The 127,000-nt window shown below is 37.9% G+C and overlaps 1 long non-coding RNA gene across 1 annotated transcript; it reads left to right on the top strand.

Annotated features, from left to right (window-relative positions):
• Nucleotides 1-8,251: 8,251 nt before the first annotated feature.
• LOC129047527 (uncharacterized) lies at nt 8,252-66,953 on the top strand. Its single transcript, XR_008509267.2, has 5 exons — nt 8,252-8,364; nt 9,143-9,311; nt 14,824-15,110; nt 15,882-15,932; nt 66,597-66,953. It is a non-coding gene; the product is annotated as an uncharacterized LOC129047527 (long non-coding RNA).
• The last annotated feature ends 60,047 nt before the right edge of the window (nt 66,954-127,000 follow it).

The raw sequence follows: 127,000 nt of genomic DNA, 5'->3' as shown, positions 1-127,000 counted from the left end.
GGATACATTACTAAGGAAAAGGTAAAAAAAAAAAAAGGTGAAAATATAACTCATAAGCTTCTAACCTTGATTGAAGGCCCTTTCGTTGTGTGCTGGAAGCCTGGGTTTTTTGATACTTAGAAGCATGCCACAGGTGTGAACATGCTTTGGGAACTTTTCAAATCTAAGTCAGAGAATCCCTGATAAGGTAATTCTTGTCTAAGCTGGGGAGATAGCCGTATTTCATTAAACAGAGAATGAAACTGTTTGGATCTAGAAAATATTGTGTCTATTAATGAACGCCAACATAGTGACATTTATTTATATTTTATTCTAAAATGTACATTTCTCAAATGTACGTTTTAAGATCAAGATATAAATATTTACATACATTTTTGTCCTTGTAAATAGTACTACTTTTATGTAATACATAGCCCCCTTTAATGGAACAGGAGTCTCATCCATATTGCCTGCAGGTCTTTCAAAACTGCTGCAAAGTAGACACATTATCCCCTTCCTGGAAAGGTTGAAACTGAGGCTCAGAAAAGTTAGGCAACTTGTTCAGAACCACAGATATGGAAAGTGGCAGAGCAGAGATTTGAATCCAGGTCTGGCTTCCTAGCCATGTACCTTGTTTCCCCAACCGAGATACCACTTTGGGGATGCTTACTCCCAACTGAAGCTCAAATAGGAGGAAGCTGGTTTTGAGCACTAGCCTCGCAAACACAAACCTAAACATGAGAGACACCACAGGCATCTAGTGCTGTTTTGCAGTGGTCTTTAAATTATTTGGAGGAGTACCTGGAGAGCATCTCCCCTCAATGTGACCCATTTATCATCTTCATCTTAAAGAAATAGGAGACCATCCTTTCCAGTACATCACACTCTAAGTGCGGGCCTAAACTCAGTTGGGACACCCAATTGCCAAAAGCCATCTGTCTGCTTTTTGTGCAGCTGGTACAAGCTGAAACTGAAACAGTATTAAGAGCTTTGATTTTTCTTCACGTGAGTTCTTATTTCCAAGATCTACCTTCTCTGGATTTCTTCCACTTCCTCAGTTCTTGTGTCCACCAGGGGTCACTTTACTACTGCTACTCACATGGCCATCCCTGGCCCTGTCCTTGGGTATGGTCTATACAGCATGGTTAATGAGAGAGACATATGCCCAGAAAGGGGAGTTTGAAATTCCATTATTTAATCATGTAGGGAGGAGGATGGATGGTGAGGTTGAATAACACTGTAAGATGATTTGAAGGACATCTCAATGTGTAGAAGCCTACTGAAATGCTGCAATGCGTCACTGTGTTTTGAGTACCAGGAAGAGTTGAACTGTGTTTGGCACTTTGCCCCACATCCTCTTCGGATGAGTCCTGGAAACATGTCTGGGGGACCTGGGGCAGTGTAGGGATATATTGCCATGGTCTCATTTGGAGCCAAGGTAATGTTACCACACAGAGCATCTCCAGCAGGAAGAACTCAGTCAGAGCCAGGTGGACCTGGTGAAATTGCTACTTGTTCAAGGGAACAAAAAGAGGAAGCCCAAGTAAAACCCAAGACAAAAAGTATAGTGGACTGATGACAGACAGGTAGGAGCAGAACTTGAAGCATTGCTGTAGTTACAGTGGTTATAAAGATTCTTTATCCAAACCCTAAGTAGAAACTTGGGGAAATTTTGAGACTCCTTGAAGAGTCTCCTGAAAATGGATATCATTTAGATGAGAGATTGGAGTAAGTAAGAACATATCGTTTTTATATCAGAGTTTTTCACAAGAAAATGTGTCATTTCAATAGAGAGGTCTCCTTTCGGATAAGTTAAGGCCCAAGGATGAATAACAAAGTAGAGATCTGTATATGGTACTGGCTCTCAACTTTCTACCTCCCACCTTTCTTCCTCTGATAATACAAATGTGTCTTCCATGATAAATTCTTGGGAAGTGTGGGACATCAGCTGGATTATTTGCCAAATGAATAGAGCTGTAAAATGAAAATTCTGTAACTGTGACCCATAGGAAGAGGATTTGTTTTATATATTTTCTGATGCTAGGGCTGATAGAAGAGGAGTTTGAGGTTTGTTATAGGAAGGGCAAATGTGTGTTTGGATGTGTATGTCTGTCAGTTTCTCACAACATTCTTAATCCAAATGTAAATTGCTTAGAACTACTCTTAGGCTGTCTTAGATAGAAACACAGACCCTGTGCACTTTTAGAGTATAATTTAATGCTTTATGAATCAGTTGGCCTAAATCCACCATTTTAAATCCGGGTTGGCAAATTAAAGCCCTATGACCAAACCCAGCATCCTACCTGTTTTTTTAAATAAGTTTTATTGAAACACAACCATGCTCATTGTATTAATCTGTTCTCACGCTGCTAATAAAAACATACCTGAGACTGGGTAATTTATAAAGGAAAGAGGTTTCATTGACTCACAGTTCAGCATGGCTAGGAGGCCTCAGGAAACTAACAATCATGGCAGAAGGGGAAGAAAACACATCCTTCTTCACATGATGGCAGCAAGGAGAAGCGCTGAGCAAAGGGGGGAAAGCCCCTTAGAAAACCACCGGATCTTGTGAAAACTCACTCACTATCAAAAGAACAGCAGCATGGAGGTAAATGCCCCCATGATTCAATTACTTCTGACTGGGTCCCTTTCATGACACATGAGGATTATCGACTATAGAGGATATGTGGAGATATCTCATTCAAGATGAGATTTGGGTGGGGACACAAAGCCTAACCATATCAACCATATACTCATTCATTTATATATTGTCTGTGGCTGCTTTTGCACTGTAACGGCAATGTTGAGCAGTTGTAACAGACCATATAACCCACAAAGCTGAAAATATTCACTCTCTGGACCATCACAGAAAAGGTTTGATAAACTCTGATTTAGATGAATAGAGTGGGAGTCAGGCAGGTTACACTGAAGCTGGATGTCTTAGTCACTTCCATGACTGCACTTCTGGGATGTCACTTTCACCTGGGTCTAACTCACAGGTCACTTCTCAACACTCTTTTTTGAAATAGACTTTATTTTTTACAGCAGTTTTAGGTTCACAGCTAAAACTGAGTAGAAAGTACAGGGATTTTCCATAAACCACTTGCCCCACACATGCATAGCCTCCCCCATTGTCAACATTCCCCACCAGAGTGATACACTTGTTATCAATTAACTTAAACTGATATCACTCAGAGTCCCATAGTCTACATTAGGGTTCATTCTTGGCATTGTACATTCTATGGATTTGAACATAATGCATGTGCCTATCATTATGAGATCATACAGAGTAGTTTCACTTCCCTAAAAATCCTCCATTCTGTTTTCACTCCTTCCCCTCAATTCCTGGCAACCACTGATCTTTTTGTTTTCTTTTCTTTTTAATTTTATTTTATTATTATTATACTTTAAGTTTTAGGGTACATGTGCACAATGTGCAGGTTAGTTACATATGTATACCTGTGCCATGCTGGTGTGCTGCACCCATTAACTCGTCATTTAGCATTAGGTATATCTCCTAATGCTATCCCTCCCCACTCCCCCCACCCCACAACAGTCCCCAGAGTGTGTTATTCCCCTTCCTGTGTCCATGTGTTCTCGTTGTTCAATTCTCACTTATGAGTGAGAATATGCAGTGTTTGGTTTTTCGTCCTTGCGATAGTTTACTGAGAATGATGATTTCCAATTTCATCCATGTCCCTACAAAGGACATGAACTCATCATTTTTTATGGCTGCGTGGCATTCCATGGTGTATATGTGCTACATTTTCTTAATCCAGTCTACCATTGTTGGACATTTGGGTTGGTTCCAAGTCTTTGCTATTGTGAATAGTGCCGCAATAAACATAAGTGTGCATGTGTCTTTATAGCAGCATGATTTATAGTCCTTTGGGTATATACCCAGTAATGGGATGGCTGGGTCAAATGGTATTTCTAGTTCTAGATCCCTGAGTAATCGCCACACTGACTTCCACAATTGTTGAACTAGTTTACAGTCCCACCAACAGTGTAAAAGTGTTCCTATTTCTCCACATCCTCTCCAGCACCTGTTGTTTCCTGACTTTTTAATGATTGCCATTCTAACTGGTGTGAGATAGTATCTCATTGTGGTTTTGATTTGCATTTCTCTGATGGCCAGTGATGGTGAGCATTTTTTCATGTGTTTTTTGGCTGCATAAATGTCTTCTTTTGAGAAGTGTCTGTTCATGTCCTTCGCCCACATTTTGATGGGGTTGTTTGTTTTTTTCTTGTAAATTTGTTTGAGTTCATTGTAGATTCTGGATATTAGCCCTTTGTCAGATGAGTAGGTTGCGAAAATTTTCTCCCATTTTGTAGGTTGCCTGTTCACTCTGATGATAGTTTCTTTTGCTGTGCAGAAGCTCTTTAGTTTAATGAGATCCCATTTGTCAATTTTGGCTTTTGTTGCCATTGCTTTTGGTGTTTTAGACATGAAGTCATCGCCCATGCCTATGTCCTGAATGGTAATGCCTAGGTTTTCTTCTAGGGTTTTTATGGTTTTAGGTCTAACGTTTAAGTCTTTAATCCATCTTGAATTAATTTTTGTATAAGGTGTAAGGAAGGGATCCAGTTTCAGCTTTCTACATATGGCTAGCCAGTTTTCCCAGCACCATTTATTAAATAGGGAATCCAACTTACAAGGGAAGTGAAGGACCTCTTCAAGGAGAACTACAAACCACTGCTCAATGAAATAGAAGAGGATACAAACAAATGGAAGAACATTCCATGCTCATGGGTAGGAAGAATCAATGTCATGAAAATGGCCATACTGCCCAAGGTAATTTATAGATTCAATGCCATCCCCATCAAGCTACCAATGACTTTCTTCACAGATTTGGAAAAAACTACTTTAAAGTTCATATGGAACTAAAAAAGAGCCCACATTGCCAAGTCAATCCTAAGCCAAAAGAACAAAGCTGGAGGCATCATGCTACCTGACTTCAAACTATACTACAAGGCTACAGTAACCAAAACAGCATGGTACGGGTACCAAAACAGAAATATAGATCAATGGAACAGAACAGAGCCCTCAGAAATAACACCACATATCTACAGCTATCTGATCTTTGACAAACCTGAGAAAAACAAGCAATGGGGAAAGGATTCCCTGATCTTTTTATTTTCTCCATAGTTTTGCCTTTTCCTGAATATGATAGAGTTGGAATCATACAGTACGTAGCATTTTCAGATTGGCTTCCTTCACTTGGTAATTTAAGTCGGATTTAAGTTTCATCCATGTGTTATCCTGGCTTGATAGTTCATTTCTTTTTAGTGCTGAATAATACTCCATTATCTGGATGTACTACAGTTTATTTACTTCTTCACCTATTGAATGACATTTTGGTTCCTTCCAATTTTTGGCAATTATGAGTAAATTTGTGATGACTGTCTATATGTGGCCTTCTGTGTGGACACAGGCATAGATTTTCTTGTCTTTGGGTAGATAACAGGGAGTTCTTTGTTGTTGTCTTCTTATCTCCCTAGGAAAGTCCTTAGATCTCTTTTCTTATTCATCTACACTCATTTTCTAGCTGATCTTATTTTGGTCTGGCAATTTCAAATACTTTAAAAATACTAAGTTCTAAACTTAGTCTCCAGCCTAAACCTCTCTTCTGGATTCCAGACTTCAATACCCAATTGCCTACTTGACTCTTCCATTTGTATGTCTAATAATTACTTCAAAATTGATGTGTCAGAAACTTCAGATTTCTTCTCTCCAAACATACTACCTTCTCAGTTTTTCTGTTCTCAGTAAATAACAACTCCATGTCTCCAGTTGCTCAGGCTAAAAATTTGGAAATGTCTCCCACATCCCACATGATTATTTAGCAACCTGTTGGCTCTACCTTCACAGTATCTTTATAATCTGCTCCCTTCTCACCACCTCCATGGTTGCCACCCTGATCCAAGCTACCATTATTGCTCATTGGGATTTAGCCATGCCTTTCTAACTTTCTAGCATCTACACTTAACAACCTCCAGTGTATTTTCAACACAGTAGTCAAAGTGATTCTGTAAAATTAAGAGGTTCTTGTTGACTATAATCATGCCACTGTGCAATAGGACACCAGAACATATTCTTTCTTTCTAATTGTAACTTTGCATCTGCTGACCAACCTCTTACCATGCCGCTCTTTCCCCTCCCCTTCCCAGTTACTGGTAACTGCTATTCTATTCACATGTATGGAAATATCATATTTTACTTACTCCATAAGTATGTACAAATACTATGTGTCAATTAAAAAGAAAAATAATAAAAAGATTCTTGTTACTAATGACAATAATTACAAGGAGTAAATTAAGACAGATTTTGCTTAATTGTTCCATGTGTATAATTGAGGGAATAGATCCAGGTTACCATTTATCTATTTACTGAGTATTTCACAAAAGTGTGTCGGTTCCCATGAATGGTAGTAGTAGTAGTCATAGTGATGGAAATAATTCTTTGCTAAAAAATTTCCCAGATTCCAAAAGATTATAAATAAGAGTCTCAGTGTTAATTGTTTACGACAGTACATCTGTAGCACCGTGGTGAGCCAGAAGAAATGTCTGCTCAGGGATACTTCAGGTTAAGTATCTCCTAAAGAGTTACTTAAGGGGTAAAGGGGAAAGAGGGGATTGGTAGGAAAGGCATATTAATATAGCGTCTACATGTCAGGATGGGAAGAATGGGATTAGATTAATTGTCAGACACAAGTCAGGATTGTCAAAAGTATGTGGAATGATTATAAATTGTAACACCAAGTCACTGTAGCACACCAATGTTCATAGCAGGGTTATTTACAATAGCCAAAAGGTGGAAGCAACCCAAGAAGTTATTGATGGGTAAATGGACAAACAAAATGCAATATATGTATACGATGGAATATTACTCACCTTAAATAGGAAGGAAATTTTGATACATGCTGCCACATAGATGGACCTTGAAGACATTATGGTAAGTGGAAAAAGTCACTCACAAAAGTACAAATATTGTATGATTCCATATCTGTGGAGTACCTAGAGTAATCCAACTCATAGAGAACAGTGGTTGCCAGGGACTGGGAGAGGGAGTAACCGGGAGTTAGTGTTTAATGGGATTGGAATTTCAGTTTAGGAAGATGAAACAGTTCTAGAGATGGACGATGGTGATTGTTGTACAACAATGTTATTATACTTAATGCAATAGAACTTTACACTTAAAATGATAAAAATGCTAAATCTTATGTGTGTTTATCATAATAAAAAGGGGAAGTCTTGTACTTTTCTGAAGAATACCTTTTAAAAGTTCCTCATTGCACTCAGAGTAAATGCCAGTGTCCATGCCATGGGCTACAAGGCCCTGTGTCTTCTGGCCTCCCTCCTCTACCTCTCCAGCATCATCCGCACCACTTTCCCCATGCTCCACTCTGCTCTAGGGCACTCCAAATGCATTATTCACTCAGGCCTTGGCTCTCAGCATCCCCTTTTCTGACAACATATTCTCCCTAGATATGCCCATGACATGCCTCTTTTCTCTCAGGTCTTGCTCAAATGACACCAGATCAGTAAGGCCTTCCTTAATAACTTGATCTTAAATTACAATCCTTAAATTACAATTTAGCATTCGTCTACTGCTCTTTCTGCCATAACTCTTATATTCCTGACACATTACTTGCTTAATTTAATTGTTGTCTGCAACCATCATCCCCTACAATGGAATTTGAGCTTTATGACAGGAAGTGACTTTGTCTGTTTTTGGATGGCTGAATGCCCAGTGCCTAAAGCATTCAAACATATGTTGTAAAGAATATCTAAGGCAAAAATGAATAAACGAATGAAATTATTAAATGAAATTAAATAAAAATTCAGGTGCCTAAATTCAGCAAGGAGCACCTGTTTTTCTCCCTTGAACTAAGACTTAGCTAATCCTAATACGTTGTCAAGTATCATCCAGATTTATCAACAACCTAGGACTTGAATAAAGGACTTATTTCTCTCAACCATGGCTCTTTGCTTTTCATCATGCTGCACATCAAGGAAATAACCCTCATTATGCTCTCATCTTCCATCCCTCTGCTTTGTCATCGTGATAAACAACAACTTGATAATATTTAATCCCAGTTCATCATAGGCTTCATGCTTTTAGTCTGCTCTTGAATAGTCCACAACTATTTCAACATGGTGGTTCCATTTGACATATCATGCACCAAACACAAGAGGCCATTGTAGATAGAGAAATCAGGGACTTATGAAAACCTGGAGTCTGAAAACCTCATCTTATTCTACCCCCTAGTTAAAAAAAGAAGACCACATGTAGCTAGTTGAAAGCTGCATTTTCAGGAAGGAGGTCTCTTCTCTAATCACTTCCAGGACTTAGTTGGATGTGACTGCTGTTCTGGGATTCTGGTGAGTAAGTTCCCTGAGCCTGGGGGCCAACTGGAGTTGAAGCTCTAGAGGAGGAAAGCTGTTCAATTCAGAGCTGTCAGCACATCTTTCTCTATGAATTACTCTCCCCAACCTATCAGGCTTTTTTTCTTCTTTTAGTATAATAGAAGACTTTCTGTAAGAATGGGGCCCATTCAGAGCAGTCACCACAAACATAGATTTCCTTGTTAATACTCATTTGAGCCAAAGTATACTTCTCAGTAAATAGGATTGGGAAGAAATGGAATGGTTGAATCAGACAACATTTGTTATGTGGGAATTTTTAATATATTCATATTAACTCAGCCAAACAAAATCCCTCTTTTCTATTTTGGCACTAAACATAGGTGGCATTTTGACACGATGGCCAGAACATATGAGTTTGTCATGGAAATGAGGTGAGAGCATATCTTGGGTGGGGAAGTAGAAAAAGAGTGGATTGATATTAGGCCTGGCCCCCCTACATTGAAGGCCCTCCCTAGAGCCCCTGAAAGAACAGGAATAGTACATTAGGTGCAGAGATCCAGCCAGCTTTGTCTTTTGACCTTGGCTGCCACGTCAAAAATGGATTTTGTGAAGAATCAGGCTGACCCCATCGCTCATCCATCACTGGCCCTGGAAGCGATGTCTACACAACAGCAAAACAATTGAGTGATTCAGGCTGCAGCTACACCAGGGAGTTCCCAATCTGTTGTTGCTTCCAGTAGTTTCAAGGCGTGTTACAAAATTTCATCCACTGTTTTTTTTTTTTTTAATTAAGGTAAATATATTTTATAAAGAACTGAAAAAGAAAAGATGCTGTTTGAAATGAAAACTTCAAAAGGAGTAAGGATCACCCACCTATGCAAGGCCCACGTAAACAACGGGGATCGAAAGAATTCATTAATCCACTGGTTATTTGGACTTCAACAGACCAAATAGCCCTTTTGGTGAGCTTTTTAAAAACTGAACAATGTCCACTTTTTATATTTCTTTGAGAAACATTCTGTTGTATTAAATGAAAAGTGAGAGTGAATTAATTATGAGAAAGGGATCTTTTAATGAAGCAAATAGAGCTTTTCTTTTTTCCTCCTTTCCTCCATCTCTTCCTTCATTCCTTCCATTGCGGAGAGGGAAGCTATTTACAAGTCATTTGAATACAATAGTGCTTTGTAATCTAGGGAGAGAGGTGAGTATTTAGGTTTATAAGAGAATTTTTGTTTATACCACTAAGACACTTGGCTAGGCTTTGAGTTTTTGGTAATAAAATGGGGGTTAGATGAAGCTTCATGTATTCAATGGTAATTCATTGTCCTCAACGTGCCTCCGATCACTTTTCGATGTCTCCAAAGTCTTTCCCAATCAAGTATAAATGAACAGCATCACTATGGCAAATATTCTCTCCAGCTCTAACATCATGCATTTGGCAAGTCATATATGTCTGTGAGCCTCAAAATGTTAAAATCTATATCCTGTATTTCCAACTTCTCTGGGAAGCTGTTAAGTGTTCATTGAAAATATTTTGAGACATAAGAGTTAAATAAAAGCGTCTTATCTCAGCGGTGAAATGGGATCCTGGAATTACAGTTTATACATTTGATTTCAGTTGCTTTTATATTAACTTTGCAATTGTAAGTAAGATTTCTTAATCTCTGTGCATATAAAACTCCAGATAATAGCATTGTGTTATTAACAAAATTATTAATATGATAAGAAAATAAACCAATACAAGGAAAACATTTAGCATAGCATCTGGTGCAAAAATAAGTCCTCAATAAAGGCTAATTGCAATTTGTATGCCTAGAGATAATTATAAAAGAGGATTAAAATACTTAAATAGGAGAAACATTTCTTATTTGCATTATATAATGCAAAAGTAAACTTCTTTACCACAGATTTCCTAGTTATCATGAGTTCTAAATTAATAGAATCCAAATTAAAAAGGGAATTTGGTTTTAAAGCAAAATTCATAGTGAAAGATATGGTTACATAAACAATTAGGGATAGAGGCAATAGAAGTCATATCTGAAAAAAGTGAAAACAAGCCATTAATGTTGTTGGTCATTTAAGCTCAAAGCAGATCTCTCCTCTCTGAACTCTGTTTCCCGAGGAGATTCCGTCCATTGCAAGCCCTTTTACATTACATAGGTCTCATTATCAGTCTTCAGCCTGGACCTTTCTTCAGAGCTCCAGCCTTCATGTGTTCTCATTTCCTCTTGAGTGAATAGCAGGCACCTCAAACTTAATTCCTCTGAATTGGAAACTTTGATTTCTCTTTGGAATCTTTTGTTCCTCAGTCTCTATCTCTGGTCAATGGCATCATAGACTCATAGACACAAAACAGAAATCTAGATAACATCCTTGAACTTTCCCTCTTCTACACCCGTTATTTGTTCAATCATCAATTCCTTTGATTCTATCTACTTAATCTTTATTGAATCTGTATATTTATTTTTCCCATTTCTACCACAGCCACCCTCACTTCAGGCTACCTTATTCTCTTACCTAAACTCTTGCAATAGCCTCTTGATAAGTTTCCCCAATTCCACTCTTAGCTCTCTTTAATCTACTTTCCATATAGCTCCAGAATGTTATTTTACAGAAGAAAATTGGACCAGGCAACTTCCAAGCTTCAAATCATTTGACACCCAAATCATAGAATAAAATCCCCGTCCCTTAACTTGGCCTACAAGACTGCATGGGCTGGCTCTAGCTCAGTAGGTTCTAACCACATATACTTTGTGTTAGTTTTCCAACAAGCTAAGGCCAAGTTCCTTCTTGTCTTTGAATATTTTACAAAGCTTTTTGTCTGCCTAGAATTTTCTTGCCTCTCACCTTCATATGCCTACATTCTCCTTAATTTAGGGGGTAGAGCTTAAGTTGTAATGACTTTTCCAGACTATTCTATCTATTCTATGTAAATAGATATCTACCTCAGTGTTCTCTGTTTCAGAACTGTGTTACGTACATAGCACTTACACAGTTTGAATTATGGAGGTTTTTCTTTATTTACCTTGTATTGTCTGTCTTTTCATTATGCTTTAAGCTCTATGAGGGAATATCCTTTCTGTTCATAAATGATGCTCAATTTCTATGACAAGCACAGGGCTTGTCATAGGAATTCAATAAGTATATAAAAAATGACATTTTAAAACTTGGAAAGATGTGCCTGATAAAGGACTGTTATCCAAAGTATACAGAGAACACGTAAAGCTCAACAATATGGAAATAGGCAACCTGATTAAAAATGAGCCAAAGACTGTAATGGACACCTCACCAAAAATGATACACAGATGGCAAATAAGCATATGAAAAGATGATCCACATCATCTGTCATCAAGGAAATTGCAAATTAAAACCATAAGATACCACTGTACACCTATCTGAATGGCCAAAATCCAGAATACTGACAACACCAAATGCTGATGAGGATGTGGAGCAACAGGAGCTCTCACTGATTGCTGGTGGAAATGCAAAATGGTACAGCCATTTTGGAAGACTGTGGCAGTTTCTTACAAAACTAAAAATACTCTTACCAAATTATATAGCAATTATACACCTTGAGATTTACCCAGAGGAGTTGAAAACTTATGTCCACATAAAAACCTGCACATGAGTGTTTACAGCAGCTTTATTCATAATTGTCAAAACTTGAAAGCAACAAAAATGTCCTTCAGAGGTGAATGGATAAATAAAATGTGGTCTATCCAAGGAATGAAATATTAAGTGCTCAAAAGAAATAAGGTATCAAGCCACGATAACACGTGGAAGAAATGTAGCTGCATTTTACTAAGTGAAAGAAGCTAATCTGAAAGGGCCACATACTGTATGATCCCAACTACATGACATTCAGGAAAAGGTGAAACTATGGGAACAGTAAAAAGGGTTTCCAGGGTTTAGCGGGATGAGACGGTTGTATAGGTGAAGCACAGAGGATTTTTAGTGCAGTGTAACAGTATAATAGGATAGTATAATGGTAGATATATGTCATTATATATTTTTTCCAAGCCTATGGAATATACAATACCAACAGTGACCCCAATGTAAATTGTAGACTTAGTGATAATGATGGTCAATGTAGGTTCTAAATTGTAACAAATGTGCCTCTCTGGTGGGGGATGTTGATATGAAGGGGGCTATGCTGATGGAGGGGCAGGGGATAGAGGCAGTATCTCTGTACTTGCTGCTCAGTTTTCTGTGAACTTAAAACTCCTGTTAAAAATTAAGTGAAAAACGACCAGGTGCGGTGGCTCACGCCTGTAATCCCTGCACTTTTGGAGGCCGAGGCGGGCAGATCACAAGGTCAGGAGACCATCCTGGCTAACATGGTGAAACCCCGTCTCTACTAAAAACACACATAAAAAATTAGCCGGGCGTGGTGGTGGGTGCCTGTAGTCCCAGCTACTTGGGAGGCTGAGGCAGGAGAATGGTGTGAATCCGGGAAGCGGACCTTGCAGAGAGCCAAGATTGCGCCAAGGCACTCCAGCCTGGGTGACAGAGTGAAACACCGTCTCAAAAAAAAAAAAAAAAAAGACAAAAAATTAAGTGAAAAACAAAAATTTAGTCATTGATTGTGGTCTTAAAAGGCGTAGATTAATAGTTAGGAGACTTGAATTCTTAATTTTAGGTTTTTCTTTAACGACTTTTATGAACTAAATATAGTAGTTTTATCTCTTTATATCTCTCATTGTATTTTTTAAGAGAATGAGTAAACAGCAAATAATAGATGCCCTATGTTGACTCTTTAATTTTTTATTTTCAGAAAGACTATTTATGTTGAGGTAAGGTGGTGAAAAAGAGCATCTACTGTTTTCATGAGTCTTATAGAAGATAATTGCATGATCCAATGGTCCAGAGTCCCAGTAAACTTTATGTCTATTTATTTTCCCTGTGTGTCTGTCTCACACAGGCAGCTTCTGTCTCCTTGAATATAATTTTCATCTTTAATAATTTTCAGTTGCCAGACTCTAGTTTTTACTTTTCATCCACGTGTTTGGACTCAACAACTGTTGCTGGTTCTTTGTGCTATCTCTATGTCACCCTTTTGAAGTTTTCTTCATAGGCACATCTTTCCAGTTACCTATTTATTGTTACACTTTAAAACTTCTCCAGTTCTCATTATCTGTCTGATCCCTCCCAAAGTCCCAACTCAATAGAGAGTTAGGAGGAAGCATTTGATTTTGTAAATCTTTTTTTCATCTTTGCCAACTGAGACTATTTGATCAATTCTAATAATAGCATACATTTCTGACCTTCTGTTAATTTCAAAGAGTACTTATCTAGAGATGCTGCTATCCGTTCTCTAGATAGGACTCCTCATAGCCAAAATGGCTCTCATATAAGACTGGACATTCTTGCTTTAGTGTTGTAACAAGCGTACCTCTTGGGCTCCACAGGAATCAGAACACCTCTGTGAGCAGTACTTGTTACTTAATCAGTTGATGAGGGGATAACTCGCCCTTCTTCTTTCCAAAGCTTTGGCAGGAAAGCCTTCATTAATATCTAGATACAGTGAATAATTCTGGAATTGACAAAACAAAGGCAGGACAATAAGATATAAACTTTCTCTTCCCATATTATGTTATAAACTAATAAGCATTATTATGCATTTTATAGTGTATAGTATCCTTTAATGAATTTCTTATGCAAATGACATTCAGGTATACTGTTTCTGTTTAAAATAATTTTTAGAATGAATTATTTTGCTTTATTATGCACTTTGTTAGTCTATTTTTTAAATAAATGCGATGTTTTAAAGTATTTTTAACTAATATTTTTATTATAAATAAGTATAGTATGTATTATGTATAATTAAATTTTCATGGTATGTTTAGTATGTATCATTAAATCAACAAACATTTACTGGCCACCAACTTTGTGCTGGATATGAGACTACAAGGTTTAATGAAGAACTTAAGGTTTAGTGAGAGAAACAACAACTATAAAGGAACACTCATTTTGGTCTGCGTGATGATTTGTAAGATGATCAAAGATTTCCATTCAGTGCACAGTACTCAGAGTATTAATTTCAAATAAAAAAAATTGTCAGAAAAAAATTAGGAAACTTATGAAGAAGAGAAGAATGTCGGCAGGGAACTCTAATTAGATTAATGATTAGAGCTGAAGGTGCCAGGTTCAGCTCCAGGTGCTTTATATTATACTGTAACTCATTTAATTTTTGCAACAACTACATGACACAAGTACTGTTATTACCCATGACTTACAGGTTAGAAAACTAAGAAACAGAGAGGTAAGTCATTTTCCCAGGGTCACATGGCTTGTGGGGCTGGGTTTTAACCCAGGCAGCCTACCTCTGGAACCTATGAGTTTAGCCATGATGCAAAACTGGCTTCCAGGTTAGTCACAGGATTGACTTTACTTGCTCATGCTTGTTCTCTGCACACCATTCCCTCTCCTGCTCATGCTCTCCCATTCTATCTCTCCCCTCTCTTTCCATTGCAGAATGGAATAGAACATAAAGGAGATGAAGACATATCACATTTCATAGATCATGAGAAGACAAAGTGAACTCAGGTCTTTCCTTAACTAACTCCGATGGGCCAAGCAGCAAGTGCACACCAGTTTAATGGAAGCTGAGAAAAACCCTGAGCAGAGTTGAGATGAAATTGTTATACTAAGCACAAGATCCTGGACCATGCATGTTTATAGCAAGAGAGTAGAAGTTGGGGATATCCATTGGCAGAAAACTCTCTCTCTTTCTTTCTAATGTGAGAATATTCAGAAAGAAGGTATACAAAAGGCAGTTTTTTAAAGCAATGACTTCTCCTAAGTTTTCACTTTTGGCAATAGTGTTTTCGTGATATGAGCATTAGCTAGTCATAAATATAGTTTTAAGCTTGGTTTTAATAAATTTTAAATGATAGCTAATATTTAAAGCAATTAGTGTATGCCAGGCATTGTTATATATTATTTTACTGTATTAATCAATTTGGTCTTTTTAACAACTAAGAAAATTATATATAACTATTTTACAGATGAGAAAACAGAAGAGTTGTGAGAGGCCAGATCACTTGCCCAAGTTCACACAGTCACACAACTGGCACAAAGTACTGCTTTGAAGCCAAATTGACCAACTGCAGAGCCCATTCTCTTAACCCTTTCTATAACAAGAGTACCTGTATCTGTTTGCCTGGCATATAGTAGGCACTCAATAAACATTAGTTTATTTATGGAATTACATGAATTCTTGTTGGGAATGTTTGCCAATACAGATCCCATCTTTTAAAAAAATTAGGATAACTATGACATTAAAATGAAAAGTTCAAGCCAGAATTGGGAAGTAGAGCAGAAATAAGAGCCACAGAAACTTTCACAATAAGAGCATCAGCTTTTTCACAGCCCACAAGTCATTTCAAGCCATTTTCCAAGCATGCCTCTGTGATGGTCCTAGGGACATTTAGTGCTTGAAGTATATTATTCGATGAGTGCAATTCACATTTATCTTTCAAAAGTTCCTGCTTAATAGCCTCTGATATGAAGTTTGTATACTTCCTCTTCAGTTATCAAGGACTCAGTTCTCCCTCTCCAAGCTGACAAGCAAACTACACCAGGTAAGGAAGACTTCATTTAAGACTTTTGCAATAGAGGATGAAGATTGAACTCAATTCTGCTCAAACAAAAGCAGGCTGATTTTTGAGCACTGGGTGAGCTAGTGGAAAAGTCCTGGAAGACTTTAGCAGGGTGATTAGTCAATTTGATTAGGCCATCTGTGTTTGCTAACTGTTGCTTGTCTAAGTTAAGCTCCTGTTCTCTCATAGAAACTGGGAGATGGGGTCTCTATCTTTCTTGATAATTACATTTCAAAGGGAGAGCTCCCAGGTCCTTGAGAAAGACATTCTTGGGTTATAAAACTGGTGGGAGGTTGGGAGAAGATTTGCATCTCAAAGAGTCAAGAAAGAATTTACAATTAAAAGTTTCCTACCATAAATGATCTGAGAAAAGGAGGTCAGGGGCCTCTAGTCAGGAATAAATCTTTCTAAAGTTGAGTCAAGCTGGGGAGAACTTTAGTGGTGTTTTGGTCATAGCACAAACATCTTTTATACTGGCTTTCATTGTATTATAACCAGGTCTTTTGCCTCATAAAACACAAGCCTCTTAAATAGTAAGTCTTGGCCTGACTGCGTCAAGCTCAGTGCCATGCTCATTGAAATACCCAGTAACTGTTTATTAAATGAATCTATAAAGACCCCAAACACACATAAAAGCCCTGGGGTACCTGGCTGTTTACTTCTATTTCTATCCTGAAATGCCTTTTGCTGTAGACTTTAACAGATATGAAACTGAAAGGAGAGTTTCTCTTGTGTAATTTTCCTTTCAAGTAAATCGAATTGAAAGAGTCTTGCTGAGAGAAAATGTTAGGAGTTAATCTTATTGCTGATGACAATCATGTCTAAAATGTCCTCTTCTATAAGCACCTATTTTCTCTCTGCTTGTTGATAGAGCTCTCTTGTTAGGTCCCTTTGCCTTCTGGCTGCCCTATCAGTATCCTATATGTATCCTATATACACATGTGATATAGTCTTTATCCAGGATAGTGTTGTAAGAAGAGCACACCAAATAAAGAAGCAGAAGGCTTGGGTCTGAAGTGCCTGGGTCTGTTCCAACTTAGTTCTTCTTCTTGTTTGAGACAGGGTTTCTGTTGCCAAGCTGAAGTGCAGTGGTGTGATCATAGCTCACTACAGCATTGACCTCCTGGGCTCAGGAGATCCTCCTGCCTCAGCTTCCTGAGTAGCTGGGACCACAGGCACATGCCACCATGCCCAACTAATTTAAAATTTTTTTTTTTTTTTTTTTTGTAAAGACAGGGTCAAACTATGTTGCCCAGGCTGGTCTGGAATTCCTGGGCTCAAGTCATCCTCCCACCTGGGCCTCTTAATGTGCTGAGATTATACAGGCATGAGCCACTGTACCCAGACTCCAACTTACTTTTTGAAGGAAAATATTCTACACTGAGTGGCCGCATTGGCTTATGGACAAAGAATACACATTAGGCTATTTCACATTAAAACTGCAGTTTCCAGAATCTCTTGGAAAGTTCAAAGCCCTGTTCTGTTGGAAGACTGTCATCTCGTGCAACAATAGTTCTCGTCATTCCTCCACGCTCAGCCTGCTCCATTCATATATATCATCTGCCTGGTGCACGGTTGGCCCAATTTCTTCCTCTTTCCAGGACTCAATTTCTTCATTTATTAAGTGGAGCAGGTCTAGAGGAGGGGGAATAATACTTTGTAGGAAATTTAGGAGGATAAATGGAATTTTATTAATGGTATTAATGGTCCATGTTACTTACACATTTCATATGCAGGTTTTATTTTTATTGCTGGTATGGAATAAATATATTGCTTGGCTCTGCTTGTCAGACAAATTTGATGGTAGCTAAACTATGTTGATTTTCTGCTGACATTGACCAGTTAACTCATTCAAAACACTCACAAAATGTACATTAAGACATTCCTTAAGGATCTTCTTAGTTGAGTAAACATAATATATCAGTCATCCAGCCTTCCATTCTTCCACCCACCATGTGTTTCCTTTATGGATTAAACATTATATCAAGTGTTAAAGGTACATCATCACTATACAATATCTAAGTTGACTGAACATTGACTATGCAATGATTACATTAGTTCGTTATTTCACTTAATCTTTACAACAGTCATATAATTTAAATAATATTTGCATTTTAGAACGAGGAAACTCAGGCTCAGAGAAATTAGACAATGTTCTCAACATTCCCAGGACTGTTAGGTGGCAAAAATTAGAATACATTAACAATACATAGTATTCACCTTCAAGAAATTCATAGTTTTATAGGGGAAGACTAAAGAGTATTCTTCAAATTTTTACTGATTTTAACACATTATAAACTTTAATAAATTTCCTCTAATCTAAGCTTCAACTAATCCAGCTAGGTTGACATATCTCTTTTTCCAATCCTGTAGTAACTAAAATAAAACAGAGAAATAGTTACTATAGCTCCATTGTATAAAGTTAATATTGAGAAATTATTAGCAACATTAATTTTCTTTTTGGTCTCTGAAGCTAAAAGTATTTTCATTTCTCCTTTGCTTTCTCCAAAATGCACACAAATTTTGGACCCTATGTGTGCCTTTTGGTGAGGTTGGGATATGTAAAATGTGAAGAACTTTGCTACTTAGACTGCATCTACAGCTCACCTTTTGAGCAAACCATTAGCCTATATAGAAGATATTAAGAGTCAGCCACTGCGCTTTAATAAATAAGACACTTTCCTACCCTGGCTGACATAATTGGGCTATTCAGGTTTTTCCTTTCTCCCACCCTTCTAAAATATTTTCTGCTTCTCTAGAAGTTGATTATTCAGCTTTGTGTAGTACCATATTGCTTATGTTCACCCTGTATTTTACCATGTGGAACCTGGAATGATTTCTTAGAAGAAAGACTATTTTTCCATTCTCTAGTTTCCATTACGTTCTCTTCAGACTTATTGTTCTACTTTTTCTTCATTTTCTCTCTTCAATAATGTTTAAGACAAAAAAGTCCCCCTTTCTTCCTGAAAGGGTGCCATCAGTAGCAACAGACCTCAAAACTCCTCAATGGCAGACCTATATCTCTTGGTACAATTTTCTTGGGTTACATCAAATTGTGGAACTCCCCTAATAAAAATCTTTCAACTGAGCTTCTCAAGGCCCATTAGGATAAATTCCAAGCTCTTCATTTCAAGATCACAATAAGCTCTTTATAATTTGTCCCTGCTTGCTGGGGTTTTATATTTTACCACTTTCTCCCTTGAGCATGAAGCTCAATTTTCATTCTGAATCTTCATTTCTTCAAAGGCAGAAGCTACCACTGGCCTTTGAAATCTTTTGCCCCTATTTTAATGTCTTTTGCAGGCTTTTAATACCTATTTATTTAAAGCTGATTCTTGTTATTTAAGGTATTTATGTTTTATAAAGTTGCTGCAACACTACATTAGCAGATATTAAACCATTGCTTCTAGAGGATATGTACGTAAAGATTATAATCTTAAATCCTAAAAATAACTCATCCTGGTAGATTCTGTTTTCTTTATTTTACGAAAGAGTAAACAAGGTCCAGAAATGTTAAGTGACTTGGCTGAAGCTGCCCTGCTAACAGGGGCCGGAGTTGAGATTGAAACCCGATTCAGCTGGAGCAGTGTTGGAGCTCTTTGCACCAGGTGGTGCAGTCCTTACAACTCCATCCTCTACTCGTGTCTATATAAGAGCTGAAACAAAGAGGAAGGGTTCCACCTGGTTCATGCTCACCTGCAAACATGTGAGTTGAGGCAGTCAAAATGCACACCATTCTGAGCATGTCTGTAAATGATGGGAAAGTGCTATAAGTATTGATTCTGGGGTTCCAAGCACATTTTAGTGATAGATTATTTTGCAAATACAGAATCTGCTAATAGTCGGAATTGACTGTGCAAGCCTCAATTGCTACTCTTAGAATGGGTTACATATTCCTGCTGGTTGCTTTTGAACTTCCTGTGTTATAACCTTTATCATACAGTATTGGAATTGCCTATTTCATTATCCTCCTACCCTGTGAGAGTATATAATATACAAGAATAGGGAGTTTCCTCTATTATTCTTCTTGTTCTCCAGGTCCTGTCCCAGCACTTGACATATAGCAGAAATCCAAAAAGTGCTTGTTGACTATGCAATCTAATGAAAACACTACAAAGCATAATACAAACAAATGGTAGGAAGTGGTACCCCTCTATTACATCACCAAGATTGTACTACTCATGCTATATGGGTTTCACACTGCTGTGCTTATACAACCACCTTAGTACTGGGGGCTAGCAAGTCTTTGGTTAGAAACTTACCAACAAAGACAAATGGACAAGTGCTTTGAGGATGTTTTGATCAACTTTCCTACAGTTCTTGTGAAAGGCAATGATAATGAAACAACTTTGAGGCTCTGGGTGTTTCCTCCATTGTTTTCTTATATCAGGAAAGCCTTTAACAGATATAAGTGGAGTCATTATTTCAAAGAGTTCTTGTATTAACTTTAACTAGAAGAGATTTCTTCTTTTACCCAACACACCCATAAAATAATAGATGTGTAAGAAGCTTAAAAGGGAGGCTGACAAGTCCAATTTCCACATCTTATCTTTGAATATAGAGAAATTGTCCAAGTGGCACATATTTTGAAATGCTAGTCACTGAAGTAGTTTGAAAAGGTCAAAGTCAAACTGCTTTGTCCTGTGATTAATTGTAACCATGCCCTTCTACTAGTGGAGGGACAATTATCTTGTAGAAAGAACAAATATATTGCAATAAGAGGAGTAAACTTTTATTTCAATGGGAAAAATTCTCATTTTGATACAATAAAATTCGTTAAAAACCTATCATGTCACATCTGATAGAAAATGAACCCACTCATGATTGATATGATTATGACTAACATTGAATAAGTCTAAGAGGCATTTCTCTTGGACCTCCACTCTGTTGGTGATGTCCAAGCTGCCATGAGGAAATTTGCTCTGGCCACATACCAAGTCATCATAGGAACCATGGACTGAACTCCAGTCCTCTGGCTCTTAGGCAATTGCCTTATACATCACATTGCCCTTCTAATCTCAGCCATGTTTATCTTGAGAATAAAGCTTGGCAAGATGTAATGAAAATGTGGTCATTCCAAAATTTTTATGAAAATAAATGATTTTCTCATTTCAATATTGAATTTCTTTCTGAGTTCTCACTCTTTTTATTTAACCATCAGATGAGGGTCTCAAAAATTAGATTTTTTTTTGGCTAATTTTAGTAACTTAGTTACGAAATTAAAATATAACATTTGTTATAACATTGATTTAATCCTTCTAAGCAAGAGAGCTCTTGAATAGGTTCAAGATTGTTTGGGAAGGAATTACTGACCACTTGCCAATGATAACTGCCAATGATAGACAGTAAAATAGCCCCTGGTGACAAGTCTTCAAGGTGAACTTAATTGGAAATAATTTGCATTGATCTTATTTTCCTCTGCCATGATGAGCTATGCTGTAAGAATGTAGATGTGAAATGTTCTTGCTTAGAATTGGTTATTTCTAACTCATTCTGTTGGGTTTTTAATTTTTGTAGCCAAAGGAGTAAGGACAAGTTAGAATGTGCAGAATGTTAGTAGTTTAGAAACCTAATAATTTGGCAAGTTTGTTTTTTAGCACCAATGATAATTTCATTGATGTCTTTAAATGTACATTGTTCCTGAGTTTTTCTTTTTAAACGTTTTATTTCTTCTTAGGCGTAATCGGTATCAAAGCCACTGTACTTTTTTGTCAAATATTTATGGGGTAGTCCTAGACAACCACATCCCTCAAATACTTTGTCCTTTCTTCTTTTCTTTCTTTTTGTCTTCCCCACCCCACAAAGTTTCTATATAGTTTTGTTAATTTTTCTTTCACCTCCACATTCTATCATCTTTCCATTTTTTGTCTCTCCTTTTATACCCCATGCTTGTCATCTGTGACCCAAGCCACTAAATAAAGGGAAACTGATAAATCAGAGCTACTTCTTAGATATTTTTTAAACAATTTAGACCCTCAAGTTAACTTCTGTAATAAACCTAAATTTAAAATGACTGGACAACAATACCCAGAGGGTGTGTATTGTCAATTGTCATCATTTTTTTCCCACATTTTTGTTGATGGAATTAACAGAGAAAAGGTAAAAATGACTCTGAAGAGAAATATAATCTTAATATATTAGCTTAAAAATAAATCAATTAAAAAGAAAGAAAACAGGCATTCAAACTGATGGAGATTCTGATTCTTTTGAACCTTTTATGCTGGTCTCTTTTTGTTAGGTTTCATGCTTTATACACAGAAATAGTTGAAGAGTTCAAAGACCTGTTTAAGTACTAATTAAAAATTTTGTGGTTTCTAAACACTATTGGTAAGATTTGGAATTTTGTAGAAAAAACACTATTTATGATGCTTCTCCATAGTTAATCATTGGAATAAATTGCCAAAACAGTTACAAGAATTTAGAGGTTGATTTTCTTTTTGGCATAACCGTAAGTGTAAATTTGGTTATGCTGGCTTCTGCCGACCTCAGATCTTCTACTAATAAAATATTTTAAAATATGGCTTGCTATTTGCCCACTAAGAAGAGATATTTTGAAAGTTGTTATGGTATTCAAACAGATATTTAGGTCTAGAAGAAAGACTTTATAATGACTTTAATGTTCAAACATTGTCTAGTGTTGCTTGCATAATAATCAGTGTTACATAATTTATCAAAATAAACCCCAACACAAAAGAATTCTTGATTTTTTAAGGATAAACATAAATACAAATTCAAAAGTGAAGATTCTCAAGAATGTTATTACAATTATGACCCAGAGGATGAAAGTGCAAACTTTAAAGAACTACTCAAGACTTATTGAGGAGAATATTTTAGTTTATGTTTGCCCTTGAATGCATATTTTAGTTATGTTTGCCTAAACTTGCATGGTTGTGTGTGTGTGCCTGTGTGTGTGTGTGTGTGTGTAAAACAATTTCTGTAACTATTCAGTTGACTCAGTTGTGAAACATAGTCATTATGATGTGCTGGAAAACTGGAGACTAAAGATGTTAATCCTGTGACATACATGTCTGAATCTCTGGTGATTATAATGAATAAACCATTCAGTTGTATCCAATGTAACTACTCATTGTTGCCCTGGAACGTACACGAAACGTCTGCTAATAAGGGCACATGTGACTGTTGTAAATCCCCATTTATTCTGATTCTGGAATTCGAAGGAAAGAATATGGCAACAGTCCACGCCTCCCCAGTTCTCATGGGGTAACTGAACATAGAAAGGAAATGGTGTCTTTTTGCCCCACAGAACCAAAAGGAATTTTAACTCCTTTATTTATTCAACAGTTTTTGAACACACACATTGATGTAGACATGAGCTACCCATGGGTTTATGTTTCTGTCAGTTCCTTTTTCATTTGGAACTCAGGCCTGACTGTTTTTTAGTTAATGATGGGAACACATGTTCAGCTTGCTGTTTCTACTGAGTTTCAGTCAAATTTGCTGTCTGGTGACAGAATTATTTTCTTATTCCAACAACTCACTCTCTGCAGAGGAGTGAGAGTGATTTTCAAAAACATAAATCTGTTATAAAATGTTCCTAGTTACAGTCTCAAAATGTTATCAATTGCACTCAGAATTTAAAAAAAAAACCCTCCTCATCTCGTTCTACAAAATCCGAGATGATCTATCCAACATCATTTTATGCTAATTCCTTCCCAGACCACTCAGCTCCAATCAGCTGCTCAAACGCCCCAGGCTTCTTCCTGATGCAGAAACTTGGACAGGCTGTTTTTCTGCCTGAACACTGCCCCATAGTCTCATCTCAGCCTAGGTCTTTGCATGAAAATTTTTGTTTCCTCCTTTATTATTTTGTTTTGTTTTTTTTACATCTTTTTAAAACTTTAGTTTTTAAGACCAAGGGTACAGGTACAGGTTTGTTATACAGATTATTTCATCACCCAGGTGTTATACCTAATACCTGTTAGTTATTTTTCCTGATCATTTCCCTCCTCCCACCCTCCTTTCTCCAAGAGGCCCCAGTGTGTGTTGTTCCCCTCTATGTGTCCATGTGTTCTCTTTTCTTCTGAGGTCATTCTGATTGACCCACTAAGAAACTTCCATCATTTTCTCATAGTGCATTAATCAGGGTTCTCTAAGGAGACACAATACGATAGATGAATATATGAAGGGGAGTTTATTAGGAAAATTGACCCAGTGGATCATAAGGTGATCCCGTAATAGGCTATCTGCAAGCTGAGGATCCAGGAAGCCAGTCTGAGTCCTAAAACCTCAAAAGGAGGGAAGCTGATATTGTACCCTTCAGTCTGTGGCTGAAGGCCTGAGAGCCCCTGGCAAATCACCGGTGTAAGTCCAAGAGTCCAAAAGCTGAAGAACTTGGGGTCTGATGTTCAAGAGCAGGAAGCATCCAACACGAGAGAAAGATGAAGGCTGGAAGACGCAGCAAATCTGTTCTTTCCATTCCTGCTTTCATGGTAGCAGCTAATTAGATGGTGCCCAGACTGAGGGTGGGTCTGCCTCTCCCAGTCCACTGACTCATATGTTAATCTCCTTGGCAACACCCTCACAGACACACCCAGGAACAACACTGCACCCTTCCATCCAATCAGGTTGACACTCAATATTAACCATCACACATAGTATGCCCTTTATTCTTTATAATATTTATTATAATTCTAAATTATATATTTGCCTTTTAACTTTTTTGTTTGTTCCCAAGACTAAATTTAAAAATATTTCCTCTGTCATGGATTTTATACCTAAAACATATTCAATAAACAACGAGAATAACTAAATGAGTGGATGAACAAATAACTTCAGCACATGAGCAGAATTAAATAGCATAGGTTTCTACAAAGTGGCAAAAAGAAGCTAGAGATTCTTCCCAAGAACTTTCTCATCTCAATCATGAGGCATCTGAGGGACAAGCTCTGAATGAATAGATGTATTTTATATATATATTTTTTTTATTATACTTTAAATTCTAGGGTATATGTGTACAACTTGCAGGTTTTTTACATATGTATACATGTGCCATGTTGGTGTGCTGCACCCATTAACTTGTTATTTACATTAGGTATATCTCCTAGAGAATACTTGGACACAGGAAGGGGAACATCACACACTGGGGCCCGTTGTGGAATAGATGTATTATTTAAGGCAGGATAGATCCACTTCTTGCAGGGATGGTGGTAACTACTTAAATAGCCCAAATGAAACTCTTGATAGGTTACCAAGTCTCATGGTTAATATTAGGTGTCAACTAGATTGGATTGAAGGATGCCTAGATAGCTGGTAAAATGTTGTTTCTGGGTGTGTCTGTGAGGGTGTTGCCAGAGTTTATTGACATTTGAGTCAGTGGACTGGGAGAGGAAGACCCACCCTCAGTGTGGGTGGGCAGCATCTAATCAGTTGCCAGTGTGACTAGAACAAAGCAGGTGAAAGAAGGTGGAATGAGCTGGCTTGCTGAGTCTTCTGGCTTTCATCCTTTTCCCATGCTGGATGTTTCCTTCTGTTCCTCCCGCCCTCCCACCCTTGGACATCAGACTCCAGGTTCTTCGGCCTTTGGACTCTTGAACTTACACCAGTGGTTTGTTTGCCTGGGGCCCTCAGGCCTAAGGCCACAGACTGAAGGCTGCACTGTCAGCTTCCCTATTCCCTGCTTTTGAGGCTTTTGGACTCAGACTGAGCCACTCCTGGCTTCTTTCGTTCCCAGCTTGCAGATGGCCTATTGTGGGACTTCACCCTGTGATTGTGTGAGCCAATTCTCCCCTTTCATATATACATATATCCTATTAGTTCTGTCTCCCTGGAGAACCCTGATTAATACCCCAAGTGAGCAATAATTTTTTTTCCACCACAACCTGAAGAGGCACAATACATAGACTTGGGCTGTAGACACATATGGAAGGATGCTCTTGAATTCAAATATGAAAGCAGCACCTGAGAAACTGATTCTTGAGAAAGAAGGCAGTTTGAAACCAGCCCATTCTGGGTAGAGAGACTTGGAGTTGTACAGACCTGAAGCATTAGACTAATTATAAACCATGCATGTCTCCTACTGTGAAGAGATGATTTCATTCCACTGTTTAACACATGATAGTAAAGGGTGATAGGTGTAAGGAAAGATAATTTGGTGATATGGAGTATCGTAGTATGGAAACTGTATCAGTCTGCTTGGGCTCCCACTAAAAAATACCATAGACTCGGTGGCTTACACAACAGAAATTTATTTCTCACAATGTTAGGGGCTGGGAAGTCCCTAACTTGATTTGGTTTCTAGTGAGGGCTCTCCTCCTGGCTTATAGAAAGCTGCCTTCTTGCTGTGTCCTCATCTGGAAGATAGAAGGAGAGAGATCTCGCTCTTGCCACGGTCCTATAGGATCAGGGCTTCACCTTTAAGATTTCATTTAACCTTAATTATCTCTGAAAGACCTGTCTCCAAATACAGTCACATGGGTGTCAAGGCTTCAACATATGAATTTGAGCAGAGGGCGGGGTAATTCAGTCCATACTGGGAAAACACCCTAGTTGCTGAGCTAACATAGTAATAGAACACTAAGTCCCTGGTGTGTATCACACACTGACACAGAGCACTTTACATATTTATCTCATTTAATCCTTTTAATGGCCTATAAGGAGAGTCCTATTTATAGTGGCAAACTGAGACTTCGTGTTATATTTTAAAGCTTGTCTTTTACAGTCACTTAATTTTACTTGTAAACAAAATGTTTGCAAAAATTTATGTCTTTAATTCTATTCCTAATTTTAGGAATGTATGCACACTAATTGAAATAAGGTTATGGTTAGTGGCTTGAGTGTGAAGTCAACTTGCTATGATAGTACTTTCATCTTTAAGTGGACCAACATGATTTTCTACAACGAATAATTTAATAAATGTGGTTTCCTATAATTTTAAAAAAAAAACTCTCCAAGGTTACAAGTCCTTGTAATTATTAAACCAAATCTCTCTAAGTTTTAGATTTGTTCACCTCTCTGATGACATTGTATAGAATAACTATAGATAGAATTTATTTGTTTCGTATGTAAATATTTGCTCACCCTTTCCTTATCTACTGACAAATTTTAACAACCAGCTCAGGGTTTTGTTCCCTCCAGTACCTAAGCTAACTATTAGGTACTGGATGTGACAGTTGTTTCAGTGGCTTAGGGCTTCTAGTTTCATTTATAAATTCATCCAGAGCTGAGTTAAAGAATACGAGACTGATTATATATTTTATTCTACACTTACAATAGGGAAACTGAGACCCAGTGATTATAAAACTGTCTCACAACACTCCCAGCAAGAAAAGTAACTTGAAGCTCAAGCTCATTCCCGTAAGATGCATTGTCTTAACCACCCCCCTCTTTTTTTTTTGTATGTTGCTGAGGATGCTCTACTTTTCTTAATCTGTAGAATAATTTTCTGACTTAATAAGTTTTCTTCCAGAGAATTTTCAAGTACTCCTCTAATGTTTCTTATCCTTTATGGGCTCTCTTTCTCTTCCCCTCATTTTCTTTAACTATTTATTCCAAACAAAACACAAAGAAAGTTTGACTACCAAATTCTCCTCTCTGGTATCTGGTTTTTTGTGATGACTTATTTTTAATCATGAATATATTCCTGTGTATGATTTGGCTGTGTCCCCACCCAAATCTCAACTTGAATTGTATCTCCCAGAATTCCCACGTGTTGCGGGAATGACCCAGGGGGAGGTAATTGAATCATGGGGCTGGTCTTACCCATGCTATTCTCGTGATAGTGAATAAGTCTCATGAGATCTGATGGGTTTATCGGGGGTTTCCACTTTTTCTTCTCTCTCATTTTTCTCTTCCTGCTGCCATGTAAGAAGTGCCTTTCACTTCTCACCATGATTCTGAGGCCTCACCAGCCATGTGGAACTGTAAGTCCAATTAAACCTCTTTCTGTTCCCAGTTTTGGGTATGTCTTTATCAGCAGTGTGAAAATGAACTAATACATCTTGTTAAAATTGATAAATTCCAGGATTTCTTGCTTTGTGGTTGGACTATAAAACATACGTGATCATTGTGGTTCAGGATCTTGGCCAAATTCTGAATTAAAGGGGTGTCTAAGTGAATGGTCCCTTTGGTGACTCCTGGGAAAATCTGAAGTTCATGCATGCAGTTCCAGGTTCCATTTCTAGGTACTAAAGGCTTGTAAATTCATCTTCAAAAATAGTAGGTTTTTGTCTCTTGGGAGACTCCTGAGGACCATAACTCTTAAATTTGCTCTTGATTTCACAGTTTTGACAGTTATTGTTGCCCTATTTTAAATGCTCTTAATGATTTTTTCTTTTTAAAGATTTTCCTTTGTGGTAATGATGTTTGCAAGTATTGGAAAAGAATTATTCTCCCTCTTAGTTTTTTCCATATAACCTTTAATTCAAACTCCTGGATATGATCTGTAGAGTTAAAATGTGTTTCTAACACAGGAAAGAATGCTCCTTAAGTGCCTGTATTAGTCAGGGTTCTCTAGACACACAGACTTAATAGGATATATACATACATATACATATGTATGTATATAAAGGGGAGTTTATTCAGGAATATTAACTCACACGATCACAAGGTAAGGTCCCACAATAGGCCATCTGCAAGCTGAGGAGCAAGAAAGCTAGTCTGAGTCCCAAAGCTGAAGAACTTGGAGTCCAATGTCTGAAGGCAGGAAGTATCCAGCACAGGAGATAGATGTAGGCTTGGAGGCTAGGCAAGTCTAATTTCTCCATGTTCTTCTGCCTGCTTTTATTCTGGCCATGCTGGCAGCTGATTCGATGGTGCCCACCTGGATTGAGGGTGGGTCTGCCTCTCCCAATTCACTGATTCAAGTGTTAATCTCCTTTGGCAACACCCTCACAGACACACCCAGGAACAATACTTTGCATCCTTCAATCCAATCAAGTTGACACACAGCATTAACCATAACATTGTCTCTTCTGTGCTGCTCCATGTTTTGAAGAAAGATGCTTAGATGATTTTTGCCATAGCATATCAAGCCAGGGTATAGGAACTATTGAGAACAAACAGAGACTTGCAGAGGACTGGCTGCATTTAAGCATTTGCACAGTGCACAGACAGCAAAGCTTTCCTTGGCTGTCCTACCATGTAGGACATGAATTTTGCCCACCTGCTGAGTGTAACTCACATGTTTCCCATCTTTAATGTAAGCTTCAGGTTCAATGGGTCAATATTCATCTCAGCAGATAGTTTTTCTGAGGTCTCAGTTTTCTCCAATGTTCCACTGTAAGCACATAAAAGTAGTGCAGCACTGTGTAAGCATAGTATCACCTAGAATGTTTTGTTTGAGGTATGAGTTTTAATTTATCAGAAACTGTGCACAGTCCCTAAAAGTCTCTAATTTCACAAGGAATTATGAAGCACTACATTTGTTCTATTGGAACACTAAGAAGTAAAGACTGACCTATCAAACTCTGAATTGCAAGTAACCCTCCCCTGGGCAAGAGGCACTTTTTTCATCTTTTTATCCCTGGAGGCTATGCTGGTACCTAGTACATAGTAGTTGGTTAATGAGTATATATTAAGTGAATATAGAAATGTTCAAATATTCCTAATATAGCTCAGGTGGGACAATTCTCCCATCCACACAATTGCATCTTCCAAACCTGGTTTAATGCCACACTCAATAAAAAGGAAAGAAGATTTTACTGCAGTGTTCTAGGGGAATGAGCAAGCAGAACCAGATTTTACAATCAATATATCCGATTTTCCTTCACAAGGTTCCTTTCCCGTGACTGTTACTCATCTTCATTCTTTCTCATAGCTCTTATCTTGCTTTTACTTGATGCCTCTCTTTCTAGAAATTCCAGTTTTGTTGTAGGTGAGTCAGCTTTGAATTCAACTTATGAACTTTACTCAGTAAAACATAAATGCAGTCATTAGCCAGACTGTGACTCCTTCTTTTTTCTTAAGTATGCTCTTTGGTAGCAGGGCAGGAGGTGGGAATCTCATCTTTTTGTAACCCATGGTCCCCAGTTTCGGGGATACACTGTGAAAAACTACCTATTTGTAACTGTTGCACCTTGAGTTCTTGCTGTTTCAAAAAGTTCCAGGAAGAAGCTCAGCCCTGGAAATACAAAAACATCTCGTTTGGATCAAAAAATACCTGAGTAGGAAATTAACTTTGGGGAACTCCCCTCATTACCATACTAAAAACCCTGCCCAGGGAGGAGCTTATTCTTCATTCTCTGTATATGCAATATATGTAGAAGCATGATCTGCGACTGTGCCTGTACCGACTTTACTGCACCTCTTCATGCAATGATGCAGCCAACCAGCCCAATAAAAGCCCTGTTTTCACCGTTATTCAGGAGGGCACTGCTTTGAGGGGACTATCCTGACGTCCTTACTTTTGAAAGTAATAAAATCCCCTTGTTAAATCCTCCTTGGTTGTGGTCATTGGACTGTCACCCAGCAAGCAATAAAGCTCACCCATTGTGTGGGTAACATTTTCACTTCAAGCATACAATTTATATATGTCCAGTAAATTCTCTTCCAAAGGAGAAATTCTACTGCTGGAACAATGAAGTTCAACCATAATATTCCTCCAATTATTTTCATTTTCTTTCTTTGGCTTCTTAATCTACCTCTGGGACAAATTCTAGTTTGGCATGGAAGGGATTCTGATTCTTAATTATTTATCTGAATTACAGTAATTTTAGTTGTTAACAGAACTTCTTTATTACTGTAAAAGATTAGGGATTATGTTCCAACTCTGTTACAAAATAACTGTGTGACCTCAATCACTCTAAAACTCTATGTTCTTCTGTAAAATCGAGCTCTTTAGAATTAAACCAGTCAGTGGTTCTCAATCTCAGTTGCACATTGAACTCATCAGGGAGTTTCACAAAATATGACGCCTGATTTAATTTGTATGAAGTAATTCTCAAGCATCTAGATTTTTTAAAGCTCCCCAAGTGATTTTAATGCACAGTTGAGGTTGAAGATTACTAACCCAAGAGCTATGGTGATAATTAAATTAATGTGTATGGAAACACTCTGATAAACTGAAAAGGATTATATGAATATAATTTACTTCTAGAGTTTTTATTAAAGTAAAACTGATAAGGCATTCTAAAGTCTTTCTTTCAGGCCTGTAGGTAGAAGAACCGAGCTGTCTCAGTTTACCCAGAACTTTCTTGGTTTTAATACTAAAAATCCCATGTCTCGGGAAATCCGTCTGTCCTAGGCAAAATTTGAGAGTTTGTCACCCTAACTGCAGCTGTTATTGCACAAGTGAGATTTCAGATTTACAGAGTTCAAGAAGAATGTATTATCTCTTTTCTATTTCTTACAATGCTGGGATATTCAATGGAGCTATAAGTTAAAAGAACAGAACTCCTATCTGAATTGAATTGAATGTATTTAAATGTTTCACTGCCTTCTCTCTGCCTCTAAAAAACCCTTTCTATATTCTTTTCCTTGTTTTCCATATTTTTATTTAGGATAGTTTCTCAACCTGAAAAGTCTTTCTTCTCCATCTTTATCTACCCAACTTTTAAGGTTTTTGGGATTTGGGTGATTATCTAATTGTGGATAGTTTCTCAACCTGAAAAGTCTTTCTTCTCCATCTTTATCTACCCAACTTTTAAGGTTTTTGGGATTTGGGTGATTATCTAATTGTGGAAGAAAAAAGTAAGGCAGGAAATAGCATTTGTGTTGAAAATTACCTTGGTGATGATTTTTCCCCCTTAAAAATATAAAATTTACACTAACATTTAGAATCAAATAGTGAGAATGGGTATGCTTAAAACATGTCCTATATAAAAAAATGACTTTCTAGAGGTCACTTTGTCCCAGCTGGCATAATGGTTTGATTTAGTAAATTTGCTCTGATAAGTAAAGTAGATCAATTGATTCAGTAATAATTAGGACCCTACTTTGCTGCCTGGCCCTGTTAGGAGAAGTCAAGCCAATGAAAGCCTTGCCCTTAAATAATGGGATGATGCGTATGCGTTTGTTTCTGTTTTGTGTGCATGTTTGTGTGTGCTGGTGTGTGTGCTTGTGTATGTGCTTGTGTGATAGTAGTGCTGGGTGATAGGGATGAAGTTTTCTTCTGTGCCACTGATATAGTTTGGCTGTGTCCCCACCCCAATCTCATCTTGAATTGTATCTCCCATAATTCCCATTGTTGTGGGACTCAGTGGGAGATAATTGAATCATGGTGGTGGTTTCCCTCATACTGTTGTCATGGTAGTGAACAAGTCTCATGAGATCTGATGGTTTTATAAGGGGAAACCCCTTTCGCTTGGCTCTCACTCTTCGCTTGTCTGCCACCGTGTGAGATGTGCCTTTCACCTTCTGCCATGATTGTGAGGCCTCCCCAGCCATGTGGAACTATACGTCCGCTAAATCTCTTTATTTTGTAAATTTCCCAGTCTCGGGTATGTATTTATCGACAGCATGAAAATGGACTCATACAAGAGATTCTCTGTCATTGTCTGAATCTAGCTCCTTGTTGAAAGGGAAATCTGAGTTATGCATTTTCAATGCTTTCAGATCTCATGGAATAAAGGCAACCATAGAAGGGTGGGGAAGACACTGAATATTAGTAGACAACATCTAGCAAATTACCACATTGACTTTAACTTTATAACTAGGGAAGACAACTGACTCCATATAAGAAAATTACTTTCTGGTAAAATTTGACTTTAATGTTAATGATTTGAAGTCATAAGCGGTGCACTCCTTGGCTCCTATGATTGTCCAGGGAACAGACTGAAGGAAGGTCATCACCCATCTCACTGCCTGGAGCATGCCATGCACTCAATCAATGGTGGTTGTCATTACTGTTAGAGCAGCATGACAGGCAATTAGCTCTTGGCAGCATATTTAGGCCACAAGCCTGAGTCACTCAGGAAACTTGGGCATTGGCCACAGATATCAGTGTCACTACCACATAGAAAATGGACAGCTGATTGGAAAAACAACATGTTGAGCTTTGGTCTTTTCACATCATACTCTACACCTCATTGCCCAGCATTGCCAACATTTTTGAATTTATCCTTGAAGATTCTCTCTCTCTCTCTCTCTCTTTCTCTCGATGTTCTCAGTTTATTCAACAAATGCTTATTGAGTACCTGCTGTATGAAAAAGCACTGTCCTGGGAACCAATGAAATAGAAATTTGACAGTTAATGGCTACCTTTATGGGACTGATAATGAAGCAGGGAGAGAAGCAAATGTGTGTGTGTGTGTGTGTGTGTGTGTGTGTGTATTTGGGCACCTGGTGCATATTATGCCATAGGTACTGGTGATGAAGCTGCAATAATAATTTTATCCTTTGTGGGAATGTGTTGGTATAGTAGGAGGGCTACGACAGGTATGAAAGAGAGCTTGGGGGGATTTAGATATTAAAGAGTTCATAAAAGGAAGAAATGCATTCCTGCTGGATTTGCTGCTAAACATTTTAAAGAGAGTCAAAAGGTGAAGAAATTGAAAAAATTAATAATATTGGGGCAATCCCAAGGACACAGGTGCTAACTTAAAGGGATTCCTACTGGAAAAATCTAGGACAATTTGAGTGCAAAATAATCAACAGTAGTAAATGGTCAACCATCAAAAATCAGTAATCTACTAATTTATCTTAATAATAAATAGGTAGATAGGTGGAAGATGGGGGTGAAAGGAGTTATTGCTCACAGTTCTTGCTAACTGGTAAATGTAGAGAGAGTGTGGGATATGGAAAATCATTTTACAATAATTATAATAAAGAGTGTTTCAGGCAAAACTTATCAGTTAAATGTTTAATCGAGGCAGAAATTTTTATAAGAGGCAGCATGTTCACATTCTTATAAAGTGTTTCTCCCAACTGCTTATTAGTTGTGAAGGAAAAATAAAAAGTAACCATACAATAATTTTAACAATGTATATTACCATTAGCAATGTATGAGTTGGTCTACATTCTTGTCTGTTTGAATTTTAGCTGTTTTCATGAGCTTGAACTCTGGCAACTCAAAAAGCCAGAGTGTCTTCTTACCTCCAAACAATTGCACTAGTTTCCCTGCAATGGTTCTTAACCAGGGTAAAATGGCTGACATGACAGAAACAGAATTCAGAATATGGATACAAATGAAGATAGAGATTCAGGTGAAAATAAAATACTCAATCTGAGGAATCTAAGGAATACAATAAAATGATACAGGAGATGAAAGATAAAATGGCCACTTTAAGAAAGAACCAAACTGATCTGAGAGAGATGAAAAATTCACTTCAAGAATTTCAGAAGCAGAATAGACCAAGCTGAGAAAAGAATCTCAGAGTTTGAGGACTAGTTCTCCAAAATAACTCAGTCACATCAAAATAAAGAAAAAAACAATAAAGAATGTGAGAAACCTCTGAGAAATATGGGATTATATGAAGAGACAAAATCTGTTACTCATTGGCATCCCTGAAAGAGAGAGAGAGAGAAAGCAAACAACTTGGAAAACATATCTGAAGATATCATTCATGAAAATTTCCCCAACCTCACTGGGGAGGCCAACATTAAAATTCAGGAAATGCAGAGAACCCCTGTGAAATACTATACAAGACAACCATCCTTAAGACACATAGTCATCAGATTCTCCAAGGACAAAATGAAAGAAAAATTGTTAAAAAAGCAGCTAGAGAGAAGAGGTAGGTCACTTACAAAGGGACCCCCATCAGGCTAACAGTAGACCTTTCAGCAGAAAACCTAAAGCCAGAAGAGATTGGAGGCCTATATTCAGTAATTATAAAGAAAATACATTCCAACCAAGAATTTCATATGCAGCCAAACTAAGCTTCATAAGCAAAGGAGAAATAAGATCCTTTTCAGACAAATAAATGCTAAGAGAATTCATTACCACCAGGCCTGTCTTAAGAGATATTAAGGGAGTGCTGAGTATGGAAATGAAAGACCGTTACCAGCTACCACAAAAACACACTTAAGTACATAGACCATCAACACTGTAAAGCAACCACACAATCAAGTCTGCAAAGTAACCAGCTAAGAACATGATGGCAGGATAAAATATGCATATATCAATATTAACCTTGAATGTAAATGGGCCAATTAAAAGGCACAGAGTGGCAAGTTGGATATAGAAGCAAGAAACAACTGTATGCTGTTTACAAGAGACCCATCACACATGGAATAAAAGCCATAGGCTCAAAGTAAAGAAATGAAGAAAAATCTACCAAGCAACCTGAAAAAAAGCATGGGTTGCTATTCTAATTTCAAAGAAAAAAGACTTTAAGCCAAAAATGATAAAAAATGACAAAGAAGGGCAGTACCTAATGGTAAAGAGCTCAATTCAACAAGAACACCCAACTATCCTAAATATCTATGCACCCAACATTGGAGCACCCAGGTTCATAAAGCTGGTTCTTAGAGGCCTATGAAGAAACTTAGCCACACAATGATAGTGAGAAACTTCAACACCCCCCTTACAGTATTAGACAGATCATCAAGGCAGAAAACTAACAAAGATATTTAGGACCTGCACTTGATATTTGACCAAATGGACCAAACAGGTATCTACAGAATTTTCAACTAAGAAATAACAGAATATGCACTCTTCTCATCTGTATATGAGACATACTCTAAAATTGACCACATGATCAGGCATAAAACAATTCTCAGCAAATTAAAAAAAAACCCAAACAGAAATTATAGCAACCACCCTCTTGAACCACAGTGCAATAAAAATAGAAATCAATACTAAGAAAATTGTTCAAAACCATACAATTACATGGAAATTAAACAGCCTCCTCCTGAATAACTTTTGGGTAAACAACGAAATTAAGGCAGAAATTAAGAAATTCTTTGAAACTAATGAAACAAACATACAAACAAACAAACAAAGATACAATATACCAGAATCTCTGGGACACAGCTAAAGCAGTATTAAGAGGAAAGTTTACAGGACTAAACAGCCATATAAAAAAGTTAGAAATGTCTCAGTTGAACAACCTAGCATTGCTATTAAAAAAAAAAAACTAGAAAAACAAGAGCAAATCAACCCCAAAGCTAGCAGAAAAGAAATAATCAAAATTAGAGCTGAACTGAAGGAAATTAAGATGTGAAAAACCATAAAAAAGATCTATGAGTCCAGTTTTTTTTTGAAAAATAAATAAGATTGATAGACCACTAGCTGGACTAATGAAGAAAAAAAGAGAGAAGATCCCAATAAACATGATCAGAAATGACAAAAGGGACATTACCATCAACCCAAAAGAAATACCAAAAAACTCTCAGAGTACTATGAACACCTCTATGCATGCACAGAGACTAGAAAACCTAGAATAAATAAATACATTCCTGGAAATGTACAACCTCCAGAGATTGAACCAGGAAGAAATTGAGTTCCTGAAGAGACCAATAATGAGTTCTGTGATTGAGTCTGTAATAAAGGGCCTATTAACCAAAAAAGAAAAAAAAATTCCAAGACCAGATGGATTAACAGCTGAATTTTATCAGGTATAAGAGCTGGTAAAACAATGAACTGGTAAAGCTATTCCAAAGGTCATGAGGAGGAGGGACTCCTTCCTAACTCATTCTATGAGGCCAGCATCATTCTGATACCAAAACTTGGCAGAGACACAATAAAAAAGGAAAACTTCAGACCAATATGCTTGATGAACATTGATGCAAAAATCCTCAACAAAATACTAGCAAACAGAATCCAGCAACATTGTCAAAATGCTAATCCACCACCATCAAGTAGGCTTTAGCCCTGGGATGCAAGGTTGGTTCAATGTATGCAAATCAGTAAATGTGATTCATCACATTAACAAAAGCAAAACCAAAAACCACATAATCATCTCAATAGATGCAGAAAAGACTTTTGATAAAATTTGACGTCACTTCATGTTAAAAACCCTGAACAAACTAGGCAATGAAGCAACATACCTCAAAATAATAAAGAGTCCATCTGTGAGAAACCCACAGCAAACATACTGAATGGGCAAAACCTGTAAGCATTCCCCTTCAGAACGGGAACAAGACAAGGATGCCCACTCTCACCCCTCCTATTCAACATAGTGCTGGAAGTCCTAGCCAGAGCAATCAGGCAAGAGAAAGGAAAGGCATCCAAATAGGAAGAGAGGAAGCCAAACTATCTTTGTTTGTAGATGATATGATTCTATACTTAGAAAACTCGAAAGTCTCTGCCCTAAAACTCTGAGAGCTGATAAACAGCTTCAGCAAAGTTTCAGGATACAAAGTCAATGTGCAAAAATCACTAGCATTTCTATAAACCAAGAACATCCAAGCTGAGAGCCAAATCAAGAATGCAATCTCATTCACAATAGCCACAAAAAGTAAAATGACTAGAAATACAGCTGATGAGATAGGTTAAAGATCTGTACCATAAGAATTACAAAACATTGCCAAAAGAAATTGAGATACACAAGCAAATGGAAACACATGCTATGCTTTGTAAATGAATAATTAATATTGTTATAATGGCCATACTTGTCAAAGCAATTTATAGATTCAATGCTATTCCTATCAAATTATCAATGACATTCTTCACAGAATTAGAAAAGTCTATTCCAAAATTCATATGGAACTAAAAAAGAGTACAAATAGCCAAGGCAATCCCAGGCAAAAAGGACAAAGCATGAAGCATCACATTACCTGACCTCAAACTATATTACAAGGCTAGTGTAACAAAACCGGTATGGTACTGGTATAAAAATAGACAGAAAAGTGGAACAGAATAGAGAGCCCAGAAATAATGCTGCAAACATACAACCATCTGATCTTTCACAAAGTTGATAAAAACAAGCAATAGAGAAAGACTCCCTATTCAACAAATCATGCCAGGGTAACTGGGTAGCCATATGCAAAAGATTGAAACTGGACCTCTTCCTTACACCATATACAAAAATCAACTCAAGATGAATTAAGGACTTATATGTAAAATCTAAAACTATAAAAACTCTGGAAGATAACCTAGGAAATGCCATTTTGGACATCGACCCTGGCAAAGATTTCACAATGAAGATGCCAAAAGCAATTGTAACAAAACCCAAAATTGACAAATGTGATCTAATTAAACTAAAGAGCCTCTGCACAGCAAAAGAAACTATCAACAGAGTAAACAGACAACCTAGACTGGGAGAAAATCTTTGTAATCTATACATGTGACAAAGGTCTAATATCCAGAATTTATAAGTAACTCAAATCAGGCAAAAAATAAACATCCCCATTAAAAAGTGGGCAAAAGACATGAACAGACACTTTTCAAAAGAAGATGCACACACGGCCAACAGACATATGAAGAAATGGTCAACATCATTAACCATTAGAGAAATGCAGATCAAAACCACAATGAGATGCTATCTCATACCAGTCAGAGTGGCTATTATTAGAAAGTCAAAAAATAACAGATGCTGAAGAAGTTGTGAAGAAAAGAGAATGCTTATATATTGCTTGTGGGAGTGTAAATTAGTTCAGCCATTGTGGAAAGCTGTTTGGAGATTTCTCAAATAATTTTAAAAAGATCTATCATTCAACCCAGTAATCCCATTACTGGTTATATACCCAAATGAGTGTAAACCATTCTACCATAAAGACACATGCAAGTGTATGCTCATTGAAGTGCTATTCACAATAGCAAAGACATGGAATGAAGTCAAGTGCCCATTAATATTGGACTGGATAAAAAATATGTGGTACATATACACCATGGAATACTACACGGCCATAAAATGAATGAGATCATGTCTTTTCCAGCAATGTGGATGAAGCTGGAGGCCATTATCCTAAGCATGTTAACCCAGGAACGGAAAACCAAATGCTACATGTTCTCACTTATAAGTGAGAGCTAAACATTGCATACACGTGGATACAAAGAAGGGAACAACAGACACTGGGGCCTACTTGAGGGTGGAGGGTGCAAGGAGGGTGAGTTTTTATTCAAAAAACTACCTATCAGGTACTATGCTTATGATACTAGGGTGATGAAAGAATATGTACACCAAACCCCTGTGGCATGCAATTTCCCTATATAACAAACCTGCACGTGTACCCCTGAACCTAAAATAAAAGTTAATAAAAATAAGAAAATGTCTAAATCTTGGATATAATGGAAAATTATTCTTTTCCTTCTAATTTTGGGGTTCTTTCTTCTTTTCTGAAATCACAGACGAAAAGCACTCTAGCAAAATAGGAAGAAATGTCTATGCTTGGACAATAATCCATTCTAAGAGATTTATCAACAAAGAGCTAAAATGGTGAGGAATTTGAAGCCTTTCATTCTATTTTATTTTGATTGCTTTTAGGTCTGAGCCAACTTTATTAGATGTAGAGGAGTTTTACATCTGTCTCTAGCTTCAAAGGCATCTATTTTTTCAACCTCCCTAAATGAGAAAAACAGTCTGTTAGAGGTGTGCTAAAAGATCAAGGCTGCCAAGGCTATAAGTACCCCACTGACACAATATGATTTTCTGTGTCTATATTTTTTACTTACATCTGCAGGCTGTGGATAAGTGCCTGAAAAGTAATCCAATCTCAATCTTGGCATACAATTGTGTTCATGGGAATATCTATCCCCCTGTTAGGGGGAAACGGAAAGATTCAGAAATACACATGAATTAACCTGGTAAGTCGTCAGGCAACTTGGTGATAGAAAATATTTCAAAAAGACTGTAAGTCATCAGGCTTTTCTGATTCATTTAAAAACCTTATCCTCCTGATATGCAAAAGGTAGTATGGAAGGATTTGATGGAGTACTGATGAGAAAGGTAAGCGACTAGAATATCTGCTCAGATGTGAGAAACCATCTTTACACAAGGGCTCAAGGGGACGTTAGGAAAGAGAGACCCTAAGACACCCAACCTTGAGGCCGTGAAGACAGACCAAAAGATGTATCTAAGAAGCATTCTGTCTGTTGGTTTTACAGGCTGGGGCAGAACTAGCCAGTGGAGCTGGGAGGAGGAAGAAATGTGGTATGATAAGGTGACAGTCTCTATTCTTTTTCAAGGCAGTGGTTTCTGTAAGTCACCAAAAAAACAAACAAAAACCACCCAGATTTGTGTGTAGTAGATGAAATGACTCTATCCTTTCTTTGCCAAGGATCTAAAAATAATTTATTCCGTCTGAAGTTATTTTTGATACTTTTAAAGTATTAAAGCAAAAATATTAAAAGTATTATTTTTAATACTTTTAAAGTATTAAGAGCAATTAAACATAGTTTAAAAAGCAATTGCTCTTAGTATGTTCTGTTATAGAAAGAAGCTTGGGAGTGGGTGTTCAGTGTGGCCCCTTCTCATAACTGATCTTTTCAAGCTGAGAAAGATATTACCTGTGTTGGGATTTGGTCAGCCATTACTCATTAATTTATCAGTTTATCAATGAATTTACCCATTCCCTGCAAACAGACAGGGTAACATACCACTTCCTCTCCACTTATGATAAGTGCTCTTGATTCCTTGCTTATGATGGCCGTGGGCTTGAGACAAGGCAACCATTAGACTCAGCTCAGAGTTCAGACTCCATATTCAGAAATACCTAGTTTTTAGATCCCAGCTTCACTGTGCAATAGCTATGAGACCAGTTTCTGTACCTATGAAATGGAGGGCATAATGGTATCTACTAATATGATGGCTGTGAGACTTAGGATATTGCATAAAAGATAATAATGCAGATGGCACACAGAGAAGCACTCAAGAATGTTAGCCTCTCTCAATTATCACCCTCATTATATCACCCTCATTATTATCACCCTCATTATTATTATCATCACCCTCATTATTATTATCACCCTCATTATTATTATCTGTGAGTACTGTAGCTAAACATACCCTAAGTAAATATACTTCTAATGATATTCTCATATAATGTTTGGAATTTAAACTTTCTGATACATGAGAGAGAAGTGGGTAATAAAGAAGGTGTATGACAAAGAAAATGGGGGAAGGAAGAAAACAGGGGTGCTGTTTTAAATAATCTTATACCTTTAAGTTGGAAAGCAGAATTAACAAATGTCCCCCCAGGTAACACTGAAATCTTTGTGCATTGGAAATATTGTTTTAAGATCGTAGGTTTTGGATCATTACACTTTGTAAACTTCAATATATTTAGGCAGAAATGCCTAACCATTTTCTGATACTTCTGCATAAAGAAGCGCTTTAAAATTTTATCTTGAGGTTATGATACTTCTTATCAGGATTTCTCATAATTTATTCAATGCTGATTTTCACAGGCTCATACATAGAATTATTAAATCTATAAATGTACAACTACAAATGATCACTGTGCTATTAATGTAAATCTTATAATTTATAGATGAGAAGGAAGACAAACAAGGTGAAATAACATGCTTTCCTTTATACAGTGAATTAGGGCAAAAATATAGGTGTATTAACTTCCTAGGCTAGCGTTTTGTTTTTTCTCCCAATTTACCTTCTATCTAAAATAAATAAATACATAAATAAATAAATTTTAAAAGCTATGCACATTTAAGAATGAAAAGTTATGTATATGTTTGGCTTATTTTCTATTTTCCTGAATGTAAATGATTACTCTAGATCAGTAATTCTTTTTTCTTTTAGTTTTTTTTTTTGTGAAAGGTACATAACAATGTTTATAATTTTATACATTTTTAAGTGTGTAATTCAGTGGCATTAAATACATTCCCAATGCTATGTATTCATCACCATTATTATACCTCCCAATTTTTTTCATCCCAACCGTAACACATACCTACTAAATGATAATTCCTCCTCCTCTCTCCCTGAAGCCTTTGTTGACCTCTATTCCACCTTCTGCCTCTATGAATTTGGCTATTCTAGATACTTCATATAGGTGAGATCACACAATATCATCCTTCTGGCTTATGTAACTAAACATAATGTTTTCAAGGTCCACCCATGTTATAGCATATATCAAAATTACATTTCTTTTTATGATTGAATTATATTCCATTGTATGTACATACCACATTTTGTTTATTCATTCTTCTGGTGATAGACAATGGGTATTTCCACCCTTTTGCTATTGTGAATAAAGTTGCTTTGAACGTTGGTCTATAGATATTAGTTTGAGTCCCTTCTTTCAATTATTTTATATATAGGCCCATAAGTGGATTGCTGGGTCATATGGTAGTTCTGTGTTTAACTTTTTGAGAAACTACCAAACTGTTTTCCACAATGGAAACACAATTTTGCATTTCCACCAGCAATGCATGAAGGTTCAAATCACTCTACATCCTTGTTGACATTTGTTATTTTCCTTTTTTAAAAAAATGCTAGGCCAGGTGCAGTGGCTCATGCCTGTAATCCCAGCACTTTGGGAGGCCAAGATGGGTGGATCACAAGGTCAGGAGATCGAGACCATCCTGGCTAACACGGTGAAACCCCGTCTCTACTAAAAATACAAAAAATTAGCCAGGCATGGTGGCGGATGCCTGTGGTCCCAGCTACTCAGGAGGCTGAGGCAGGAGAATGGCATGAACCTGGGAGGTGGAGCTTGCAGTGAGCTGAGATCATGCCACTGCACTCCAGCCTGGGGGACAGAGCGAGACTCTGTCTCAAAAAAAAAAAAAAAAAAAGCTAGCATTCCTGGTAGGTGTGACGAGATCAATCGTTCTTAAACAGGAGAATGATTTTGTCCACCCAGAGGAAGTTTGACAATATCTGGAGACATCTCTGGTTACAATTTGGGGGAAGAAGGGATTTTGCTACTGGCCTCTGGTGGATAAACCCCAGAGATGCTGCTAATTATCCTACAATGCACAAGACACCCCATTCTCTGACTACAAAGAATTGTCTGGCCCACAGTACCAATAGTGCTGAGATACCTTTCTCTAGATACAAGTCCAGTAGTTGGAGCTAGGTTTCTGATACTCATTCTTTTTTAAATGTTTGCCATTGAAAGGGCATTATGATATGAAACAGATTCCTTAACATTAGATGGCACAGAGATGAGTTTTTGTGAAATGATGAAATGCAGGACACTGGGAGAGACAAGACTTTACTTTGAAATTTGTACAGAGCAATTAGCAGGCTTATCTGATGAACTCTGTATTAGTCTGTTTTCATGCTGCTGATAAAGACATACCTGAGTCTGGGCAATTTACAAAAGAAAGAGGTTTAACTGGACTCACAGTTCCACGTGGCTGGGGAAGCCTCACAATCATGGCATAAGGCAAGGAGGAGCAAGTCACATTTTACATGGATGGCAGCAGGCAAAGAGAGAATGAGGAAGAGGCAAAACAGGAAACCCCTGATAAAACCATCAGCTCTCATGAGACTTATTCACTACCATGAGAAAAGTATGGGGGAAACTGCCCCCATTATTCAATTATCCTCCACTGGATCCCTCTCACAATATGTGAGAATTATGGGAGTACAATTCAAGATGAGATTTTGGTGGGGACACAGAGCCAAACCATATGTAACTTTATTTAGAAATCACCCAAATTGTAGTGATACCACTGCCACTTGTGATATTACCTCAAAGCATCTCTTTGTACTGAACTTATACCAAATCAGAAGTTCCCTGGGAATTACCACAATAGTCCCAAACCTTCTTGAAACATGAAATCTATATGAAAGACAAATACACCTATATCAAAGAAGAATACAGTCTGTCATTGAATCTTTTTGAAATTACTTATTATATGTAGATTGAAGACCTTTGTTAACATAACTCTTTATGAGGGAAAATTTAATTCAATATTTATAAGGGGCCCAGACATCCTGTCTTCAGTACAAGATATATTACTGAAGGCATCTACTACGTGCTCAGCACTGTTCTATCCATAGGGAAAACATGACAATGCTTAAATAATGTCTGAGTTTTGTGGAGGATACATGCATGTTTCTCTTAAATCAAAAGTATGTACCTGACATAACTTATGATGTAGTACCATGTGACAATAAAGTCACATTTTGATGATTTAATGCAGGTGGAAATGTTTATTGTTTATTATTAATTGAAACAAAAGTGTAAATAGTATAAACTGAATTCTACCTTAAGGACTGAATTTGTATATTTACTGTTTATTATTTCAATATATATTATACATATGCAGGAAGGAAAGACAGTGATAGTATAGCTAAATTGTAACTGCTTAGCTGGGAAGTTACAAGGATTTTTTCCAAATACTTTCTCAATTTTTAAAGATTTTCCACATGTACTAGTTATAATTCAAAATATATGGTACTTATTAAGAACATAAGATTAACCTAACTTAGATGATTGTTGACTACCCCTGCACCCAAGGGGAACAGTGTCTACTCAAACCCTTCTCAATTTGGGGATGGGGAAAGAAGAACATGGAGGAAGATTCAGAAATCAATCCCATGAGTCTATATTGTCTGGACAATTCATGGAAGTCTACTAGGAAAGAATGATGAACTGTGAGACTGAAGTAAGGGCTATGCTTCACAAGTTTGATGTGCATAGAAATCACTGGGAGATCCTATAAGAATGAGCATTCTTTAAACATTTGTCAATGTGTCAAAAATGCCACCCTTTTCCTAAGGGTTATTTGCCCACATGTAAAATCTCAGGTGTGTGTGTGTGTGTGTATTGGGGGGAATGTAGCTGGGATAGGGTAGGAAAGAGTCACCAGAGAACCAAGTAGGTGAATGTTTCTAGGGCTCACAGAGGGAAAGAGAGAGAGAAAGAGTGGTAGGGAAAATCTGCTTATTTAATGAATGCACAACACTTCTCAATGGGAAGCATTTTTACTTCCAGCATTATTCTATAGATTGGTCCTGAGGATTGATTTATTAATATCTGTAATTCTATGCATTTGACAGGCTAATAGTAATACTATTTTCTTAATGCCTGTGGCACTCAAGCTGCATTTTAAGGACTTTTCCAGGAAGCTCTATGGAGGAGAATAGCTGGAAGACCACTCAGAAATGGAATGAAGGCTCAAATTTCATTAATCCAGTTGGGAGTCACTTACAAATGCAAGGTCAGGGAATCAAAACTTAACCACAGAGTTTCCCTTACTGCCTAAAACACCAGCTAAAATCAAAAGGATTGCAAATTACAGATTAGCTTTGGGTACAATATTGTTTTGCTATTGTTACTATTTTGTCTGTGATTATCTTGTACTCATTAGGAATCAATGAAATCTAGGTCAGAGCAGAGATGGGGCTTTGTGCCCACTAGGCTAAAGGAATATATATATTAGTTATCTATTACTGCATAAAATTACTCCAAAATTAAGCAGCTTAAAACAATACACGTTTATTATGTCATAGTTTTTGTGAGCCAGGGATCTGGACACAGTTTAACTGGGCCATCTGCTTTTCCCACAGGGTACAATCAAGGTGTTGTTAACTGTGGCTGCAATCATACAAAGATTTGGCGGGGGAAAGATCCATTTCCAAACTCACTCACATCGTTGTTAGCAGGATTCAGTTCCTCAAGAGTTGTTAGATTTAAGGCTTCAGTACCACTGGCTGTTGGTTGGAGGTAGCTCTCCTTTCCCACATGAGATTCCCTACAGTGCAGTTTACAACATGGCAACTTTGTAAGAGCAAGCAGGCAAGAAGAACCATGTGTGTGTGTGTGTGTGTGTGTGTGTGTATGTGTGTGTGTGTAGGGAGGGGGAGAGAGAGCGAGAGAGAGAGAAGGGTGGGGGGGCAGGCAATGTTAGCAAGATGGAAGTTAGCCATTTGTAAGCTAATCTCAGCAGTAACATCCTGTCACCTTGTAGCATTCTATTCATTAGAAATGAATCACTGGATACAGCTCACACTCAATGGTAAGGGGATTACACAAAGGGCCATGAATACCAGGAAACAGGGGTCATTGGAAACCCTTTTAGAAACTGCCCACTCTAAGGCCTCTACAATCTTACAGCATTGCCTACATGGCATCAGATTTTAAGAAAAATCAGAGAATCTCACACTGAGATATCTACATTTTGAGGATGGCCCAAGGGACTTAGCCTTGAGTCCGTTTGGGCCTCAGGGACTGAATAGGGCCAGGGTATCCTAGAGGCCTGAATGCAGTTGAGCAAATATTTATTGAGTGCCTACTAATTCTAGAGGCTTGTGCTAGCCATTGCGAAGATTACAGAAGGAAGAAAGAAAATGAACTTAGTACGTGCCTGGCCCCATGCTAGCTGCTTTCCTGTTCATCATTTAGTCTTGAAAGTGAGAAAGCTGAGACTCAGCAGCATTAAAATGTTGCTTAGGACCGCAAAGTTATTTAGCAGTGGGGATGGTATTTAAATCCAGAAATGCCTCACTGTTAGACTCTTCTTTTCCCCATTAAGTGCCATTATACAGTCTTTAAAAGAATTAGCCAAGTGTGACAAAATCTCAACACAAATGGAAGTATTGTTCCTATATCCACAGTTATCCCAGAATTGATTTTATTGAATTAATTTTAGCATGATGTATCAGGCTACTCTGAAGAGTATAAGAAAGAATTTCCATCATGTGTCTCTTAAGAATGTAGATCATTATTTCTCACAGTGTCTTTTCTAGCAAGATTTTCATGGAAGTAAGTAAGAGTTGCTATTCTTCTAGTAAGTAATTGTTTAGTTGTCATTTTATAGACAGCTTTCCCATTTTGGAAAATGGTGAGCCATATATTTGGCTGTCAGAAAGCTCAGAGCCAAAAGCGTGAGGGCTCTAATGATATTAACTTTTAATCTCACTTCTGAATCTGATATGTTCGTACCCTTGATTTAATTTCTACTCTCAGAACATTACTTTTAAGTTTACACTTTCATTTATTATATATGCCTTTTTAAGCAATCTTGAAATACTTATGAAACAAGATGGAATATAGTCAATGAATAAAAGTTAACTATACATCATCTACTCGAAACTAGAAAAAAAGGTTTTAAGTGCTACACGGTGCCATAGCTATAGCTGAAGTAGGACTTCAGATGAGAGAGAATGAAAACAATGTGGATTGATGCAGTATTACAGTTGATCAAAGTATAAAATTAAACCTCCCACTTCAGGGAAAGGCTTGTCTGGGGCCAATAGGGCCCAAAAAGTGTGTCAACTCAGAATGGTAAATAAGAGGAGAATGAATGGCCTCTAAATCCTAGTGAGTTCTCTTATTTGTCATTGGTTCCACACTTGCCACTTCAGCTAATACTTTCTGAAACCCTCTCTAGGAGGTATGGCTATAAAGGTTGTGCTGCCAAGGCTCCCTGATGTTGTGGCTTGCCTGAGGTCACACACTTAGTGAAATATAGGGATCCTAACACCCATTCAATTTATTTTATTGGATCATTTTTCTATCTCCTGCAAGAGATTCTATTAATGTTTAATGCAGAAACTTCTCCTATCAGTATGTGGAGCTTTGTGACTTGCAGACAGCCACTTTCTTCTCTTTACCATTACTTCTGAATCTTCTCTTCATTCATTCTTTTTCAAACCTGTCCTCTTCTTCCTCCTTTCTTCTCTCTCTTCTGTCCTTTCACCCTTCTTTCTTGATTCACATTGACTTTATTGCCATACTGCCTATATTCTACAACTGTAAAGGTTTAGACTTCAAAGTCCTGTCATCTGTCTATTGGATTGCCTGGCTCTTTAAGGCAAATGTCCTAAGACTCACTTCTCCTAACCAGCACCTTCAGGGTGAAGAAGATACCTACCTGGCCCTTCTCCACTGCTTCCCTGTCTGGGCTTTTCATGCATGTGCGAGACTGGCCTTCCCATCATGAGAGCCACAATTGCCTTGCTCACTTTGTTCCTTCTCTAAGACCCAGGCATCATTGCGTGTATGCAATGATGTATCAAATAATTGCATGTATCAAATTTAGTGACTGATTAAACCTGCATGCCTGATTAACCTACCAACCTCTTGCCTTAGAGCACTTTTCACTACCTGATACACCTATTTATTATTTATTTATTTGTTGACTGTCTCTCACTGATGTTATGTAAGCTTATTGAAAACACACACCTTGCCTTGAGTTTGCCATTCTAGCACTAACCCAGAATAGAACTTGGCATAGAATGAACTATACAGAATTGATCTTAGAACCTTGATACTCAAAGTCTGGCCTGAGCATCAGCAGCATTGCATCACCTGGGAGCTTGTTTATCTCAGGCTCTACCCCAGACTAACTGGATCAGAATCTGATTTTAGTAAAATCCCCAGTGACTTGTGTGTGCTGCATTAAAATATGAGAGCCGCTGCTCTACAGGAGCCCTTCTAAGGTGCAGCTAGAGCTATACCACCAACCTGCCACTACCAGAACCTGGAGAATGAACACTCAGAGGTTCAATTTAGTAATAGACGGTCAGCACAAGTAGCCTCTACCATTGTCAATGCCTTTTTAAAAAATGTAAAAAACATGTACATAAAATTTACCATCATTTTTAAGTGTACAGTTGAGTAGTGTTAACTATATGCATACTGCTATACATCAGATTTCTTTTTCACCTTGCAAAACTGTTATACCCACTGAACAACTCCCTCTTTCCTCTCCTCCCAGCCCCAGGCAAAAACCATCCTACTTTCTGTTTCTAAGAGTTTGATTATTTAGATACCTCTTATAAGTGAAATAATGCAGTATTTGTCTTTTTGCAACTGGCTTATTTATTTCACTTAGAATGTCATCAAGATTTACCCATGTTGTAGCAGGTGAAAGAATTTTCCTTTTTTTAAGGCAAAGTAATATTCTGTTGTATTATAAACCACATTTTATTTATCCATTGATCTGTGGATAGACATTTAGATTACTCCACCTCTTGGCTGTTATGAATAACACTACCACGAACTTGGTAGTACAGATATCTGTTTGAGACCTTGTATTCAATTCTTTTGGATCCATACCCTAAAGAGGGAATGCTGGATCACATGGTACTTCCATTTTCATTTTTGGATAAATCTCCATGCTGTTTTCCATAGTGGCTGCACCATTTTACATTCCTATCAACAGTGCACAAGGGTTCCAATTTCTCCACATCCTAACCAACACTTGTTGTTTTTTTTTATTTTTTGCTAGTGAACATGTTAACAGACGTGAGGTAACATCTCACTGTAGATTTGATTTGTGATGATTAGTGATGTTGAGCATCTTTCCACATGCTTGTTGCCGATTTGTGTATTTCTTTGTAGAAATGTCTATTCAAATCCTTTGCCAATTTTTAATTGAGTTTTTTTCTTATTAGGTGGTAGGAGTTATTTAATATTCTGGATATTAATTGCCTATGAGATATATGGCTCACACATATTTTCTTCCATTTTGTAAGTTGCCTTTTAACTCTGTTGTTTCTTTTGCTGTGTAGAAGTTTTTAAGTTTGATGTAGTCCCATTTGTCTATTTTGCTTTGTTGCCTGTGCTTTTGGTGTCATATTCAAGAAATCTTTACCAAATTCAGCGCCACAGAGCTTCTCCTCTATGTTTTCTTCTAGGAGTTTTATAGTTTCAGGTCTTACATTGAGGTCTTTAATCCATTTTGAGTTAATCTTCGCGTATTGTGCAATGTAAGAGTTCAACTTCATCCTTTTGCATGTGGAGATCTAGTTTTTCCAGCACCATTTGTTGAAGAGACTATTCTTTCACCCTTGTGTAGTCTTGGTATGATTGATCATTTGACCACATATGTAAGAATTGGTTTCCGGGATCTTTATTTTGTTTCGTTGGTCTTCATGTCTGTCTTTATGCCACTACCAGGCTGTTTGACTACTGTAGCTTTGTAATATGATTTGAAATCAGGAAATTTGATACCTTCAGTTATGCTTGTTCTTTTAAAATTGTTTTGGCTATTTAGGGACCTTTAAAATTCCATGTAAATTTTAGGATTTTTTTTTCTAGTCTGCCAAAACTGCTATTGGGATTGCATTAAATCTTCAGATTACTTTGGGTAATATGAACATTTTAACAATATTAAGTCTTCCAATCCACAAATATGGAATGATTTTTGACTTATTTGTGTCTTTAATTTCTTTTAAAAATATTTTATCATTATCAGTGTAAAAGTCTTTTGCCTCCTTGGTTAAGTTTATTCCTAAGTATTTTATTCTTTCTGGTGCTCCATCACTGCTTTTTGACCTGCACAATGCTGGGGAATGCACATCATAACACTACTCAGGAATACTCATATTTTTTATGACCTTGCTAGATGGCAACAATAGCCAAAATCTGCAGGAAGATTTCTCCACCTTGTTTCCCTTTCCACATCTCATAGAACCTATATCTGATACAGAACCTTAGCTGCAAGGAAATCAGCAAAATTAAGTTTTTGACTTTCCACTTTCTCTAATAGAATGAGGATAGAAGAGAGGCTGAGTGAGCTAATAGAATGAGAGTAGAAGAGAGGCTGAGTGAGCCACTCCAAAGTAGCTGTTCCAGAGTATGAGTAGTGCTGATGCTCTCTCTAGATCCTCTCTGATCCCTTATACTGGTTTTATGCACCCATCACCCTAATTCTGTGCTTTGCTGCTAAACTAGAAACTTCAGCTTTCATTAGAGGGTTACTCTTGAGCTATTGAAGCCACTCCCTCCCACCAGGAATTCCCCCGCAAGGCAACCTCCATCTGGGAATTTACCTACTGACTGCCTGACTGCCCATCGGGGAGTGGCCTGTACCAATGATTGGCTGGCATAAGAGTAAAGCAGGCCAGGTGAGGCTGGGAGTCAGCCTGAAATCTTGTCTTTTCTTGGCTTTTCCCCTTTCCCTATTCTGCTTTCATTATTCCCATTACCAGCTTCCTGAGGAGCACTTCCCTAAATACTTGGCACAAATACTATTGCCTTAGGCTCTGCTTCCAAAAAACTAGACCTAAGACAGTATGGACATCATGTATGATGTAGCTAAGAAAGATTTATGCTCAGATTTGTAACTGTTTCCTCACATACTGCTTTATTAAAACTGTTAATATGCAATCCATATAACCTTTTCCTTCAGGCATAAAGTTAGTGTTTCAATTAAAAGAATGGACATTGTTTTCTCTAGTCAAACATATTTTGTGAATTAATCCTTGCTGATTATAAATTTATTATTCCCTGGATGCTTAAAGAAAAAAAATCCTTCAAATTTGTTCCATTACCTCAGAATTTTCTTCCTTTAAAAGAGCTCTCACATAGTAGGCATAAGATAATCTGAAACAGTTTTAATTAATTGTGACAGAATTAGCATTTTTAATTGGTTTATTCACATGGTTATTTCAATCCTGTAGCCAGCCACTCTGCTCCATTCAGAGTTAGGTGATGTGGAAAATTCAAATAATTAGAAAGAATTATCTCTATCTTCAAGAAGAATAGTCTATTTGAAATCTTGAATTATCAGAACAGTCTAGAGGCTGTATTGATGTTTAAGTTTTTAACTTAATTGCACGACGTGTAAGAAAGTAGATTAATATATGGTAGTGGGTCAATTTCCATCAGTTCATTAATTTTTTTAAAAAATTCCTTTTAACTCAGCCTTCTTTCCCATCTGCAGATGTTCAACAAATAGTCAGTAATCACTACCTCCACTTCCTTCTCTCCTTCATTTTTTTTTCCATTGAATCTAGTTCCACCTCCGTAACTGTACTGAAAATACTCTAGCATAGATCACCATTTCAGTGGACATTTTCCCATCTTCATCTCTCTCTATTATGTAACTTTTGAAATACTTGCAAGTCTTCTCCTGTAGTTTCTATGAAAACACTAGGTTTCTACATTTCAAATAACTCTTCACCGTTCTCTCTCTACCCTTGAGGTAATCAAACTTTTTCTTAGTGTTTTTCTAGTCCTACATCCCAAGCTTTTCTTCTTGATCTTGTCCATTTCTATGTTTTACAATACATTAGAATACTAACATAAACCTATTCACAGTCTAGAAATGGAGAGGGCTGTGGCATTCAGCAAATCAAAAGTGAGCTGATAAATTCCAATGATCTGTCATCTGTGATTGACTTGCTGATGGCAAACATGGATAGTGAATTTCCATAGCATAATTGGGAGAACTGCTGCTGTTTGGAAATAGTTATACATTAAAGGCTTAGTAGAAGATGAAATAAGTATGACCTGTGAACAAAAACAGATAACTAAGAAGCAGACACAATGTTGTTTTACTCATCTTGAATCAGAAATAGTAATGTTTGTAAAATTTGATGGTAATAGATACAAATTCTTTTTGAGTTAGGATGATGGGTCATAAAATACCTAATTTGAGGAAAATAAAGCTAGCACTTAAAATACACATTGCTTCCATCTCCATTACTTGATTCACTCTTTAGAGAGTTACCTGATAGTTAAGATCCTGTTATTAGCTTTTTTTGGTTGCAAATGAAAGAAAAATCAACATGGACTAGCTTTCCAAATTAAGAAAATAAATTCACTCATGTAATGTAACAAAATCTGGGATAGTTCTGGGCATGGGTGGATCCAGATGCTTAAGCAATACAGTCAGCAAGGTTTCCCTCTTTTTCCCTTGTTTCTGTATTTATTTCTGTTGGCATCATTCTCAGGTAGGTTCTTATTCACATAGTGGTAAATATACCTGCAAATAGCTTCAGATCAGCTACATTTTATTGATTCAGCAACCCCAGAAAAGCAGCACTTTGCTGACAGCTCCTACATATGATTTTTCTAGCTTCAGCCTGTGTCTTGTGTCGCTTTTGGAATCAGGGGATGGAATCAACCTTAACTGAACCTATTATGTTGATGATGGGGAAGGAATGGACCCAATATGCACACAGAAACACACACATATGTCTCTTTCCTTCTGTATATTACAGTCACGTTTATTATCCTATTGTATGAAAAAAGCAGCTCAGAGACATTAAGTTACCTGCCAAGGTCATATGGCTAGTAAGAGGACTTTATGAGAAACAGATGTTACCCTAGTGTCAATGAATTATAGATATTTAGAACTGAAAGTAACTTACAAATATAATGTATAATCTTTTTCCATGGTTTTCAAAATCTTACTTGGGCTGGGTGTGGTGGCTCATGCCTGTAATCCTAGCACTTTGGGAGGTGGGAGGATCACTTGAGGCCAGGAGTTCAAGACCAGCTTGAACAACATAGTGAGACCTCGTCTCTACAAAAAATTAGAACAAAACAAAATAAATAGGTGTGCATCGTGGCATGTGCCTGTAGTCCCAGCTACTTGGGAGGCTGAGGCGGGAGGATCACTTGGGCCCAGGAGGTTTGAGGCTGCAGTTAACTGTGATTTTGCCACTGTACTCTAGCCTGGGAGACACACTGAGACTCAGTCTATTAAACAAACAAACACAAAAACTTACTTGTTGTGTCCTAAGGGCTGTGCACTTGTTCCAAAAGAACGTGAAATCCCTCCTCATTGCAGCAGCATTGAGTTTATCTGCTTTACATTTTAGATTATGTAAGATTCTGTAGAAGAAAAGATTTCCTATGTTAGAAAAGTTTTCAAACAACCACCCGAAGTCACCCTCTTATTGTATGGAAGTTATTTGCTCTGTTATAATCAGGTCAAAAGGTGCTTCATCATCAGTTTAACTAACTTTGATCAGTGTAAACCAATAGTGCCAACTGAACTCTATTCAATAATCCCTGAGGCAAATATCAAATATATAATAGAACAGGCATTCACATTTTCCCATTTCTCAGTTGCTTTGAGTATCTAAAGATGTTCTCAGCTTCTTCACATAACCCCACAGGGTATGACCTACTTGCTTTCAGAGCAGTTGTTCTTTTTTTTTTTTTTTTCAGACAGGATCTCATTCTGTCTGTCACCCAGGCTGGAGGCACAATCATGGCTCACTGAAGCCTCGACATCCTGGGCTCAGTTGATCCTCCCACCTCAGCCTCTGGAGTAGCTGGGACTACAGGTGCATGGCACCATGCCTGGCTAATTTTTGTATTTTTTTGTAGAGACAGAGTTTTCGCTATGTTGTCCAGGTTGGTCTTGAACTCCCGGGTTCAAGTGATCGATCCTCCCTCCTCATCCTCCCAAAATGTTGGGATTACAGGGGTGAGCCACTGTGCCCAGCCTATGAAGCAGTTGTTCTTTATGGAAGTATTCTAACATAGAAGGGAGTTAATATGACAAGAGTAAGATGGGAAGAAACTATTTTATGGTGTAAAATCTCAACTTATATTAAAGTTTTAAGGATTTATATTTTCTCCTCAAACAGAGTATAATTTAATGAGAAGTTGTCAACTTTTTGGCATCAGTGGGTTGAGATTTCAAGTTCTTTAGGGCCTGGCAGATAATGTACATTATTTTACTGGAGGATGCGCAATCTGTCTACTGGGAACAGCCTCTATTCAGTGGCAGCTGACTGTCACTATACATAAATTATCCTTGAGATGTTGTTTTAAAAACTCCAAATTGCATTTTTACATGAGTGTTTAAATATTAGAAAATCAGATATTTGAAAATAATATTGTTCCTGCTAAAATGTGTCTGTAGATTAAACAAGCCTGTAAGTTGCACATTTGTGGTCTCTGTTTTACATAATTAATGCATGGTGAATTGTTATACTATTATTGACTTGTTAGGGAAGGTTTTTTTCCTTTTTCCTTTAATACTTGATCCATTCTCAGAATATACAGGCACAATCAGATTCTATACAACAGATATTTCAAAGAAAAGATATTCAGAGTTTACACAAATTGAAGTAGGGAACCATATTTTTAAATTTATTTTTCACTGTAGCTCTATTGATTGCTTATTTGGCTGAACCTATATAATCTTTCGTGACTAGCTTACCTGTATTTGAGTATGTTCACCCTACACCATTAATCAAACCATCCTCTGTGGAAAAGTGAGCTTATTTCCTGAAAAATATTTAAGAAAAGAGGAGACATTTACTGTCTTCTACATACTCCACCCCCAATAAAAAATTATTCTTGCATTCAAAATATATGGCGTATTTGGCTAATTCACAGTTTGCCTCTTTGATCCTAGGCTTGACAGGTTCTTGTCTAAGTGCATAATAAATCACTGTTCATCCTCCTTATTCTCTGCCACCCAAAAGAAAGACTTAAAATCTAAAAACGCAATGAGGGGGGAGGAGCCAAGATGGCCGAATAGGAACAGCTCCGGTCTACAGCTCCCAGCGTGAGCGACGCAGAAGACGGGTGATTTCTGCATTTCCATCTGAGGTACCGTGTTCATCTCACTAGGGAGTGCCAGACAGTGGGCGCAGGTCAGTGGGTGAGTGCACCGTGCACCAGCCGAAGCAGGGGCGAGGCATTGCCTCACTCGGGAAGCGCAAGGGGTCAGGGAGTTCCCTTTCCAGGGGTGACAGACGGCACCTGGAAAATCGGGCCACTCCCACCTGAATACTGTGCTTTTCCCACGGGCTTAGGAAACGGTGCCCCAGGAGAGTATAGCCCGCACCAGGCTCAGAGGGTCCTACGCCCACGGAGTCTCGCTGATTGCTAGCACAGCAGTCTGAGATCAAACAGCAAGTCGGCAGCGAGGCTGGGGGAGGGGTGCCCACCATTGCCCAGGCTCGCTTAGGTAAACAAAGCAGCCTGGAAGCTTGAACTGGGTGGAGCCCACCACAGCTCAAGGAGGCCTGCCTGCCTCTGTAGGCTCCACCTCTGGGGGCAGGGCACAGACAAACAAAAAGACAGCAGTAACCTCTGCAGACTTAAATGTCCCTGTCTGACAGCTGTGAGGAGAGCAGTGGTTCTCCCAGCATGCAACTGGAGATCTGAGAACGGGCTGACTGCCTCCTCAAGTGGGTCCCTGACCCCTGACCCCCGAGCAGCCTAACTGGGAGGCACCCCCCAGCAGGGGCAGACTGACACCTCACACGGCCGGCCAGGTACTCCAACAGACCTGCAGCTGAGGGTCCTGTCTGTTAGAAGGAAAACTAACAGAAAGGACATCCACACCAAAAACCCATCTGTACATCACCATCATCAAAGACCAAAAGTAGATAAAACCACAAAGATGGGGAAAAAACAGAGCAGAAAAACTGGAAACTCTAAAAAGCAGAGTACCTCTCCTCCTCCAAAGGAACGCAGTTCCTCACCAGCAATGGAACAAAGCTGGACGGAGAATGACTTTGACGAGCTGAGAGAAGAAGCCTTCAGACGATCAAATTACTCTGAGCTACGGGAGGATATTCAAACCAAAGGCAAAGAAGTTGAAAACTTTGAAAAAAATTTAGAAGAATGTATAACTAGAATAAGCAATACAGAGAAGTGCTTAAAGGAGCTGATGGAGCTGAAAACCAAGGCTCGAGAACTACATGAAGAATGCAGAAGCCTCAGGAGCCGATGCGATCAAATGGAAGAAAGGGTATCAGCCCTGGAAGATGAAATGAATGAAATGAAGCGAGAAGGGAAGTTTAGAGAAAAAAGAATAAAAAGAAACGAGCAAAGCCTCCAAGAAATGTGGGACTATGTGAAAAGACCAAATCTGCGTCTGATTGGTGTACCTGAAAGTGACGGGGAGAATGGAACCAAGTTGGAAAACACTCTGCAGGATATTATCCAGGAGAACTTCCCCAATCTAGCAAGGCAGGCCAACATTCAGATTCAGGAAATACAGAGAACGCCACAAAGATACTCCTCGAGAAGAGCAACTCCAAGACACATAATTGTCAGATTCACCAAAGTTGAAATGAAGGAAAAAATGTTAAGGGCATCCAGAGAGAAAGGTCGGGTTACCATCAAAGGGAAGTCCATCAGACTAACAGCGGATCTCTCGGCAGAAACCCTACAAGCCAGAAGAGAGTGGGGGCCAATATTCAACATTCTTAAAGAAAAGAATTTTCAACCTAGAATTTCATATCCTGCCAAACTAAGCTTCATAAGTGAAGGAGAAATAAAATACTTTACAGACAAGCAAATGCTGAGAGATTTTGTCACCACCAGGCCTGCCCTAAAAGAGCTCCTGAAGGAAGTGCTAAACATGGAAAGGCACAACCGGTACCAGCCACTGCAAAATCATACCAAAATGTAAAGACCATCGAGACTAGGAAGAGACTGCATCAACTAACGAGCAAATTAACCAGCTAACATCATAATGACAGGATCAGATGCACACATAACAATATTAACTTTAAATGTAAATGGACTAAATGCTCCAATTAAAAGACACAGACTGGCAAATTGGATAAAGACTCAAGACCCATCAGTGTGCTGTATTCAGGAAACCCATCTCATGTGCAGAGACACACATAGGCTCAAAATAAAAGGATGGAGGAAGATCTACCAAGCAAATGGAAAACAAAAAAAGGCAGGGATTGCAATCCTAGTCTCTGATAGAACAGACTTTAAACCAACAAAGATCAAAAGAGACAAACAAGGCCATTACATAATGGTAAAGGGATTAATTCAACAAGAAGAGCTAACTATCCTAAATATATATGCACCCAATACAGGAGCACCCAGATTCATAAAGCAAGTCCTGAGTGACCTACAAAGAGACTTAGACTCCTACACATTAACAATGGGAGACTTTAACACCCCACTGTCAACATTAGACAGATCAATGAAACAGAAAATTGACAAGGATACCCAGGAATTGAACTCAGCTCTGCACCAAGCAGACCTAATAGACATCTACAGAACTCTCCACCCCAAATCAACAGAATATACATTTTTTTCAGCACCACACCACAACTATTCCAAAATTGACCGTATACTTGGAAGTAAAGCTCTCCTCAATAAATGTAAAAGAACAGAAATTATAACAAACTATCTCTCAGATCACAGTGCAATCAAGCTAGAACTCAGGATTAAGAATCTCACTCAAAACCGCTCAACTACATGGAAACTGAACAACCTGCTCCTGAATGACTACTGGGTACATAACGAAATGAAGGCAGAAATAAAGATGTTCTTTGAAACCAACGAGAACCAAGACACAACATACCAGAATCTCTGGGATGCATTCAAAGCAGTGTGTACAGGGAAATCTATAGCACTAAATGCCCACAAGAGAAAGCAGGAAAGATCCAAAATTGACACCCTAACATCACAATTAAAAGAATTAGAAAAGCAAGAGCAAACACATTCAAAAGCTAGCAGAAGGCAAGAAATAACTAAAATCAGAGCAGAACTGAAGGAAATACAGACACAAAAAACCCTTCAAAAAATTAATGAATCCAGGAGCTGGTTTTTTGAAATGATCAACAAAATTGATAGACCGCTAGCAAGATTAATAAAGAAAAAAAGAGAGAAGAATCAAATAGATGCAATAAAAAATGATAAAGGGGATATCACCACCGATCCCACAGAAATACAAACTACCATCAGAGAATATTACAAACACCTCTACACAAGTAAACTAGAAAATCTAGAAGAAATGGATAAATTCCTCAACACATACACCCTCCCAAGACTAAACCAGGAAGAAGTTGAATCTCTGAATAGACCAATAACAGGAGCTGAAATTGTGGCAATAATCAATAGCTTACCAACCAGAAAAAGTCCAGGACCAGATGGGTTCACAGCCGAATTCTACCAGAGGTACAAGGAGGAGCTGGTACCATTCCTTCTGAAACTATTCCAATCAATAGAAAAAGAGGGAATCCTCCCTAACTCATTTTATGAGGCCAGCATCATCCTGATACCAAAGCCTGGCAGAGACACAACAAAAAAAGAGAATTTTAGACCACTATCCTTGATGAACATTGATGCAAAAATCCTCCATAAAATACTGGCAAACCGAATCCAGCAGCACATCAAAAAGCTTATCCACCATGATCAAGTGGGCTTCATCCCTGGGATGCAAGGCTGGTTCAATATACGCAAATCAATAAATGTAATCCAGCATATAAACCGAACCAAAGTCAAAAACCACATGATTATCTCAATAGATGCAGAAAAGGCCTTTGACAAAATTCAACAACCCTTCATGCTAAAAACTCTAAATAAATTAGGTACTGATGGGACGTATCTCAAAATAATGAGAGCTATTTATGACAAACCCACAGCCAATATCATACTGAATGGGCAAAAACTGGAAGCATTCCCTTTGAAAACTGGCACAAGACAGGGATGCCCTCTCTCACCACTTCTATTCAACATAGTGTTGGAAGTTCTGGCCAGGGCAATTAGACAAGAGAAGGAAATCAAGGGTATTCAATTAGGAAAAGAGGAAGTCAAATTGTCCCTGTTTGCAGATGACATGATAGTATATCTAGAAAACCCCATTGTCGCAGCCCAAAATCTCCTTAAGCTGATAAGCAACTTCAGCAAAGTCTCAGGATACAAAATCAATGTACAAAAATCACAAGCATTCTTATACATCAATAACAGACAAACAGAGAGCCAAATCATGAGTGAACTCCCATTCACAATTGCTTCAAAGAGAATAAAATACCTAGGAATCCAACTTACAAGGGATGTGAAGGACCTCTTCAAGGAGAACTAGAAACCACTGCTCAATGAAATAAAAGAGGATACAAACAAATGGAAGAACATTCCATGCTCATGGGTAGGAAGAATCAATATCATGAAAATGGCCATCCTTCCCAAGGTAATTTACAGATTCAATGCCATCCCCATCAAGTTACCAATGACTTTCTTTACAGAATTGGAAAAAACTACTTTAAAGTTCATATGGAACCAAAAAAGAGCCCGCATCGCCAAGTCAATCCTAAGCCAAAAGAACAAAGCTGGAGGCATCACGCTACCTGACTTCAAACTATACTACGAGGCTACAGTAACCAAAACAGCATGGTACTGGTACCAAAACAGAGATATAGATCAATGGAACAGAACAGAGCCCTCAGAAATAATGCCACATATCTACAGCTATCTGATCTTTGACAAACCTGACAAAAACAAGAAATGGGGAAAGGATTCCCTATTTAATAAATGGTGCTGGGAAAACTGGCTAGCCATATGTAGAAAGCTGAAACTGGATCCCTTCCTTACACCTTATACAAAAATCAATTCAAGATGGATTAAAGACTTAAATGTTAGACCTAAAACCATAAAAACCCTAGAAGAAAACCTAGGCAATACCATTCAGGACATAGGCATGGGCAAGGACTTCATGTCTAAAACACCAAAAGCAAGGGCAACAAAAGCCAAAATTGACAAATGGGATCTAATTAATCTAAAGAGCTTCTGCACAGCAAAGGAAACTACCATCAGAGTGAACAGGCAACCTACAAAATGGGAGAAAATGTTCACAACCTACTCATCTGACAAAGGGCTAATATCCAGAATCTACAATGAACTCCAACAAATTTACAAGAAAAAAACAAACAACCCCATCAAAAAGTGGGTGAAGGACATGAACAGACACTTCTCAAAAGAAGACATTTATGCAGCCAAAAAACACATGAAAAAATGCTCACTATCACTGGCCATCAGAGAAATGCAAATCAAAACCACAATGAGATACCATCTCACACCAGTTAGAATGGCAATCATTAAAAAGTCAGGAAACAACAGGTGCTGGAGAGGATGTGGAGAAATGGGAACACTTTTACACTGTTGGTGGGACTGTAAACTAGTTCAACCCTTGTGGAAGTCAGTGTGGCGATTCCTCAGGGATCTAGAACTAGAAATACCATTCGACCCAGCCATCCCATTACTGGGTATATACCCAAAGGACTATAAACCATGCTGCTATAAAGACATATGCACCCGTATGTTTATTGCGGCATTATTCACAATAGCAAAGACTTGGAACCAACCCAAATGTCCAACAATGATAGACTGGATTAAGAAAATGTGGCACATATACACCATGGAATACTATGCAGCCATAAAAAAGGATGAGTTCACGTCCTTTGTATGGACATGGATGAAATTGGAAATCATCATTCTCAGTAAACTATCGCAAGGACAAAAAACCAAACACCGCATATTCTCACTCATAGGTGGGAATTGAACAATGAGAACACATGGACACAGGAAGGGAAACATCACACTTCGGGGACTGTTGTGGGGTGGGGAGAGGAGGGAGGGATAGCATTGGGAGATATACCTAATGCTAGATGACGAGTTGGTGGGTACAGCGCACCAGCATGGCACATGTATACATATGTAACTTACCTGCACGTTGCGCACATGTACCATAGAGCCTAAAGTATAATAATAATAATAATAATAATAATAATAAATAATAATAATAAAATAAAAACGCAATGAAAGACATGCTGTAAGGACAAGACAGGATTGAAAATTGGCAAATAGAATCCATGTATAGGTTAATACCAGGGTTGGAAAAAATAAAAGTGAAGGGAAGCATTCCTGAGACTTGTTTACCTGAAGCCCAGTTCAGCTGCTTTTATTCTGCTGGATTTTGAATTTGTATATGCCTCTGAGAATCTCCCATTTTCCTCAGAAATATTCTGAAGTAGAATGGAAGTGAAGGTACTTTGTGCAGTAGAGTGGGTATAAGTGATCATTCTCTTGTCAGCTTTCCAATGGAAAAAAATGGGAAGCTTGTGGACTAAGAGGCTGCATTGAGTAGTAGTTAGTGCTTAGAGTTACAAGTCAAACAGAAATGGGGTTTGGTCTTAGTTTGGTCCCTCCTGCATGACCTTGGCCAATTTACTTATCTTTTTAGCCTCAATTGCCTGTCTGTAAAACAAGAATCATATTAGCACTTCTCTCATAGGGAAAATGAGCTACTGGCACAAAGGAAGTGTTCAATAGTTCCTGGAAATGTATAAGAAAAAGAATTTGTATAAAATAAAGATCCGTAAGAATATGGATACTACCCCTTCTGAATACTCAGCTTGGACAACAAAATCCCTTTTGTTGAAAAGTCACTTATTCACTGATTAAATTAAATCATTCATTTAGACATTTATTAGACACCTGCTGAATGCAAGAGAATGAACTATGTGTACATTAGTAATAAAATGTATTATCTGTTTTTATGAGTATACTAGCAAAATAGACATTTAACAAGTGTTTGTTGGATGAATGGCAGGAATATTTAAGGCCAGTAATGGCCTGGTATCTCTTTCCAGAAGGAATAAAAAGTAGGTAGCCCCTGCTCCTGTCAACAGCTATTGAATAGAAACTTTAATTTGAGTCCGGGATTCTGATTTTAGAGGAAGAAGCAAATCTCAAGCTGTCCTTGGTGATTGCTTTTATACAACAGGTAGAGATATAAATAGGAGTTGAGGATTTGTGCAATAATTATCTCCTAAAATACTTGCAATATAAGCAAACTGGTAAACCTAAAACTATCATGAGTATTTTCCTGCTGTAAACCCCATAGGGCCAGAATAATTAGTCTCAAGTTTTGTTTGAATTAGAACTGAAAGGACTGAAAAACACTGAAGACCTCAGATCTGATATGTGCTCTTTCCTAATCCCTAAACCTTTTAAGAAAATAGTCTATCTCCTTTTAAATTCCCAGGAGCTCAAGACATGCCCATACTTGTCAAACTTTCATTTTCATGAACTTCATATTTTCTCCAGATATATTTGTTTTTGAAAAGTGACTTGTCAATAATATTTATTTAGACATTTTGTTTTTTTTCCAGGATAATTTGGGATTAAAGATTGAATTCACATTCTTTCTAACCAGTGGCCTTTTTTGGACTGTTAAATCCTTGATGCCAAAAGCTTCTGATTGTGAAGCTAATGAACCAATGCCTAGTGTGGTTACCTCCAACTGCTAAATTTAATCCAAAGAACATGCCTGATTGCAAACAATCTTGCCAAGCATAGACAAAGGAAGACCATTCATTAAAACTACTTGTTTTCGAACAGATTCCAGCCCAGATTTTATTCAGCTGCCTAACCAAAGAAGACTGCTTTCACTTTCTGCAAACTAGGCAATAAAAGCCACAGAGGCCAATGGCCTCCTATAGATTTTTCTAGGAGTTGGCAAACTATGGCCCATCAGCCACATCTGACCTGCTTTCCTTTTTTGTAAAGCTCATGAGCTAAGAATATTTTGTACATTTTTAGATGGTTGGGGAAAAATCAAAAGAAGATTACTATTTTGTTATGCCTGAGAATGAAATAAAATTCACATTTCAGTGTCCATAAGTAAAGTTTTATTGGAACACAGCCATGCTCATTCATTTATGGTATATATGACTGTTTACATACAACAATGGCAGCACAGTTGTGACAGAGACCATATGGCATGCAAAGCATAAAACGCTTACTCTCTGATCCTTACAGAGAATGTTTGCCACTTCTGTACTGAAATAATCTTAAATATGAGTTTAGAAAAGCTTGGGTTGTCCACCATGATACCACTCACTTGGAGGCAGGACTGCATTCAGTGAAATCAGCTCAAACAGACCTGCAAGTAGGGATAGAGTAAAGAGCAGAGAAACTGCCATCAGAGAGCCTTAAACTGGAGTCTTCGTTCCTTCACTGTATAGTAGTATGACTTGAGGCAAAATTCTAAATATCTCTGATTCTTAGTTTCCTCTAGTGTAAAATGCGATGGATAATTCTTCATTCTCAAATGATTGTTCGGAAATCATTGTGACTTCTTCTCCATCTATATATTTATCATCTATCTATCCATGCCCGCATCTTACGTAGCAAACCTATATCTATACCCTTATCTTATCTTGCCACATAATGAATAGATGCTCAAGGAAAAGTAGTTCTCCTTTTTCTTCTCTTATTCCCCAAAGTCTTCAGAGAAAGAACCTTCATGACCTTTGTTGGTAACATCGCTTTCACTCACTTTTACATTGGAGAATCTATGCTTAGTGCCTTATGAAAAGCCCTGCCATGTGCATTCTTAAATGAAACCCAAAACCTGTTTTATATCAACCACCAGTTTTCTGTGGGGTGGATACTTTTTATTAAATATATCATATTCCATGATGAACCTTTTTCTTTTCCTAGGATAAGCAACAAACTTCTTTGATGTTTCTCATGGCAGTAATTTTTCCTAATTTTAATAATTTTAATTTTCTCTGGGCTTTATCCCAGTTTTCTGTTTCAACCTAGTTCACTGTCTCGAGTGATTACTAGCTCACTTGGACTCAGTCCAGTTACCAAATCCAAAATTAAATTCTGTACTCTAAGGTAGGAACCCCTGCCACCACCCCCCTCCCCCCACCCCCCGCCACCCCCCCGCCGGCCATGATCAAAGGAGGACCAAGTTTTATTTGCTCCAGATCTGAAGATCTCTAAGAAAGAGAGGACAGGCACTGGGTGTGCATTTTTTCACTGGACATGGACATCAATCTAGTGAAGAACTCCAGTGGTGGCTATTAGAGTTAAGGCCCTGTGTGTCTTAAGAGTTTAGTATTAACCTCATGGCCAGCCATTTGGAGCACCCAGAGGTTCTATCAGTAGACCCAACCCAAAATTGCATAAGTGTATCATAATTATACTGTGTGTGCAACTTCTACATGTCACAAATATCCTACTTGGTAGACAAGCAATTGCACATTTTAATGTTGTAGAGCTAATGTTGCATTCACTTATTTTCAAATCTGATCTGGCTCTAAGATCTATTTCAGAAATTCGGAAGAGGGAAAATTCCTCTTTCATTCCACGTGCATGATGAACCTCTGATTCAGATTCAACTAACATATTAAACACCTGATATATGCCTGAAATGCAATTGTCACTAGTAAACACAATGTTTACATGCATTATATTATTTAATCTTCATGCAATGTGTGAAATAGATATTATTAGTTCCAATTTATTATTTATTTTCTACTTTTTCTGTTTATTTTATATTTATCTCTTCCCTTCTTTCTGTCTGTGTTGTTTAAATTTCTAATTTATTTCTCTTCTGTTTTCTTTCTTCCAGTTTTGAGAATGTACATGCTCTCTCCATATTCTTTTATTGCTTACTCTAGCTGTTTTAACATACATACATACTTAAAGTAATTGATATCTTTATTTTTCTTCTGCACAGTAAAATATATTAGAATAATTCATTTCTGATCACAACTCTTCAAAATTAATGAATTTTTCCCCAGTGTTTAAATTCTATCTTGTTCATTCGCATTTTACATTTTAATAAGGTCATTTAAATAGGTATTTAAATAAATAATAATCATTTAAATAATAAGTTCATTTAAAAAGATATACCCACATATTTACAATATTTTTTCTCCTCTTTCCTTCTTGCATCTCAGATCTCCCATTTGGTATTATTTTCTTTCTACTAGAGGCACAATCCTTTAGAATTACTCTTCTTAATGACTGTTGGTGGTAAACACTCTCAAGTTTTGTTGGTCTGAAAATTGTCATATTTATTTCAAAAGTGATACATGTTAATTGTAGGACATATAGTTGAATCATACAGCTTATCACATGTAAGCATCCTCACTTTGCGTGTTTCTGATATGCACAAATTTCAGTTACCATGGTTTACTTAAATATACAAACCTTAGGCCGGGCGCGGTGGCTCAGGCCTGTAATCCCAGCACTTTGGGAGACTGAGGTGGGCAGATCATGAGGTCAGGAGATCGAGACCATCCTGGCTAACATAGTGAAACCCCATCTGTACTGAAAATACAAAAATTAGCCGGGCGTGGTGGCGGGTGCCTGTAGTCCCAGCTACTCGCAAGGCTGAGGCAGGAGAATGGCATGAACCTGGGGAGGCGGAGCTTGCAGTGAGCCGAGTTCACGCCACTGCACTCCAGCCTGGGCGACAGAGAGAGACTCCAACTCAAAAAAAAAAAAAAAGTACATATATATATACACAAACCTTACATCAGCACAGCCCAAATTTTAGTAATCATACTGTATTAACTATAATTGCATAAATACAAACTTTGCTAATTCTTCATTCTACAAATGAATGTGAAAATAACTAATGCTAATCTGATCAGTGACCAATCACATCACGTTTTCAAAGTCTGACAGTGATTGGTCACTGGATACCTGTTGTTCAATTTATTTATAAATGGCAAAGCATGTAGTATTTACCCTAGTCTTCCAGTAATAAACTAGTGCAGCATTTTACAAAAATGGAAATCATAAGAGAATTGGCCAAGAAGGGTGAAAGTGCAGCAAGAAAAAAAAATAACAATGATGCCAGTGAAATTTGAATCACATATAAATGGAGTTATAGAAGAAATAGCTGCCTGTGAGAATTTTGACATTACTATTGTTTGAGAGACTATAGATACACAACTAGAGAAACTTAGTGAAAATGAACTTGTCAACATAAATGAGGAAAGTGGTAGTGACAAAAGATACCCCAGAGTAGGTGATGCTGGCAAAAAAATATATTAAACCAATTCTTCATGACATTGAAAGCACAAAAGATACAATGCTGGAAGCTGATACAAACTTAGAATTGAGCATTAAAATTTGGCAAGGCATGAGAAAGATGTTTGCTCTGTATTCTAATTTATACAATGAGAAGAAGGCAAGCACTGTTCAGACCACTCTTGATGAGTTTTTACAAAGAATAAGACACTTTTATTCACAAAGTTTCTAATGTTTTCAATAACAGTGGTATTTAATAAATGTTAGTTTTATTATTTTCTTCATTTTGCTATAAATTTATAACTGACAGAAAGAAATTATTTAATGTTTTGACAAAAACTTTTAAAGGTCATGGAATAAATTTAATTTTCTCCATTGACTATTAAGGTCACTTTGTAAGATTTCAGCTTGCATGGCAGTTTTATGATCCTGCATTATTGTGCAAAGCCACAGCCACCTATGTCTTACCATAAACACTTACATATAAATATAATATTGTGACAATCACAATGCCCCAAAATAACCACTGTTATTATTTTATGCACATAATTTTGATATTTCTATCTTTCTTAGATATATCTTTATTTTGAGATTGTTCTTAAAAATAAGTTTTGCCAAGTATAAACTTCTTGGTTTGGATGTTTTTCCTTCATCTCATTAAAGATAGTATTCCAGCCAGGCCCAAGATGGCCGAATAGGAACAGCTCCGGTCTACAGCTCCCAGCATGAGCGACACAGAAGACGGGTGATTTCTGCATTTCCATCTGAGGTACCGGGTTCATGTCACTAGGGAGTGCCAGACAGTGGGCGCAGGAGAGTGGGTGCAGCACACCGTGCGTGAGCTGAAGTAGGGCGAGGCATTGCCTCACCTGGGAAGCACAAGGGGTCAGGGAGTTTCCTTTCCTAGTCAAAGAAAGGGGTGACAGATGGCAGCTGGAAAATCAGGTCACTCCCACCCTAATACTGCGCTTTTCCGACGGGCTTAAAAAAAGGCGCACCAGGAGATTATATCCCACAGCTGGCTCGGAGGGTCCTACGCCCATGGAGTCTCGCTGATTGCTAGCACAGCAGTCTGAAATCAAACTGCAAGGCAGCAGCGAGGCTGGGGGAGGGGCACCAGCCATTGCCCAGGCTTCCTTAGGTAAACAAAGTAGCCAGGAATCTTGAACTGGGTGGAGCCCACCACAGCTCAAGGAGGCCTGCCTGCCTCTGTAGGCTCCACCTCTGGTGGCAGGGCACAGACAAACAAAAAGACAGCAGTAATCTCTGCAGACTTAAATGTCCCTGTCTGACAGCTTTGAAGAGAGCAGTGGTTCTCCCAGCACACAGCTGGAGATCTGAGAACGGGCAGACTACCTCCTCAAGTGGGTCCCTGACCCCTGACCCCCGAGCAGCTTAACTGGGAGGCACCCCCCAGTAGGGGCAGACTGACACCTCACACGGCCAGGTACTCCTCTGAGACAAAACTTCCAGAGGAACGATCAGACAGCAGCATTCGCGGTTCACGAAAATCCGCTCTTCTGCAGCCACCGCTGCTGGTACCCAGGCAAACAGGGTCTGGAGTGGACTAGCAAACTCCAACAAACCTGCAGCTGAGGGTCCTGTCTGTTAGAAGGAAAACTAACAAACAGAAAGGATATCCACACCAAAAACCCATCTGTACATCACCATCATCAAAGACCAAAAGTAGATAAAACCACAAAGATGGGGAAAAAACAGAGCAGAAAAACTGGAAACTCTAAAAAGCAGAGTGCCTCTCCTCCTCCAAAGGAATGCAGTTCCTCACCAGCAACGGAACAAAGCTGGATGGAGAATGACTTTGACGAGTTGAGAGAAGAAGGCGTCAGACGATCAAACTACTCCGAGCTATAGGAGGAAATTCAAACCAAAGGCTAAGAAGTTGAAAACTTTGAAAAAACCTTAGACGAATGTATAACTGGACTAACCAATACAGAGAAGTGCTTAAAGGAGCTGATGGAGCTGAAAGCCAAGTCTCGAGAACTATGTGAAGAATGCAGAAGCCTCGGGAGCTGATGCAATCAACTGGAAGAAAGGGTATCAGTGATGGAAGATGAAATGAATGAAATGAAGCGAGAAGGGAAGTTTAGAGAAAAAAGAATAAAAAGAAACGAACATAGCCTCCAAGAAATATGGGACTATGTGAAAAGACCAAATCTGTGTCTGATTGGTGTACCTGAAAGTGACGGGGAGAATGGAACCAAGTTGGAAAACACTCTGCAGGATATTATCCAGGAGAACTTCCCCAATCTAGCAAGGCAGGCCAACATTCAGATTTAGGAAATACAGAGAACGACACAAAGATACTCCTCGAGAAGAGCAACTCCAAGACACATAATTGTCAGATTCACCAAAGTTGAAATGAAGGAAAAAATGTTAAGGGCAGCCAGAGAGAAAGGTCAGGTTACCCTCAAAGGGAAGCCCATCAGACTAACAGCGGATCTCTCGGCAGAAACCCTACAAGCCAGAAGAGAGTGGGGGCCAATATTCAACATTCTTAAAGAAAAGAATTTTCAACCCAGAATTTCATATCCAGCCAAACTAAGCTTCATAAGTGAAGGAGAAATAAAATACTTTACAGACAAGCAAATGCTGAGAGATTTTGTCACCACCAGGCCTGCCCTAAAAGAGCTCCTGAAGGAAGCACTAAACATGGAAAGGCACAACCAGTACCAGCCACTGCAAAATCATGCCAAAATGTAAAGACCATCGAGACTGGGAAGAAACTGCATCAACTAACGAGCAAAATAACCAGCTAACATCATAATGACAGGATCAAATTCACACATAACAATATTAACTTTAAATGTAAATGGACTAAATGCTCCAATTAAAAGACACAGACTGGCAAATTGGATAAAGAGTCAAGACCCATCAGTGTGCTGTATTCAGGAAACCCATCTCACGTGCAGAGACACACATAGGCTCAAAATAAAAGGATGGAGGAAGATCTACCAAGCAAATGGAAAACAAAAAAAGGCAGGGGTTGCAATCCTAGTCTCTGATAAAACACACTTTAAACCAACAAAGATCAGAAGAGACAAAGAAGGCCATTACATAATGGTAAAGGGATCAATTCAACAAGAAGAGCTAACTATCCTAAATATATATGCACCCAATATAGGAGCACCCAGATTCATAAAGCAAGTCTTGAGTGACCTACAAAGAGACTTAGACTCCCACACAATAATAATGGGAGACTTTAACACCCCACTGTCAACACTAGACAGATCAACGAGACAGAAAGTCAACAAGGATACCCAGGAATTGAACTCAGCTCTGCACCAAGCAGACCTAATAGACATCTACAGAACTCTCCACCCCAAATCAACAGAATATACATTTTTTTCAGTACCGCACCACACCTATTCCAAAATTGACCACATAGTTGGAAGTAAAGCTCTCTTCAGCAAATGTAAAAGATCAGAAACTATAATAAACTGTCTCTCAGACCATAGTGCAATGAAAGTAGAACTCAGGATTAAGAAACTCACTCAAAACCGCTCAACTACATGGAAACTGAACAACTTGCTCCTGAATGACTACTGGGTACATAATGAAATGAAGGCAGAAATAAAGATGTTCTTTGAAACCAACGAGAACCAAGACAAAACACACCAGAATCTCTGGGACATATTCAAAGCAGTGTGTAGAGGGAAATTTATAGCACTAAATGCCCACAAGAGAAAGCAGGAAAGATCTAAAACTGACACCCTAACATCACAATTAAAAGAACTAGAGAAGCAAGAGCAAACACATTCAGAAACTAGCAGAAGGCAAGAAATAACTAAAATCAGAGCAGAACTGAAGGAAATAGAGACCAAAAAAACCCTTCAAAAAATTAATGAATTCAGGAGCTGGTTTTTTGAAAGGATCAACAAAATTGATAGACCGCTAGCAAGACTAATAAAGAAGAAAAGAGAGAAGAATCAAATAGATGCAGTAAAAAATGATAAAGGGGATATCACCACCGATCCCACAGAAATACAAACTACCATCAGAGAATACTACAAACACCTCTACACAAATAAACTAGAAAATCTAGAAGAAATGGATAATTTCCTCGACACATACACCCTCCCAAGACTAAACCAGGAAGAAGTTGAATCTCTGAATAGGCCAATAACAGGAGCTGAAATTGTGGCAATAATCAATAGCTTACCAACCAAAAAGAGTCCAGGACCAGATGGATTCAAAGCCGAATTCTACCAGAGGTACAAGGAGGAACTGGCACCATTCCTTCTGAAACTATTCCAATCAATAGAAAAAGAGGGAATCCTCCCTAACTCATTTTATGAGGCCAGCATCATCCTGATACCAAAGCTGGGCAGAGACACAATCAAAAAAGAGAATTTTAGACCACTATCCTTGATGAACATTGATGCAAAAATCCTCCATAAAATACTGGCAAACTGAATCCAGCAGCACATCAAAAACCTTATCCACCATGATCAAGTGGGCTTCATCCCTGGGATGCAAGGCTGATTCAATATATGCAAATCAATAAATGTAATCCAGCATATAAACAGAACCAAAGACAAAAACCACGTGATTATCTCAATAGATGCAGAAAAGGTCTTTGACAAAATTCAACAACCCTTCATGCTAAAAACTCTCAAGAAATTAGGTATTGATGGGACGTATCTCAAAATAATAAGAGCTATCTGTGACAAACCCACAGCCAATATCATACTGAATGGGCAAAAACTGGAAGCATTCCCTTTGAAAACTGGCACAAGACAGGGATGCCCTCTCTCACCACTCCTATTCAACATAGTGTTGGAAGTTCTGGCCAGAGCAATTAGGCAGGACAAGGAAATAAAGGGTATTCAATTAGGAAAAGAGGAAGTCAAATTGTCCGTGTTTGCAGATGACATGATTGTATATCTAGAAAACCCCATTGTCGCAGCCCAAAATCTCCTTAAGCTGATAAGCAACTTCAGCAGTCTCAGGATACAAAATCAATGTACAAAAATCACAAGCATTCTTATACATCAATAACAGACAAACAGAGAGCCAAATCATGAGTGAACTCCCATTCACAATTGCTTCAAAGAGAATAAAATACCTAGGAATCCAACTTACAAGGGATGTGAAGGACCTCTTCAAGGAGAACTAGAAACCACTGCTCAATGAAATAAAAGAGGATACAAACAAATGGAAGAACATTCCATGCTCATGGGTAGGAAGAATCAATATTGTAAAAATAGCCATACTGCCCAAGGTAATTTATAGATTCAATGCCATCCCCATCAAGCTACCAATGACTTTCTTCACAGAATTGGAAAAAACTACCTTAAAGTTCAGATGGAACCAAAAAAGAGCCCGCATCGCCAAGTCAATCGTAAGCCAAAAGAACAAAGCTGGAGGCATCACACTACCTGACTTCAAACTATACTACAAGGCTACAGTAACCAAAACAGCATGGTACTGGTACCAAAACAGAGATATAGATCAATGGAACAGAACAGAGCCCTCAGAAATAACGCCGCACATCTACAACTACCTGATCTTTGACAAACCTGACAAAAACAAGAAATGGGGAAAGGATTCCCTATTTAATAAATGGTGCTGGGAAAACTGGCTAGCCATATGTAGAAAGCTGAAACTGGATCCCTTCCTTACACCTTATACAAAAATTAATTCAAGATAGATTAAAGACTTAAATGTTAGACCTAAAACCATAAAAACCGTAGAAGAAAACCTAGGCATTACCATTCAGGACATAGGCATGGACAAGGACTTCATGTGTAAAACACCAAAAGCAATGGCAACAAAGCCAAAATTGACAAATGGGATCTAATTAAACTAAAGAGCTTCTGCACAGCAAAAGAAACTACCATCAGAGTGAACAGGCAACCTACAAATTGGGAGAAAATTTTCGCAACCTACTCATCTGACAAAGGGCTAATATCCAGAATCTACAATGAACTCAAACAAATTTACAAGAAAAAAACAACCCCATCAAAAAGTGGGTGAATGATATGAACAGACACTTCTCAAAAGAAGACATTTATGCAGCCAAAAAACATGAAAAAATGCTCATCATCACTGGCCATCAGAGAAATGCAAATCAAAACCACAATGAGATACCTTCTCACACCAGTTAGAATGACGATCACTAAAAAGTCAGGAAACAGCAGATGCTGGAGAGGATGTGGAGAAATAGGAACACTTTTATCACTGTTGGTGGGACTGTAAACTAGTTCAACCATTTTGGAAGTCAGTGTGGCGATTCCTCAGGGATCTAGAACTAGAAATACCATTTGACCCAGCCATCCCATTACCAGCTATATACCCAAAGGACTATAAATCATGGTGCTATAAAGACACATGCACACGTATGTTTATTGCGGCACTATTCACAATAGCAAAGACTTGAAACCAACCCAAATGTCCAACAATGATAGACTGGATTAAGAAAATATGGCACATATACACCATGGAATACTATGCAGCCATAAAAAAGGATGAGTTCATGTCCTTTGTAGGAACATGGATGATATTGGAAATTATCATTCTCAGTAAACTATCGCAAGGACAAAAAACCAAACACCGCGTGTTCTCACTCATAGGTGGGAATTGAACAATGAGAACACATGGACACAGGAAGGGGAACATCACACTCTGGGGACTGTTGTGGGGTGGGGGGAGGGGGGGAGGGATAGCACTGGGAGATATACCTAATGCTAAATGACGAACTAACGGGTGCAGCACACCAGCATGGCACATGTATACATATGTAACAAACCTGCGCATTGTGCACATGTACCGTAAAACTTAAAGTACAATAATAATTTTTTTAAAAAAAGATAGTATTCCATTGTCTTCTGAATTCTATTGTTGCTCAGGAGAAGTCAGCTGTAAATATGATAATCAATAGATTTTTAGGTGATTTGATTTTACTCTGGCTATTTTATTATCTCTTTTCTTTCTTTATTTTTCTCCAGTTTTACTATGATGTATGTAGAGGTGGGTGTGTTTTATTTAATCTTGTTTATCTATTTAATCTTATCCTAATGATAAGTGTACAAATGTATACATATACATATATATATATTTCCTTCATTTTTTGGCCGTTTTAATGATGCATATTTAAGTGTCTAAGAGTAGCCATACTGCCAGAACCAGAAGATATTCAACCCAATTTTCAATTAGAGCTATCTTAATATGGTAATTTATTGTTTTAGGGATGTGAGATTGAGTATTATATATTCTCTACTCTAATATCTGTTATGTTTTATAATTCCAAGTTTAAGTAAAATTTTACTTATATTCCCAATTCTCTCAATAACTACATACGTAAGACAAAAGAACATTCAAACATACACTTAAATGGATTGTAAAAAAATACAAAAATTCCAGTCCACTCTATGACCACAGATATATTTTGGAAGTATGTAACCTGTGGTATTTGGATATGCAGAATAAAAACAATAAATATTGAACTGAAGAAAAATGTAGTTATAAATCCCCTAGAGTTAAAATATTTGGCTTTATGCACCTTTATGGTTTTCTACCATAAATCTGAAATAACTATGAAATTGAAGACTATTATGGTGATAACCAATGAAGGATAAAAATGACTGGAAAATTTCAAACAATTTCAGCATAACTCCATAGTATCTTTTATAGACAATATCATACCCTTGAAGTTAGTGAGGCTGAGTATTAGTGAAATAGATCATTTTTTTCTGTAGATTAATTTCTATTTTTAAGGAAGAAATGAACAATCAGATAGAATAAAATGCAATGGCATGTGCCTTATCCAAGATGAATCTCCTAATCAAATGTAAGCCATGTCAAGAGTACACACTGTATAAAAACTTACCTGTCAAGACAATCTCAAAATCAGACAAGTTATGTCATAGAGTAAAATGAGCGTGGATTTTAAAGCCAAATCAACCTTGGTTTGAATATGCATGAATTTGCACTTGCTAGATAGTCAACTTGAATCGATTAAGTAACCTATACATAGTATCTTACATCTCTGAATTCCATTTTCCTGATAACTTACATAGGGATATTAAGACATCTTATAAGCTTTTTATTATTATTATTTTTTTTAAGTCAGAGTCTTGCTCTTGTTGCCCAGGCTGGAGTGCAATGGCACAATTTCAGCTCACTGCAACCTCCTCCTTCTGAGTTCAAGTGATTCGCCTGCCTCAGCTTCCCAAGTAGCTGGGATTACAGGCATCCGCCACCATGCCCAGCTAATTTTTGTATTTTTAGTAGAGACGGGGTTTCACTATGTTGTCCAGGCTAGTCTCAAACTCCCGACCTCAGATAATCCACCTGCCTCGGCCTCCCAAAGTGCTGGGATTACAGGCATGAACCACTGTTTGTTGTGATTTATCAAATTTAAAAATGTGTGAAAGACCTATCAAAATACCCACAAAATAATAAGCATAAAATAAATGGTAGTTCTCTTTCTGAAATAATGACAAAACATATTTTTCTCCCAGTCTGACATTTCCACAAGCAAAATAGTGAAACAGAAATAATATTCTTCTCATATGCTTTTTATTTTAAAAATCTTTGGCTACAATTACTTATTGCATAACATTCTCTTTTGAAACAAATCTGTCATCTCACAATGCCAAGGTTAGATTTTATGATCCCGAGGTAATCTTTGAGGTCTCTTCCAAATCTCCTTCCATGAGTCTATAAATCGAACATGCCATTTTAATTTTAACCTTTGCTCATGTGTCATTCAAACTAAGTTTACCACTGAATTATGGCATACTAGAACTGTAAGACGCCTTTCTGAATTTCTTTAACTTCTCATTTTACACAGGAGTAATCCCAATGCTTAAGGAGATAAATGGGCTTACGCAAGGCAGATATTGGTTAGTGGTGACACCCAGACCTAAATTACTAAAACCCAGCCTTTCTTCATTGTTTCTGAGTTCTAGGTCCAGATAGCATTTTGGTTTTTTTGTGTGGTTTTTTTTTTTTTTTTTTTTTTGCCTCTATTTCCTGATGATGAGACCAGATAGATTTTGAAAAATTAGAGTTTCTTTATATAAAACATTTCTAGATTCAGAGGATTGGTTATGAGACTATTATTAAAAATTGTCAGGCTGGGTGCCTTGGCTCATAACTGTAATCTCAGTATTTTGGGAAGCTGAGGCAGGAGGATTGCTTGAGGCCAGGAATTCAGGACCAGCCTAAGCAACATAGTAAGACCCAATATCTACAAAAAATAATCAAAAATAACAGCTGGGTGTGGTGACATGTTCCTGTAGTCCTAGCTACTTGGGAGGCTGAGGTGGGAGGATTTCTTGAGACTAGAAGGTCAAGGCTGCAGTGAGCCATGATTGCACCACTGCACTCCAGCATAGGTCGTGGAGCAAAACCCTGTAAGAAAGAAGGGCAAAAAGAAAGAGAAGGAGAGTGGGGATGGGGAGAAAAGGAAGAAAGAGAGAGAGAGAGAGAGAGAGAGAAAGAAAAGAAAGAAGAAAGAAAGAAAAGAAAGAAGGAAGGAAGAAAGAAGGAAGGAAGGAAGGAAGAAAGAAAGAAAGAGAAAGAGAGAAAGAAATAAAGAGAAAGAGAGAAACGAAGGAAGAAAATTTCCACATATTTTGCACATATCTAGAAATAATGTGAAGGAAGATTTGGCATCTGGTATTTCTTTTTTTCAGTCTCATTAACAATCTCTTTCCTCTGCCCTTCACCTGATTGTGCTGTGATTTGTCCTCTCACTGAAGGTACTTCATTCAAGCAGGAAAGTGACCCAACAAATCCATTTACCAGAAAGTTTTAATTACTTAACATGTTTGTCCTAGAGAATTTCTGAATAGGAAAATGCTCAACCCCCTCACCTCTCTGCTAGGTATTCTGATATTAGGGGTGGATATATTACAGCCTCCTTTGCCTATTTATAAATATAAACCTGAAATTTTTTTTGCCACTACCATCAATAGAAAAATTTCTAGATTACTGACAGTTTAGTAGAAAGCTTGAGGATATATCCAAGTATAGGATTATTTGAGTTAAAAGCAGAATTTGCAAGTATGATGTTTGAATGTTAGGGCAGGATTGTGTATACACATAGGACACAGGAAGAAAAGAGCAACCATTGTCGTTTTTTAATGTTCAATCTGATACATGTGGCCCAATTAAATACTCGTGTTTCGAGTAAAATGAGAATTCTCTGCCACGTACTTAGGAAATGAATACAGGAAGGTGATCATAGCTGGGCAGAGGAACAGAGAAAGAATAGAACTAGGTAGCAAAATATGCCTAGCTCCTCTATCAAAAAACAGGAAAATATGCAGTAGATTTTTGTCATGTGAGAAAAATAGAAAAAGAGAGCCAGAAGATTACTATATAAATTTTATTATTCCTCCATAGTTTAGGTAGTGTGTTCTTGGTAGTGGTTTTGATTTTTTAATTATATTTTTAAATTGGAAAATGAAAATATGTACTACAGAAAACTTTAAAATATTGTAAATTATATAAAAGAATCCCCATTCCAAAAAGTCACCACCATCTAGAGATCACATAACTATTTATCTACACTTTTTTCTATTTTTTTAATTGGAAGTTTTATATTAACTTCTTTATCTGGATTTTGTTTTGGTGTTGGATGTAAGTGGTGAATCTTGGCTGAGGAAGTATCCACTGTTGGGCATTTTAGGGTTGAGGCTATTGGAGGCCAGCCCTGGTACTGTGTGCAGGTTCATAGGAAAGGCCACGTGCAATAGGACAATATACCAGGATTTGTGCTAAGTGCTTTCCATACATTATGCAATTTAAATTCTTGCATCCTCATTTTAAAGATGAGGACACGAAGGGTGAGAAATTTAAGGTGATTTATCTAAGCTCATACAGATACGTGAGTTGCATACCAGCCTCCAGCCTGTGTGAACATGAAGATTGAGCTCTCCATCATGACAGTACACAAAGAGACTTTGCTGATTCCCCAGTGTGCCTGGAGCCTTGCTCGTGAGGGTTTCCTGGTGGAGCTCCCAAGGTTGAAAATCCCCCAGAAATGCTTTGATGGGTAACTGGAGATTCTGGGATTTAAAAAAATAGTCGTTACCCACACTCCCTTTTAAAGTGCAACGATCAGAACCTGGGGTTATCCATTTTTGAGCAAATGTATCACTCAGTTTGGTTAATGAGCTTCAGGACCACAGATAGAAACAGCTCTCCACAGGGAGTAAAACCTGTCAGCCCATTAGTCAGCCAAAGGCTTTGCTAACAGTAGTTTCCCTGGGGAAAACTGCCCAGTCAGTCCCATAAAAAGTGCTGATTAACTAATGTTTTCCTAGTTTGCTGAACAACAAGGCTTCCTTATTCCCTATTTTAATCTGCCATCAAACTGAAAATGATTGATAATTGCTTTTTATCTTGATAGCCTTGCTTAAAAGTGTGTAGGAGAACTGTGAAAATGCATTGCATTTAATGTCTTTCTCAGGGTAGATTTTTATATTAGCTTGTAACCTGGACATCTGGACCCTAGTTATTAATACTCTTTAATACTGTAGTTTCACATTTCTTACATTCTTATTAAAATAAGCCCCAAACAAATCTCTTATTTTTTAATCGCTTCCCAAAAACCTCACCACATACTCCTTTCAGAATTTTCTGAGACAAATGTCATTTTCTTGAGATGCATTATGGAGTCGAGTAATAATTCTCAAATATGAATCACGTATATTGCCATTTTAAAAGACAAAAATATCTCATAGATTTTTCATTGTTGAGATTTCTTTAATATTATGTGAATATGAGCAACATAAAGATAGCTATAAAGTCCTTGTGCTCACAGCTCGTATGTAACTATAGAATCAAAGCAAATTTGTGAATCAATTATCAAAATCATAAAGCCAATCAAAATTTAACCATCAATGTCATGATTTTGTCTTTTGGAGAAGGCATGGACTTGCAAAATAAGTCCACAGATGCTTGGAAGTAGAAGTAGCAAGACCTAAGCTACTGCCTTAAGTTTGGAGACCAGTTTCATGCTGATGAACTTGAGTGAACTTTTGCATTTCTCTGGGTCTCAGGGTTTTCATCTTTGGGATGGTTTTAAAAATTGTCTATTTTCATAGAGCTTTTTTTTTTGTTACATTAAACTAGATCACTCGTTCCATTGTCAGCCTAATGCATAGTTGTGGGGACAGGGTGTTTCTATGTCTTCTTTTCTATGAGGGGGCCTCTCGTGATGGAATCCTTTTAGTCTGTCCCCCATCCAGTACTTTGTCCTTATCAAGGGAAGAGAAAGGATGTTTAATCTGTGATGTTGAGAAAAGGCTTAGCTTTTTAAGGTTCTCTCTTTTGATCTGCCTACTTTTAGCTGTAGTATATCTTTCTCCTGCCTTACCCAGATACACCTTACTGGAGTAGAAGAGTGATCTGCCTTCTGGAGATAGGGCTGGAGATGATTTCTCTTTCTCTTCGTCTCTGGAGCCTGACGTATTTGGGGCAACTGAATATGAGGCAGTAATCTGGGGAGAGCTAGCTCGGTAAACTCATGGTTCTTCATGAGTGGGTTATCCCAAGCTAGACTTGATGGCTGCAGAGATCTTAGAAAATCCAGTGGCAGGGCCAGGTTGAACCATTTCTCCAGTGAATATTTGTCAGCAATAGAACTGAAATTTTCATTTCCATTTGTCTGACTCTTGTGTCTGCCTGTCAACTCTTTCTAAACTTGGTGGTGGAGAGGATGGTGTGGTTATTATTCCCCAAATCTTAAATGTTCCTCTTCTATTCCTATGCTGAAAACATGTTTATGGTTTCTGTTTGCCTGCAGGAATTACTTCTATTTACCTTTTACTTTGAAAGTTAATATTTTCAATTGGAAATCATCATTCTCAGTAAACTGTCGCAAGGAAAAAAACCAAACATTACAGGTTCTCACTCATAGGTGGGAATTGAACAATGAGAACACATGGACACAGGAAGGGGAACATCACACTCTGGGGACTGTTGTGGGGTAGGGGGAGGCGGAAGGGATAGCATTAGGAGATATACCTAAAGCTAAATGACGAGTTAATGGGTGCAGCACACCAGCATGGCACATGTATACATACGTAACTAACCTGCACATTGTGCACATGTACCCTAAAACTTAAAGTATAATAATAAAAAAAACACTAGCAATAATAAAATCTGGGAACAAAAAAAAAAGAAAGTTAATATTTTCTTTTCAACCCATTGAGAATGTCATTACTGGAATGTAAGTTTCATGAGGGCAGGAAATGAACATTTCCTGTTCATATAGTGATAGAACATGTCTATCACTATATCCCCAGCACCCTAGCATAGTGCCTCCCACGTAGTAGGTTCTCAATACATCTTTGCTGATTCATAAATGAAAGAATTTTGTATATATTTCCTTATATGGTATTTATAATCTTCTATTCTATGGCTCTAACCAACTTTCTAGGCTCATCTCCTCTCAGTCACTTTTTCTATCAAGATGCAATAAAAAATATCAAACTTACTAAGTTTTAAAATAATATATTCAAATAATATCTTATTTACTTTAGACTCTATTAAAAATTCTTTTAGAAATGATTTTTTTTTTCTGGGACTTCTGGATGCTATAGAGCTGTCAGATAACTACGTATCTGTGATTACGAGCTATAACATTTTTCCCACACTGAGCAATGTTCATTCCACTGCAACATTAAGTACAAAAATGTTCCCTAAGGACTACCATGTTTCTTTGAAGAAGGATAGTGCATTTGAAAAGCCTTACTGACAACACACTCCTTTTCTTGATTTTTATACTCATCCAGAGTATAAAATGGAAGTTTCTAGTAAAATAATCTAAACTATATTTAAAATAATTTCAAATTGGAGCTAAATACAATAGCACCATTAAAAAGTCACTAGTGTTATAATGTCATTTTAAGACCATAATTTAAGTTAGAATTGTGAGGATATTTATGCTTAACAGAACTTAGATGTTATCATTAGAAAAGCACTACTTACACATACTTTTTTTTTTTTTTTTTGAGATGGAGTTTCTCTCTGTCACCCAGGCTGGAGTGCAGTGGTGTGATCTTGCCTCACTGCAACCTCCGCCTCCCAGGCTCAAGCAATTCTCCTGTCTCAGCCTCCCGAGTAGCTGGGATTACAGGCACATGCCTCTTCGCTTGGCTAATTTTTGTATTTTTAGTAGAGACCAGGCTGGTCTCAAACTCCCAAAGTGCTGGGATTACAGGCGTGAGCCACTGCGCCCAGCCTACCTACACATACTTATAAGTAGAGCCATGTAGAATATAGCTATTTTGTGTATGTGTGTTTGTGTGTGCATTGTGAAAACATTTCCATGAATAATGGAAATTAATTTTTTGTATCTCAATTTTTTGTAGCTCTCATTTTTTTCTGATTTAAGTTTATTTTCATTTAAAGGTTTGCTGCATTAACTTGATCAGCTACATCTTGCTGAGATACTGATATTTCTATATTAGTTCCTTCAATGCGACATAATATTTAAGCTTGGGTTTGTCTATGAAAGCTGGCATGTATGATGACAATACCTATTACCATGACAAAATTGAAGTCAGTTTAAGTTCAGAGGTTGTATAGACATTGACTTCATTTATACTTGGGGGAAATAAAAATAATGAAGAATTGAAGATTTTTGCACCTGAATGTCTGCTTATGCCCTCCTACAATATAGGTGAATAGTAATTGATCTTAACACATTTGCTCTTATTCCATTGGTCTTATAAAATGGTCTTTGTGGATTTCCTGTCTTTTCATTCTTATATTTTTCTGGAAGAGATTGTTTCTTCTCTTTCCAGCCAGAGTGACTCCTCTTTTTGAAAGCACATACCTAGGTTTATAATTTTTTTTCAGATTTGATATTTCCAGTCTTAACTGTTATTTTTGTTATCATAGCCAACATTTGAAGAATGGCAGCTGATTTAGAGTTGATTTGTATCTCTTCAAAATAATTAATGCTTCCATTTGATAACTTATTTATGTGAGCAGAAAATTTAAAAAGTACCAAAATACACACATGCATAGACATATCCATACCTGTGAACATACACACAAACACAGATTTGAAATAGTCATTAAATATGTTCATATGTCCCAGCCATCCTCTTAATAATGATGGAATCTTTGTCCAGGGAAATGTCATGGCCTAGTATTTAGAAAATACTAATAAAAGATTGGATATTGTTCTAATATTGACTCTTTTTTTCTCCTGTGTATTCTTGTGCTGATAACTAATTTTAAATGATGTCCCTCTATCCTTTAGTTATATAAACAAAAATATTTCTTCTATGAATCTATTGCTTCTGCACCCAGGAGAGTAGGGGCCCCAATGCAGATGGTGGCAGTGAACAATAGCTGGTGATACCAAGTTTTCAAAATCTTCCTTATTTGTTTGGGGAACTGTTTCCCATGAATGGTCAATGCAAGCACTTTGCTGTGGCAATCCAAGCTTTTTCACGTGTGAATCTCTAATCTTTTCTTTACCTGCCTTGTATAAAAATCAAACAAATGCTGTGAAAGAAAGAACAAAAACGAAGGGCTGCAAAAACTTTTTAAACAATCACTTGGACACAATGGAAAGAAAACATATTTATTTTTGTCATTCAGCTGATCCTAACACTTTAGGCCTTGAATAAACCTTAAAAGTGATCTTTTCTGGCTAAGTGCAGTGGCTCACACCTATAAATCCCAGCAATTTGGGAGGCCAAAGTAAGAGGATTTCTTGAGCCTGGGAATTCCAGACCAGCCTGGGCAACATAGTGAGACTTCATCCCTATGAAAAATAAACAGAAAATTAGCCAGGTGTGATGACACACACCTGTAGTCCCAGCTACTTGGGAGGCTGAGGTGGAAGGATCTCTTGAGTGCAGGAGGTCGACACTGCAGTAAGCCAAGATTGTGCCACTGTACTTCAGCCTGGGTGGCACAGTGAGACCCTGTCTCAAAAAAAGAAGAAAAAAAAGCTTTCAGTGCTTGAATTTCCTCGATCATATCCCTACCCGGGGAAATGGTTCCTTAGCCTCTGATCACTCCAGACATATGGCCAGTGGTTTTAGGTTGTAAACCAATTAGTACAGTTCAAGAGGTAGAAAGATCACTGGCTTTGAAAGTAGAAGAATTGAAATCCTATTCTCCAACATCAGAGAATATTAGATTATCCAGGATATGTGTATTTCAATCCCAGTACTTCCATTTGCTGGTTCAGTGAAAGTTGCTTCATTTTCCCAATCCTTATTCACCCGTAGGATGAGGTAGTAATAACCTACCACCAACTTTATAGATTTGTGTGATTCAAATAATGAAGACAAAATTGTTTGCAAACTGGAAAGCGTATGACAATATTATCATGGAGAAAATATTCATAGTATGCTCCTTCAGGAAACACAATAGAATAGTGAAAATATTTTTTTGATACAGTCTCACTCTGTTACCCAGGCTGGAGTGCAGTGACATGAAACCTCTACCTCCTAGGGTCAAGCGATCCTCCTCCTTCAGCCTCCCAAGTAGCTGGGATTATAGATGTGCACCACCATTCCCAGTTAACTTTTTTATTTTTGTTGAGGTGGGGTCTTGCTCTATTGTCCAGACTGGTCTTGAATTCCTGGGCTCAAGCAATCCTCCTGCTTCGGCCTCCCAAAGTGCTGGGGTTACAGGCGTGAGTCACTGCACCTGGCCAAAAATTCTGCATGATAGCATTAGTTTACAGCCTACAATCCCTGGTGGGTCAGAGAAATAATTGATTTAAAAAATAGCCAAACTTTTCACCCAAATATATTGCTTTTAAATGGAGAGAATTTTAAAAGGTGGCAATGATAAGAAAAAACAATTTGTTTTTGTTTTGATTCTTTGTGTATATTCTTCTGTACTTTTAAAGAGTATTATGGGATGGGTGAAAAAGCAGGAAGACATGAGCCTACCTAGGAGGAAAGTGGTGCAGATTTGATGATTCAAAGAATAACATAAGTGGAGTGGTGTTTAGAGATCAACTCTTAATGAGTTTACCTCTTTGTTATTCCTGAGAATAAGTAAGAACCACAATGATGCAGTATTTTCACATGTCACAGAGGTATTCGTTGTCAGATGTAGGACCAGAGCTCAAGTCTTTTCATAGCCAGTTCCTATCTCTCTTAACAGTACCAGAGATGGCAAATTGGTAGCATGGTGTACTGTTATTCTCTTCAGCACTTCACCTCATGGAAATCACTGTGAACTAATCTCCTTTATTCTAAACCTGGGCGTAATGCAACCCAGAAAGCTACAGCCAATGGATTAGAGTTGGCAAGTAGCCCCTATCCTATGCTATAGAATTTCTATAGAAACCACCAACAACATGTCCTCAGTAGGCAAGACCAACTACACTTATTTACAGTAGTTTAGTTTATTGTAGATCTGTCCAATTCAGGGTCAATAGGGAAATAACTTTTAATAGGAAATTATGCAGTCAGTAGGCGTAGTAGCCACAGAGAAATGTATTTCTGGCCACCCACATTCTGTGGGGGCTCTGAAATTGACATAGGCATTTGGATGAAGATTTGCAGCTATCAGCCTGCTAACATGGGCTCTGTTCCATCTTGGATTCCCCAAGAGTTATGATAGAGCATGAGAATCTGGCCCATTAGGCAATAACCCACAGTCATGGAGTTGATATAGTCATTATGAAGACTAGAGTCATAGACTGAGGACATCATGAATCATACCCTATAGGAGAGATTGCAAAAAAGAAGGCTTTTAAGGGCGAAACTTGGCTGATGAGATTTTGGGTTATCATAGCAGTCATGTGTGTAGAGCTGAGAGCATTTGCAGGGGTTTCCTCCCATCTGTGTGGAGTCTGATGCCAAGACCCCTGTTATGCTTCTGGGGGACACCAAGTGGGGAGCAGATGAGGATTCCAAAACTGGTACTTCATTTCCTTTTAAACCCTTCCCCTCATCTGTCTGGGAAATTCATAATTGCTTCAAAGGCATGTCTCATCCTCCAACATAATAAGTTTGGTGTTAGACTCATTTCCTCTGTCAGATTGGGACATGAGAATTCATCATAAAAGTACTAACTCCTCAGAAGTGGTCAAAAATTCTACTTCTTCAAAATCCACTTAATTTATATCACTATTTCCATGTACCTTATCATCACTCTCATACATTGCATGCAGTGAAATGCACAGATCTTAATAGAACTGTCTGTTCAGTTTTGACAAATGAATGCATGTAACCAACACACCTATCAAGATGAAAAAACATGTATATCACTGTAGAAACTTTCTCAGGTTCCACTTTTGTCAATTGCCTCCCCACCAGAGATAAGCATTGCTCTAATTCCTATTACCATAAATTCATATTTTTCTTTTAGATATCTATATATATGGAACCATACAGTATGTACACTTGTGTGTCTGGGGATTTTACTTGGCATAGTGTTTTTAAGATTCATTCATATTCATTCATGTTGTCTCATGTATCAGTAGTTTATTCCTTTTAATTGCTGCATAATATTCTATTATATCAATGTACTAGTTCTGTTTTTTTTTTTTTTTTTACCCATTCTCTGATACATAATCATTATGGTTGTTTCCAGTTCTGTCTACTAATAATAAAGTTGCTACAAACATTTCAAAATAATGTCAAAATATATTTTTATTTGTGTTGGGTAAATACATAGGTTCGTAAGAAGCTACCAAACCATTTTGCAAACTGGTTATACCAATTGCACTCCACCAAAAGCATATGAGAATTCTGGTTTTGTCATACCCCTGCCAACACTTACTATTGTCAGGGTATTTAAAATTTTTTTTTCACAATTCTAGTGAATCTGTAGTAGTATCACATTTTGCTTTTTATTTGTAGTTTCCTCATGACTGATATTGATCAATTTTTCATGTAGTGTTTTGGCCATTTGTATTTCTTTATGCAGTGTCTATTAAATATTTTGTTTATTTTTATTGGATTGTTTTTCTTTTTTATTATTGAGTTGTAGAAGTCCTGTATATATTTTAGTTACAAGCCTTTTGTGACATATATGTATTCCTCATATTTTCTCCTAGTCTATGGCTTGCTTATTCATTTTCTTTATTGTGTCTTTTTTAAAAATAATTTTTAATTTTTATGATGTACAATATGTGTATGTGTGTGTGTATACGTATACATATTATGGTTAGTGCTTTTGGGGTCTTTTCCATGAAATATTTTAGCTCAGGGTTGCAGAGTTAATCTCCTATGTCCTTTCTTTAGAAATCTTTTATTTTTCAAATTTAAAAAATCTTAAAAAAGCATTATGGTTATTATTTATTCAAATGAAAATGTTAGCATAGCACTTGGTCTTATCTTTTGGAATTCAAGACTTTCTATTTTCTGGATTATGATTTGGGTCTCTGTGTGGCAAAACATATGGCAAATATCCAGAGAAGAAAACCATGAAGTTTTCAGAAATGGAGGCTAATCAATCTGGAGAACACAGGGCTTTAATGGAATAAAGGCTTTTTTCCTAGAGTGTAACAACACGTTTGCCACTTTGTATAGCATCATTTCTCAAGTATGACGACTGGTTTCCTTTGTTGCCACTCAAAAATGAGCTGTGGTCAAAACGGGTATGTGCCATGACCTTTCTCTTTCTTTATACTTCAGAGTATCACGGAGATTCAGTATTAATAAGCTATAATAATCAGACAGATCATGAGTATTATAAATAATGCATACATGTATCAAGCCTAGAGCCTATCCAATGTACTACCAAATGTTAGGCATTTTATTCTTCTATAATTATTTTGAATGGAATATTATTTTTGTTTGCTGCAATTGTTGATATTAATGATCCTATCTAACAATTGGATGATGGCTGGGTACTCTTTCATGTCTGCTGCTCCTTACACCTGTATGATAAGAAGATTAGAAAAAGAAGAAGGCTTGGAGGTCGGACACACCTGGGTTCAATCCTGGCACTCCCCTTATTATTGATGGGGCTTTTGGCAGATTGTATAAACTTTCTGTGCCTCAGCTTCCTCATGTGTCAAATAATGAAGATAATGCTACTTTATAGAATTAAATGAGATCACGTGCATAAAGCACTTAGTTCAACAAGAGAATGGTGGGATTAGACTCATACCTCAGTTTCCTAACCCAAAGTCAAGTGCTATTTCTGTTGAACTGTGCATCTTATCTAGAATAAAATTAAACCCTATTCAGAAAACAAAACCCATTTGAGATTCTTGTGAGTCTTCTGAAAAGACTACTAAACTCTGCACCAGGAACTAGCCTTAATGATTGCCAAACTTTAAGCTTCTTTTCCTCTTGCTGCAGACTGTGTGGGTTCTGTGGCTGTGGACAAGCTCAGAGGAACTTATCCTTTAAGCTGTCGCTACATGAACTTGAATGGACACGAGTCGCTGGATAGCAGCACTTACTAACACTTTCTCCAGTTTCCTAAAGGGTGCACCATTATATGCCCAGTTTCTTTCTTTCTATGGTGCCCCAAATTCCTACATTGCTATTTAGTGGAAAATGTACATTTAGATGTAAGAATTCCAGATTAAGTTTTACAAAGTCTTCCTCCTATACTTCATTGCTCACTGAAACCATGGGCTCCTTCCTCCAGAAGACTCAAACACCTCTAGGTTGTGTCTTCTTCCTCTCTCACAGCAATTATTACAAAGTCAGGTATCTGCATCCTTTAGGGTGTTTCTCTTATTGGATGTTGCCCCACTATGTGTAGTACCATTATTTGGGTTCAATTTTCTAGGAAAAAGGGATAGTGGCCTTTTTGAAATTATAATATTGTATTCTGGGCACGAGTGGGGTCGGCTTCAGCTAGAACCTCACAGCTTCCTTCTGTCACAGCTGACAAACATTTTTGAGTTTGACATCCTTGAGTAAATTGCATTCTCTAAACTCTTTATACATCTCCCCATCCCATACCATTTATTTTATTGGAGTCTCTTTAAGAGTCCAAAAAATTAGCTTCCTTTTTTTCTCTCTCTCAATGCTCTTGCTCTGGAATTCATGTGCTTCTTGATGCTTCACTGTGGTGAACATAACTCTGTCTCATCACTCTCTGTGGGCATTGAGTTGACAGGTAAAGGCAACTGAAGACATCTTTGTGGGCTGATTTATCTTTTCTTCAGCACTGTTTTTCCTCTTCCAGGTCAGTTGGTGACCTTGCCAGAAAAGCTCAGAATCTTATGATAAATTTATTTTTATAACTTTTAAGAAACAATCAGGTAGTCAAATGAGGGGAATTAATTGAGTCAATATGCAGGAAATTATCCTTTTATTTTATTTTATTTTATTTTTTTACTTTCTCTTTAAAACCTTGTAAGGGCTGGGTGAATGGAAGATTTTTATTACAACTTGCCGAAATAAGCTCTGTAAGACATTAGAGCTAGGCTGGATTTTTATTTTACAGCTGCCATCTTTTCATCTATCTGGTCTCATATATTGCACAGTCATCTGTACTCACTTTTGTGGAGTGACATTGTTTTATGTGTTCCCCTTTTTCCCCTCAGTGATATAAAATTTTCCTCTCTTTGATTTCAATATATAACTTCATGAAGGGCTCAATCATTGTAAAGTCAAGAGAATCAACAGCTAATTCCATGGAAGAATTCAGTGTCTCCGAGAACTTCTAAGAACAGCTTCACAAGTTGTAGTATATTGATGACACACTAATAGCTTTCAAATTGTGTACTTGCTTTAGAAACAAAAGCTTTCCAGTTTCCATTACTGTTATTAAAGTCACAGGCAATTGATAGGATTCTCTGCCAGAGAAGCAATGGTAAAACATGAGTTAATAATAAGCAATATCAGTGGCATGCAAGGGACTCCAAAGCCATGACTCAATGTGTATCTGGAAATCTTCACTTTAAATAGATTTTGAGTTTATTCTACTCTGTCTTCTCCATTTGCTGATGTTCATAGAAAGGAAAACAGTGTTCCTTAGCAATATATTGCGATTTGACTGTTGGTATGTACCTTTTTCCACATTAATCCATCTCCTCATAGTAAATAGGATACTCATACTTACTAATCTGTAAAATGAGGAGAACCTCTTATAACAAGGTAAGCATACATTTTATTTTTTTGTCCAAATTGGGAACTTTTTGAGAGTTAAAAGGGACACTATTAATAATTATTTCTAAAGAACAGGTGTAAATTATGATTATGTGGGCAAAGCATGACAGTGATTACCCTACTGATATACAATTCTTTTTTTTTTTTTTTTTGAGACAGAGTCTCACTCTGTCAGCCAGGCTGGAGTGCAATGGCACAATCTCAGCTTACTGCAACCTCTGTCGCCCAGGCTCAAGCAATTCTCTTGCCTCTGCCTCCTGAGTAGCTGGGATTGCAGGTGTGTGCTACCATGCCTGGCTAACGTTTGTATTTTTAGTAGAGACAGGGTTTCACTATGTTGGCCAGGCTGGTCTGAAACTCCTGACCCCAGGTAATCTGCCCGCCTCAGCCTCCCAAAGTGCTGGGATTACAGGTGTGAGCCACTGTGCGTGGCCTATACAATTATTTATAATTCTGGTGATGGACTTTTATCTTCTCACCAAAGTACATCAATTTTTTCTTAATTCTAATATACCAATCTGCAAATGTGTAATTTGTGTTAGGTTTTGCAAATGTCATGGACTTGCTATATCTACTTCTCATGATGTCCATGGGAAGTCAATCAAGTAAAGTTGATAGAACTGTTTATAATCTTTAAAATGCCCCCTAGGCAGCTGACCACCACTTACCACTACATAAATAGAATCTGAAGATGTGTTAGGAAACTGTCTTCAATTGAGATTCACTGGAAGAGTCTGAGATGGAGAATTATCAGAAATTTTATTACAGGATGATCTGGAGCTCAACACCTGTTAAAAAAAACTAAAGAAAAGGACAAAGTAAATAGGTTGAATTATGATGCGGTTGCAACAGTGGCATCAGCTGATACTACTGGGAGCTCTGGACCATAAATGGCCCTTCAGAGTTGACCTCAACTGAAGCAAGGAGGCTAGGCCTTTGTATTTCTGCATTAAACAGTTCTTAAATGTGTGTTGCCTCTGTGGAGGAGGTGTAATGATGAGTGAGACATATTTCTGTGGTCTAGGCCAATTCCTGGGGATGGACTTAGCTGTAAACCATCAATAGCCAATACTCCCAGAGGGTGGAGGAATGAGTGCCTTCATCCTAGAGGGGGTTTCTGGGACGTGTACCCCAGTATCTACTACTGAAACTCAACTTCTGTTTAGAAGACTTCTATTCAAACACAGAAACACCTTATCCTCATTGGTAATTAAGAAAAGCAATTAAAACATTGGCTTACTGTTACAGATAACTTTCTAAGTGCTAAAAACATGAGAAAACAAATCAAAACAAAAGAAATTTTGCTTTCTATTTAATTCAGACTAACTATGAAATCTGCAGGGACCAATTCAGAAATGGCGCCTAATATTTCAGAGTCTGGCTACATTCACCTGGCAAAGTTAATTATTGGAATATATCTGGCCAATTTTGTAGTAAGAATGTGTCAGAGGTAATTTTCAAAACCACAGCTGAGATGACACAGAAAAGGGCCTACCCCTGTTTTAGTTCTGAGTTCTATATTCCAGGAAACCTACCAGCTATGGATACATCAGGACTGTTGGTCATCCTAGATAGGAAGCAAAGCTGGGGATAATTAATTGCTGAAAGTCACACTTGAGTGAATTGGTGGTTGGGAGGAAAGAATGACTCCTTTCAGCTTCTACCAACCAAAAAGTCTTTCTCAGTTATAGGCAGAGACCTGGAGGTAGAACCTGAAGCCATGGCTGACCTTGATGAGTCATGGTTAAGTATCAAGTGGTGAGTTATATAAAATCATTTGTTTCTATTTAAAATTTCCACTTGCCTAAAACTGATTATAAAGATGTAGAAGTCTCTGAAAACACAGACAAAATTAAAGCTGTGCTAGTGATAGTTGAAAAGCTCTCCTTAGCTCAATCTATCACCAAAACCATCTCAAAGGGAAATTCATCTTCCATAAAAGGGTTGAATGAGATTTCACATTCAATGTATGAGTATGTTATCAAGATCTGGGCTAAGTCAATGGACTTTCAGAATAAGAATATGCTAAACAAACAGGAAGTAAAGACAAAGATAAGTTAATGAAGGAATGGATGTGAGGAGAAGATTGTGGCGCAGTGAGTGGATGGGAATACAAGACTTCTCCAAGCTCAATTCACATAAGCTAATGGCAGCATCAGACATTTCAGACCCACACACTGATACTCCTAAAATTGTCTTGTCCTGACTGAGATGAGTTCAAGAACAGAATGGGACTGAATGATAGTGCTAAGGACATGAGAAGGCAGAGCAGGTCCGATGTCCTACTCCTGCTTATTTTCTTTCCAGTGAATTGGAAAGGTAGTCTGATCCATACAATCTTTAACATCTGGACTTCTGAATTCACTGCTTCCCAGAGCCTCCCAGCTGTGTGCTTTTCTTCTCCAGTGTTAGCATCTTAAAAAGTCCCAAGGAACGCCCACTGCCCATGATCTGAAAGGATGACAAAGCCAATGGTTGTCTTTGATGACTGTCATAGCTAATGCATATCCCTAAAGAAGGCCGTTTTTTGTGATTATATTTTTACTTTAAAAATTAAATTATAAAAATAATTCATGCTGATTGATAATTTTGAGACAATATCAAATTGTTTAATGTAAAAACATGAAAGTCTATCATTTCTTCTCTTTTGTTGTACTCTCCATTCATTAAGAAATAGCTACTTAATGTTTTATAAAGTTTTGAATGGGAGGAATTACTTGGCCAGCCCTGTTGTCAATAAATACATGTTCCTTCTCCCTATGGAAGGAGTCATTCTGACCCCAGACTCTAAGATACCTTGAAATGTTTGATCTCAGATTTTGACAGATGATCTTTCTTTAAGTGGGTTAGATAAGGGATGTGTTATTTAGGGAAAATGTAGGCAATTATTTTGATGTTTCTCTCTTACATGATGGCAACCATCTGGATATTTGAAGAGCTGGGAAAATGAACTTTACCTTAATAACTTTAACAAGAATTTCTCTTCAGCAGAATTTTTATGTCAGAGTTACAATGAATCTAAATGTCTTGACATTTAAGCCACTGGAATAATTGGGTAAAGGTGCTGCATAGAAAAAAGAAGTCTATCTGAGATGAAAAAAACATGGAAGAGTAAATTTTTTAAACACATCAGTGATTGATGTCAAGTAGACAATGTCCCTGGATGGCATTTTTAATCTATCCATAAGTAGGTTGGGTTCAAGCAGCTTTTGCTGCAGCCCTGCCTAGAGGCAGAGGATTCCATTATCTGATAAGCTCCCCAGGGCTCTTTGTGGCTGAAAGTCCACTACATTTTCTTTGTTTTATCAAGTGTGCATTAGAGTAGACTCCTGCTTTGCTTCCGCATATCAGATGCAAGAGTCATTTCTGGCTAAACAGCTCTTGATATTGAATTAGAAAAAAAATCCTATCATAAATCTATGTAAGTGCCTGAGTTGCCAAGTGATTGGGCACTGGGATTTTAAGGTTTTATTCCTGACATAAGGGAAATAAATTCCCCAAGATACTTTCTATTGTCATTAGCACACATTTGACAGTTTTACTCTAATATATGACTTTTTTCAGCACCCTCCACTCCATCTCTTCTGTTTTCTATAATCTTCAAATGAAAGCATTTTTATCTTTAGATAGTAACTAGTTTGTGAAGGTGGCAGGGGAATATTGATTACTTAGTGAGTTCATTAGGGCTAAAATCAACCCACCTACTTGTGATAGGCATGACAGTATGTTGAACCATTGTTTCTGTATCTAGATGGAGATCATTCATCAGAACAAGATTGAAGTCCTCTCTGCAGAACAATGGGAGTTTGGGGCTTGGGTGAAAGAATATTTAAATCATGTGTAACTTTCCAGGACAGAGATACTGTGTAGTGGATTAGTAGAATACTGCAGAATAGCAAGGAGACTTCTTTTGCAAGTTGTTGTTGTTGTTGTTGTTGTTTCTGTAGAACAAGATGTTTAAGGCAGAAAATAAAGATCAGTAAACATTCATCTGTATTGAATCAAGTAAGTGAAAATATAACTTGGCAGCGGGAATGACCCAGAAATTCTTTGAAGTTTTGTTATCCCTTGGGGCCTGGGACAGAACTATAGGGATTATAATGAATTTGTGCATTGAGATGCTCAATGTTGGGAACACTGAAGACATACATCTTTAAAATTCCTTGGGACTAGTGTCCCCAGCATTTCTGATAAAGGAGCTTCTTGGTGCTTCGGAGATAATATAACTCCATGAAATCACTGATCTTGCCATCTAACCATAATACTTGTATACATGCATCCACATGCACACAGATATACACATCCAACATACGCATTGTCGGAAATTAAATTTTACATTCATTTCTTTATTTTATAACTCTTTAAAATGTACTATCTAAGTCTAAAACATATTATAATACTTGAAGATACTGTCTTTTGAAGCAGATAGACTGATGTGTGGTTTGGCTCTGCCACATACTAGTGGAACTTGGGCAGTCTTCCTCACTTGCAAAATAGGAATAAGAATAACCTTCTAAATGAATTATTGTAAAAATGAAATTCAACAATGGGTGCAAATGGTATAGTATGGTACCCGTCATATAGTAATACTCAATATAGGTTGGCTTTTTAAAAATTACTTGCATAATTGTCTTAAGCTCTTGCCATCTGAACTCTCCTATCTTATCTGCGAACTGAGAAAAATTACAAGTTAAAGAACAGCTATGTACATATAGAGGGTGACCACTGGACATTTGTCCAACTTTCCCCCTATACTATATTTTATTTCTTAGTAATTTGCTGGATGTAGGTCTTGCCTGCACAAGCAGCTTAAAATATCGAGTTTTAAAGGAACTCACCTTATGTGTTCTTGTTGTTCTCTAAGGCATTTAACAGTCTTAGGCATATGGTAGATACCAAAAATTCTTCATTGATTGATGATGGATATGAATATACCCCTCATATTTTTCCTTCTGTCCCACCATAGCTGCTAGTATCATCTCCACTTTTTGAATGGGACATTAATAAAGAAGATGAAGAACTTCTGGATGTTAGGGCATATAAGTGTGTTATCCATATCAAAATTGATCTATATACTAAATAGTTGTTGCCACATACAAACTGTCCAAACATTAACTTAAAAAGTGAAAGTGCTTTCTGTCTATTTGATGCCAATTTATCATTTTAACTGCTTGTATTTTGCAACATGTAAATGACAGTAGCTGGTTTTCTATTGTGTATTAAGGGTTAGCACTCCAGGAAAAGGAAATCAATATATTTATTCAGGTGCTTTCATCTCTGATCTCTCACTTCTTGACTGCATTGGTCACCAGGGAGTGTGGGTCTTATGTCTTCCAGCTCGCAAGGAGTTAAGAGAGAGTTAGATCATCCATTAATAATAAAAAGACAATATAAAAAGAAAATAAATTTAACTTTGAGGGGAATCAGTTAAATTGATTGAAACTATTTTGCATGTGGATACAGTATGAATGGGATCCACTCTTTGGAAAACCTTAACTCTTCTGAGAATTTTGCCAAAAATGACCCATTAGCCCTCCTGCTATTACCCTGCTTAGGACTTGAGTGAGCATATCTACTTTGATTTCTAAACCAATTCCAGATTTCTACCTCCTAAGGAACTTATGTTAATGAAATAATGTATCCCTAAATCTTTATATAGACTGTACAATGAAATAAGATTTTGCCATTTTACTTGGGCATCAAAGAACATAAATCACTTTTTTGGAATCCATCTTAACTATTCTCAGTCTCCAAAAGTAAAGACATATCACACAGAAGCTTCTGGTTTTTTGGAAGTGAAAAATATTAGTGTCACTTGGGGACTAGAGTTCACGGTGTAGTTCATGCTAGTTCTGTGGGAAACTTGTACTGTAAATTGAAAAGCAGTTTAAATATACTGCCAATTTGGCTAAAAGGGAATTTGTGATGATACTGGCATTTGAAAAATAAAAATTAAGATGAGAATTTACTTCCTTATATAGAAAAAAGGGAAACTTCACATTGAGTTGACAGAAGACAGAGAAGTTGTCTAGAGCTAATTCAACATCAAGTCACTGTATTTGGGGTTAGATTTTGAGACAGTGTGTGGGTATATTACAGTCAGGGAAACTATATAACAAAAAGAAAGAGCCAAGGTTGGGGAAAGAGACAAAGATAAAGATAGACTGAGATATAGAAACAGACATAGAGAGAGGTGGTCACAGATAAACAGACGTAGAGACAGACTAAGAGATAATTATGTAGATACTGAGAGGGACACAGAGGATGCATCAAGAGGGAAAGACTCCACGAAAAACATCATGGTCAGGAGATATCCTTTTTTTTTCTTTTTTTTCTTTTCTTTCTTTCTTTCTTTTTTTTTTTTTTTTGTTGAGATGGTGTCTTGCTCTGTTGCCTAGGCTAGAGTGTAGTGGTGCAATCTCGGCCCACTGCAACCTCCACCTCCCAGGTTCAAGCGATTCTCTTGCCTCTCCCTCCCGAGTAGCTGGGACTACAGCCGCCCGCCACCACACCAGGCTAATTTTTGTATTTTTAGTAGAGAAGAGATTTCACTATGTTGACCAGGTCCTTTTTTCTGTGTGTGTGTGTGTGTGTGTGTGTGTGTGTGACAGAGTGAGACTGTCGCAAAAGCTCTGTCACCCAGGCTGGAGTGCAGTGGTGTGATCTCAGCTCACTGCAACCTTGACCTCCCGGGCTCAAGTGATTCTCCCATCTCAGCCTCCTGAGTAGCTGAGACCACAGGTGTATGCCACCAGGTTTGACTAATTTTTGCATTTTTTTTGCAGTGATGGGGCTTTGCCATGTTGCCCAGCCTAGTCTTGAACCCCTGCATTCCACCCACCTCAGCCTCCAGAGTGCTGGAATTACAGGCATGAGCCACCACACCTGGCCAGGAGATTTTCACATTCCAAAAAACCATACAGTTCTTCAAGGTAGCAGCTTGGATACTTGGACATATATCTCCTTTTGAAAGATGCATACACACAACACACAACACACATGCACACACACACGTACACACTTCATCAAGGTGTATGTAAGTGGATTTTTAAAAACCTCATGAGATATGAGTTTTGAAGAGAGTGGGTGTTGGTGAAGGACCCCATCCTGATGGGCTTTGTAATTTTGTGAGAAAGCATGTAAAAATATTTGCAAATATTAGCTTCAAGATGTGACAGATCTGTCATTACTGTGGGGCCTCCCTAGCCATGTGGAACTGTGAGTCCATTAAACCTCCTCCTTTATAAATTACCCAGTCTCAGGTATGTCTTTATTAGCAGTGTAAGAACAAACTAATACATAGGTCACGCCACGGCCTAACTTTCCAATCACATTGTCACTCATTTTCACTACATATGAATGAAGCTTTATTCAGGCTGCTGTAACTTTCAACGATAATCACACACACAGCCACACATGTGCACACACACAGTCACATATATAATGCTATATACACATATATGTATTTATGAACATATGACTATAATTATATATTTAAAATCACTGGCTACTTTTGAGTATCCTATAAAATGCAAGAGAGTAAGCAGAAGCTAGTGAGGAGGAGCGTATGCAGAATTCGTGCTGTAAAGTGTTTTACTGTGCTCGCTAAATGTTGGCTACAGAATTAACAGCTTCTAGAAGTCCTTTCACAAAGGAAAATAATAATGAGTAAAAACTGCAGTTTTGAAACTGCCACTGTTGACTGTGGAGAGGTACCACTCTCTAGACTTATATCTGCTGATGCCCAGGTCCTTGGACTTTACGTGTTTTCATTCTGTGTCCACCTGGGTGTGAAAGAATCTCAGCTGTGGAGCTGGATGTGCAGAGCACCCACTTAAAATTCTGGTGTTTTGAATTCATTCAGCAACTGCAGCCATCCTAGATCAGCTGAGGTCTTCCTGGCCAGCCTCTGATGAATTGAAATTGGGCGGGAAAACCTATATTCCCCGTTATGCCTTGCACATAAGGCTCTTTCTATTTCTCCCATGACCTGAAGTGTCAAATTTATAGAGACTTCTGGGACTCAACAGGCCAGCCTCTCCTCTCACTATTTTCCCCCTCCATTGTTCTCCCCCTATGATTCCTCCTATTATTTTAGGAGTCACAGTCTGGAACCCGTGTATAGAGATATTGATGTGTGGAAGAAGAGGTAGGAGATACATAATATTTGGATCTCTTAGAAAGCATCCCCCACACAGTGGAGAAGTGGTTGCCTAGTTCTCTGGATAGTAAAAATTCTGAATTTCGAACCAGGAGTTGAAGAGTAGAAGGTGGGAGAAAACATCTTTCTTCCTATTTTCAAGCAGATGTAGCATGTTGGCCCAAGTTTTGGAAAAGAAAGAGCAGAATCTAAGACAAGCATTCACCAGTTTATTTTCCTAAGTGTTCTCAAGGAACTGCGAAGAATGCAACAGATCAGGAAGGAAAGCCACTCCAACTGTCTGCTATTGAATTGGTTACTGCAGTGGGCAACTGGAGATCCACCCCATCAGGAATCCTCTGAAGAACTGCGTGAAGTGTGCTTCAGAATTGTCTGCCTGAGATACAGCAAAGGAAAGGACTTTCCCACCTGTGCCTGTCCCTCATTGCTCAAGGGTGATTCCACGGAGTAACTTGCTCACTCATGCAGGTTTGCCAATGTGCTTGAATGGTTGTGTGGCTTCTTGCAGGCATCACTCACAGCAGCAAATGTCCTAATGGAATGCAAGAAATACTCAGTCTGGCGGTGGTAAGGTGCTGCCAGGTCACATTTGCCTGAGGTTGGTTGCCACAGTAATACTAAAGTAAGAAATGGGAAAAGAGATTGTGAGGTGGGGTATAAGAGGTGTCTAATATACATAGTAGGAGTGCAGGTCTATTTATATTTCACACTTACATGTCATCAATAGAAAGCTCCTCCATTCTAACTCCCTGTAAGATCATGGAAACAAACTGCATCAAAGGCTTTTTTTTTTTTTTTTTTTTTTTAGATGTATGTGTTGCTAATACATCTGGCTATCGGAATTTATTTTGCAATAAGTGGAGTTCAATATCAAATATGTATAGAATAAAGAGATAAAATTTAAAAAATGAGTAGTAAGACCAAAAATTTAAAAGTAAAAATCGGTAAATAACTTATAGATGAAACCAGAAATGTAATAACTTTAAACGATGAAAAATTAGCAAAAGTTATTCCAGGCATCACACATGTGAGTTTTCTGAGTTTTGTACCTTGAGAATGTATTATTTTTCCTTAAGAGTTATTCACATTGAATAGATAGGCATTGTATTCCCCCAACAAATTTCTTCTTTCAAAGGACTAATAATGAGAATCTAACATAAGAAAATATAAGAAATGAGAGTGATTGAGAGAGTATGAAGATAAATAAAATGGATGGTTTAATAAAGAAATGTATGAGAAAGAACCCGAAAGTCTTTACCACTGATAAACCTGAAGCAATGTGAGATGTTAAGTTCTACAATTGTTTACATATGTGATGAAAACTGAAAACAATGCAGGAATAGGGAAAAAAGTCTGTACTGGGATATATGAGAAAATTAGAGGAAAGAAAAGTATTTCAAGGCAACAGTAGTGTGTTTGCTTATGAAGGGGCTGTCTTGCCCTGAGCAATTACATTTCGTATCATATCTTTGGCAACAGTCAAAAGATCTCCTTTCCTTTGACCCCTTATCTCATGCATTGCCTTTGAGGATATTAATAATTTTAATCATAACTAATATTCATTTAAAAACTTGCTCTGCACTCAGTATTCTGCAAGTCCTGTAGCTTGGGTTTCATTATTTAATTCTCACAAAGACCTTAGGAGGTGGGTTTATTATCTCTATTATTGCAGGCTGGTTCAATGAGGCTTTGAGGGGGGAATTAAATTGCCCAAGGTCAGAGCTAGTGAGTGCCAAGTTGGGAGTCAGCCCAGTTCTGACCTCAATGCCAGTGCTCTCCACCACTTTGTTCTCTGCTGGTAAACAGGAAAGGAGCAGTGCTGATCTAGAGAGAGCCCAGTGCTTGACTTTCACCAGCCCAGGTTCCTGAGGGATAGGACCCTGGGCCTTACTGGTGATCTACAGTGACTTAATTTTCAAATTGGAATTTCATAGTCTTATTGCTGCTGATTATGGCCATGGTGGTTTGAAAACAGCCCCAGGGCACATGGTTTGACAATGGCTATCTTCTGATTTGTGTATTTATTTGTATTAAAATGATTACAATGTTATAAAATTTAAAGAACATTTAACTCTCATTAGCACTTATATTATCTAATAATACAGTTATTAAAACTGATACAGTCACATAAAATCAGGTCCATGATAGAAAAATCTGAATGCTTTCTGTGTACATATTCTATCACCTAGCTATCTGTCTGTCCAGCCATTTATCTATCCATCCATCCATCCATCCATCCATCCATCCATCCATCCGTCTCATCATTATCATCATCAACAGGAGCAGCAACATCATTTGTCTATCTAGTTAATATGGTGAATGAGTGCCTGGGTAAGTGTATGGATGGGTAATGGAGTATAAATTATTTTTCTCAGGACACTGGTGCTATCAAATGAGTAAGAAGATCATAACAGGCCAGGCACGGTGGCTCACACCTGTAATCCCAGCACTTTGGGAGGCCGAGGCGGGCGGATCATGAGGTCAGGAGATCGAGACCATCCTGGCTAACATAGTGAAACCCTGTCTCTACTAAAAATACAAAAAATTAGCCGGGCGCAGTGGTGGGCACCTGTAGTCCCAGCTACTCGGGAGGCTGAGGCAGGAGAATAGCCTGAACCCGTGAGGCGGAGCTTGCAATGAGCGGAGATCGTGCCACTGCACTCCAGCCTGGGCGACAGAGCGAGACTCTGTCTCAAAAAAAAAAAAAAAAGATTATAACAAACATGGTATATACATTTTTATTCTAAATCTCTGACAACAGAGGTGGTTTGGAATGATAATGACCCTCATATGGAAGTAGTTACAGAAATGTGCTTTTCCACATTAGTCTTGGCTCTAGTTTCTCTCCAGCAAATACTGTGGTGATCAGGCTGTTGAGAGAATAAATGAGCAATTTGGGGCAGAGTGTTTTGTGCCCCTGTTGATGAGACTCAACAAACAAATTCTGGTGTAACAAATCATTGTACCACATGAGTGGGTGACAACCTAATGGATTGTAGTTATAACCACAGCCGGTTCTGCTGAAGCTTAATCCAAACCTTTTTTTCCTTGTGTTTCTGGGAAATTCACGGAAAATAATGACTTTTGGATGGAATTGTCTTGTAAAGTCAAGCCAGCTAGATTTTTCTTGGTGTGGTATTCAAAGACACATCAGTTCTACACTAAAGAATGAAAGAAAGAAATGATAGTCAAATATTCACTACACTTCACACAACACAAAACACCAGTAGTGGAGGTTGCATTCATCACCCACAGCAAAATTCCTTACCTCCTCCTTCACCATCTCTTATTCACATAGAAGCTGTCACCAAAGTCCTCTAGTCTCTGACCTCAAACTTCCCCAAACATTCTTTCAACTTACCAATATATTCCTTTTTTCTCTCCTTTCATGCTTCCCCACTGAAATCCCACTCCAGGAAGTTACTCCTGTTTTGTTTTTTCTATTATAGAATAACCCATAAACTTTTCTGTCATCCCTATTTTTACCACTCTCACAAAACAGCTTTCAAGATAGACACAGCCTCTCTCATCTTAATGATAGTGGAAGTGTGGGGTTGGGAAAATTGCAAACACTAATAATTTAATTGAAATATGTTCTTTATTTCTTATTACAAATACTTGAATAATTCCTCCCCCATCCACCATATCATTTTATTTCAGCATAAATGTAAACTACTGAGGGGCTTTAAGGAAGGACATGATGAGGCATGTTGGATCCAATGTATATTCTGGCTGCTGTATGAAGATTAGACAGATTGGGAAAGGTTAGTGAGATTTAAGGCAGGGAAATTCTACAGTAGTAAAATACCATAATAGTCCCTGGAAGGAATAATAGTGGTCTGAAGTGTGGGTAAGGATTGCAAAAGGCAAGCTGACAGATTCAGGAAACAGAAAAGAAGTGGTATCAATAGGGCTTCATGATTGACTGGGTGTGGCAGGTGAGGAAGAAGAAGTTCTTGCTGACCTGGGAGAGAGAAATCATGCAAATAAATTACTATCAGTGCTGCCTTGAACAGACTGAAACCCAGGAGTCAAAGCATAATCTTTCTGTTCCCCTCGCCTAACCTCTGAAGATGCGATAAAATGGCTATACCATCACCATGGGAACCTACTCAATTTAAGAAAAGGACCAAGGCTGTGTAGACAAAATTAGTTTCCTTGTTTCACTTATCTTGTTGATTTCAAAATGACCCAGCTCTTCTAAAAAGCATCTTGGAAGATAGGAGTTATCAAACATCATTCAACAAGAGAGGTTATTAGAATTAGAAAACAAAGATATGGGACAGGCCATACAGTCAGAGATCTCTTTTTTTTTTTTTTTTTTTTGTCTCCTCTGGATACCTCTGTGTCTCTTTTACTTTCAGAGAAGAAAGGGGCTTTCTAAATCCCACATCACTGCTCTTCTCCTAGGCAAAGTGGTTTGGAGAAGTGATGAGACAAAAGCTCCTTTCCTTCTCCAGCTTTCTTAATTGGTGAGCCTTCCATGCCCCTTGGCAAGAACTTCCCCACACAAATCTCTAGAACTCTGCACTTAGTGGGCTAAGGGGCAAGATAGAGGCCAGAGTTCCTGTGTAAGCTAGCTGTTGTGTAGATGAACAAGTATAAGGACTGAATTCTTACATTTTAATTATAGATTTGATACTTAATAGCTTTATTGCCCAAGTCAAACTTCTTTGCCTTTCTGAGCCTTTTTTCTCATTCCACAATGGTTGTTGTGAGGATTAAATGAGAGAGTATAAAATAAATGTATTCCATTAGTTGACAACGCCAAATGACCAGGAAATGTTATTTGAAATTGGTATGTAGCAGGGACCCTCTGTGCCCAAGTCTGAGCTATTGTTTGACTTACTCCCAAACTTTCCTGTCTCCAAAACTTTCCTCTCTATTGGTACTATGAGAATGGGCCTGTCGGGGAGGGGGTTGGGGGTGGGTCTCTGAATTCCCCCTTTTTTTTTTTTTTTTGATATTTCACTGATGGCCCCTTTAAACTTCCTACCAAGTTTTGCTAGAAATCCTTGAGATTTACAAGGGTCATCTTTCAGTGGAGGCAAGTTGAGTGGCCCATAATAGAATATTGATTCTATTGGCGATGGGAGATTTGGGGAAGAGGGAGGGAGAGGTCATATGAAGATCTTCTCAAATAACTGTGATTACCAGGATTTGTCAGATGCTACATTGAGTGTTTTTGAGACATTTTTTATTTAACTCATATAACAATTTGTGGTAGATGTGTTGACCCCAGTGGGATCAAGTCAGTCCCACAAGGTAACTAAGCTAGCTAGAGGCAGAGCTGGAATTAGAACCCAAGTCTGTCCAGCTCCCAAGGCCGTACATACTCAGTTCATTACATTCCCTGCATCTCATGTGAAATAGCCTATAGGCAGCTCACTCCTCCACTCATTATAAGATCCTTCACTCATTATTAGATTCACATTAGTGACAGTTGTGTATTTACTTGGCTCTTAATCAATGTCCAGAGATTCCTCTCCTCAATGTATTAAGAAATAAGTGAAGATAGTTTATTTCTAGTCCTTCTTGGAGCTTTTTGTGTTCTGTTTCTACTCTTTGTTTCTTCTAACATGGTGTTTATTTTTCTTCTTAATTGCATGTTTATTATTAGGCAATGACTTGATCCTCCTCTCTTCACACTCTTGTAATGGGAAAATAGAGTTTTGAGATATTTATAATCTTCCTTTCCAGATTTGACCACCACTTCCTCTGCACTCAACCTACCTGGCAACAACTTCATGCATTCTTGAAGCATAGAGTGTTTCTCTAAAGGACTAACAAATGGCAACAACAATGACAAATTCAAGATAAATTTTTGTCCACTTTGGTTTTATGCTCATCTACAACAGATGCTGTCCATTGGCTGTGAAAGATTTTTCCAGAAACTTCTGTCAATCCATTAATGTTTAATTCCTGCAAAGAAATATTGGTTCAGTCTGTTGACAGAATTTGAAAAAAAAAAAAAAAGCTGCAAGTGAAACAGCCAAGGGCAAAGTCAATATCTGACAAGGCCAAGTAAAACTTCAGCAGCCAAGGCAAAAGCAAACAGCAATCAGCAACAAGAGTCCTTTCATTTGGACACTAATATTGGGCAAAGCGGCATAAAACGTAGGCAAACTCAAATACATTTAAGTAGAAGGCTCAAGGCTTCCTAAAATTTTCTTCCTGGTGGACACATTCTGTTCTAGGAAAAAAATTCTTTCTTTCCTTTCTTTCTTTTTCTTTTTCTTTCTTTCTTTCTTTCTTTCTTTCTTTCTTTCTTTCTTTCTTTCTTTCTTTCTTTCTTTCTTTCTTTCTTTCTTCTTTCTTTCTTTCTTTCCTTCCTTCCTTCCTTCTTTCTTTCTCCTTCCTTCCTTTCTTCCTTCTTTTCTTTTCTTTTCTTTTCTCTTTCCCCTGTCTTCCATTCCCTTTCTTTATCCCTTTCCCTTTTTCCCTTCCCTTTCTTTATCCCCTTCCCTTCTTCCCTTCACTTCTTACCTTCCCTTTCCTTCCCTTTCCTTTCCTTCCTTCTTTCCTCCATTCTTCCCTTTCTTCTTTTCTTTTCTCCTTCCTTCCTGAAATGGCTTGTTGATGTCACTAGCATGATCACATATCTAGAGCTTAGAATTTGAGCCTCCGGAGAAATTTGGGAGTTGTTCAAATCTCCTTGAGCACACATAAGATGGTGAACCCTTCTAAGCCCCTTTCTTTTGGATGTTACATCACACAGGGCTCACCTGCATCTTAGCACCCTATGCACTTTGTCATTATCTGTGTTTCTTTCAGTGCACTAGGATTCCTCCCATTCCAGTAAACTGAGTGTGTTCATCTGTGTATGCTCAGCACAGTATAGGCAACAAGCACTCAATGCTTTTGTAGAATTTAAATGCTTGCTTTATTTTGTGTTTGTTGTGAGAAAAAAAATTAAATATTTGTACATTCAATATGGACAGCCATCTGAAGTTGGTACTCCATGGATAATAATCTTTTCTATACAAGCTCTTTGTAATTCTTAACTTGTTAATCAGGTGCCTTTACAGGTTGATATGGTTTGACTGTGTCCCCATCCAATCTCATCTTGAACTGTAGCTCCTATAATTCCCATGTGTCATGGGAGGGCCCTGGTGGGAGGTGATTGAATCACGGGGCGGGTATTTCCCATACTATTCTTATGATAGTGAATAAGTCTCATGAGATCTGATGGTTTTATAAAGGAGAGTTCTCTTACACAGGCTCTCTTGCTTGCCACCATGTAAGATGTGACTTTGCTCCTCATTCACCATCAGCCATGACTCTGAGACCTGCCCAGCCATGTAGAACTGTGTGTCAATTAAACCCCTTTCCTTTATAAATTACCTAGTCTTTGGTATGTCTTTATTGGCAGCATGAGAACAGACTAATACAGTAAATTGTTACCAGTAGAGTAGGGTGCTGTTGTAAAGATACCCAAAAATGTGGAAGTGACTTTGGAACTGGGTAACAGGCAGAGGTTGGAATGGTTTGGAGGACTCAGAAGAGAGAAGATATGGGAAAGTTTGGAACTTCCTAGAGACTTATTGAATGGCTTTGACCAAAATGCTGATAGTGATATGAACAATAAAGTGCCAGCTGAGGTGATCTCAGATGGAGATGAGGAACTTGTCGGGAACTGGAGTAAAAGTCACTCTTCCTATGCAAAGAGACATTTTGCCCCTGCCCTAGAGATCTGTGAATCTTTGAACTTGAGGGAGATGATTTCAGGTATCTAGCAGAATAAATTCAGAAGAAATTTCTAAGCAACAAAATAATTCAAGAGGAAGCAGAGCATAAAAGTTTGAAAAATCTGCAGCCTGATAATGCAGTAGAAAAGAAAAATCCATTTTCTGGGGAGAAATTCAAGCCTGCTTAGAAATTTGCATAAGTAATGAGGATCTAAATGCTAATCGCCAAGACAATGGGGAAAACATCTCCAGGGCATGTAAGAGACTTTGGGGGCAGACCCTCCCATCAGAGGTCCAGAGACCTAGGAGGGAAAAATGGTTTTGTGGGCTGGGCCAAAGGCTCTGCTGCTATGTGCAGCCTAGGGACTTGGTACCCTGCATCCCAGCCACTCCAGCCATGGCTAAAAGGGTCCAAGGTACATCTTAGGTCCTGGCTTCAGAGGGTGCAAGCCCCAAGCTTTGGCACCTTCCACGTGGTATTGGGCCTGTGGGTGCACTGAAGTCAAACATAGAGGTTTGGGAACCTCTGCCTAGATTTCAGAGTATGTATGTAAATGCCTGGATGTCGAGGCAGAGGTGTGCTGCAAGGGCGGGGCCCTCATGGAGAACCTTTGCTAGGGCAGTGCAAAAGGGAAATGTGGGGTCAGAGCCCCCACACAGAGTCCCCACTGGGGCACTGCCTAGTGGAGCTGTGAGGGCCACTGTCCTCCAGACCCCAGAATGGTAGATCCACTGACAGCTTGCACCATGCACCTAGAAAAGCCACACACACTCAATGGCAGTCTGTGAAAGCAGCCAGGAGAGGGGCTGTACCCTGCAAAGCCAGAGGAATAGAGCTGCCCGAGGCCATGAGAGCCTATCTCTTCAATCAGTATGACCTGGCTGTGAGACATGGAGTCAAAGGAGATGTTTTTAGAACTTTATGGTTTAATGACTGCCCTGTTGGATTTCAGACTTGCATGGGGCCTGTAGCCCTTTTTTTTGGCTAATTTCTCCCATTTGGAACAGGTATATTTATCCAATGCCTGTACCCCCATTGTATCTAGGAAGGAACTAATTTGTTTTTTATTTTACAGGCTCTTAGGCAGAAGGGACTTGCCTTGTCTTAGATGAGACTTTGGACTATGGACTTTTCAGTTAATGCTGAAATGAGTTGAGACTTTGGGGGACTGTGGGGAAGGCATGATTGGTTTTGAAATGTGAGGACATGAGATTTGGGAGGGGCGGGGGCAGAATAATATGTTTTGGCTGTGTCCCCACCCAAATCTCATCTTGCATTATAGCTCCCATAATTCCCACATGTCATGGGAGGGACCCAGCTGGGAGGTAACTGAATCATGGGGGCAGGTCTTTCCTGTGCTACTTTCATGATAGTGAGTAAGTCTCATGATATCTGGTGGTTTTATAAAGGGGAGTTTCTCTACACAAGCTCTCTTGGCTGCTGCCATGTAAGATGTGACTTTGCTCCTCATTCACCTTCTGCCATGATTGTGGGGCCTCCCTAGCCATGTGGAACTGTGAGTCCATTAAGCCTCCTCCTTTATAAATTACCCAGTCTCAGGTATGTCTTTATTAGCAGCGTAAGAACGAACTAATACACAGGTCAAGTCATGGCCTAACTTTCCAATCACATTGTCACTCATTTTCACTACATATGAATGAAGCTTTATTCAGGCTGCTGTAACTTTCAACAATAATCACACATGCACAGTCACACACACACATATATAACTATATATACATATATGTATTTATGAACATATTATAATTATATATGTTTAAAATCACTGGCTGCTTTTGAGTATCCAATAAAATTTATTAACTACAAAGGCAAATGTGCACAAAAATTTGACAAAAAGAAATCAAACTCTGTGAAGCATAACATTAGAAACTTTAAGACTCTAGGAGCACCAAATTAAGAACCATTTTCTAAATTTATCTCAAGCACTATCTGCTGAAGAAAGCCTGCTTTAATTTCTCTAAGATCTAATATTTTAGAAAACAAAGGATTTAGAAACTCATGTTTTCCTAGCAACTGCTAGAGATCTCTTTTATAACAGACCACAGGATATTATTATTATTTTTGTTGGAGATTTCGCTCCACTAGACTGAAACCCCTTAAGAGTAGCTAGTTAATAATCTTTCTTTCTATTCCTGATAATAGCACAATTCCCACATTTGTGTGGGCATCAGTTGTCTCAGCAGCCTGGTCAAAATCCTGAGCCTATATATACATGCTCCAATTATCTGGAAATCCTAATTTTTTTTTCTCAGGGCTTCATTTTTCCTCTTGGTTTTTTGGTGTTTTTTTTTTGTTTTTTTTTTTGAGACGGACTCTTGCTCTGTCACCAGGCTGGAGTGCAGTGGTATAATCTCAGCTCACTGCAACCTCTGCCTCCTGGATTCAAGTGATTCTCCTGCCTCAGCCTCCCAAGTAGCTGGGACTACAGACGCATGTCACCATGCCCATCTGATTTATTTTATTTTTTTATTTTTAGTAGAGATGGAGCTTCACCATGTTGGCCAGGATGGTCTCAAACTCCTGACCTCAGGTGATCCACCTGCCTCGACCTCCCAAAGAACACCTTACTTAACCAGCCTAAATGTTCTGATACTCTCACTAAGTACCTTGTAGAGCCTTTTTCTATTCCATTGATTTTGTGAACATTGCTTTCACTGCTGCCAAAAGTTGTTATTATTCACATCTAGTTCACATAGTCTGATTTTTTTCGTGATGGCAGAGATGCTCCACTGGTTTTATCCTTCTGCGGCCACAGTTATCCTTTGAGAAATACCTTCAACAGCCTCCCTTAGACTTATTCTTAGCCAATAGGTTTTCTATACTTGGACTATCAAGGGTACAACCACATGCTTAGTAATTCTTGCTACATCGTTTTTGAAGGACTCTCAGACTCACCCAGATGCTGTACTAGAATAACAAATATGAGCATAAATTCATAAAATAGATAACAAAGCCAGTGTTGGCTCTTTGTCAAGGCTAATGAAATTGTTAAGCCTCTGACTTGGCTGAGATTGAATAAGAAAAGAGAAAATGCAAATAAGTAATATTAGAAATTAAGTAAGTGACATAACTCAAAAGCAGATGGGGGAGGGGGGAGGGATAGCATTAGGAGATATACCTAATGCTAAATGACGAGTTAATGGGTGCAGCACACCAACATGGCACATGTATACATATGTAACAAACCTGCACGTTGTGCACAGGTACCCTAAAACTTAAAGTATAATAATAATAAAAAAAGCAGGTTTATGTCAGTTTATTTAAAGTTAGATAAAATGGTTAAATTCCTAGAAAAAAAATGAAATGGTCAAAATTGGCTCAAGCAGAAGTTTAAAAGCCCAAATTGTCTAATTGCATTTAAATAAATTGAGTACCTAGTCAAAATTTTTCATACCATGAAAACCACAAGGCCCAGAGGTTTCTACAGGTGAGTCCTAACAAAACTTAAAGTACAGATGATTTCAATCTTACACAGAAGCACACCCCAACTCAAAATTACTGATAGTTGTGCTATGTCACACAGCGATTGTAATTGGTAGGATTCTTAACATATTATGCAATTGGACCATTTTAAATATTCTTGATAAATTTCCACTTGATACATAGCTCTTGAGAGCTCACTTTCTGAATTATTAACTGATGATGATATAGATAGAAAAAAACTGTAAGTCTTGTCCTTAAGGAATTCACAATCTACTGAAATATCCAGGAAAACAAATACAAAATTATTAGTCATTATATTATAAAATTTTACCTATCCAGGGCACCTAAACTGTTCCCCCTAGATTGGAAAGAGGCCTTCAGGCTCAGGCTTCCCATAGGAAGTGACACCATTGTAAAGTCTTGAGTTGTGAGTAGGATTTAGGCAGACAAATAAGAGAAAAGATCATTTTAGTAATAAGGAACTCTAAGTGCCAAGGCTTAAGGATAAAATAGTTAATGATATTTAAACATTTTAAACATTATTTAGTATGTCAGTAATTCAGATCAAGGTAAGATAAGAGACTGAGAATTGTCACTATATTATCTAAGACCTTGTGTGATGCTCACACAGCTTGAATTTTCAACTTGGGGACACTGGGAAGCCATGCTTAAATCAAAAGAGGTCAAACGTGCCAATCAGCATCTGAGTCGGGGACTATCTTCATTGTTATTTTTGTCTTCATATTTCCTCTTCTCTGTAGGTATGTGCTTGTCTTTGGGAGTTTGCCTTGCTCTGTATTTGCTTATTGATGGTTACTAACTCATGGTCAGAAGCTCTCATAATTTTATTAAATGAGTCCAAATTCTGAGTGAGTGCAGGGTATTTTACTACAGCAACTCTGAAACGTGATCATTAAATTAGTTTCAGTATTTTTGCCCTTCCAAAATAGATCACCCTTTGTTAGAGGTATCATGATTATAATTACTATTTATTAAGCACTTTGTACTTGCACTACAGTAATAGTCCTACATTCTTTGTATAAATATGTTGTTAATTAACTTACTAAGTACAGAAAGATTTGTAGAACAGCTACTATGTGCTAGGTATTATGCCTACTAGGAGTAGAATGATGTGTAAAATCAACATAGGTGTAAGACAGGTAATAATCAAGTAAACAATCAAATTTTACAAATTTATTAAAATATAACCATATATACACATATATGACTATACACACCTATATATATGAATACACACATATGCATATATACATAAAATTATGAACCCAAACATTGCAGTACTACAGAAATGATAATAAGATATGTGGTTGGTATAGTCAAGAAAGAAATTTCTGTGAAGGTGACATTGAAATAGCACTCCCTTCTTACAAAAGCTTATGGATAGGAATTAATGGCACCATTTTAAAAATGAATAAATTAAGGCTTAGAGAGATTATATAAATTGCCATGGTTCACGTTATTAAGTGATAGATCTGGGATTAATTCCAAATACTAGCTTGGCCACAGTGTTCATGATTTCTTAATACTGTTTTGTTTTTTTCCAAGATAAGCTTATATGTACTTTCCTGAACCTTAATCTACTGCTCTTTTCTTACACACTTTGGAACAAATCAGTCCGTATTTAATCTCAAATATTTGGAAAACATTGCTTCTTTTTGTCCTTGCTCTTCCAAATTAGTAATAGCAACTCTCTTCCAAGTTATTAAAAATTGATATTTGGGTTATTCCTGCATGCCGGGGTGTGCAATGGTGAACAAAATAAACATGATCTTTGTCTTTATTAAACTTACAATCTAGAGACAAAGTGTATCCGTTATCAATTGTCACTATAATTTTATGTAACAAGGCATCCCAAAATGTAGAGACTTAAAACAATGATAATTTATTATTTCTTATTTGTTTCTGGGTGACTCAATTCTCTCTCACATGCCACATCCCTCTAGGCAGCCAGCTCAGGCTTATTCTCATGGAAGTCACAGTGTCCATGTAAGGATGTAAGGAAATGGCAATGTGAACATGCTTTTCAAATCTGTTTGTGTTTATTGCTGTTCCATTGTCCAAAGCAAGTCCTATAGCCAAGACTGAAATCAGAGAGGAAGGGGACTATGAAGGTACAGATAAAGATCATGAGTATAGACAGAAGTCATTAATTGGGGCTACTAACACAATCAATTTCCCATTGGAAATTTATGGTTTTCTGTGTGATGTACAAAGCATGGTTTATAGATTTTTTATAGGTCATTCAAACAGAACACAGTAGATTGATAAGATGAAATTACAAATATGGAAATATTTCAATACATATTAGACAATTATATTTGAATATATGAATATTCATCATTCTACCCATTCAGTAAACGTGAATGACAATAATGATAATTTGATGATGATAATCTACTGGACATTCTCATTAAGAATGTCCATGCAAGGACCACGGAGTTGTTATTTAAAATAAAATGCAGATGAACCAAAGAAACAACATAGTGATGGTGATTCCTTAGCTGCCTCTTTTTTAATATAGAGAGAGCTTAAAACCTGCTAAACATTCAATGGTCTCATATCAAATTATCGTGTTATAATCTCACATCAAATTATGTTTGTATTGTGATCAAGATAACATTATAACATTGTGACCATTCGGCCTTTAACATTGGTCTTTTATTTATTTTTTGGGGGGACAGAGTCTCGCTCTGTTGCTCAGGCTGGAGTGCAGTGGTATAATCTCAGGTCACTGCAACCTCCGCCTCCTGGGTTCAAGCAATTCTTGTGCCCCAGCCTCCTAAGTAACTGGGACTACAGGCGCCTGCTGCCATGCCCAGCTAGCTTTTTGTATTTTTAGTAGAGACGGGTTTCTGTCTTATTATTTGGCCTGATTCTATGGAACAATGTAATTGAGTAACAATGTGGTACTAATGCTGAATACATCCTGTTGTCCTAGTCCACAGATAAGCTGGAAAAAAATCATTAGCACAGATTTGGCTGTTTACCATTGTGATACATTGATGTATACAATAACGTCTTTGCTTACATTCACAACACACTGTATTCATTTGCTAAGGCTGCTGTAACAAAGTTCCACAAACTGAAGGGCTTTAACAATAGAAATTTATTTACTCACTGTTTTGGAGGCTAAAGTTTGAGATCAAGGTATTAGCAGCATTGGCGTCTTCTGAGAACTGAGAGGAAGAGTCAGTTCCCTGCTGTTCACCTAGTTTCCGGTGGTTTGCTGGCAATCTTTGGCGATACTTGACTTGTAGAAGTATCTTTGCATTCTTCTTCATATGGCATTCTTTCTGTATGTCTGTCTGTGTCCAAATTTCCCCTTTTAATAAATATACAAGTCATATTGGAGTATGACCCAACCTAATGATCTCATCTTAATTAATTACATTTGCAATGACCCGTTTTTCAAATAAGGTCACATTCTAAGGTACTGGGAGTTAGAACTTTAACATGTAAATTTGGATTGATGGGCAAAATTCAATCCATGATACCCACAGAGAAAATTCAAGCTCAAAGTTGAAGTTTTATTATTTTAGAAAAATTTCTTACTTACTGACAGTACAAGCTAATTTTGGTTATGATGTGTATGTACAACCAAAGGACTAATATTTTGTTAGAGTAAGTTGTTCAAGCCAAAGTTGCTAATTAGCAGTTATTGCTGGGTGTTAATCTATACCAAAACATTACAATAAAGGGGGATCCTAGAAAAAGGATGTTCTGTTGATAACATTCCTAAGTTGCATTAAAGGCTATAAAGCTCACCATAATGGCAAGTTTCTTTCTGGGTTTTGGAAAATATTCCCTTTTTTTGTTCTTCCTCTGCCTCTGCAATTTTTTTCACCACAATTACTTGTCTTCTGCCACTTCTCTTGACCTTCAGATTTGGGGCCTTCTTGAAATATGAAAAATTTAGGTAAGAATGACACTGGAGACCCAGCAATTAGAAGGAGAATGAAAAATAATGGTATGTATTTTACAGATGAGGATATTAAGATTCAAAGAGACTGCCCAGAATGAATTGTTAGGAAATAGCAGGGCTTAAAAATACAGACTCACCTGAGGATTAGATTTCTGTTGAGAATTAGATATTCGACACTGATATGGTTTGGCTGTGTCCCCACCCAAATCTCATCTTGAATTGTAGCTCTCCTAATTCTCACATGTTGTGGGAGGGACCCAGTGGGAGGTAATTTGAATCATAGGGGTGGGTCTCTCCCATGCTGTTCTCTTGATAGTGAATAAGTCTCATTAGATCCGATGGTTTTATATAGGGGAGTTCACCTGCACAGGCTGTCTTGCCTGCCACCATGTAAGATGTCCCTTTGCTCTTCCTTCATCTTGTGCCATGATTGTGAGGCCTCCCCAGCCATGTGGAACAACTAAACCTCTTTCCTTTATAAATTATCCAGTCTCAAGTATGTCTTTATTAGCAGCATGAGAACAAACTAATACAGACACAGATTAAAAATCTAACTTAATGTCACTTATGATATTCCTGGTTCTTCTTCCTGTAACTCCCAACTTTCTAAAAAACATTTCTCTAGTTTAATGGGGGAAAAAAGCAAGCCTTGAGTTCACACGGGGACATAGAAGAAGGGCATTATTTTCTTTCCTAATGGCATAACCAAAAGAGGATGGTCAGGCAAGGCCTCTCTCAGACTAAGCAGAAATTGTGCAGCCTTGGTTGGCAGATGAGTGACACACATGATTTGTGTATATGACAGCAGGAGAAAAGAAGTTCCTTTTGGGAACAATTCTTGATTGGTGGATGAAAATGGATGTGAAACATAACCTCCTCTTGACTTAGAAAAATGACAACAAATAATGGAGAGTCAGCATCCAAGGTCTTTGAACAGACCATGACTTTAAACTCTAGATGAAATATAAATATTCCTATCACATCTAACCTAAATGGTTTCAGGTTGAATTAAAATGTATTGCAACTCCTCTCTTTGCTTTTATTCTAAGTGCCTTTCTACATGCTATCATGTTTAAATCTTAGGCACTCCTGTGAGATAATTATCATAAGCCCTGTTTGGCTAATTAGATGACTAAAGCTTGAAAACTTTCTTCTTGAAGACAGTTTATTTCTTTAAATGAACTAGAAATTGTTTCAAAAAGAGGTCTATTTTTATTGAGAATATTATTTGGTAAGACCCTTGGAGTGGTTACTGGGTCTCTAAAACATGAATATTGTGAAATCCTAGAGAGACTGTGGATGAATATCTTCAAGTTAAAGATGCTGGAGAGAGACAATGTAAGCGAGATCTGGAGGCATAAAGACAGACTTCACAGCAGGTTCTTCGCCATGTTCCCCTCCCCACCCAGGCTTTGGAAAACTTACTTGAAATGCTTGAGGAGAATATATTTCATTTTGAATTGGAGGTAGTGGGTGCCTTGTTAAATGATAATTTAATCACTAAAGTAAAATCATGGCTTGTGCAAAAATAAAACAAACTTGTAACAAAGATTTCACAATTCACTAATTAAGGACAGAACAAATAAGATGTTAAGAGGAGTTCAAAAGAAAATTCCAAGGATATTCAGTCAAATTATAAAAATAGACAAGAATGCAGCATTTTTTTATGAACATGTGCAAAACTGGCTTCTTCCAGTGGGAAGAGGGGAACCAATTGCATTTCCACAGATCAAAATTTAAAAAATTACATTTCTGGGCAGGGTGTGGTGGCTTACACCTGTAATCCTAGCACTTTGGGAGGCTGAAGAGAGAGAACACCTTGAGGCCAGGAGTTGAAGAGCAGTCTGGGCAACATAGTGAGAACTCATCTATTAAAAAAAAGAAAAAAGGAAGAAAAGAAAATTAGCCAGATGTGGTGGCATGCACTTGTATTCCAGCTGTTCAGGAGGCTGAGGTGGGAAGATTCCTTGAGCCTGGAACTTTGAGGCTGCAGTGAGCTATGATTATACCACTGCACACCAGCTGGGGAGACAAGGCAAGATCCTGTTTCAAAAAGAAATGCATTTGTGCTTCAATGAAGAGGAATCATTAGTATTATTTTCATTTTATACAACTTATAGTATTTTAAAATAGCTCAAAGACAAAAAGGACACAGATAACCCAGAAGGGTTATTCGACAAAACATCCAGTGATAATTTTGTCCATTTCAAAGTATTTCACAGTTTTTTTCTGACAGACTCAACATAGTACTAAAGCAACAAAGGAGGAAGGAGGAAGGCTGGGTCAGAGAGAAACCTGGGGAAGTAAGTAGCTGAGAATCCATACATGTCATGGGAGGGCTTTGGGCTTTGGCAAGGGGGTGGGTTTGGAGTTCAAGACTAACTTAACAAGATTGACATATGCTTTGCATTTTGCGGTCCTTAGAATGGTAAGAAGAACTTTGGACAGGAACCCCATTCTTTATCCCTCCAAGCCCACTTCCATTTTTACTTCATTCTACCTTATCAAAATATTATAAATAAGAGCTTCCTTTTTAGTGAGACTGAATAATTGTTGAATAGTACTGTTACTGATAGAAGGTATCCAAGCCACACAGCACTGGAATATGTTAATGGTGGCAAATCCATTTGGGTCTGCAGTAACCTCAATTCTTGCCTCCTCAGAAGAAAGAATTTGACCGAGGGGCATAAGGCAGAAAGAGAGACCAAGGCAAGTTTTAGAGCAGGAATGAAAGTTTATTTTAAAAACTTTAGAACAGGAATGAAAAGAAGGAAAGTACACCTCGGGAAGAGGGTCAAGTAGGCGACCTGAAAGGCAAAATGCACAGTTTGACCTTTTAACTTGGGGTTTTATAGATTGGCATAATTCCAGGGTCTTGTATTACTTCTCCCCTGATTCTTCCCTTGGGGTGGGCTGTCTGCATGTGCATGCATCAGCCCACTTGTCCAACTCCTGGGATCTTATCAGGAAGCGGCTGGTCACATTTCAGGTGTTTTCTATCTATCAGGAGCCCGCCTTTCCCTGGTGCCAGCTGTGACTAATTATTACTTGAGAGAGACAGTTAACAACTGCCAGACCATCACCTGATGGTCACCCAACACTTCTGCTGTGTGTGTGGGGGGAGCCCTCTCCTGCCCTGTGCATACCCAACTAGCTACCCACTGTAACAATACTGAAATGAGTATTTTCTGCTTGGATATAAAGCTATCTAAGCTGAAAGACTGATGGTTTTCATGCACCCATATGGGTAGTTAAATATTGTGGGTTGAAGTTCTAACCCCCAGTACCTGTGAATTTGACATTATTTGGAAATAGGGTCTTTGCAGATATAATCCACTTGAGATGAGGTTAGACAGGATTAGGATGGACCCTAATCTTGATGCTCTCAGACACACACAGAAGGAAAAAGCTCACGTGAAGAAGGAGACAGAAATTGGAATAATACGGCTACAGGCCAGGAACCCAAAGTATTGTGGGAAACCATCATCAGCTAGGTAAATGCAAGGAAGCATTCTTCTTTAGAGCTTCCAGAAACAGGGTGGCCCTGCCAACACCTCAATTTCAGACTTTTATTTTCCAGAACCATAAGAGCATCAGTTTCTGTTGTTTTAAGCTACTGTGTTTGTCCTATTTTGTTACAGCAGCCCTAAGAAACCAATACAGTAAAGAAGATGATATCTTTTCATTATTTTCTGAAAATAAAGAAGCTTATAATGATGCATAAATTCCAAAAGGATAAGCGAATTTAAAGTAGGTCATAAGAATGACACACAGGCTGGACGCAGTTGGTCATGCTTGAAACCCCAGCACTTTGAGAGGCCAAGGCAGGAGAATCACTTGAGCCCAGGAGTTCAAGACCAGCCTGGGCAACGTGGTGAAGCCCCAGCTCCACAAAAAAAAAAAAATATAAAAGCCGGGCATCGTGGCCCACGCCTGTAGTTCCAGTTACTTGGGAGGCTGACATGGGAGGATTGCTTGAGCCCAGGAGGTCGAGTCTGCTGTGAGCCATGTTTGTGCCACTGCACTCCAGCCTGGGTGACAGAGTAAGACCCTGTCTAAAAAATATATAAATAAAAATAAAATTTGCAGCTAACAAAACAAAGGAAAAAACTGTCGAAAGACAGAAATACCACTCTAGATATAGGCAGGATATTATCATTTGTCTCTTTTTGCCTCAAGTGAGAAACCCACAACAGAAGGTGCAAAAGGAAAAATACTCCGTGACTATTCTGAGAACAGATAGTTACATGAGTGTTCTGAAGAATTGAGACTATATAACAGTGAAAAAAATGTTGAGGGAAAGAGCTAATGGGATAAAGTGGAAAATCCAATTCAAAATTTTCTAATTCCTTTATGGACGATGTATAGATTTGGTAGGTATGATTAGAACGCAAATAACAGACTATTTTAAAATTTCTTTCAGAATCTGTATGAACATTGACTATTTGGAGGCATGGGTTATACTGGTGACTTAAGGGCTGAATTCAACAGAAATTGCTTTGTGTGCTAATTCAGTGTTTGTATCCCCAGTAGAAGCCATAAGCTCCATGGGGACAGGAACGGGGTGGGGATATACACATTGAATTAAAACTGTTTAGTTTACCCCTGAGTCTCTCAGGACCCAGAATAAATGCTGGTAAATTGCAGGCATTCTGCCATTAATCACTGAATTAATAATAGAAAGAAATTGAATAACCTGGCAAATGCTTCAGTTAGTGACTGACAAAGCTGCAAATTTGTAATGTGGTCTGTTTAATTTACCTACCTGTTTGGTTTACAGCTTCCAGTGTCTGGCTGGTAATTACTTACCTCGGGTTCTTTTATTGGAGCAGCCTCTTTTACTTCCATATTAATCTAAGTTTTGTTATGTTTCTCTTAATTGGTGCCATTCAATGCAATTCATGTGGTGTCTGAAACTGTAAAACTACATGCAAATATATATTTTAATTTTTACTGTGTAACAATTCCAGATTCCAGAAAAGATGCAAAGGTATTACACAAATTTCATATACTCTTCACCTAGCTTCCTCTAATGTTAACATCTTATATAACCATGGCACATTTGTCCAAATACAGAAGTAACTAATATTAGCATGTTACTACTAACTATAGACTTTTTTGGATTTTACTGGTTTTTCCATTGATGTCTTTTTTACGTTCCAAGATCCAACCCAGGTTGTAGCATTGCATTAAATAAATACTTGTATATTTTTTATATTATATATAATGTACATGATATAACAACTATGTAAATAATAGTATAATTACCAGTTTTTGGTAGAAACTTCTTTTAATGACCTCTTTTCAAGTAGCATGTAGCAACCAAAATGCTTCCAGGGGGCACACAAATACTGAATCCATCAATTTTCTGGTTCTAGCTTACTAGGTCTAAATAGAATAGAGGACATGATAGTGATCCACATTGTTTTTGAGGTGTTATCTTGATATAAATGCCAACATTTCATAAATTTGTCAGTTAATTTCCTTGAAGATATATAAGTAGTGGCTGAGCAGTCTATCTGTTAGGGATATTGCATTCCATCTGGGCTTTACATAGGTGAAACTGTTAGACCAAGTAGCCACTCAGGTCCCTTCAGATTTAGATACTCCTTGGTTCATTGCTTCTTCTTAGCTCACTCAGTGATGTGGGGCCTACACATCATAGGTTTCAGACAATCTGTTTGCAAATTAGGCAGTTTAACACAAAAATAGGGAGTGGTCAATCAGGTTTTGTCAATCTTAATTTGGGAAAGAAGATTTCTAGTTTCTCTTGAAAAGGTATAAGCCTTGGCAAAATATGTATGGCTGCTTTGGCTGGAAGTGAGTAGCATCTGCCACTTTAGATGGACATAAACACTCTTGGTTACCACTGTCATTGTATTTCCCTAATATCTCATAATTCAGCATATTACCTGACTGGTATGCCTCATATAGCTTAATGCATCGGATGGGTCTAAGTGTCAATTAATTCTCTGAGGTTTTCATAAAATCCCAGTAAAAAACTTCTTCAGGTAGTTATATATAGAAAGGACCATGGTTGACAATTTTAATGCAGAATTTGGTTCTCAGAATGGAGAGGGAAGAAAATATAATCCTTTACAGAAGGTTTGTTTGAATGTGGTCTGTTGCCTTCTAGAACAGCTCTTGTACTGAGAGGTGCTCAATATCTATATTTGTTCAGTGCAGACTTAAGCTCTGCATTTCTAGTATCCACACCACCTCTCCATGGTTTTCTTACCTTTACTTCTCACTTTATCATTGGCATTCTCTCCATTTATTATTTGTGATATCTGCATAACCAATTAGTTAATAAGTTTGCTCTGCATGAGCAATGATAAAGACATGATTCTCCTAAGTCTTTTTGGTTTTTTTTGTTTTTTTTCTGAGCTGCAGCTTGGAAAACCTCAAAGGGTTGAATGACTTTCTTGGGCAAATTACATGAAGAAGGGATTCCAAGAACACGTGCTCCTGGAGAAGTTTTATTTCTTCCAGATCACCTGGAACTGAAACAAAGTGAAACTAGCAATTTTATCCAGGTTTCAACAAAATCTGATTGCTGTGTTTAGCCATAAACCAGAACAATGAAGTATACAAAATTCTTTTATGACCTATTTATTCACTGGTTCAGGCCATCTGTTTGATATTATGTGTCTGAATTTTGAGAAAGCAATAAAAGCCAAATGAAATTGAGGAAATTAATTCACCTTAAGAAAATAATCTTGCCAAATTGTTCCAGAATAATATTCAGCTATGGGTAAACTGTTTCTTGTCCATAGTGGGCACACATTCTCTGCTATTCACTGTCCTGTGTCAGAAATAGGCTGGCATTGCCTGAAGTAGCTCTGTGCTATGAGCATGTTAGATATTGTTAGCAGCTTCTTGGCCTTTTAAAACTTATATTGAGAGAGAGTTGGCTTGTTTCAGCATAAGTAAGAAGATCATTGATTGGAGCCAACATGTGGAAAGCAAAACTATTATGTTCTGATTTAATGAAGGCACTCATTATTCTCCAGGGATTCTGTGGGCTCTTATTGGAAACAAGACGTTCCCTGCTATCATGACTAATTATTGCATCCAGCACAAGCTCAATCCCTACCTTAAACAGCTGTTCAGCCCACCTGGAAGTCCAGGGGTAAATCATGTCCCTCTCTGGCTTTATATCTAGCAGAAGTCTAAGATGTACCTATGGGACTCTGAATAAACACAGAGCAGAGAGGGGCTCACCTTGATCCTGGGCTCACAGACAGAACATTGCTGTGTTGTTGATGTAGAACCATTCATTATTTTGGATTTCCTTTTTAGCATGCTTCCCACTTTTGCCTGGTTGGATTCTGGATACCAATTCCAGATTTCTCATTGGATTTTGCATCCTATCCCTTTCATTATAGCATATGGCTCTCATGAAATTAATCTTGACTTTGTGCCTGGAATCACTTTCTCTTTTTATTTTCCACCTTAAGCTGACATTCACTGAACTCTGTTCAGACAAAAATTTTTTTCCTGACATTAAGGTTTTTTATTGACATAATAATTTTACATACTTATGGAGTACATAGTGACGTTTTGATACATCTCACGTGCAGTGATCGGATCTGGGTAATTAGCATAGCTATCATCTCAATCATCTATCACTTCTTTATGTTGGGAACATTCAATACTCTTCTTCTAGCTACTTGACACTACATTATATATTATTGTTAACTATAGTCATGGTACTGTGGTATAGAACACTAGAACTTATTCCTCCTATCTATCTCTAATTTTGTATCTTTTAATAAGTCTCTCCCTATCACCTTCTTCTCCCATCCTTCCCAGCCTCTAGTATCCTCTGCTCTACTTTTTACTTCTATGAGATCAATTTCTTTACTTTCCACATATGAGTGAGAACATGCTGTGCTTAACTTTCTCTTCCTAGCTTATTTCACTTAACATAATGTCCTCTGGTTCTATCCATGTTGCCATGAATGACAGAACTTTATTCTTTTTTATGACTGAGTGGTATTTCATGGTGTATATATACCACATTTTTTTTGTATTACATCATCTACATTTTAAAATTAGTCTTTTAGGGGGTTAAACCTTATTGAGGTATAATTTACAAAGAGTATGTTGCATCCGTTTTAAGAGTACAGTTAGTTCATTGGGTTTTGACAAATATATATACAATCATATAACGACTACTACAATCAAGATATAGAACACTTCCAGCTTCTTGAAAAGTTTCCTTATGCCCTTTTGTTGTTCGGACAAAATTTTTTAAAAATATTTAATTTAATTTAATTTTAAGCTTGGGATACATGAGCAGGACGTGCAGGTTTGTTACGTAGATAAACTTGTGCCATGGTGGTTTGCTGCATCTATCAACCCATAATCTAGGTATAAAGTCCTGCATGCATTAGCTATTTATCCTGATGCTTTCCCTCCCCCCACCCCAAAACAGGCCCCAGTGTGTGGTGTTCCCCTCCCTGTGTCCATGTACTCTCATTGTTCAGCTCCCACTTATATGTGAGAACATGTGGTGTTTGGTTTTCTGTTCCTGTGTTAGTTTGCTGAGGATAAAGTCTCCCACCTTCAACTATTTCCCTGCAAAGGACATGATCTTGTTCTTTTTTATAGCTGCATAGTATTCCATGGTGTATATGGGCATTTGGGTTGATTCCATGTCTTTGCTATTGTGAATAGTGCTGCAATAAACATATGTGTGCATGTATCTTGTAATAGAATGATTTATATTCCTTTGGGTGTATATCCAGTAATGGGATTGCTGAGTCAAATGATATTTCTGGTTCTAAATACTTGAGGAATTGCTACACTGTCTTGTACAATAGTTGAACTAATTTACACTCCCACCAACAGTGTAAAAGCATTCCTATTTCTCCACAGCCTTGCCAGCATCTGTTGTTTCTTGATTTTTTAACAATCGCCATTCTGACTGGCCTGAGTAAGTATCTCATTGTGGTTTTGATTTGCATTTCTCTAATGATCAGTGATGTTGAGCTTTTTTTCATATATTTGTTGGTCACATAAATGTCTCCTTTTGAGAGGTGTCTGTTTATGTCCTGTGTCCACTTTTTAATGGGGTTGTTTTTTTCTTGTAAATTTGTTTAAGTTCGTTGTTGATTTATTAAACCTTTGTCAGGTGGATAGATTACAAAATTTTTCTACCATTCTGTAGGTTGTCTGTTCACTCTGATGATAGTTTCTTTTGCTGTGCAGAAGCTCCTTAGTTTAATTAGATCCCATTTGTCAATTTTTGCTTTTGTTGCAATTGCTTTTGATGTCTTTGTCATGAAATCTTTTCTCACGCCTATGTCCTAAATGGTATTGCCTAGATTTTCTTCTAGGGTTTTTACAGTTTTCAGTTTTACATTTAAGTCTTTAATCCATCTTGAGTTAATTTTTGTATAAGCTATAAGGAAGGGTTCCAGTTTCAATTTCTGCATATGGCCAGCCAGTTTTCCCAGTACCATGTATTAAATAGGAATCCTTTCCCCATTGCTTGTTTTTGTCAGGTTTGTCAAAGATCAGATGGTTGTAGAGGTGTGGTCTTATTTCTGAGATCTCTATTCTGTTCCATTGGTCTATGTGTCTATTTTGGTACCAGTACCATGCTGTTTTGGTTACTATAGCCTTGTAGTATAGTTGGAAGTCAGGTAGTGTGATGCCCCCGGCTTTGTTCTTTTGCTTAAAATTGTCTTGGCTATATGAGCTCTTTTGTGTTTCCATATGAATTTTAAGGTAGTTTTTTGTAATTCTGTGTAGAATGTCAATGCTAGTTTAATGGGAATAACATTGAATCTATAAATTACTTTGGGCAGTATGGCCATTTTCATGATTTTGATTTTTCGTATCCACAAACATGAAAGGTTTTCCCATTTGTTTGTGTCCTCTCATATTTCCTTGAGAAGTGGTTTGCAGTTCCTCTTGAAGAGATCCTTTACATCCCTTGTTAGGTGTTTTATTCCTTTGTAGCAATTGTGAATGGGAGTTCATTCATGATTTGGCCCTCCGCTTGTCTATTTTTGGTGTATAGGAATGCTTGTGATTTTTGCAAATTGTTATTGTATCCTGAGACTTTGCTGAAGTTGCTTATCAGCTTAAGGAGCTTTTGGGCTGAGATGATGGGGTTGTCTAGATATAGGATCATGTCATCTGCAAACAGAGACAATTTGGCTTCCTCTCTTCCTGTCTGAATGTGCTTCATTTCTGTCTATTTCCTGATTGCCCTGGCCAAAACTTCCAATACTATGTTGAATAGGAGTGGTGAGAGATGGCATCCTTGTCTTGTGCCAGTTTTCAAAGGGAATGCTTCCAGCTTTTGTCCATTCAGTATGATATTGGCTGTGATTTGTCATAAGTGGCTCTTATTATTTTGAGATATATTCCATCAACACCTTGTTTACTGAGAGTTTTTAACATGAAGAGCGGTTGAATTTTATCAAAGACCTTTTCTGCATCTATTGAGATAATTATGTGGTTTTTCTTATTAGTTCTGTTTATGTGATGAATTACATTTATTGATTTGCATATGTTGAACCAACCTTGCATCCTGGGGATGAAGCCCACTTGATCATTATGGATAAACTGTCTGATGTGCTGCTGGATTCAGTTGCCAGTATTTTATTAAGGATTTTTGCATCAATGTTCATCAGGGATATTGGCCTGAAGTTTTTAATTTTTGTTGTATCTCTGCCAGGTTTTGCTATCAGGATGATGCTGGCCTCATAAAATTAAGGAGAAGTCCGTCGTTTTTAATTGTTTGGAATCATTTCAGAAGGAATGGTACCAGCTCCTCTCTGTAGTTCTGGTAGAATTCAGCTGCAAATCCATCTGGTCCTGGGACGTTTTTTTGTTGTTGTTGTTGGTAGGCTATTTATAACTGCCTTGATTTCACAACTTGTTATTGATCTATTCAGGGATTCAACTTCTTCCTGGTTTAGTCTTGGGAGGTTGTATGTGTCCAGGAATTTATCCATTTCTTCTAGATTTTCTAGTTTACTTGAGCAGAGGTGTTTATAGCATTTTCTGGTGGTTGTTTGTATTTCTCTGGGATCAGTGGTGATATCCTCTTTATTATTTTTTGTTGTGTCTTTTTGATTCTCTTCTCATTAATTTAGCTAGCAGTCTATCTATTTTATTATTTTTTTTCAAAAAATCAGCTCCTGAATTCATTGATTTTTTTGAAGGGCTTTTCTTGTGTCTATCTCCTTCAATTCCACTCTGATCTTAATTATTTCTTGTCTTCTGCTAGGTTTTTGATTTGTTTTCTCTTTTTTCTCTAGTTATTTTAGAGATCTTTCTAGCTTTTGGATGTGGGCATTTGGTGCTATAAATTTCCATCTTAAAACTGCTTTAGCTGTATCCCAGAGATTCTGGTACATTGTCTCTTTGCTCTCATTGGTTTCAAATAACTTCTAGATTTCTGCCTTCATTTCATTATTTACCCAGGAGTCATTCAGGAGCAGATTGTTCAATTTCCTTGTATTTGTGTGGTTTTGAGTGAGTTCCTTAATCTTGAGTTTTAATTTGATTGCACTGTGGTCTGAGGGACCGTTTGTTATGATTTCAGTTCTTTTGCATTTGATGAGGAGTGTATTACTTCCAATTATGTGATCAATTTTAGAGTAAGTGCCATGTGGCACTGAGAAGAATGTATATTCTGTTGTTTCTGGGTGGAGAGTTCTGCAGATATCTATCAGATCCACCTGATCCAGAACTGAGTTCAAGTCCTGAATATCCTTGTTAATTTTCTGTCTCGATGATCTGTCTAATATTGACAGTGGGGTGTTAAAGTCTCCCACGATTATTGTGTGGAAGTCTAAGTCTCTTTGTTGGTCTCTAAGAACTTGTTTTATGAATCTGGGTGCTCCTGTATTGGGTGCATATATATTTAGGATTGTTAGCTCTTCTTGTTGAATTGATCCCTTTACCATTATGTAGTGCTCTTCTTTGTCTTTTTTGATCTTTGTTGGTTTAAAGTCTGTTTTGTCAGAAACTAGGATTGCAACCCCTGCTCTCTTCTGCCTTTCATTTGCTTGGTAAATTTTCCTTCATCCCTTTATTTTGAGCCTATGTGTGTCTTTGCACATGAGGTGGATCTCTTGAATACAGCACATTGATAGGTCTTGACTCTATTCAATTTGCCAGTCTGTGTCTTTTAACTGGCACATTTAGCCCATTTACATTTAAAGTTAATATTGTTATGTGTGAATGTGATCTTATCACCATGATGCTAGCTGGTTATTTTGTAGACAAGCTGATGTAGTTTCTTCATAGTGTCATTGGTCTTTGTACTTCAGTGTGTTTTTGCAGTGGCTGGTACCAGTTTTTCCTTTCCATATTTAGTGCTCCCTTCAGGAGCTCTTGCAAGGCAGGCCTGGTGGTGACAAATTCTCCCAGCAGTTGCTTGTCTGAAAAGGATTTTATTTCTCTCCTGTAATTATGAAGCTTAGTTCGACTGGATATGAAATTCTGGGTTGGAAACTCTTTAATAATGTTGAATATTGGCCCCCACTCTCTTTTAGCTTGTAGGGTTTCTGCTGAGAGGTCCACTGTTAATCTGATGGGCTTCCCTTTGTAGATGACCAAGCCTTTCTTTCTGGCTGCACTTGACATTTTTTCCTTCGTTCCGACCTTGGAGAATCTGATGATTACGTATCTTGGGGTTGATATTCTTGTGGTGCATCTTACTGGGGTTCTCTGGATTTCCTGAATTTGAATGTTGGCCTGTCTTGCTAGGTTGGAGGAGTTCTGGATGATATCCTGACGTGTGTTTTTCAACTTGGTTCCATTCTCCCTGTCTCATTCAGGTATTCCAATCAGTCATAGATTTGGTCTTTTTTACATAGTCCCATAGTTCTCAGAGTTTTTGTTCATTCCTTTTCATACTTTTTTCTCTAATCTCGTCTGCCTGACTTATTTCAGCAAGATAGTCTTTGAGCTCTGATATTCTTTCTTCCACTTAATCTATTTGGTGATTGATACTTGTGTTTGCATCACGAAGTTCTCGTGCTGTGTTTCTCAGTTCCATCAGGTCATTTATGTTCCTCTCTAAACTGGTTGTTCTAGTTAGAAGTTCCTGTAACCTTTTATCATGGCTCTTAGTTTCTTTGCATTAGGTTAGAACATGTTCCTTTAGCTCAGTGAAGTTTGTTATTACCCACCTTCTGGAGCCTGGTTCTGTCAATTCATCCATCTCAGCCTACGCTCAGTTCTGTACCCTTGCTGGAGAGGTGCTGCAATCATTTGGAGGAGAAGAGGCACTCTGGCCTTTTGAGTCTTCAGCATTTTTTCATTGATTCTTTCTCATCTTCATGAGTTTGTCTAGTTTCAATCTCTGAGGCTACTGACCTTTGGATGGGGATTCGTGGGGACTTTTTTGTTGATGCTGTCGTTGTTGCTTTCTGTTTGTTTAACAGTCGGCCCCTCTTCTGTAGGGCTGCTGAGGTTTGCTGGGGGCTCACTTCAGGCCCTATTAACCTGGGTACCTGGGATGTCACCTGAGGAGGCTGGAGAACATCAAACATGGGTGCCTGCTCTTTCCTCTGGGATCTCTGTCCTTGAGGGACACGGACCAGATGCTAGTAGGAACACTCCTGTATACAGTGTCTGGCGACCCCTGTTGGGGGGTCTCACCCAGTCAGGGACCACAGGATCTGGGACCTGCTTAAGAAAGCACCTTGTCTTTATAGCAGCATGATTTATAATCCTTTGAGTATATACCCAGTAATGGGATGGCTGGGTCAAATGGTATTTCTAGTCCTAGATCCCTGAGGAATCACCACACTGACTTCCACAATGGTTGAACTAGTTTACAGTCCCACCAACAGTGTAAAAGTGTTCCTATTTCTCCACATCCTCTTCAGCACCTGTTGTTTCCTGACTTTTTAATGATTGCCATTCTAACTGGTGTGAGATGGTATCTCATTGTGGTTTTGATTTGCATTTCTCTGATGGCCAGTGATGATGAGTATTTTTTCATGTGTTTTTTGGCTGCATAAATGTCTTCTTTTGAGAAGTGTCTGTTCATATCCTTCGCCCACTTGTTGATGGGGTTGTTTGTTTTTTTCTTGTAAATTTGTTGGAGTTCATTGTAGATTCTGAATATTAGCCCTTTGTCAGATGAGTAGGTTGCAAAAATTTTCTCCTATTTTGTAGGTTGCCTGTTCACTCTGATGGTAGTTTCTTTTGCTGTGCAGAAGCTCTTTAGTTTAATGAGATCCCATTTGTCAATTTTGGCTTTTGTTGCCATAGTTTCTGGTGTATTAGACATGAAGTCCTTACCCATGCCTATGTCCTGAATGATATTGCCTAGGTTTTCTTCTAGGCTTTTTATGGTTTTAGGTCTAACATGTAAGTCTTTAATCCATCTTGAATTAATTTTTATATAAGGTGTAAGAAAGGGATCCAGTTTCAGCTTTCTACATATGGCTAGCCAGTTTTCCCAGCACCATTTATTAAATAGGGAATCCTTCCCCCATTTCTTGTTTTTGTCAGGTTTGTCAAAGATCAGATGGTTGTAGACATGTGGCATTATTTCTGAGGGCTCTGTTCTGTTCCATTGATCTATATCTCTGTTTTGGTACCAGTACCATGCTGTTTTGGTTACTGTAGCCTTGTAGTATAGTTTGAAGTCAGGTAGCGTGATGCCTCCAGCTTTGTTCTTTTGGCTTAGGATTGACTTGGTGATGCGGGCTCTTTTTTGGTTCCATATGAACTTTAAAGTAGTTTTTTCCAATTCTGTGAAGAAAGTCTTTGGTAGCTTGATGGGGATGGTGTTGAATCTATATGTATGTTTATTGCAGCACTATTCACAATAGCAAAGACTTGTAACCAACCCAAATGTCCAACAACGGTAGACTGGATTAAGAAAATGTGGCATATATACACCATGGAATACTATGCAGCCATAAAAAATGAAGAGTTCATGTCCTTTGTAGGGACATGGATGAAATTGGAAACCATCATTCTCAGCAAACTATCGCAAGGACAAAAAACCAAACACCACATGTTCTCACTCATAGGTGGGAATTGAACAGTGAGAACACATGGACACAGGAAGGGGAACATCACACTCCGGGGACTGTGTGGGGTGGGGGGAGTGGGGAGGGATAGCATTAGGAGATATACCTAATGCTAAATGATGGGTTAATGGGTGCAGCACACCAACATGGCACGTGTATACATATGTAACAAACCTGCGCATTGTGCGCACGTACCCTAAAACTTAAAGTATAATAATAATAAAAAAAAAGAAAATTATACTAATGAAAAAAAAAAAAACATTAAAAGGCTTGGCCTTGTGGCCGCCCACAAAAAAAGAAAAAGAAAAAGAAAGCACCTTGTCTGTCCCTTGGTGGAGGGGTGTGCTGCGCTGGGGGGAAACCCACTCGTCTGGGCCACTCAGTTTCCTCAGAGCTAGCAGGGGGAAAGACTAAGTCTGTTGGTCTGTGGAGACCATGGCCATCCTTCCCCTTAGGGGCTAAGGCCCTGGAAGATTAGAGTTCTGTCCCTAAGCCCCTGGCTTGAGTTGCTGAAGTTCCTGCAAGGGAGGCCCTGCCCAGTGAGGAGGGATGGGTCAGGCAGATACAAATTTTTAGGCTACTATCTGATCTCTGTTGTTCAGGAAACTTTCTCGTCCTCTGTTTGCTTCCTGATCATAGATTTTAACTTTTCAGTTAAATGTACTGGATGCCATATATGCCCAAGGACTCAATTTAAGGATTCTTCCATTATTGCCCTGCATCACTCAGGTGGTGTACCCATCTACACCAGCAGCTACCCATAT

This window comes from Pongo abelii, chromosome 7 (assembly GCF_028885655.2).
Source record: "Pongo abelii isolate AG06213 chromosome 7, NHGRI_mPonAbe1-v2.0_pri, whole genome shotgun sequence".
NCBI lineage: Eukaryota > Metazoa > Chordata > Mammalia > Primates > Hominidae > Pongo > Pongo abelii.
This window is presented reverse-complemented; position numbering and strand designations above follow the sequence as displayed.